The 144,179-nt window shown below is 38.9% G+C and overlaps 1 protein-coding gene across 1 annotated transcript; it reads left to right on the top strand.

Annotated features, from left to right (window-relative positions):
* The first annotated feature begins 45,925 nt into the window (after nt 1–45,925).
* On the top strand, nt 45,926–117,939 carry BCOR (BCL6 corepressor). Its single transcript, XM_045538967.1, has 12 exons — nt 45,926–46,030; nt 46,978–49,779; nt 51,242–51,413; nt 66,327–66,587; nt 66,951–67,193; nt 67,518–67,840; nt 68,187–68,441; nt 107,210–107,376; nt 112,450–112,595; nt 114,839–114,916; nt 115,116–115,272; nt 117,648–117,939. Exons 1-12 carry the CDS (start codon nt 45,926–45,928, stop codon nt 117,937–117,939), a joined length of 5,001 nt encoding a protein of 1,666 aa, XP_045394923.1.
* The last annotated feature ends 26,240 nt before the right edge of the window (nt 117,940–144,179 follow it).

Raw genomic sequence — 144,179 nt, 5'->3', positions numbered from 1 at the left:
ACCATGCACCAACCAAGATGTTGAGCATTAATTTGAGGCAACAAAACATTATCTCAGCCATAATAAAACTACATTTTACTGTGTAGAGAAAAAGAATCAATACATAAGAAATATGTACTATTTCAGATTATAACATTAAATAAATGCTCTAAAAAATTAAGACGAGTAAGGGAATAGAGAGAAATGAGGTGCTATTTTAGATGTAAAATTTGCATGACAAACCTTGGGTTTCTATCTTTTTTTTTTCCCCTTCCTTCCTTTTTTATTTTTCATTCTCCGTATCAATATGGGCAAAAAATCTTGGGTTGACAAAATAATGTGCTCAAGTGGTATATCAGTTAATAATGTTATTTAACAAACCAACCTAAAATTTAGTGTCCCATATCAACACACATTTATTTCTCATGTGTCTGTAATCCATGTGTCTGTGGGTCAGCTATGATTAGCTGATCTAAGCTGGGTGCTACTGGACTTGACTTCAAGTGTGGTTTGGAGTCCATGTCTGTTTCACGTGTCTCTTATGCTTCACGAATGAGTAGGATACCTAGGACTTGTTCCTCTCGTAGCAATAACAACAATTCAAGAAGGTAGAATGGAAATGCAGTGACTCTCAAGGGCTAGACTCAGAACTGGCATACTGTTACTTCTGATCACATTCTATTTACCAAAAGCAATCCTGTGTCCTAACCTCAGGGGTAGGGAGGTTCTCCAACTCTAGTGGAATGAACTGCACATTCACATGACAAAGAATGTGCCTACAGGGTAGGATAAAAGCTGGGGAGACGGGCCATACACAGACCATTACAATGCCAAGAAAGAGGAAGTTCACGATAGAATGTTTCCTCTCACATGGGCTTGCCAGGCAGTGATTTTCCTTTGGGTGGCTCAATCCTGGAATAGTGCCCAAGATATCATCTCTTGGCCTCCATCTGCTACTGAGCATAATGTTAAAGAATCTTTCCAGGTCACTAGGAAATACTTTCATCTGTCATATAAAAGCATTAGAATCTGATCACTAGATGAAAATTCGAGCTCTTTCTTAAATTCATATTTCTCTTTTTCCAGTGTTATCCCACTCTTTTTCATGCCATCTTTGAATTTCTGAAGAATCTCTTCAGAAATGATGATTTTTGAAACCTGGCTTCCCTTCAGTAAATTCTGCAGAGCTCTTCAGTCAGTCAAGTACTGGGATGTGGCTTTACCCTTTAGAAAGAAAAGCTAACATTTCAATCGATTCTCAGTGTTAATGAAATCTAGTGACCATTGCTCAAAGTGATTCCAATAGAAAAAATTCACTGTGGAATATAAAAATTCAAAGTGACATCATCAAGACTTAACATCTTGTAAGCAGAAAGAATGACACACTGAGACTAAAACTGATATGTTCAATGGTAGAGCTCAGTAGAAATTAATCATCATATATTTAGTTGGCAGAATGCTGTTTCCTGTCCCAAAGGTGTTTGATCTGACCCATCTTCTATAAATAATCCTAGGATAGAATTGGAAGAAGGACTGACCAACTGGATATAACCGTCATATAGACCAGCAAGCACCATAAAGAGTGTTGAGAAATAACAACAACATAGTCTCTTCTCTGATTTTACTGGCAAATTTACTGAAGTTTTTCATGATTCTCAACTGTGATCTCATGGGCATTTCTGTGTTTCAAGCCCTTATCTTGTCATTGCATTGTTTCTTATTCCCCATTAGATTAACTTCTTAACTTTGTATTGAACTGAAACATACAGATATGCTAGTACATACATAATTAGCATACATCTTGATAAGAAACATAACACTCATGTCCCCAGAACCCAACTTAGGAAACAGCAACTTCAGTTCCCTAGAATTCTCTGTACCTCCTTCTAGCCACTATTTCTACCATAAAAATAATCACTAATTTAACTTCTAGCGACACAGATTGGCTTCACTTGTTTTGTATTTTATACAAATGTAAGTGCACAGTTGTGTTTGGATTCTTTTGCTCAACAGTATGTTTGTGAAATTTATTCACATTGTTGTGTATGAACGTGGTTCATTCATGCTCCTTGCTGAATAGTATTCCATCGTGTGACTATACCACAATTTAATTATCTATTCTACAGTTGATAAACATTTGGGTAGTTTTTGATGTGGCCATTATAAATAGGGTTGTCATCTATATTTATGCATGTGTCTTTTAGTATATATATAGATGCATTTCTGTAGGGTATAAAACCAGTAGTAGAATTGACATGATAGGGTTTGCATATGTTCACCTTTAGTAAATACTGCCAGAACATTTTCCAAACTAGTTTATCAATTTTTTTTTATTTCTACCAGATATACATGAGAGTTCTCCTTGCTAACACAAGGAATTTTCTCTCTTTTACTTTTTAGTCATTTTCTGGCTAAAAACTATGGCTTATTATATTTTCAAGTGGCTTATTATATTTTGAAATGGCAAAACCAAATTTTTCTTTTTCACTTAAAATTCTTCCAAGTATCTTCTGTAAAAATATCATGGGAAAAATTTTAGCTAATGCTCTGGGAAATCAAATCCTATATATTTTTAAAATTTTCAGTGGAGTTTGGTCCTTGACCTTTAATAACAGTAGCTTTTGAAACTGATAAAGTAGAAATATGGATCAAGCTTAATGCTCTTCTATAGCCACAAATCTCCTTGCCTTGCTCCTTTATTTTCCATAGCTGCCATAGACTATATCCTCTAAACAGTACTTTTCCCACTGTCTACTCATGGTTTTCTGTCCTCTCTAGCCTTGGAACTTCTGAAGTGATTTCCTTGCTTACCACAACTCATTGGATATCCATTTCCAGGTACAACTTCCTCTATGGAGTTCCTCCAAAACTTCTACTACTGGCCACATTTAGGTATAATTCTTCTAATTCTCATTGTGCTTATTGTCACAACCACTTACCATTTTGTTTCTCAGAAACAATTTCATATTTAGCTCCCCTTCTCAGTTGTAAGTTCTTAGAGGGCTGTGACCACAGAATTTAGCAAGGTGTTAACATATTGAGTTGAATTATCCAAGAAATACTTTTTGGTCACATATACTACCTTTAAGTTCTGTCTCTCAGTTTTCAGGATCAAAACATGTTTGCAAAAATTGGAGCCCAGAAAATATAAATTTAATCAGATAAGCACATATCCTGTGCAATTTTCTGACATGGGTTATATTTCAAAGGAAAGCTTGACAGTAACCTCTAATTTGTCTATGACAATCTGGCTAAGCAGCAGACTCACTGATTATTTCCCAAACTAACTGTCTCAGTGTCCCTAGGGAAGCCAATTTAGGATGTGGATTCCTGACCCCATGTCTAAAAAATCTGGCTCAGTATGCTTGGGGTAGAGATTTCTATCTTAATACTCATTATAGCTAACTCTGATGTGCAGACAGGTTTGGAAACTTGTTGAATGTGAAAAACATGTTCTCTTGTGGAAAGTGAGAAGATACATGGTATTTTGAGAAATAGCTGTGATGAAATGATTTATATTTAGAGACACATGAGTACAAGTTTTACCTCTAACACGTAGGTATGCAATTGTTGGTAAATCACTTAGCCCTCTGAATCATTGGATATTGTTCTGTGAAGTGAAAATAATAATATGGATCTATTTTTTTAATATTACTGTGCAACAAATTACCCCAATACTTTATAGCTTAAAAACAACTGTGTTGTTTTGGTCACAATGTGTTGGATCAGAAATTCTGGTAAATTCTACGAAACATTTGAGAAGACATAATACCAGTTCTTTCCAAAAAATAAACTCTTCCAAAAAATTAAAGAAGAAAGAAGCCTTGTTAGTTCATTCTGTGAAACCAACACTATACTGATGGTGAAGTTAGATAGACAACACAACAAAATAGAACAATATTGCTTATGAATATAGATGCAAAAATCAGAAACCATATACTAATACACTTAATTTGACAACATATTAAAAGGATAACAAAACATGACCAAGTGACAATTATTACAGACATACAACAAAAGTTCAACATAAAAAATTAATCAATGCACTATATTTCACATTAGTAATAAAAAGGGTGAACACACATGATGATCTCAATTGGTGTAGAAAGGCATTTGATGAACTCTAACACTTTTTTAGGATAAAAACAATCTGAAAACTAGGAATAGAAAGGAATTTCCTCCGCATTACAGAACTCTTTTATAAAACAAAACAAAACAAAAAACAGCATTATACTCAAGGGTGAAATGTTGAAATTGTTCTCCATAAGATCAAGAACAAAAAAAGGATGCCTGTTTTTTCCATAGGTATTCAATATTTCTCTGGTAATTCTAGCTAGAGTAATTAGGCAGAAATAAGAAATAAAACACATCTAAATTGAAAATAAAGATATAACAAAATTTCTATTTATAGGTGATATAGCCCTATGTAAAGAAAAGACCAATCTCAAAAAACCTATTAGAGCTAATAAACAAATTCAGAAAAGAAAAATGGTTTAGATTAACAAACAAGAATCTGTTGTATTTCTAAACACCAGTAATGAACAATCTGAAAAGTTTTTTTAAAAATTTCATTTTCCAACAGCATTAAAGGAATAAAATACCTGTGACTTAATTTAATCAATGACATGCAAGATTTATACAATGAACACTAAAAAATATTGCTGTAAGAAACTAAAGAAGAATTAAATGGAAAGATAGCTTATATTCTTGGGTAAAAAATTAATATTGTTAAAATGTCAATGCTACCTAAAGTAATCTACAGATTCAATGCAATCTTTGTTAAAATTACTGATTCTCAAATTCATATGGAAATATTAGGACACCAGAACTTCTAAAAAAAATCTTGAAAAAGAGGACATAAATTAGAAGACTCACATTTCTCAATTTCAAACTTAATAAAATTACTGTAAACTAAACAAAGTAATACTTCCATAAAGACAGAAATATAGATAAACAAAATAGAGTTCAGAAATAAACCTGTACATCTAGGTTTATCATGGTGCCAATTTCATTCAAAATGGAAAGAACTGTGTCTTCAGTAATGCTGAAATGACTATCATTTTCACATGCAAAACAGTGAAATTGGACTCTACCATATACAAATACTAACTCAACAATGAATCAATTAACTAAATATAAAAACTAAAACTTCTCTACAAAAGCTAAAATTATAAAAAAGAAAAAAAGCTAAGACTATAAAAAATTATTAGAAGAAAGCATAGGCATAAATCTTTATGACCTTGCATTTGGTAGCAGATTCTTAGATATGATATCAAAGCAACAAAAAAAATAGATAAGCAACAAAAAAAAATAGATAAATTGAACTTCATCAAAATTTTAAACTTTTGTCCTTCAAAAGACATTATCAAAGGAGTGAAAAGAGAACCTTTAGAATAAAGAATACATTTTCAAATCACATCTCTGACAAAGGTCTAGTTGGGACTCCCATAGCTCAACAGAAAAAGACAAATAAGAAGTTTTAAAATGTGCCAATAACTTTAATAGACATTTCTCCAAAGAAGATATGAAGGGGCCAATTAGCATATAAAATTATGTTCAGTCACTAGTCATTAGGGAAATGTAAACCAAAAGGACACTGAGTTACCACTTTGTATTTCCTTGGATGCTATAAACTAGGGAAAAGAAAAACAACTAAAAACAAACTCAAACTGGATTCTAAAAGTGTTGGCAAAAATGTGGAGAAGCTACAACTCTTACAAACAGCTGTTAAGAATATAAAATTGTGCAGCCAATATTAAAAACAATTTAGTGGTTACTCAAAAAGTTAAGCATAAAATTACCATATGACTGCAGCTCTACTCCTGGAACATACCCCCAAAGAATGGAAACAGAAATTTAAACAGATACTTGTACACCATTGTTCATAGCAGCACTATTCACAGTGGCCAAAAAATACAAAAAACACAAGTGTCTGTCAATAGATTAATGGATAATCACAATGTGATACACATGTGTGCATATATATACATATATACATATATATGAATATTATTTATCCATAACAAAGAATGAAGCTCTGACCCATTAAAACATGAATGAATTTTAAAATATTATTAAGCCTGACATAAAAGGACAAATATTGTATGATTATACGATTCTACTTACATGCAATATCTAGACTAGGCAAATCTAGTAACATAGAAATTAGATTAGATTATTACTAGGGGCTGAAGAGAGGGAGTAGAGGGAATTATTGCTTAATAAGTGCATTTTTTGGTTGAAGGGAAGAAAATATTTTGGAAATGAATAGTAGTAATGGTTGCCCAACACTGTGAATATAATGATTGCTTGTGTGTAGTGAACTAAAAACTAATTAAAATGACAACTTTTATGTTTGTGTGGATGTACACACATATACATACATACACATAAGTATACACATGTATATATATACATACATATACTATAATTAAAAAATAAGTTTTTTTTGTGGAGAAGTGAACAAAGTGGCAGAATAGAAGATCTCTATGTTCGCTGCCCTCCACAGAAATTCACTTAGCAACTATCCATATACTGAATATCCAAGAACAAGGAAATAAGGCTAAGAACACACCCTAGGACCCCAGAACTGAGAAAATTTCCGATCCAGGAACAGCTTGCTTTTGATTGTGCAGCTCCTTCCCCTCCAATCTGGCACAATACCACATACATAGAATTCCCCTGGATCCATGGTTTCTACAGTGAAAAAATAAGTTGGAAGGAGACATTTAGCTTCTCTCACCACTCTGGAAACCTCTACTGGAGGCTCACTCCTGTGTTGTCACACGGGAAACACTGGAGGTACAAACAAAACAAGATTATTGGAGTCAGTTAGAAAAAAAGAATGGAGGTGGGGCTCATGGAGACTAGCACATGGATCTTGACAGCTTCTCTGCATTCTAACCAATGGAGGTGCCACACTAGAGAGACTATCCAAAAACATTGTACTGAGGAAACATGGTCCTCCAGTTTTCTAGGGTCATATTTCTAGCCAGTTTCCCCATGTAGCCCCTGAGTTCTTTATTAAATCTTTCCAAAGTTGAGAAGCAACTGCAGGTCAGCAGCAACCCACACAGAAAACATATGGCTCTCTCTGCATAACCCTAGTGGTGGAGAAGTAATTCAACCAAGTTACAGAAGTCAGTTTAGTTCTCCCCAGACCAGGAGAAAACTGCAGATTAGTGATAATCCTCTGAGGAACATCTGGCATCACCCAACTCCAGCTGCAGTGGGGTGATTACATTTAACCTTGATGTGCTGCTTAATCATACCCTAAACTCAGAGTCAATCCCAACTCCAACCCGATCTGTGGAGTAGAGCCTGTGGGCCTACCAACCCCATGTAATTCAGCTGCACTTCAGAGACCTCACCCAGCCTTGGAGCTAAGCACATGCCCCTCCCCAACTACAGATTACAAAACAACAGTACTTCCTAGCACGGGAACACAATCTTAAACTCTAATTATGAAAAATCATACAACCCAGCCAGAAGCTCAACCTAATGGCACAGAAAACAGTCAGCGGTCTCACTAGACTACAGAGCTCAGATAGCAGTACCATTTGACCTAAAAGTATAGGAAGCAACCCAGCTTAACTAGAAAACCTGACACCAAGATCAGCCTCTCTGAATTTGATACCAGCCAGTCCATCTGGAATCCTGTGCTAGACTAAATAGAATAGGGCTATTACCATCAAAGAACATCTACAAAGGCTGGAAGAAATGACTATCTCCTGAAGTGTGTAGGCCTCAATGTGAGAACACAAGGATTAGGATAAATCTGAGAAATACAATACCACCAAAAGAAACTAATGAATCCAACAATGGGCCCCCCAAAATGTAGATACAGGAAATGCCTGATAGAGAATGCAGAATAATCCTCTTTAAAAAGTTCAGGAATTGCTTAAGCCCTGGAGTTCAAGATAAACCTTGACAACATAGTAAGACCCCATCTCTACAAAAACTAATTTTAAAAAATTAGCCAGGAATAGTGGTACATTGAGAGCCTGATACAGGATGATCACTTTGTTGCAGGAGGAGAAGGAGGATCATTCTCCAAAATGACTGTCCCAAAGACCAGATGAGGGAGAAAATGAGCATTTATTCACCCGTGAGGCTCAGAGGACCAGGGTCCAAATTCTGAGCCCTGAGCAAAGTGTAACAGTCCTTTATACATTTGTTAGGAAGAGTGAAGGGCACAGTTACAATGTATTATCTCAATTTCTAGTGGGGGCAGTGTCCTGAGCAGGCAGTGGTCAGGCATGCATGTCGGCCTTGAGTTCTTATCTTTCTGGTGCCAGCCTGTTCTTTGTAAGCAAGTAAGTTACAGAAATCATAAAGTAAGTTTTACAACCTTAGTTCCTGGTACAGAGTGTCTGCAGAATTTCTTTCTGTTTTCTTTCTTTTCTGTTTCACAGTGGCTGGGGACCCCTATCATAACTTGAGCCCAAGAATTAAAGGCTGTAATCAAGAAACAAATTATAAAATGGCTGTGTGAGCTGGGCATAGTGGCATGCAGCCATTTGGGAGGATTAGGTGGGAGGATCACTTGAGCCCAGAACTTGGAGACCAGCCTGGACGACATAGTGACACCCATCTCAACAACAACAAAAAGGCTGTAAAAAGTCTTTACCTATGAATAATTACTGTGTATGTAAATGGGTTACATTCTAAAAAATACAGAGAATGGTTGCATAGAATAAAAAAATAAGATATTAATATAATCATACACTGCTTATGGGATACTCACTTTAATTTTAGGACACCAACAGCCTGAAAGTGAAGGAAAGGAAAAAGGTATTTCATGTGAATGCAAACTAAAAGAGAACAGGAGTAGTTATTCTTATATCAGATAAAATAGACTTTAAGTCAAAAATTATAAAAAGAGACAAAGAGGGTAATTACAAAATTAAAAAGCAGTTAATGCTCTAAGAAAATATAACAACTGTGAATATATATAAACCCAACATTGCAACACCTCAATAAATAAAGCAGTTAGTAAATGGTCTAGATGGAGAGGTAGACTACAATACCGAAATAATATGAGATATGAATATCCCACCTTACAGAAGGAATAGATCAACTAGAGAGAAAATCAATAAGTAAACAATTGACTTGATTACACATTAGATCAAATGGAGCTAAAAGACATATATAAAACATTCTGTCCAACAACAGCAGAACACGCATTCCTCTCAAGTTCACATAAAACAATGAGCAAGATAGATCATAAGTTAGACAAAAACAAACCTTAAGAAATTTAAGATGACTGATCAAGCATCTTTACCAATTATCATGGAATGATATGAGAAGTCAATAATCGGCAAAACCTAAGAAAAAAATGCAAACATACAATAATTAATCTACATCCTCCTAAAAACCAATGACACAGACAATAATATTTAAAAATCAAAAAACATCTTAAAACAAATGAAAATGTACACACAATATACCAAAACTTATGCAATGCAGCAAAAGCAGTTCTAAGAGGTAAATTTATAAAAATAATACTTATAGCAAAAACAAAAAAGATTACCAAAAAACATCTAATATTAGACCTCAATGAAATGAAAAAAGAACAAGCTATGCACAAGATTAGCAGAAGAAAGGTAATAACAATCAGGCCACAAATAATATAGCAGGTATAAAAGCAACAGAAAATATCAACAAAACTATGAGTTGTTTTTTTAAAAAGACAAATAATATCAGCACACCCTTACTTAGAGTACCTAGAAAAAAAAAGACCATTTAAGCAAATAAGAACAGAAATGAGAGGGGAGACATTATATGTAATGCCATTAGAATACAAAGGACCATAAGAAACTATTATATACAACTATATGCCAATGAGGTGGATAATATAGGAGATATGGAGAAATTCCTAGACCTCTAAAACCTACCAAGACAGAATCACAAAGAATTAAAAATGTCAGCAGAACCACTATGAGAAAGAAGGTTGAATAAGTAATTAAAAACAGACAAAAAAACCAGTTTCCCGTAAAAGAAAAGCCCTGGACAGGACTGCTTCACTGCTGAAGTTTCCCAAACATTTCAAGAAGAGCTAATACTAATTTTCTCTCCTCTTCCAAAAAAAAAAAAATTGAAGTGAAGGGAATACTTCCAAACTCGCATCACAAGGCAGGTTTTATCCTGATCCAAAGACAGACAGGGACACTACAAGAGGAAAACACGATCTCTCTCTATCTCTCTCTCACACACACATGAATTACAGGCCAATGTTTCTAATGAACAGATGTGAAAATCTTCAACAAAACACTAGCAAACCCAATTCAAGAACACATTAAAACAATCATCCACCATAATCTACTGAGATTTATCCCTGGGAAACAAAGGTAGTTTGATATATACAGATCAGCAAATATGATACATCACATTAACAAAATGAAGGGAAAATGTCCTATGATCTGGCTGGGCACAGGTGCTCACACCTCTCATCCCAGCACTTTGGGAGCTGAAGGTGTGGAGAGGATCGCTTCAGCCTGGGAGCTAAAGACTGTGGTGAGCTATGATCACACTATTGCCCTCCAGCCTGGGTGACAGATCAAGACCCTGTCTCTTAAAAACCACCACCACCAACAACAACAAAGATAACACCTCTGATCATCTCCAGAAACAGAAAACACTTTGACTAAAGTGAATACTCTTTCCTGATAAAATCTCCAAACCGATCAGGCAGGAAAGAAAGGTACCTCAACAAAATATAGGCCACATACGACAGACTCAAACTCAACACTGACAAATTGAAAACCTTTCCTTTAATATCAGAGACAAAACAAGGATGCCCACTCCTTACCAGTTCTTTTCAGCATAGTACTGGAAGTCCAGCAAAAGTTATTAGGCAACAGATAGAAATGAAAGATATCCTAATAGGAAAGGAAGATGTGAACTCGTCTCTATTTTCTGATGACATCATCCTATATTTAGAGAATCTCTAAAGGCTCTGTCCAAAAACCTCTAGAACTAAATACACAAATTCAGTGAAAGTGCAGGACACAAAGTCAGCACACAAAAGTCAATAACCATTTCTACATACTAACAAACTATCTAAAATGGAAACTGAGGAAACAATCCCATTTACAAGAGCAACATTAAAAAGTAAATACTTAGGTGTAAATTGAACTGTGGGGGTAAAAGACGTCCATACAGAAAACCATAAAACACTGATGAAAGAAGCTGAAGAAAACAGAGACAAACAGAAAGAGATCTGTGTCAAGGAATGGAAGTACTAATACTGAGAAAATGTCCATTCTACTAAAGTAATCTACAGATTTGGTGCAATCACACAAAAGACCTTCAATAGCCAAAGCAGTCTGGTGCAAAATGAACAATGCTAAAGGAATCACATGCTCTGATTTCCAGACAAATTACAAAGCCAATGGAATGAGAAAACCATGGCACTGGCACACAAACAGACATATTGACCAGTGAAGCAGGAAGGAAAACCCACAGATAAACTCACGCATTTAATGCCAATTAATTTCTGACAAAAGTGGCAGGAACACACGATGGGAAAAGGACAGTCTCTTTCACAAATGATCATGGGAAAACTGAATATCCACATGCAGAAGAATGAAATTAGACTCCTACATCACATACAAAAATAGATGAAAGGTGTACATGTAAGACATCAAGGTGTAAAACTACAAGAAGATAACATACAGGAAAAGGTCAATGACATTGATTTGGCTAATGATTTCTGGATGTGATCTCAGAAGCACAGGTCACAAAATAAAAAACAGACAAAGAGAGTAGATGAAGCAACCAAAGAAGTATACACTATCAGGCTTGCAAGAACTAGTCGTCATTATCCCGCTCCAAGTGGAAACAGGATTCAAATAACCTTCAGGAGTGAAAAGACATTTCCCAAAGATCAGGGCTTTCATATACCACATTTGGGGAATTCAAGCTTAAAACAGAGGCAGCAGATTACTTTGATAACTGGCTCCTCCATGGAAACTACAAGCAAAAACGAGGGTAATCCCATAGCTCAACACAGTGCCTTCCATCACAAGCTATTTGAGGGCAGTGGAGTTATACATACGAGTGTGATTCATCACCTGGGAGCTTAAGTTGTGAGACAAAATTCATTAATCTCCATTGGCAGCAGGTGAAGACAACAGGTCAGAGGTAACCCAACTTGCCAAAATACCTCTAAGGCAATACAATACCAGCACTCCTCTTCCCAGCACTATCAAGGAATGGCCTTTGGGGGACCTGGAAATAGGGCCATAAACCAGCCCCAACACGACCAGTTCTCAGCAAAGTAGCCTGATGAGAAAGAACTAGTGCAAGAATGCAGGAAACATGAAAGATCAGAGAGAAAAGTCACCCCCCAAAAGAAAACATTTGATCTCCATCCACGAATACCAACTTATGCAATATGATTCAATTGACACAGGAAGAATTCTAAATATGGTTTGTAAGAAAACTCAGTGGAATTGAAAAGAAAATAAAAATCCAACACAAACAAGCCACAAAAACAATACAGGAAATGAATGAAAAATTCTCTAAAGAAATTGAAATATTGTGATAAAACCAATCAGAAATCTTGGAAATAAAAGAGCATTCAAGGAACTTCAAAACACAGTGGAAAGCCTCAAGAGTAGAATGGATGATGCAGAGGAAAGGATCTCAGAGCTTGAAGATAATTCCTATGTGTTAAACCAGTCAGATGAAGAAAAAGAACAAAAAGAACACAGAAGCAAGAGGCAAGAATAAAACATGCAAGAAATGTGGCATTGTGTAAAGAAGCCAAATATAAGAATCATAGATGTCCCATAGAAAGAAAAAGAAAATACACAAGGGCTGGAAAATTTATTTCATGAAATACTGGAGGAAAATATGGTTGGACTGGCCAGAAATCTAGATATCCAGATACAAGAAGCATACACAACTCCTGGGAGACTCAATGTGAAAAGGCAATCACCACATCACAAAGTTATTAGGCTGACCAAAGTAAACATGAAAGAGGCAATCCTCCAAGCAGTACAATGAAAACAGAAGATAACCTACAAAGGCAAATCTATCAGACTAACTGAAGACTTCTCAAAGGAAACTTTACAAACTAGAAGGGTCTGGGGGCCTATCCTCAATTTTCTAAAACAAGATAATGGCCAACCTAGAATTCTCTACCTGACAAAATTCTATGAGGGAAAAATAAAGACTTTCCCAGACAAGGAATCACTGATGCAATTTGCGAAGATCAGACCTGCTGTGCAGGAAGTACTCAGACCTACATTACACACTGAACACAGTAACACTCTCCAAAGTAATATCACTCAAGTGTTAAAGTCCAGAACCTGGATTCCATGATGGCTCGAGAGGTAAAACAAAACAATAGAAATTTACCCAATAATGTGAACAGAAATCTACCCCAAATATCAATCTTCTCAATAAATGTGAATGGCTTGAATGGCTCTGAAGAGGCACAGACTGGCAGAGTGGACAAAAATTCACAAGCCAAGTATCTGCTGTCTACAGGAATTGCATCTCACCTACAAAGATGCTTGCAGATTCAATGTCAAGGGATGGAAAACAGTCCTCCAGGCAAATGGAAGCCAAAAGAAAGTGGGGGGGAGCTATAGTTATTTCACATAACATAAACTTTCAAATAGCAAAAGTAAGGAAGGACAAAGATGGCCATCATATAATGGTGAAAGCAAATATCCAACAAGAAGACTTAACAATTCTTAATATTTATGCATCCAGCTTAGGTGTGGTCAGATACATTCAGCAAACATTGTTTGATATAAAGAGCATGACAAACAGTAATACCATACATAGTACCTTGGGATTTCAACACCTCACTGACTGAACACTACAGATCTTCAAAGTATAAAATAAGCAAAAAAATAAATAAATAAATAAATAAATAATGGATTTAAACAGAGCTCTAGAACAAATGGGTCTAACAGACATCTACAGAACATTCCATCCAAATAAAGCTGAATATACATTCTTATCAGCCCATGGAACTTTCTCCAAAATTGATCACATGCTAAGCCACAAAGCAACCCTCAACAAATTAAAAAAAAATAAAAATTATATCATGTATCTTCTCAGATCATAGTGGTATGAAAATAGAGATCAATTCCCACAGAAAGACTCCCTGCCTCACAAAGTCATGGAAATTAAACAGTCTATTGTTGAATGACTATTAGGTCAAGGAGGAGATACAGAGAGAAATCAAAACCTTCTTTGAACTAAATGATAATTGAGACACAAGTTATCAAAATCTGTGGGGCACAGCAAAAACCTTCGTGAGAGGAAAACAAATCACATTAAGTGCTCACATCCAAAAGGCAGAAAGCTCAGAAATCAACAAACTAATAAACCATCTCAAGGAACTGGAAAAGGAAGAGCAAATTAATTTTGAACCTAGCAGAAGAAAAGAAATAACTAAGATCAGACCAGAAGTAAATGAAATTGAGAATAAAACAACTATAGAGAAGATCAGTAAAATCAAAAGCTGGTTTTTCAAAAAGATAAACAAAATTGACAGCTCTCTTGCTAGACTGACAAGAACAAGAAAGGAAAGGACTCTAATAAATTCAATTAGAAATGAAAAAGGAGAGGCCACTACAGACATCACAGAAATACAAAATATTATCTTTGAATAGTATAAAAATCTATATACCCCAAAATTACATAATGTGGAGTAAATGGACAAGTTCTTGGAAACAGAAAAATTCTCTAAGTTTGATCAGGAGAAAATAGAATCCCTGGATAGACCTATGTAAAGCACAGAAATTGGAGCAGCAATTAAAAACCTTCCTACAAGGAAAGGTCAGACCAGATGAGTTAAAACCTGAATTTTACCAAACCTACAAAGAAAACTCACACCTACACTATAGAAATTATTTCTCAATATTGAAAAAGATGGTATCCTGCCCAACTCATTCTACAAAGTCAATATTATCTTGATACCAAAGCCAAGAAAGGATACAACCAAAAAAGAAAACTACAGACCAATATCCCTCATGAATACAGATGCAAAAATCCTCAACAAAATCTTAGCAAATCGAATCCAACAGCACATCAAAAACATAATTCATCATGACCAGGTGGGCTTTGACCCAGAGATGCAAGTCTGGTTCAACACACGAAATCTACAATGCAATTCACCACATAAATAAAAGTAAGAACAAAGACCATATGATTCTCTCAATAGGTGCAGGAAAAGCATCTGATAAAATCCAGCACAGCTTTATGATGAAAACTCTTTACAAAATAGGCAAAGATGGGACATACCTTAAAATTATTAAGGTAATATAAGATAAACCCACAGCCAACATCATACTGAATGGGGAAAAATTGAAAAAAAATCCCACTTAGAACTGGAACCAGACAAGGTTACCCACTATCTTTACTTCTATTCCACATAGTGCTGGAATTCTTTGCTAGAGCAATCAGACAAGAGAGGGATATTAAGTGTATCCAAATGGGGGCAGAAGAGATCAAACTCTCACTCTTTGCTGACAATATGATATTATACCTAGAAAATCCCAAGGATTCAATGAAGAGACTCCTGGAATTGATAAATGAAATCAGTAAAGTCTAGGATACAAAATAAATACCAAAAAATCACATGGATTCATATACGCTAATAACAGTCAAGCTGAAAATCAAATAAAAAATGCACCACCTTTTACAATAGCTTCAAAGAAAATGAAATATGTAGGAATATATTTAACAAAAGAGGTGAGAGACACATATATGGAGAACTATGAAACACTAATAAAATAAATTGTAGAAGATGTAAACAGATGGAAAAATCTACCTTGCTCATGGATTGGTAGAATCAATATTGTTAAAATGTCCATACTATCCAAAGTGACCTACAGAGTTAATGCAATCCCTATCAAAGTACCATCATCATTCTTAACAGATCTAGAATAAATAATTCTAGGCTTTGTATGGAACCAGAAAAAGCATCATATAGCCAAAATAACCTTAAGTAAAAAGAACAGACTGGGAGGTATCAGTCTACCAGACTTCAAGGTGTACTACAAGGCTATAGTAACTAAAACATGGCACTGGCACAGAACAGAGACTAGACCTTTGGAACAGGACTGAGAATTCAGAGATGAAACCATCTGCATATTGTCATTGAATCTTTGACAAAGCAGACAAAAATATACACTAGGGAAAATAATCTCTTTTCAATAAATGGTACTGGGAAAACTAGGTAACTACATGAAGAAGATTGAAACTGGATCTCACTTCTCACGTCTTACAAAAAATCAACTCACCATGAATAAGAGACTTAAATCTAAGGCATGAAATCTTAAGAATCCTAGCAGAAAATGTGGGGAATACTGTCTTAGACATCACATCATTCTAGGCAAAGCATTTTTGAACAAGACCCCCAAATCAACTACAGCAGCAAAAAAAACCCAAACAAATGGTACCTGATCAAATTAAAAGCTTTGGCACAGCCAAGGAAATTATCAGTAGAGTGAAAAGAGAACCTACAGAATGGGAGAAAATATTTGTTTCTACACATCCAATAAAGGGCTGATAACAAGATTCTATAAAGGACTCAAAAAAATCAACAAGAAAAAAAAAATTAAACCACCCCATCAATAAATGGGCAAAGGACATGAACAGAGACTTTTCAAAAGAAGAATAATGGCCAGGAAACATATTTAAAAAAAGCTTAATGTCTCTAATCATTAGGGAAATTCAAATCAAAACCACAATGAGATATTACCTAACTCCAGTGACAATGGCCTTTATCAAAAATTCCCAAAACTACAAAGGCTGGCGATGATGTGGAGAGATTGGAACATTCTTACATTGCTGGTGGGACTGAAAATTAGTACAACCCATATGGAATATAATATGGAGATAATTCAATGAGCTAAAAATAGGAATAACACTTGATCCAGCAATTGTACTACTAGGTATCTACCCAAAGTAAAAAAATACATTCTATAATAAAGACATCTGCAGTCAAATGTTTATGGCAGCACAATTCACTACTGCAAGGATGTGAAATCAACCCAAGTGTCCATCAATACATGAGTGGATTAATAAAATGGGGCATTGGAATACTGTGGAACACTACTCAACTATTAAAAAAAAATGGTGATTTAGCACCTCTTATATTATACTGGATAGAGCTTCAGCCCATCCACCTAAGTGAGGTATCAAAAGAATGGAAACATAAGCCCCACATATACTCACCATCAAATTGGCACTAACTGATCAACACTAAGGTGCTCACATTTTAGTAATATTCCCTGGAGACTGGAGCAGTGGGGTGGGTAGACTCACAACTAATGGACATGGTCAGCATTGTAGGAGGGATGGGCATTTCTCTAGCCCTGCCTTGGCTAAGGCAAAGTCAGACCTTGTAACCAAAATGTATGTACCCCTGTAATATCCTGAAATAATAGAAATAATAATCATAATAACAGAAACAACATGGCATTAAACTACAAAGATTACGCACAAAATAGGAAACAATTAACAAAGAAATAACCTACTGAATGGGAGAAAATATTTGCAAAGTGTATGTGCGATAAGGGATTGATAATTAAAACTATTTCTCATTCTATACACTTTAAATAACACCTATGCAAACTGAGAATACATTTTAAGGAAATAGATATGGTGGTATAGTAAAAAATATTTCTGATCTTAGTCTCTGGTTCCTAGATGAGGTCTCTTAAAAATCTACGGAATGACAGGAGTGTATTTTGTTCCTTCATAATGAGCCCTTTCAACATTCTTCCTCCTAGAAATCCTCTTGGCTCACTCTCTAGCCTCCTTCAAGTCTCTGTTCTCATTTCACCTTTATAGAGGTCTCCCCTACTCCATTTGAATCTTGCAAACTTCTCTCCACACCCTGCCTGCTCCCATTTTTTTCCCATGGCACTTACCACTTTGTACCATCTGAGATAATTTTGTGAATTGTTACCTAAATTATTTATCATCAGTTTCTCTCCTGCTAGAATATGAAGGCAAGCATCTGCTTTGATCTTCAAGGTGTGTTAAGTGCCTGAGAGTGTACCTGAAACCCAGAACAATGAATATTTGCAGGTGTGGTTGTCACTGCCAGCTGTTGTGCAGGACATGGATTGAGGCATGCTACTATAATTTATATCCCATATTTTTATTTGCATTAATTAGTTGAATTTTGTGGATCATTGGAAGCAGCCTTAAATCATTATGGGAACACAGTAAGGAGAAAAATAACAACATAATTACAAATGAAGACTAGATCATAAGATCCTATTACTTGTCTTCCCTATAATCTTTAATTGTCAGTCTTTTTTTCAAAATAATGAAAGTATTGGACATTAAATGATGGAGGTGGTAGGTTACCAATGAACACTACACAGTAATATCATCTATTCCAGGTATAGCCTGCTGTAATCACCCACCTGGGATGCTTTCAGAGCAACACCATTGCTGTGCTCCAGTCTGTGATGATTTACTTTACTCTGTGAGAAATTCTGGTAATAGTGGGAGAATAATACCCAAAGCAAGGAAGAGAAGAAATACTTGGTGCATTAATCATAGTCATCAGACCTAGCAAAGGATAATGACTGGTTTAAATAAAGCAGAATCTGAACCTAAATTACCTTGGAGGTTGATCTTCTCTGTTGCGTATTCCCTGTGCCAGCAAACAGCAAAATTCCAGTGCAGCCACTGTTATTGAACTGACCATGGCATGTGCTGACTGAGTAGCACATTTTGTCAGAAAGCAGCAGAGATGACGACCTTATCAATGGTTTGTACCATAGTTTCTTCTTTCCCTGAATGGGCTGTATCTCACAAAGCTGCAGAAAAGCAAAGGCCTCTCACAGGGACCTGTAGGAAAAATTTACTCCAGTCAACTTCTCAGGAGACATCATTTGCATATCAGGATGCCGTGAAGGTCTTTGTATTCAGATCCAAATAAAGTACCCAATTACTGGGTGGAACTGGCAGAGCAATGAAACTGATTGTAGGTGCCTAGAAAGTCTGAAAATTGAGTTGTCCGGGTTGTACCATAATGGCAGGAGCAATGACTATGTAATTAGAAGTTTAAACTCTGGATATAAAGAGTATGTTCAAATTCTGGCTTCTTGACCAAGTAGCAATGAATGTATAGGCAAGTTAATTATCTTCCAAGCCTCAGTTTACTCATTTACAAAATAGGGATAATAATAGTACCTTTATTATAAAATAGTTATCCATATTAGATTATTACTGTGTATAAAGTGTTTAGAATTGTGCCTACCAAATAGAAAGCTCTTAATAAATCTAGCTATTGTTATTCTAAGTGTTGAAAAAAATATAATGACCCTTCTCTTCCACATCCCCAAAGCTCAAGAGTAGACCTACCATTCGATCCAGCAATCCCATTATTGGGTATCTAACCAGAAGAACAAAAGTCATTCTGTAACAAAGACACCTGTACCCAAATATTTATAGCAGCACAATTCACAATTGCAAAGATGTGGAAACAACCCAAGTGCCCATCAATCCACGAATGGATTAGTAAACTGTGGTATATGCATACCATGGAATATTACTCAGCTCTAAGAAATAACGGTGATACGACATCTCTTTGGTTCTCCTGGAGAGAGTTGGAACCCATTCTATTAAGTGAAGTATCCAAAGAATGGAAAAACAAACATCACATGTACTCACCAGAAAATTTGTTTCCCTGATCATCACCTAAATGCACATCGGGGAAGGATACCAATTGGATATCAGACTGAGACGGGGGGTGGGGGGAGGGGATGGGTGTATACCTACATGATGAGTGCATTGCGCACTGCCTGGGGAATGGTCATGCTTGAAGGTGCTGACTCGAGGAGGTGGGGGGTGGGGGGAGGGGATGGAGGTATGACTACATGGTGAGTGCCAGGCGCAGTGTCTGCAGAATGGACATGCTTGAGGCTCTGAGTCAGGGGGATGGCCAGGACATGGACAACGTATATAACCTGAGCTTTTGTACCCCCATGAAGAGCTTAAATTAAAAAAAAAAAAATGGGCTGTGTGGTAGGTTCTTCCCATTTGATCTCTACCCTGCTATGGTTACTCCCATAGTAAGAGCATGGGTAATCTTTATCAAATGTCAAAACAGAAAAAACTATTATCCAGAAGTATGAAAAAGCAAGATAGTTTATAATTTTGCCAAGCACTGAGCCATAATTTATCATTGAGGGTGGGGTGTGGATACAGCAACTTTTCAAATAGATCTGGAAAAACTACTTTTTCTTTTGAAGGAGGCTTGAACTTCTAGGCTCTACACTTTTTCAAGGATTACCTGGGAGAAAGACAACTCTTTATAGGGATAATACATTTTTAGGTTCTCATGATGAACAATACAACAGTAATCTGACACCTGCTGGTATGAGAAATAAAGAATCTGCTTTATGATATTTACTGAAGTAGTAACTTGCCAGGATGACTCAGAAGGGCACAACTGGAAAAGCTATGTAGGATCTGATCCCAGAAACAGTTTAGAGTTTTAGAGAACAGTGCATGTACATGGGAGGTGAACAATATACTCTACTTGCAAGATTCTAGGTTTGAATTAGGTAGAATTCCGACTACCTCAGGTATGTATGTTTTTCAGTAACTGTAATACCTCAGTTTTCTAATAAATATGGGAGTACTAATACTTATCCTATAACATTATTTTGATGATCATATGAAATAACTTTACATATACATAATAAAGTAACTTAAACCAGTGAAGACTCTCAAAAAACAGTAGATATTTTAAACATGCAGAAATTATTCAAATTAAGAATTATTTTGCTATCAAATGCAGTATACACATAGAGTTACTGTTAGAGGTCAAAAGACAAGACCTTTTAATAAAGAGGACTTTAGTTGCTGGTCAACTGTGACCAGAACCCTCTCTTCTAATTTCTGTGGGTCTGAAGGAAAAAATATAACATAAATCTTCTGCCTCCATGTAAGGAAAAAGTTGTTGGCAATAGCCCAGCATTCCTGGCTTTTTCTTGTTCTTGGCTAGGATATCCCTTTCTTATCTCTTGGAGATGTTATTCTCCAGTAACAAGGATAGAACTTCTAAGGTCTTCTCACCAGCAGGCACATCAAGGTCACTATCCATATACATGCAGAAATATCCATATATATGCATTCTATTCTCCTATGCATCTTGGAATGCCCCAGAGAATTATGTATTCTTTGGCCTCATATGACTTTCTACTTTCTTTTGCTTCAGTGCTCACCAGAACGAAAGAGACTCTACCAGAAAGCCTAGGCACTGCCCCTTTCCTTTAACACATGCCCACAACTAAGTTATTTTCTGAAATTTGGTTCCTTCTGTAGAGGAAGGAGTATTAGTACGTATTTAAAGACATGTGTCAGAATAGGATAGTGGTAGAGAGTAGGAGAAGATAAAAGCCTAAGGCAACTGGCAGATTATAGGGAAAGTTAAGCAAGAAATAAGAGAAAGGTTCAGAAACCTGGAGAACCGGAACCTAACATGATCATACTTCCAAACTTTTCATCCAGTAAATCTACTTCTCTCCATTTTCCCTCATCTACTTTAGGAAACTCCATCATCTCTTTTCTAGATTATTCTTCAGGATTATTATTGTGGCTGATCTCTGCTTTACCCTCCTCTAATCCATCCTCCACATGGCATCTAGAAAGATCTTCTAAAAACATAAGCTGTCAGAGTCCTGCTAAGTCCCACTGCATTTAGGACAAATCTCAAAATCCCTAATAAAGTTTACAGTCCCTGTAACTTCTTTGCTTGCTCCTATTTACCTCACCCTCTGAAGGCCAGCAACAGATCTCTTGTCATTTCGTTAAAAAGCTCTGAGAGTTCCTCCATATGCAGCTATCCCCTCAACAAGACTGCATGCACTCCCACATAAGGATAGGCCTATGGATACAGAACTGAATAGGATCAAGTGATGTAAGAAGGGAGTGATCATGCATGTTAAGTGCTTCTGAGAGAAAGAATAAGGAGAGGACTGAAAAATGCCCACAATTTCTGGAAACAACAAAGTGACTGGTGGTATTAGACACTTTCTGCAGAATGGAAAAGGAGAAAGGATAGAGTAGGCAGTTAAAGAGCACAGCTGTGAAGTTCTGTGAAAATTCTAAGAGTCTTGGAAAGGATAGATTTCATAGGACAGGTACAAAGCTTCATGTGCAATGGTTTATTATGAAAGTAAGAATGTGTGAGAGACATGAATTTATACTCACATATCTTCTATATATTCAGGGAAGGCTACAAAGAAACTTATGAGAAATGGCATGGACTTCTCATTTTTGCTGAAATTTCTCCCAGATCCTCTGTATTCTTTACTTCTTGCTTATTCTGAGAAGATATGTAAAACACTTTTTATACAAATTGTTTTACCGTTATGGTTTTTCCATTAGGAACAGAACTTGGGATCATTCCCAATGAATCAGTATACAAAGTAGGTATTCATTTTAAAAAAATAGCTTCAGAATATTCTCTTGTAAGAAAGTATCACCAAGATCACTGCTGGATCTTAAGGTTGTGTCTAATGTTATGCTCCAAAAAATAAAGCTGCCCTGAACAACCTTAAGGTTCTACTTTAGGAGAACTTAAAGTTTTCTATGAATTTTAGAGTGAATTTCAGATAGGGAAGCAGGCTTTCCGGAGAAGAGCACACAAGGAAGCCTGAGGCTGTTCATTAATGTTCAAGCTTGCCTTGGGGCCATGCAGTAATCTGCCCTATCTGGCTTGAAAGGACCAAGAAGCAGAGGCTTCTGAAGAATGAAGAGGCCTCAGCAGGAAGCCAACTACCCTCTTCACTCACCTGTTCACTCAAGCATGTATGGTTCCCAATTTGGCTCTGACTTCTCCTCTCTCCCCTGGCCAGGCCTCTCCTGAAGTTAATAATTGATTTACTGGTGCCTGTACATCTATTTGTCCAAGTTTAGGAGTTCCTGGCTAGCAGCACAGAGGCCTCCGCCAAGAAACAGGTGGGACATGGAGTGGGGGGGGGGAGCGATATAAAGGGTAGGATGGGGAGGTCACCTGGTAAGAGAAACCCTTGCTGGCAACAGAAAGGAGAGATGACTTGATTTAGCCCCTACTGGGCATCTGTAGCCAAGTCTGGGGTGAATGAACCCATTGGAGGCCAGGTCCAGGAGAAGACACTGCTTGTAAATGGGTTGGCAGCCGGTGATTAGTCCATGGGGTTTTATGAGTCTTAATGTACTGCTTTTCTGTCCCTCAGTACCTGAACTTATTCTTGTGGACATCCCTGGCCCCTCAGAGGTAGATGCTTAGGGGACCTAGGCCTCCAAAGGTATTGCACCGAATTTTCTCACATTTTTGCAAAAGGCAACACAAGCACTCTAAATCAAACTGCTCCAAAAACTCAAGACTCTACACAGACACTTCCTTAAGGACTTTTCCTCCTGCATTTCAATACACTGAAACACATGCCCACTGTTACACAGTTGGCACCATACACAAATCTTGACACCATATACAAACCCTGAAGAGGGTTGGGAGATGGAGCAATGCCACCCAAACTCAGGCACAGGGATGTGGGTGGGATGCGAAGCCTGTATTCCGGGGCCAGTAGGCTCCCTACTAGTGCTGCCAAAACTACTGAGTCCTCAGGTTGCCTGCTGAGGCAAATTAAGTAAACAGAGAAGCTAGCCTGCGACTAATTTGGGGGCCTTGGACTGGAGCACCAAGGCCATGTGTGGCTGACATAATTGAGGCTAGCAGATGAAACAGTAGGCCTTGCTTAATGTAGGCTTTAAAATTGCCACCTTAGAAGCTGTAGTGCTGAGAGCCCCAGGGTGAACACCAGGTTAGGTAGCATGTCATGGGAGAGGGGTCATATGCCTCTGCTCCAGGGACAGATGTTTTGTGTCTCTTTGATGAGAAGCTAGGCTTTCCTGTTTACCAAGCTTTAGGGTTGCCCCAAGACATGCATACCAAATATGGCTAAAAAGTCTAAGAGTAGGGTCCAGCCTAAAGGCCTAGGTTTTTCTTACCTGGAGAGCACATATTTCTTCCCCTTAGCACTATAAAGGAAGCAGTCCCCAGTGTGATTGGGGATGAGGATGCCAACAAACCCTTAAAACCACATAATTGAAACACTTTCTTTTTTTCTTCTCCACTGGTAGATAAAAATCTCAAGTAGACAGGAATTCAGAACACCCAAAATAGTCTTAAAAAAGAATAAAGTTGGAGGTCTTACACTTCCTAATTTCAAAAATTACTACAAAGCTACCACAATCAAAACAGTGTGATACAGGCATAAAGACAGACATACAGACCAATGGAACAGAATGGAACATTTAGAATTCCGGCCTCCTCTACAATGTAACATGACAATGTCGGCACAGCATTGAACGAGGAAAGAACAGTCTATTCCATGAATGACATTGGGAAAACTGAATATCCATGTGCAAGACCTTTGTCTTACACCATATACAAGAATTAACTTAAATCAGATCCATTACCTAACTGTAAGAGCTGAAACTATAATAGCCTTAGAAGAAAACATAAGGAGAAAGCTTCCTGACATTAAATTTGTCAAGGATTTTCCAGGTATGACACTGAAAGTATAGGTAATAAGAATAGACCTAGACAATGGGACAACATAAAAACTTAAAACTCCTGCATGAAAACTCAAAATAAACACAGTGAAAAGACAACTTATAGCATGGGAAAAAACATAAATAAGGTCAGTAAAGTCTCAGATTACAAAATCAATGTACACATATCAGCAGCATTCATACATGCCAAATACAGTAAAACTGAGAATAAAATAAAGACTCAATATCTTTCACAACAGCAACAAGGAAAATAAAATACCTAGGAATATATTTAAATAAGGATATGAAAGACCTCTACAGGGAGAACTATGAAACACTGAGGAAGGAAATAGCAGAGGACAGAGGACATAAACAGGTGGAAAACTATACCATGCTCATGGGTTGGCAGAATAAACATTGTTAAAATGTCTTTGCTACCCAAAGTGATGTAAAGATTCAATGTAATCCATATTAAAATACTAACATCATTTTTCACAGATCTAGAAAATTCATTCTATGCTTCATATGGAACCAGAGAAGACCCTGCATAGCTAAAGCAACCTTAAGCAAAAAGAACAAATTGGGAGGCATCAATTTGCCACACTTCAAGCTATAATACAAGGCTATAGTAACTAAAATAGCATGGCACTGGCACAAGACTGGAACCATAGATCAATGGAACAGAACTGAGAATCCAGAGTAAAACCATCCTCAGTAGCTGTCTAATATTTGACAAAGCAGACAAAAACATACACGGTGGAAAAGAATCCTTATTCAGTAAAGGTACTGGGAAAACTGGATAGCCATGTGTAGGAGACTGAAATAGGATCCACACCTCTCACCTCTCACAAAAATCAACTCATTATGGAAAACAAACTTAAACCTAAGGCATGAAACCACAGAACTCTAGGATAAAATGTTGGACAAATTTTTAAAGACATCAGCCTAGGCAAGAATTTATGAAGAAGCCCTAAAAGTAATCATTGCATCAACAAGAAATAAATAAATGGGACCTGATCAAATTAAAAGCTTCTGCACAGACAAAGAAACTATTGTTAGAGTAAACACATAACCTACAGAATGGGGGAAAATATTTGCATGCCAGTCATCTGATAAGGGCTGGTAACTACAGTTTACAAAGAACTCATGAAAATTGGCAAGGAAAAAATCAAGAAATCCCATTAAAAAGTGGGCAAAGGTCATGAACAGAAACTTTTCAAAAGAAGATAGACTAATGGCCAAGAAACATATGAAAAGTTGCTCTGCATCTCCATCACAGAAATGCAAATCAAAACCACAATGAGAGATTACTTATCTCCAGTGAGAATGGCCTTTATCAAAAAGTCCAAAAACAATAAATGTTGGCATGGATGCAGACAGATAGGAACACTCATACGCTGCTGGTGGGACTGGAAACTAATGCAACCTCTGTGGAAAGTAATATGAAGACACCTCAAAGAGATATAAGCAGAACTACCATTTGATCCAGCAATCCCACAGAGAAACAAAAGGCATCTATAAAAAAGATAGCTTCACTAGAATGTTTATAGCAGCACAATTCACAATTGCAAAGATGTGGAAACAATTCAAGTGCCCATTAATCCATGAGTGGATTAATAAAATGTGGTATATGTATACCATGGAGTACTACTCAGCCACAAAATACAATGGTGATCTAGCACCTCTCATATTATCCTGGATGGAGCTGGAGCCCATTATTCTACATGAAATATCACAAGAATGGAAAAATAAGCGCCACATGTACTCACCAATAAATTGGTACAAATTGATCAACATTAATATACACATATGGAAGTAGCATTCACACGGTGTTCTGTGAGTGGTGGTGGGGAGGAGTCAATCTACATCTAATGCATACGGTGTGTGCTGTCTGGAGGGTGGGCATGCTTGTCAGAGGGTGCAAAGACAATTTATGTAACCAAAGCATTTGTACCCCATAATACTCTGAAACAATAATAATAAAACAAAACATTAGTTTAAAAAAAAGAGAAGAAAAGAGGAAAGAAAATATTGGCTAATCATGTATTGATAAGGTATTAATATCCATAATACAAAAAGAACTTCTACAGTTCTAAAGCAAAGCAACCTAATGGAAAGATGGATAAAAGACTTAAATAGACATTTCTCCAAAAATGATACACAAATAGTTAACAAGTGAATGAAAAGATGCTCAAAATCACTAATCATTATGAAAATGCAAATGAAAACCACAATGAGATATTGTCTCATATCCATTAGGAAGGCTACTAGTATAATTTTTTTTTAAACAAGAGAGAAAATAAGTTCTGCTGAGAATGTACCTGGTTGGTGTGACTATAAAATGCAGTAGTCACTACGGAGGACAGCATGGCCATTCCTCAAAAAGTTAAAAATACAATTACCGTATAATACAACAATTCCACTTCTATATATGTATCCAAAAGAATTGAGTGCAGAATCTTGGAGATATCTACTTATCCATGCCCATAGCCAGCACTATTCATAATAACCAAGAGATGGAACCAAAGGAACTGTCCATCAGTAGATAAATGGATAAACAAAATGTGTTTTTTATATATACAATGAAATATTATTCAGCCTTCAAAACAAAGGAAATTACGACACATGTTACAACATGGATGAAACCTGAGGACATAATTCTGAGTGAAATAAACTAGTCACAAAACGACCATATGATACCACTTATATGAGGTACATAGAGTAACAAAACTTACAGAAGCAGTAAGTACATGATGATTGCCAGGGAGTGTGGGGAGAGGAAAATGGAGACTATTTTAATGAGTATAGAGTTTTAGTTTTGCAGGATAGAAAAAGATGAGATTGGTGTACAACAATGTGAATATACTAACATTGATGAATTGTATACTTAGAAAGATTATAAATTTTATGTTATGTGTTGTTTGCCAGAATTAAAGCACAAAAATGAAACAAAAGAGGAATACCCTTGGTGGCCCTTGTAAAAACAAGGAAGAAATAGGCCATTCTATAAGGGGTAATTCGTTATGCAGAGCAGACAGACTTCAGTGTTTATGGCCATCTGACACTTCCCGTGGCCCTAGAAATGGACACCGTCTGCTGAAATCAATCTTTATAAAGGTGTTGGATTCGGATTGTCAACAGAATTCCGTATGTGAAGGACATTTAAATAGTCAGTAATTAAATGTTTGGGACTTCCCACTCCACTCCCAACTTGTTTTCTGATCAGGGCACAATTTCACCAGGAGGAGGGTAGAAATAGCGACAATTTTTACATGGTCGTGGTTTATTCCAAATGTTCTGTAACGTGTGGTTTCACACCGTCACACATCTGGATTGCCTGAGACAGATGGGTAGAAGACCCTGCAGGTTTCGGTGCTATGCTAGCAGGTCGCTGGTGGGTCTCAGTACTTCTGAATGCTGCCTTTTGACGTGGTAATGCTAGTAGATGGCATAGTTAATCAGGAAGGCTTTTCCAGTTAAATGGGCGGCAGAGCCCCTAAATGTTTCTCTCAAGGCCCCGTCACGATCGATAGGACTTTCGCTACCCATGTTGCCAGGAATTTTGCTGTCCTTCCTATCTCTAGCGCTGCCGGGGAGAGCAGTCAAGAAGGCAGAGCAACCGGGTTTTTCTTCCTGCTTCAGTCGCCTTGTATCTTTAACTCGTTCCCACTCGGGTAGCTGCCTGACCTCTTCTCACCTCCCTCTTTTATCTGTAGTTCTCTAAGCATAACGCCTGTACTCTTCAATTCGACAAGATTTAAAACAAAAACAAAACAAACATAAAAGTCTGTTCCAGAGTTGTTACCCTGCACGGGCAGAGGGCTTGGTTGGAGCTTAAAGAACAGGAACTGGTGAGGACAACTCAAGATTTTGATTTTGAGTTCCTGACCTTGCGCGGAAGAATACTAGTCCTTCGACAACCCCCCATCCCCCACTCCCCCACTCCCCCGCCACTGCGCAGGCGTCTTTACGCTGGCTCGTGGGCTTCTGTCCGCCATGTACTACGCTCGCCGGAGGACCTGCGTGGAATTTCTTTCCTGACGTCTGTGCTACCTTTAGACAAACTTAAAGGTTTTCTCCTGGCTGAAAAAAGGGGAGGAGAGGAAGTTGGGAGATAGCAGAGGAGAAGGCGGTAGACGAAGGAAGCAAAATGAGAGCAGGGACTGGGAAAGGTGGGCGAGATCTGCGCCTCTGTTGCAGCTGGGCCTGCTTTGTTCCGGTGGGCTTTCTGCATGAGCACAGCTTCTAGATACCACCAGTTCCGCCAGCTTGTATGCCAAGCCTATGCAGAGCTTAATTTACTGTTAATTTTTTTTTCCTGAAAGTTCATGATCTCCAGCTAGAGGTTGTGAGCTCTTGTGGTCTCCGCAGGCCTCAGAAGAGTGATTCTTGGGGAAGAGAGGAAGTTGTGGAAGGAGGAGGAGGTTTGCTAGAAGGAGTGAATAAACTTAGATGGCAGGAGTAGTACATTTAGGAAAAAACAACTTAAACCAGAGCCTTTCAAATACATATTTGCGAACAGAACTACTTGAACAGACTTGCCGCTTTAAACTAGACAGCTCCAGACTTTAGATGCTTTTTTTTAGATGCTTTTTTTTTTTCCTGAGAGGAGGTTAATAATCAAATATGAATATGTGATTCCAGGAATACCCTTGGTGGCCCTTGTAAAAACAAGGAAGAAATAGGCCATTCTATAAGGGGTAATTCGTTATGCAGAGCAGACAGACTTCAGTGTTTATGGCCATCTGACACTTCCCGTGGCCCTAGAAATGGACACCGTCTGCTGAAATCAATCTTTATAAAGGTGTTGGATTCGGATTGTCAACAGAATTCCGTATGTGAAGGACATTTAAATAGTCAGTAATTAAATGTTTGGGACTTCCCACTCCACTCCCAACTTGTTTTCTGATCAGGGCACAATTTCACCAGGAGGAGGGTAGAAATAGCGACAATTTTTACATGGTCGTGGTTTATTCCAAATGTTCTGTAACGTGTGGTTTCACACCGTCACACATCTGGATTGCCTGAGACAGATGGGTAGAAGACCCTGCAGGTTTCGGTGCTATGCTAGCAGGTCGCTGGTGGGTCTCAGTACTTCTGAATGCTGCCTTTTGACGTGGTAATGCTAGTAGATGGCATAGTTAATCAGGAAGGCTTTTCCAGTTAAATGGGCGGCAGAGCCCCTAAATGTTTCTCTCAAGGCCCCGTCACGATCGATAGGACTTTCGCTACCCATGTTGCCAGGAATTTTGCTGTCCTTCCTATCTCTAGCGCTGCCGGGGAGAGCAGTCAAGAAGGCAGAGCAACCGGGTTTTTCTTCCTGCTTCAGTCGCCTTGTATCTTTAACTCGTTCCCACTCGGGTAGCTGCCTGACCTCTTCTCACCTCCCTCTTTTATCTGTAGTTCTCTAAGCATAACGCCTGTACTCTTCAATTCGACAAGATTTAAAACAAAAACAAAACAAACATAAAAGTCTGTTCCAGAGTTGTTACCCTGCACGGGCAGAGGGCTTGGTTGGAGCTTAAAGAACAGGAACTGGTGAGGACAACTCAAGATTTTGATTTTGAGTTCCTGACCTTGCGCGGAAGAATACTAGTCCTTCGACAACCCCCCATCCCCCACTCCCCCACTCCCCCGCCACTGCGCAGGCGTCTTTACGCTGGCTCGTGGGCTTCTGTCCGCCATGTACTACGCTCGCCGGAGGACCTGCGTGGAATTTCTTTCCTGACGTCTGTGCTACCTTTAGACAAACTTAAAGGTTTTCTCCTGGCTGAAAAAAGGGGAGGAGAGGAAGTTGGGAGATAGCAGAGGAGAAGGCGGTAGACGAAGGTGAGCAAACGCTGTAGCGGTTATTTTTCTCATAAAGTTGGAAGGATACTAGAGTTTCCATGCCCTTAACTCTTTAAATATAGTGGAATAGTATAATGGGGGAAGGGAGGGAGCAAAGAGCTTGGTGGAAATTTCTGGAAGCATAGTATCCCCAAGGAGGGAGGACAGGAATCTGGGCTTAAGATTTTCTTTTTTTCTCCTGTGTGTGCACTTTCACAACCTGTATGGGGCTTGATACTTTACAAACCAAAAGCAGATGGTAGATAGTCTTAGTGGGGGAGCTGAGAACGCAGGCAGTGAGCACACTCACTTAAGGATGTGTTTTTGGGAGAAGGAGATATAAACCTCACTCTGAGAGGATGCATGCTGGTGATCAAGTATAGGAGGATCTGTTCAGGGCTGTAGGATCGGTAGAGGTCCTGACCAAAACTGATGAAGGCTGTGTACAGGTAGGCATTGGAGAGAGTAAAAGAGTCCTTGAGTTGTTGGTATAAAAGGTACAATACACAATCTTTGAACTCGTGGGGAGAAAGAATTAGAAATGTGCAAGAAAAAGCCTTCAATTAGGAGGTGGAGACTGATGTGTGAATGATATGGGGTGCCAATATTTGATCAGTCTAAGAATTTAAGAAGATGCATACGCAGAGTTTGACATTGATTGATGAATTACATCTCAAATATTTTATGCCCTATAATTGTTATTAATTCTCAGTTCCCCTTTTTTCATTTTTTTCCTTGAAAGCACATGTTGCTGTGGCCTGGGAATATGTTGTGTTATTAAAAGTTCATAGAATAAGCAAATTTAAGAATTTAGGGAACTGTATGCATCAGTGTCAGGAATGTTCAGTTTAAGATGTGCACCTTACTCAGTTCAGTGGCTTGTGCGTCTGATCCCAGCTGCTTCAAAGGGTGAACTGGGAGGATTGCTTGTGGTTAGGAGTTTTAGAGACCAGCTTGGGCAACATATTGAAGCCCTCATCTCTTAAAAAAAGAAAAAATAAATAAGATGTGCATGTAATTAACATGTGCTGAGCCAAATCAAGACACTTGGGCTCAGATGTCAGTACAGAACTAGATATGTAAACATGAATATGCAAATGCAGAAGCATGAAGTATAAGTATATTCTGAGAGGAAGTACAGGATTTTGTTTAATTGGAAACTGAGCAAGATTTCTGTAAGATGTTTGTAGAGACAAAAGCCTATTTAACACATTGACTGCTACACAAAAAAGCCAGAAACTTTTCCTTGGAGCCTCAGTGTTTTATTACGAAAATAGAATAAAAATTTCAAGTATAATTTACAGGTAAACATAAATAGAAGGAGGTCATTTATTGACTTCTATTCATTTAACCCATGTATTTAGAGTTAAATTTATCAATATTAATTGTAACAGTAAAAACATCAATAAGATTTTATATATGTTTCACACTGCCTGCACCAGGGTCAAAACTAGAGAGTGTTAAATACAATTCTCATGGCAGTTAATGTGTTAAAAGTGTAAAGAAGTTCACTCTAGAAACACACAAAAAATTTCATACACATCTATCCATGCTTAGAACACAGGCTGAATGACAAAAACAGGTGGGTGGCCTTCAATTATTATGGTTTCTTCTGGTTGTTATTTTGTTCATTCTATAGCAGAAAAGATGTGTTGAGAACAAAGGAACATTTCTAAGAGATTTTGAGTTCTTAACTGAGAGTACTTAGGTTGATGGTGGAAAAAGAGAGGCATATCTTTCCATTTTCTTGTTCTGAGTGAATCTGGGATCTTTATGGGTTCTGCGCTCAGATGGTACAGGGTCTAGTGGACTGGGAAAAACAAAACCATAAGAAGTGTCATCTGGAAAAGAAGATACGGTTTAATTTTTTTCCCCCTGGAGGAGAACATGCTAGGAAGGCCTGCATAGGGTGGATTAGCAGGCACTCACATCACCTCAAAAGTTCATGTAAATTCCAGTTTGGATTTGGTTTGCCCTGGGCACTGATTTTCTGCTGTTTGGGCACAGCCGGAAATTCCAACTTTTACTGTCAAGAGCACTCTAGGTTAGAGATCACCTGGGGCAGGAGATTTGCTGGCCACAGTGCCACCAGAACTCAGGGATGCCAGGATTTTCCTCAGGGGTGTCTAGCAGCCCTGGCAATGCCATGCTTGTGGTTTTGTCAGGCACAGTGGGGTGAGGGATTGCATAAGATCACATCTGCCATGGTGTCTTAACCCTCCCAGCCAAGCTGAGGCCCAAAGGAGTTCAGGCAGCTTTTATTAGGCCCCAGGGTTTCACTTGTGTGGGTGAGGGTCCCACAGGGTCAAGTGAGTGATACTCTCTGAGACAGAGAATCTTCTTGTATCCAGGGCCCTGCAGCCTGTCTTCTTACTATTCAGGCTTGATTGGGGCTTCCCCAAGAGGGCGTGGAGTCAAGATGGGTCACAACTCATCCTGGCTTTTCTCCCAGTGTTTTTGGCTGGCTGGATTCTGTTTGTTTGGGAAGTCGGGTGCTTTGTTGATGCACAGGTAGCAGAGCAGGAGAAGCACTCAGATGTGGATTAATGCCCTCCTTCATTCTTTCCTGTTGGTGGCTCAGCCATCTTTTTTTCCAGACTTATAGCACATCTCACCTTCTTTGGGTGGTTGTTTCCAGTGTGGCCCTTGTAAAGGGATGTATGACTTTTTGTTGATGAGAGTTCGTCAAAGGTCTCAGTACTGGGTGTTAACTGGTTATTTTTTTAGAACTTTGTCTTCCCATCCAACATGACCATTGTGCACCTGTTTGCACCACTTTCCCATGATTAGAATAGCAGGATAGTCTGATGGACAGTTTTTGGCAGTTTAAAATATAATTTGTGATCCCAAAGTCAATAGGAAGGCAATTATTAATTTACATTGACCCATGGCAGGTTGAGCTTTTATAGCAATTTCCATATTGATTTGCATGCATGAAGATTCCTGCTAAAATTGAAGACTAGAAGCTAAAACAAATTTATTATTTAGGTGCACACTAAGCGAACTGCTGGGGAAAACAGTGAGTCAGGTCAGGGCCTGGGGACCAGGGCAGGTGAGAGCAAGAGATTCTGTAGCTTACAACTTTGGGAGTGATCTTTACTCTGGTGATTTCATAATGAGGAGAGGGGTAAGTGTTTAGGGAAAACAAAAGTTTAAAAAAGGCACTATTGCACTGCAGGAACTGAAAACAAAAGTTTAAAAAAGGTACTATTGCACTGAAGGAACTGAGGTCTTTTAATAATATTAACTGCTATGAGGGGAGATTTATTTACAGTAATAGGGGTCATTCTGCACCCCTTCGGGCACCCCTTAAACCCAAATTTTAATTGTACTTCAGAGCACTAGCAGTGTGCCAGAAACACAAAAGAACTTAGATCGGAAGAGTTAAAAAAAAAAAAAAGGGTACTCCTCCCCGCTTTGCTTCTTCAGTCTTCCCCCTCCTCCCGGAAAGCGTAGACCTTTCCCAGAGAGCATGACTGTGTAGGGCAATCCTGTAGAGGGCGGGCCAGGACGGTTGGCGCGGTGAGTTCATCCCTAGAAGCTGTGATCCCAAACTCGGCTGGGCATCCATCGCTTCAGGAAGCTGCTAGCTCCAGGTGGCTCAGGTAGGCGGGGGTGGGGTGGGGTGATGTTGGGTAGAGTGCAATGAGATGGAGGAAGGAGGTTGCCTGGCCCAAATCTGGCAGTTCTGGGATTGGGGATTACTTCAATAGAGGGGTTGGGAAGTCTCGCCCTGAGTTGAGAGGGCTGGAAACCCTGCCGGATCGCCAAGTCTGGAAAATTTAAGGAAGAAAGAAAACTTCTTGCAGAGAGAGAGTTGGCCCGGAGCCAAGGGCTAGCAGGCCTGGAGGGATGTTCTGGGTTGCCTCCCTGAGTAAAAGTTTGGGCGCCGCCATCGGTCTTTCGCCATTCCCACCGCTGAGGCCCTCTGTGTCTCAGTCTCATCACGCATCCATTTCGCGCGCTCGCATCCGCAGGATCAACGAGTTAAAGGCTGGGAAGCCTTAAGGGGTGGCCAAATGTTTGGTACCGCTGCGGGTCTCCACGGAGCTGAGCTGGAGGTGGCTGGCGGCATTGGAGCCTGAGGCCTCGGGTATGGGTAGTTCTCAGTGAAAGTCTGAGCCAGTTGTGGAAATTGGGGATGGAGCCAGGAGGGCATGTTTGTTATCGATATTTGCCACCCTGGTGCTTCAGTGGTTTTGACTCCTGGGACAGAAGTTTAGGAGAGAAAAGTGTACTCCAGGTTGTCTTGGGGGTTGGTTTTTTGTGGGGGCATGCTGGGGTCTAGTAGGGCCCAACATCTTGCAAGCCTCTTCCCTATAGTTTCTCCAACCTTCCTCCACCTTCTTCCCTTAATTTTTCACTAAAGTCTATACTATTCCTACTGTGAAATTGTCCTCTGTAGGGTGAGACTTCAAAATGGACTGACAGATTACTGGATGTAAGAGAAACTGGGTTCAAATCTCCTTGTGGAACTACTTTCTAGGAATTAAATGTATCTTTTTGCCATGTATTTAGGTAAGAGGACTAAGGAAATCTTCCAAACTCCTTCAAGAATACAGTATTTGAAAACAGTGATGTCAAATGGACAATTATACCAGCAGTTGGCTCCTCTCTGTGCCTCCAGGTCTGAGTTTGAGTGACCCATTTTACTAGTTGTAGTCCTCAGGGGCACATTGGTTATGATCCTCAAGTCTCAAGTGTTTGTTCTGTTTTGTTTTTTGTCTTTTTATAAGACTGAAAAATTACTCACCCTTAATACTAAAGAATAATATTAGGGACATAGTTCACTTTAAGTGTAAACAATGAACCTTAGCTAGCTAGTCATATTCCTGTATGAAGATGTTCCTCAGGGTTTGCCTCTTTCCCTTTGTTACAGTTCTTTACATTCTTTTTAAAGAATTTAATATGATAGGACTCAATCTTTTTTTTCCCCTAAGTAAGATCATTATGTGGTTAGGAATTTATTTCAAAACCTTCATCTAGATGCTATTTGGCACGTGTTGTGGTCATTATTTTGAGGATGGAATAAGTAGCTGCCAGAGGGGAAAGACTTGGCTGGAAGAAATGAGTGGGTGTGGCGTACTGCAGAGGCCAGAAGTGCCCATAGTTTATTTGATAAGGATTAAGTCTGGATATTATGAGGGCTCAGTGTGGTTTTCAGTAAAGGTTACCAGGGATTGTTGCTTCATGTTGATATTTTTTTTTCCCCAAAAGTTGCTAGCATGAGAAGAAAATCAGTTCTGGATTCTTTGAAAATTACCAAATAACTGATGGGCAGAGTATCGTGACACATTTTACCTTCTTGTAAGGGAAACAGAGACCAGACACTTTACATATGCACAGCTTTTTTTCCTTATTACCATCAGACAAGGTGAGGCTTTTACTTCTTACCAGTCAAAATATCCCCTGCATGTTGCTTCTTCGTACCTATCTGAAGGTAATTTCTGCAGCAAGAAAGCTCTTCTATGGGTTACTCCTTCCCACCGTCATTAGTTTTTCACACTTTTTTTCTGTGAGTCTAGATGCTTTGTTAAATGATGTGTAAAAGGCTGTTAATAAAATAATAAATAGAAAGGTTGGAGGCTGCTGGTTTTATAGATAAGTTTGAGAGGAAATGCCTTGGCACTTGTCCTATGTTTATGGAAAGGATAGCCTATTCTACAATTTACATAGTTTGGAAAATTTCTATATTTCATTTATTTATTAAGTGAGGTAGGCCTAGAGCTATTCAAGTTTGCCTTTGTACAGAACTGGTAAGTGCTTAGCAGTTTCTCTAATTAAACTAAGCTTTAAATCACAGCCAAAACTAGCTGAAACTTACTCTTTGACTTGCTGGACTTGGCGTCAGCTTCTGTTGTACAAAACAAACAGTCTTGAAAATAATTTCCTCTCCGTGCATTCCCACCCTCACCTTGCTTCTGAGGGGACCTAGAACAAAACCAAGGTGTGTTCAGATGTAGGAAAGACCCAGGCTATACACTGTGGACGTCATCAGTGAGCTAAGATGAAAAGTAATACTGGCCTAGTAAAAAGCCATTGTTCAAAACAATGTAAAAAGTGTAAGGCATTCTTTAGAGAGAGAATGCCTTAAGGATTTGTGCCTAGTGGAGGTATACTTCTAGTGGAAAGTTTATACAAAAAAGTAATGTCTTTGGTAAGCCATAAAATGAGCCTGGTATAAGTGTTTAGTGATTTAATCTATTTAAGGGATTAGTCATGTAATTTGCACTACTAACAATGATTATGGAAATGCTCAATTTAACCAAATGTCAAAAGAGACATTTTGATTAGTGAGGCAGGTATTCAATGAGGAGGGCAATTTCCAAAACACAAGAACCCTTGTGCTGTGGGCCACAGGACAGGCTTGTCTTCTGACATGCAAAGAGGCTTATAGATATCTCTGCTGAAAGGCACATGGCCAGGGCAGGACTATGGGTAGCATAGGTACCAACTCTAGGAGTCTAAACAACCTTTATTTCCATCTGAGGAAAGGGTTGGGGTAATTGTGCTTCATTAATTTACTACAATGAGAAAATTCTGGAAGAGGGCTAATAAGCCATACAGAAATCTATTTCAAATGGCAGAGTTCTTTTGTTTTAACAAACAGCACTGATAGATGCACACTACCTTGATTTGGTTTGGATGGAGAGTACAGGGTTAGGGGTTGTTACTGGAATTGCTGGATGATATGGTAATTCTGTGTGTACTGTTTTGATGAATTCTTAGCCTGTTTTCTATAGTGGCTGCACCATTCTTACCAATAGTTTAAGGTTTCCTATATCTAAATCCTCTCCTTGATATGCTTTTATTTTATTGTGTAAAATATATGTAATATGAAATTTACCATTTAAACCATTTTAAGTGTACAGTTCTGTATCATCAGATATGTTTACCTTGTGCAACCGTTGCTACTATCTCCAGAATGTTTTTATCTTCCATCACTGAAACTCTGGTCTATCTATACCCTAGTTAAACATTACCTCCTCATTTCCCTGTGGTAACACTATTCTACTGTCTGTCTATGAATTTGACTACTCTAGGTGCCTCATACAAGTCAAATTCACTTAGCATAATATCTTCAAGGTTCATTAATGTGCAACATGTGTGAGAATTTCCTTCCTTTTAAAGACTTATTATATTCCATGGTATGTATATACAATATTTTGTTTATCCATTTATTTGTCAGCAATCATTTGGGTTGTTTCCATCTTTTTGATATTGTAAATAGTGCTGCTGTGAATATTGGTATACAAATATTTATTCAAGTTCCTGTTTCAATTCTTTTGTGTTATATGAAAACAATGGAATTGCATGATCATATGGTAATTTGATGTCTAAGTTTTTTTGAGAAAGCATCATATGGTTTTCTGTAGTGAATGCATAATTTTGATTCTCATTAGCAATTAAATAAGGGGCCTCAATTTTCCCACATCTTCCCCATGATTTTTATTTTGTTTTTTTGTTTTTGTTTTTGGTAATAGCTATCGTAATGGTTGTGAAGTGGTATCTCATTATAGTTTTAATTTATATTTTTCTAATGATTAGTGATGTTGAACACATTTGTATGTGATTATCAACCATTTTGTATCTTTGCTGGATGTCTGTTTAAGCTGTTTGCCCATATTTTAGTTGAGTTGTTTTGATAGTGTTATTTAGTTGTTATAATTTATATGTTCTGGATTTTAATCCCTTGTCAGATATATGATTTGCAGATCTTTTCTCCTATTCTGTTGCTTTTTCACCCTTCAGATAATATCCGTTTTAAGAAGATATTTCAAGTTTTTAAATTGTGGGAATAAATAACATAATATTTACTAGCTTAATCATTTTAAGTGTGTAGTCAATAGTATTTAGTATATTCACATTGTTGTACAACCAGTTTCCAAAATCCAAACTTTTCATTTTCTAAACAAAGACTCTATATTTTGCATTTCCCAATGATTAGTAATGTTGAGCATTTTTCACATACCAGTTAGTGATTTGTATTTCCTCTTTTGAGAAAAGTATAATCAGATCCTTTACCCACATTTTAATGGGATTATTTGTTTTTATGCTGTTGGGATGAGTTCCTTGATAATCTAGGTACTTCTCAAATAAATAGTTTGCAAATATTTATTCTCATTCTGAAAGATGTCTCTTCACTCCTTTTCTTTTCATAAGCTTATATGTGGTTAATGTCTCTTCACTCTTGATAGTTTCTTTCGCTGTGCAAAAGCTTTTTAGTTGGTTCCATTTTCTATTTTTGTTCTTGTTCCTGTGCCTTTAAAGTCTTAGTAGTAAAATTATTCCCCATTCCTTAGTCAGATTATTTGTTCTCTTGCTACTGAGTTATTTATATGTTTTGCTTGATATGTATTAACTCCTTTTATTATATGCATGGTTTATGAATATATTCTCCCACTCTATGGGTTCTCTCTTCTCTTTGTTAATTGTTTCCTTTTTGTGCAGAATCTTTGTAGTTTGATGACATGCTGTTTGTCTGGGTTTTTTTTTTTAATTTTTTTTTAATTTCAGCATAATACGTGGGTACAAAAGATTAGGTAATATTATTGCCCTTCTCTGCCCCTGAGTCAGAGCTTCAAGCATATCCATCCCCAAGACTGTGTGCATTGCACTCATTATGTATGTATACACCCATCCTCTTCTCCCAACTCCCTTCTGCTGGACACATGATTAATGTTATTCCTATATGTGCTCTTAGGTGTTGATCAGTGAAACCAATTTGATGGTGAGTACATGTGGTGCTTATTTTTCTATTCTTGGGATACTTCACTTAGTAGAATGGATTCCAGCTCTATCCAGGAAAATACAAGAGGTGCTATATCACCATTCTTTCTTATAGCTCAGTAGTACTCCATGGTATACATATACCGCATTTTATTAACCCACTCATGTATTGATGGGCACTTGGGTTGTTTCCACATCTTTGCAATTGTGAATTGTGCTACTATAAACATTCGAGTGCAGAATGTCTTTTTTATAGTATGTCTTTTGTTCTTTTGGGTACATGCCCAGTAATGGGATTGCTGGATCAAATGGTAGGCCTACTTGTATCTCTTAAAGGTATCTCCATATTACTTTCTGCAGAGATTGCACTAGTTTGCAGTCCCACCAGCAGTGTATAAGTGTTCCTATCTCTCCACATTCACACCAACATTTATTGTTTTGGGACTTTTTGATAAAGTCCATTCTCACTGGAGATAAGTGATATCTCATTGTGGTTTTGATTGATATTTCCTTGATAATTGGAGATGTTGAGCATTTTTTCATAAGTTTGTTGGCCATTGTTCTTTTCTTTTGAAAAGTTTCTTTCATGTCCTTGGCCCACTTTTTGATACGGTTGTTTGATTTTTTTCTTGCTGATTTTCCTGAGTTCTAAATAAATTCTAGTTATCAGCCCTTTATTGGATGTGTAGCATGTAAAAAATTTCTCCCATTCTGTAAGTTGTCTGTTTGCTCTCGTGACAGTTTCTTTGGCTGTGCAGACGGTTTTAATGTGATCAGGTTCCATTTATTTATTTTTGTTGTTTGGGGTCTTCTTCATAAATTCTTTGCCTAGGCCAATGTCTATAAGAGTTTTTCCAACATTTTCTTCTAGAATTCTAATAGTTTCACACCTTAGGTTTAAGTCTGTTACCCACCGTGAGGTGACTTTTGTGAGAGGTAGAAGGTGTGGGTCCTGTTTTAGTCTTCTCATGTGGCTATCCGGTTTTCCCAGCACCATTTATTGAATAAGGAATCTTTTCCCCAGTGTATGTTTTTGTCTACTTTGTCAAAAATCAAGTGGCTGTATAAGGGTGGTGTTTATATCTGGGTTCTCAGATCTGTTCCACTGGTCAACGTCTGCATTCTTGTGCCAATACCATGCTGATTTAATTACTATAGCCTTGTAGTATAGTTTGAAGTAAGGTAAATTGATTCCTCTCATATTATTCTTATTGCCTAGAATTGCTTTTGCTAAACAGGGTCTTCTCTTGTTCCACATGAAGCATATAATTATTTTTTCTATATCTGAAAAATGATTTTGGTAATTTAATAGGGATTGCATTGAATCTGTAGATAAACCCACAGCCAATATCATACTGAATAGGGAAAAATCAAAAGCATTCCCACTTAGAACTAAAACCAGGCATGGTTGCCCGCTGTCTCCATAGCTATTCAACATAGTGCTGGAAGTCCTTGCGAGAGCAATTAGGCAAGGCAGTGGAATTAGGGGTGTCCAAATGGGGGACAAAAGAAATCAAACTCTCACCCTTTGCTGATGATATGATATTATATCTAGAAAACCCCAAGGATTCAACCTGGAATTGATAAATGAATTCAGTAAACTCTCAGGATACAAAATCAATATACAAAAATCAAAGGCATTCGTGTATGCCAATAACAGTCAAAGTGTTAGTCTGTTTATGATTTTCTTACCTGTGTTTCTGAGATCACATCCAGAAACCATTGCCCAAATCAATGTCATGGAGCTTTTCCTGTATGTTATCTTGTACTTTTACCACTTTATGTCTTATGTTTACATCATTCATCTATTTTTGTATATGATGTAGGAGTCTAATTTCATTCTTCTGCATGTGGATATTCAGTTTTCCCATGATCATTTGTAAAAGAGACTGTCCTTTTCCCATCGTGTGTTCCTGCCACTTTTGTCAGAAGTTAATTGGCATTAAATGCGTGAGTTTATCTGTGGGTTTTCCTTCCTGCTTCACTGGTCAATATGTCTGTTTGTGTGCCAGTGCCATGGTTTTCTCATTCCATTGGCGTTGTAATTTGTCTGGAAATCAGAGCATGTGATTCCTTTAGCATTGTTCATTTTGCACCAGACTGCTTTGGCTATTGAAGGTCTTTTGTGTGATTGCACCAAATCTGTAGATTACTTTAGTAGAATGGACATTTTCTCAGTATTAGTACTTCCATTCCTTGACACAGATCCCTTTCTGTTTGTCTCTGTTTTCTTCAGCTTCTTTCATCAGTGTTTTATGGTTTTCTGTATGGACGTCTTTTACCCCCACAGTTCAATTTACACCTAAGTATTTAGTTTTTAATGTTGTTCTTGTAAGTGGGATTGTTTCCTTAGTTTCCATTTTAGATAGTTTGTTAGTATGTAGAAATGGTATTGACTTTTGTGTGCTGACTTTGTGTCCTGCACTTTCACTGAATTTGTGTATTTAGTTCTAGAGGTTTTTGGACAGAGCCTTTAGAGATTCTCTAAATATAGGATGATGTCATCAGAAAATAGAGACGAGTTCACATCTTCCTTTCCTATTAGGATATCTTTCATTTCTATCTGTTGCCTAATAACTTTTGCTGGACTTCCAGTACTATGCTGAAAAGAACTGGTAAGGAGTGGGCATCCTTGTTTTGTCTCTGATATTAAAGGAAAGGTTTTCAATTTGTCAGTGTTGAGTTTGAGTCTGTCGTATGTGGCCTATATTTTGTTGAGGTACCTTTCTTTCCTGCCTGATCGGTTTGGAGATTTTATCAGGAAAGAGTATTCACTTTAGTCAAAGTGTTTTCTGTTTCTGGAGATGATCAGAGGTGTTATCTTTGTTGTTGGTGGTGGTGGTGGTTTTTAAGAGACAGGGTCTTGATCTGTCACCCAGGCTGGAGGGCAATAGTGTGATCATAGCTCACCACAGTCTTTAGCTCCCAGGCTGAAGCGATCCTCTCCACACCTTCAGCTCCCAAAGTGCTGGGATGAGAGGTGTGAGCACCTGTGCCCAGCCAGATCATAGGACATTTTCCCTTCATTTTGTTAATGTGATGTATCATATTTGCTGATCTGTATATATCAAACTACCTTTGTTTCCAGAAGCAATCCTGTCCAGGGCTTTTCTTTGACGGGAAACTGTTTGGTTTTTTTGTTTGTTTTTAATTACTTATTCAACCTTCTTTCTCATAGTGGTTCTGCTGACATTTTTAATTCTTTGTGATTCTGTCTTGGTAGGTTGTAGATGTCTAGGAATTTCTCCATGTTTCCTAGATTATCCAACTCATTGGCATGTAATTGTATATAATAGTTTCTTATGGTCCTTTGTATTCTAATGGCATTACATATAATGTCTCCCCTCTCATTTCTGTTCTTATTTGCTTGAATGGTCTTTTTTTTCTAGATACTGTAGGTAAGGGTTTGCTGATATTCTTTGTCTTTCCAAAAAACCAACTGATAGTTTTGCTGATATTTCCTGTTGCTTTTATACCTGCTATATTATTTGTGGCCTGATTGTTATTACCTTTCTTCTGCTAATCTTGTGCATAGCTTGTTTTTTTTCTCATTTCCTTGAGGTATAAGATTAGATTGTTTTTTGTGATATGTTTTGTTTTTACTATAAGAATGTAGTTTCATAAATTTTCTTCTTATAAATTTACTCCTTTTACTGCATTGCATAAGTTTTGGTATATTGTCTTTTTATTCATTTCAAAGTATTTTTGATTGTTTTATTTCAGAATAATTTCAAAATTATGTATTTATTATTATGGTGGGGATACAAAAGTTTAGGTTACTTATATTGCCTTTCCCGCCCCCCCGCCCCGTGTCAGAGCTTCAAATGTGTCCATCCCCTAGACAGTGTGCATTGAACCTTTCAGCTTTCACAAAAATCAAGTCAAGGTGATTTTTTTAAATATTGTTTTAGAATATTACAGTGTACAGATACTTTGGTTACATATATTGCCTTTGCACCACCCAAGACAAGAGTTACAAGCATGAGTATGCCCCAGAAAGTGTGTACTGCACCCATTAAAGTGTTAACTGAATTGTTACCCATCCTCTCTTCTGCCCTCCCACCTGCCTGATACCTGATAAATGTTTCTTACATATGTTCATGTACATGTTGTTCTGGTAGTGCCAATTTAATGGTGAATACATGTGGTGCTTGTTTTTCCATTCTTGTGATAGTTCATTTCAAAAAATGGGCTCCAGCTCCTTCCAGGATAATATAGGTGGTATTCATTTATCATTGTTTTTTGTGGTTGAGTAGTACTCCGTGGTATATACATATACCACATTTTATTATTTCACTCATGGATAGCTGGGCACTTGATTTTTGTTCACAACAGTTGCAATTGTGAACTGTACTGCTCTAAACTTGTAAGTGTAGTTGTCTTTATTATAGAATGTCTTTTTTTTTCCTTTGGGTAGATGCGCAGTAATGGGATTGTGGACCAAATGGTAGTTCTACTTTTAACTCTTTGAGGTATCTCCATATTACTTTCCACAAGGTTGTAGTAATTTGCAGTCCCAATAGCAGTGTAGGAGTGTTTCTATCACTACATCCATGCCAACATTTGATATTTTCGGACTTTTTGATAAGACCCCACTGAATGGAAGTGATATCTGATTGTGGTTTTGATTTGCGTTTCTTGATGATTAGAGATGTTGAGAAATTTTTGATATGTTTCTTGGGCATTAGTCTATCTACTTTGGAAAAGTTTCTGTTTGTGTCTTTTGCCAACTCTTTTTTTTTTTTTTTTTTTACTTCTGCGTATCATTGGGGAACAAATGTTTAGGTTACATATGTTGCACTTTCCCTACCCGCCCAGTCAAGCTTCAAGAGTGTCCATCCCCAGGCAGTGTGCATTGTACTCGTTATGTATATTTATACCCATCTTCTCCCCTGTATTGCCTTTGGGGTATTTTAACTGGTTTGATGAGCCTCTTGGGTTATCTCTGCCCTGTTGTCTTCATTTCTTCCCAGTGGAGCTGTGACTCAGCCTCTCTGTTGAATTTGGGATGTTCGTGAAATTACTCTTGCATATGGATGGTTCCTAGGTGGATTTCTGTGGTGAGATGTGGAGCTAGAGAGCACTTTTTCTGCAATCTTGCTGATGTCACTGTTTGATTAATTTCTTACCTTTTTATAAGCTGTGGGTATTTTCTTTGTAATTACTGCAGGGATTACTGGTAACCTCATAAGTTATAATAATCTATTTTAATTTGATACTAAATTTCAATTGTATATACAAAATTTTATCTTTTCACGACTCCCTTTTCTTTATGTTATAGATATCACAGATTACATGTGTATACAGTGTGCACCCATTAACATAAATTTAGTTATGTTTGAGCCTTGAACAATATTGATTTGAACTGCATGGGTCCACTTATGTGCACATTTCTTTCCAACCAAATGTGACTCAGAAGTACAGTAATTCTTAGGATGTACAGAGGTTTGATTATTTTTATTACGTGGGTTCCACAAGGCTAACTGTGGGACTTGAGTATATGTGGATTTTGGCATTCTCAGGGAGTCCTGCATGTAGCAAGGCACAACTGCATTTTTATGCATTTGTCTTTTATATACTATAAAATATAAAAAGTGAAGTTATAAACTAAATATATAGTGTTCTGATTTTTATATTTGCCCATGCATTTATCTTTACTAGAAATTTTTGTATTTCTACACGGCTTCAAGTTACTTTTTAACATTTTCATTGCAGTTTGAAGGACCCCCTTTATCCTTTCTTGTAGGGGAAGTCAGGAGGTAATGGACTCCTCCAGTTTTTGCTTATCTGAGAATGTCTTAAATTCTCTTCCCTATATGAAGGACACTATTTCTAACTATAGCATTTTTGGGTTTTATATTTTTTCTTTCAGCACTTTGAGAATGTTGTGTTACTGCCATTGGACTTGAGCATCCTGTTCTGCCATTTTGCTGATGACACTCTCCCTGGTATACTTCAAAAGCATACAGTTTCCTCAGTAATAAATGAGTAGATAGTAACCATTTACCATATTGAAGCCCAAAGTCTATTTTTCCTTTGTGGTCCGCTTGCTGAAGACATTTGCTGCTGATTTAATTACTTGGAAGCTCTGTTATGCTTTCTAATCAATAGTTTTGGATTTTGGCATAAAAGCATCTAAGCATAGATTGAAACTGTACTTTGTGGTAATGTTGCAGCTTTTTCTACCTCATGTCAGTGATTTTATCCTGCAGATTTGAAGGATAGCACTTTATTCATGCACCTTCTGAAAAAGAGTCCCAAGACATCCACAATAGTAGAGATACTCAGCTGCCTTTCCAGTGTGTAGCAGCTGACATTTGTATTATTGTAATGTGTATCCCCTATCATTTTGATAAACACAGTAAAATATGGCTTCCTTTTCACCATGGAACCCAGTTTTGTTGGACATTTTCTCTAATTTTGTTTTAGGAAAAGTTTTGAAAGCTTTGCCTCCTGTGTACCACAGAACTGTCTGATGATGAAGCCAGCCTTCTGGCTCTTCTTGGTCTTTGGCTGCTTTGGTTTTTAATACCTGACCTCTAGTAGAATTTATAGGGGTTGGCTGGGATGGCCAAGCTCAGATTGGCTTACTTGTTTTCCTTTCACTTCTATAGAGAAAAGATGGATGGAAGAACTGGTTGTGCTTAATTTCTGGCTTTTCCAAGTTGGGATATATTTATGATTTCATGTCCCCATGTACCTCTATGCCTTTTATTGGTTTTTCTTAGTCTAATTGAGTAATTCTTTAGGTGAAGTTTTATTATGGATTGTTGGGGAGGAGTTTTTTAATAGAAGTTTTAACATGAAGATTTTATTCTGGGGAGATTTATGAAAATGAAATAAGTGATCAATGCTTTCAGGAAGTTGGTGTGTCCTTTTAGAAAGGAAAATTTCTGTAAATGATAGTGATGCTTTAAAAGCTAGACTGGAACTGAGGGAAGAGAATCCCTTCGTGGTAACTCAGTAAAAGATTAATAGCTTCTATTGATGTGACATCTGAATTATCAGTGTTGTATAGTTAGTTGTATTAAATAGCATACCATTAAAGGGCAAGGCTGGGTGGTAGAAGAGAGGGTTCAGAGTAGGGCTCTGAGTCCAGGGCCTCTAGTCCAGGGCCCCACCTAAACCCTTCCTATCTTATGCAACAAGCTCACTACATATGTGTCCATCCTCTAGTGATTGGTGACTTGTGTGCTCCTTTTCTTCTGTAAGTTGTGTGCCACGTAAGTGATCCCAGCTGGACAAATTTCCAGCCTCCAAGTAGCCCCTTAGGGCTTACCTGTCTGGTAAAGTATGAAACAGTGGATCATCTCTTCACATACCAGGGAGAAGAAATCAAAAAACCACAATCACAGTTTGGCCCACAGTCTGTTTATTGATTTAGAAATGAGACAGATAAAGTCCTTTATTCCTGTTGTCCACTGAAGTTTGTTTCTTATTCTGTTAAATAATGCCATCTTAACACCCAGGAAGGGAATATGTCTTCCCTACTCTAACAATCCCTGGAAGGGTAGTGTAAGTTCTGTATCCATGAGGGTAGTAATGAGAGTTTTGGAGTTGTTGTCTTCTTAGTTGCAGCAGTGAATTTTTGTTGAAAATGTACAATATCCAGGGTTAATAGATCACTTAATATTCTTTAAATCTAAAAGGATAAATGTTTTATGTAATTTTAGAATTCAAGTTAAACCAAGATATGAAGAAAGCAGGCAGCACACTGCCATTGTAACGTTTGGATGAGGGAAAAAAAGCAGGCTCTGTACTTTTTTTTTAATTCATCTTTAACCTTTTATGTTCAGATATTAGGCTAATGTGAGGTTGAATTAGTTGGCAGTGTCTCTTTGGAACATGCACTACTGCTTTGAATAGGTGTCCCAAGTAACACTTGTGTGCTCTTTTGCAAAGGTGGCTGCAAATACGCCTCATTGGATTAATGAGCTGGAAGTGCTGAGCATGGATCACACTGGCCTGAACCAGAAAGGGCTACAGGTGCCAGGAAACATTATCTATTCTAGCTTGTGTGGACTGGACTCAGAACAAGATCTAGAGGCTCTCATGAGCATTCCAGGTAGCCTTGGGTTTTCTTCAGAAGGAAATCCAGAGATGCAGTTAAAACCAAGTATACACAAGACAGTAGCAACTTCTACTGTTTCTGGAAAACCCCCAGAAGACTTTAGTGCTGTATGCAAAACACTGCCTGAAATAGAAAAAAGTGCTGTAGTTACAGTGGAAACACTGGGCTTGGACAATCCTGCCAGCAACAAAGTCAACCCTCTCAACATCAGTGGTGCTAGTTACCTGCAGCTGCCCTGGGTTAATCCTTACATGGAGGGTGCCATACCAGCCATCAACCCTTTCCTTAACTCACCAAATACGAATTCACAGAACGTATGCAATGCTTTGCTACCTCAGCAGTCCTACAGCTTGGCTCAGCCACAATATTCACCTGTCTGCACTGATAAGGAGTGCTTTGTGTGTCTGCCACCACCTCACTATGTCAATCCCCACATCTCGTCATCCTTGGCATCACACAAGAGTCTTTCAACACCTTTGGGCTCTCCAGCCATCCCACCTGCTGTCCACTGTGCAGAGAAAAGTCTGCTGTGGACGATGGGTGTCAGTCCTGGTAACCGTGTTGATTCCTATGCCTATCCACATATCCAAAATAGTAAACAGCCTAGGGTCTTCTCTGCCAAGGTGGTCACCAGTTGCTTGCCAGAGAACAAGACTCTCCTTTTCTCCCCCTCACCGCAGCTGTCATCCCAGGTCCACTTTCCCACCCAGCCTGCTGCAGATACCTACTCTGAGTTCCACAAGCACTGTGCCAGGATCTCTACCTCTCCTTCATTCACCGCATTGAAGCCATATATGATGGTCGGCAGTGAGTTCCCCACGGCCGGGCTTTCCAACAGCAAGTGTCCCAAGGCTCTGGAAGGGGGTGAAAATGCCTGGGAGACAGTCATTCAAGACAGGAAAGATTGTTGCTCATCTCCTCTGTTGGAGAAGCAGACCATCACCAAAAATATCACAAATAAGCCACCGAACATGTCCTTTAAAATGTTAGATGTAAATTCTTCCAAAGCTGAGCACATGAAAAAGATGGTTCCCACAATCCCAAATCACAGTAAGACTGGAAGTGGCTTAGTGCTCTCTGGAAATGAGATTCCTCCAGGAGCTGGCTGTGCTGTCTATAGATCTGAAATCACTAGCACTGCTCCCTCATCCTGGGTGGTGCCCAGGCCAAGTCCTAGCAAAGCAAACAATAGCAAAAGCATGCTGAAGAATGAGATGTTGGACTGGAAAATACTTCAGCAGCAGAGTTCTTCATATCCTTGCATGGGTGACACAGACGCCATGATCACTAATGTTTCAGGGTCAGTGTTGAGAGAGACCCACCCAGCCTTTATGTTGCCAGCCCTCAGTGCCAGTACATATGGCACCAATGTCAACAGGAGCTCTATGGAAACCACTACATCTGTTATTCAATATCTGGGCCAGCCCTTGAGAATGCCTGCCAAGCACAGTGGAAGCACCAACAGCAGGGGTGCTAAAGCCAGGGATCAAAAACCAAATTTCAAAGCAAATGAGAATGGCCTCCCACCGCACTTAATATTTCTATCTCCAAATGAGGCATTCAGGTCCCCTCCAGTTTCCTGCCCTAGGAGTAATCCCCCTTTCTTGGCACCCGAGGGTGCTGCTGTAAGTTCCCTCTCCTTACATGGTGAAGGACCTGTTTACCCCCACCCAGATTTGTTACCCAGTGGCAGTCTGTTTCCTGGGCACCCTGCCCCCAAACCTGGACTGCCCTATGGGCCGCCCACAGGCTGGTCAGAGTTTGTTACCTACCAAGGTGCCATGGGGTTGGGCAGGGTGCATCCCATGTTAATGCCAGACACACCCATAGAGATCACTAAAGAGAAGAAACCAGAGAGGAATTCCTGGTCCCATGAGAGCGACTGCTATGAGCACCCAAACCTCCATAATCAGTTTTCTGAGATTTCGGAAGCTAGCAACATCAAGTTACGTACAGAAGTTCCCAATGACAAAAACCTAAAGTTGAACCCCGCATGGAATCAAGGGAAGACTATTGTCAAAAGTGACAAGCTTGTCCATGTAGACATTCTACAAGAAGAACTAGATACTAAAAGAGATACAAATGTGTCTAAACCTGGCTTTTCAGTGGAGAGTGTTGGCCAAAGTGCTGAGCCCACCAATCCCCCAAATGATCCAGCACTGCAGCAACACTGCAATTTCATCACCATGAGAAAGGAGTTGGGGCACATCAGTGACTTCCATGAAGCTTATACTTTCAAACAGACTACAGGCCAGTCAGTCTTCAGCTCAAGCACAGACAGTGTTCCAGCAGGTACTGAGAAAGAGAATTTAGGGGTGCCAATCTTGACTCCATTCCTGGAGCCAACCCTGGTGAGTGATGGTAGTGCCATAACTTTTGATAAAACCCAAGAGGATCCCAAGCCACTTTGTGTAGGCAGTGCCACAGTGAGTGTGGATGTCACCCCCACTTATACCAGAGGTGGAACTGATGAAGCAGAATCAAATGATGGCAGAGTTCTGAAATTGAAGGCCTCTAAGCTGGCAAAGAGAATTGCAAACTCAGCAGGTTATGTGGGTGACCGATTGAAGTGTATCACTACTGAACTGTATGCAGATTCCAGTCAGCTCAACAGGGAGCAGCGGGCATTGCAGGTGAGCTGCTCACCTGAGTTTTAGTAACTTTATCGGATGTCAATGTTTAATGTGTAAACAGCATTTGGGGAGTATAATAGGGCAGGGCACCAGGCAAATTTGGTTAATGAAGCGTTGGGTAATTTGAATATATGCACTGTGTACAGTAAGGGAATGTGAATGGTAGCACTTAGGAGGTTCATGTGTCTGGATACTTTAAGTTATTCTGTAGGTTATAGGAGAATAGTAACTTGAATGCTGATACCAGATGAGCATTCCTAATCCAAAAATCCAAAATCCAAAATGCTCCAAATCCAAAAGTTTTTGAGCATCAACATGAAGCCACAAGTGGATAAGTCTATACACAATTACTCAACACAAATTTTGTTTCATGCACAAAAATTATTAAAAATATTGAATAAAATTACCTGCAGGCTATGTGTGTAAGGTATATGTGAAACAGAAATGAATTTTATGTTTAGGTTAGGTTTAGGTACCATCTCCATGATATTTGTATTTGCAAATGTTCATCCCAAATTCTGAAAAAAATCTTAAATGTGAAACATTTCTTTTTCCAAGCATTTCTGATAAGTGGTACTCAACCTGTAATGAATTTTAATATTGTGAAGATCTAAAGACTGCGTGATGTGTACCTATCAATTGATTTGATTTCCCTGTTTGTAAGATAAAAAATATACATAGAAATTCTGCCTTAGAATGCCTTGCTTGACACTTGTGTAGCAGCTGCTTGTTTGTGGAATTCATGCAATATTTGTGTACACACACACACACACACACACACACTCCTACCTCTTGTATAATGGGATATAGCATATATTTAACTTGCTAGTTAATTATAATACAGGTTGTGTAGGAATTTCTTTAGATGTTTTACTATTATGTAAAAGATGAAGAACACCTTATTGTTTTTGTAAGGTTAAGAAAAAAGTTGGTTTATGTTTATAAAAATGAATGATATTTAAATGACCCATTGAGTGTCAACTTTACACAAATAGAAGGATTATGCGAGGAAGATATTTTATGTCTAACTACTGTTTGCTATGAAGTCAGTTTGTGAAATTTTTATTTACAAATTATTATTATAAGAATGTTACATATAGTTTTAGAGTTAATTTCATTTCCAAATATATAAAAGGAAGTTTTTATCTTATAAACTTCATTTTTATTTGTTGTGAATTTTTTCGTTTTTGTCTTTTTTTCTTTGCATTGTGTTTTTATTTTATTTATCTCCAAAAGAGAATGCTTGTCTCTTTTCAATAATGTGTGCATTAACATACGTGCATATACCTTATATGTCTATATGCTTAAAATTTTATGAAAACAATGTGTTTAAAGAATTTGTCTGATAAATTATGACTGGTTTTCAGCAAATTTTTTTTGAAAATACTTTCCTTTAGTGGTAAGGCAAACAAAATAGCTTTTATGGCAAGATGTTCTTTTTTCTTCTTTATTCTCTTTTTAGCATGCAATGATGCGCTTCTCAGAGTTAGAGATGAAAGAGAGAAAAGGTGGCCACTCAGCAACCAAAGACTCCAAAATATCCAAATTTAGTCCAGTTGATTGTGAACAATGGAAAGGAAATCAGGACAAAAAGCTGAAGTCGACCATTGCCAACTCAAACAACAGTGAGAAATGTAAGTAAACCTGAGCAGCTTGTTTGTGGTGTCACATCCCTGAGAACAGATGATCCTACTTCCAGGGCCTAGAGAGGTAAGAGAAAGTGATCCATTTAAAATGGATGTGTTGTGTGTGTCTTATTTGCAGTGGCTTAAGAAAAGTGATTTAGCTTGAAAACATCGAGGATAGTCATTTACTCTTTATGATAGGGCTGGTGGCTGAGTTAAATTTTTGTTTTAGAAATTGAACAAAATGACATGATGTCCAGTTGGCATCTGCTCAGAAAAATGGGCTGTTGTTGCCATCCATGGAGTGAAGAGCTGATTGTCCTTCACAGTGTTGTGGAAACCAGCAATGAGCCATTTATGAAATACTATTTCATGGGATAGGTCTCCCTTTCCAAAACAGTGTTGGTCCTGTATTTGGAAACAACATAATTCATTATAAAATAATAAGAGGAATGGGAGACACAACTGTGTTACAATGTCTCATTTTGTAGCAGTGAAATAATACTTCACAGCCTTAGGCACTGCTTCTACTACTCTGATTTTCTTCCTGGGCTTTGGATATTATATCTCTCAGATGGGCTCTGGCTCTGCTCTGCGTGGGTCCCTTCACCAGTTATCACCTCATGGGTGTCACGGTGGCTGAGAGCCAAGCAGTGAGCATGTTGGAGCTGGGCTGGGGATCTGGTGTGGGCAGGGGTCAAAAAGAGGGTAAAGGAAACCTTCATCCTTCTGAGGTAGCCATCCACTCATGCAGCACCAGTAGCTTCTAAGGTGACAGGTGCTTCTTGCACAGCTTTAGCTGGCTGCAGATGTGTGTGTGTGTCATATTTGTAGTGGCTGATTTAAGAAAAGTGAATTAACTTGAAAATGTCAAAGATAGTCATTTACTCTTTATTATAGGGCTCATGGCTGAGTTAAATTTTCATTTTAGAAGTTAAACAAATGAGTTTGGAGGCTTATCAAACTTGAAAATTTATCAGTAGGAACAAAAGTGGCATTTGAAGACAAGGCATCACACAGGCATTGAGTCCTTCCTTCTTGAAAAGGAGTATCTGTTTCCCTTGGCAGCCAGTGGCTGGAGTAGATCTAAGACCTGCTCAGTGGCAACACTTGGACAGGAGCTGGAGAAAGCCTGAGTCAAAGGGCTTCATGGGACTTCTTGGCTCAGGAAACTTCTCTTCCAGGAGAGCACCTAAATACTTTGTGGACTTCTTTGAATTTTGAGCTGAGAAATGGCCATAGCCTCTGCTGCAGAGGCTGTAAATTATATCAAGGTTATCCTCTACTGGAGTTTTACATCATTATCTGCAGAGGGATCAGACATCATGGGCAACCCTTAAAAGTCTTAGTGCTCTCCCATGTTGTTCAGGACTCACTGGGCATAGCTGCAGTGGTGGCAAAGTTGTTTTGTTGCCATGGCAACTTGTAAATGTTGTCTTGGTTGTGCTTGTTTGCGGTAGTGCTGTGGCACAACCATGATAAACTGTGGGATATATGTGCTGTGTATCATATAGCCATGTTGCAGGTAAGAGCTGTTAAACTGAACAACACAGCCACATTCATATGTGCCTACATTATGTGACAATGGGCATATGGTTTCCTCCTTTTAGAATGGCTGAAAGCAGAGATGATGGAGCCTAATTCTTAGGATCCCCTGTCTGCCCCTCTGCCCTTTGTCCTTTTGGGCAATGCTGTGGGTAACAGTTAAAATGGCCTCATTTGAGAAGGTCCAATTTGAAGTATGCAGTAGTGTGACATGCATACTCCTGTAGCTGGTGGCCTGTGAATTTCGGGAAGTCACTGTTGGTGTGATTCAGGGGTTATTGCTAGCATGTGTAAAGTCAGGTGAGATCTGTAAGGGGAATGGTAGGATTTAATTAAAGGAATCAGAATCCTTGTCCTGAAAGGCAGTAGTGAAAATGTCTCAAGTCTTTTCATTTTCTTTTCTCATAATGATTTGCAAATTTTGAAAAAGAGTGAATAGAACTAATTTGGAAAAAAAAATCCTTTTGCAGACTGAGATGTAGCTAAACTGTGTGTGAGTGTGCATATCAGTGAACCCTGGACTTGGAAAAGGAGTAGTCTTGATAATAGTTCAGAATGAAGAACCATAGACATCACACTCTGGGGTGCCTTGGGATGAGGCAGGGATGCACCATTTGTAAGGTTAGCTGCAGCCTCCCAGCCATAGGAATGCCATTCCTGGTAGAATGGAAAATGATGTGGATTTGGAGCAAGGTTGTGCACAGCACACTTCCTGTCCTTGCCTACTGGTCTCCCCATGAATGGGGGAACAGAGGGTAGTGTGTGATTGAGAGTCTGCCACACCCTCAGTGTGGGAAACCCTAGACAGACAGAGTCAAGCTGGGCTGTATTAAAGGGGTGCTCTTCTTCATTGAGTTGTTGATTACTGCCTATTGACACCAGTCTGTGAAATAAGTGATCACAGCTCTTCCAGGTGGTTTTCTGTTGTTAAAATATGTGGACAGTTTGGGAAAAAAGTTTCGATGATTGAGCTATAAACTCCTTTCACCCTTAGGTGGGAATTTTGCAGTGGGGGTTAAAACTTAAGTGGAAAACCTCACTGAAAAAGATGGCTTAGGGTTGAGAAAGTTACAAATACAGGTGACTATGTAGTATAAAAAAGTTGAATCTGATTATATGAGACTTGGAGTTCAAGTGCAAGGTGTAAAAAAGTTGAATCTGAAATATTAAGGTTGAGAGATTCATAATCTGATTTTTTGGAGGTGGGTGGTGATGTCTGATGAGAGAAGGCAAAGAAGAGTAGTTAATTCTGGATAGGACTCCATTCTAGCTAAACTACTACCTGATTATGATTCTGGAGGGCATTGTGGTATCACCTAGTCACCTCTTTAAACCACTTCAGCCTTACCATCTTTTCTGCCTTGAAAAAGGGAAGGAGAGAGTACTGTAAAAGTTAAACATAATTTTAAATTTGCACATAGTGCTTCTTTTTAAAAATATTTATTTAGTTTTTTAATTATTTTAATAGATTTAGGAGGTACAAGTGATTTTTTGTCACATGGCTGAATTATATAGTGGAGAAGTCTAGGCTTTTAATATGCCCATCATCTGGAGTGTACATTGTATCCAACCGGAACTTTTTTACTTATCAGCCCCCTCCCAACTTCCCTTCTTCTGAGTTTCCAAAGTACCTTATACCACTCGTATGACCCTGTACACCCATAATTTGGGTACCACTTATAAATTATAATGGGTGCCATTTGTTTTTCCATTCCTGAAATACTTGACTTAGGATAATAGTCTCCAGTTTCATTCAAGTCATGATGCTTCTTAAGAAAGTCCTTATATTTTTACACTACATCTCCACCTCCTCCCACATGGCTTTCAGGGAAGGATGATTGGAACAGGGAAGTTAACTATGAGAGTTTATGTCTTAGTCCATTTTGTACTGCTGTAACAGAATGTCATAGACTGGGTAATTTACAATTAACAGAAATTCATTTGTCTCATGGGGTTACCAACTGTTGAACTCCTCAGTTCTTGTTTTCTCAGAAATGAAGTATGAAAGCAAGAGACAGTGTTGAAGGAGCACGCAGCAAAGTTTATTAAAAATAAAATTCACTCTTAAGAGCAGGCACATGTCTGAACAGACTGTGGCCTGGAGTTTATTTGGCTTTCTAATCAGCAAGTGATATTATACTCAAAGGGGTAGGAATGGGTGGACAGTGGCACTGGGGTCTCTGTGTCATTCCTTTTCTCTTTGCTGGCCTTCCCTCCTTTATGACATTGTATTTCCTCTTTTTTTCTTTCTTAATCAATGGGCATGTTTTCTCCTTCCTGCTGTCGGGCAAGGGAATTTTCCACCTTACATAGTTAGGCACAGATGTGTTGCTGTGTCCAAACCCCATGGGGGAAGGCACAAACTGTAATGTACAGTGTGCACTGTTTTGTTTCTGTTATGTTTCTTATGATAGTTGTGGTTACCCTTTATCTTGTTATTTTTACAGTATAGTCTCTTACTCAGCAATCCATATGTTTATGTTGTTTGCTTTTCTATTTTCTCTGCTCCTGTCTCACTTTTTGTCCTTTTTTTTAAATTTCAAAATATTACAGGGGCATCAACCAACCAGAGTGATTTCATCTATTGATTTTGTTCCTTGAGTCAGGGTTAAAAGTGTGACCATCACTCAGATAGTGTTCATTGCACCTGCTAGTTAGGTTTTCATCCATCCCATCCTCTATCCCGCTGGCTTTATTTTAACTGAGTTTACTTCCCTCTGTGCACAATGTTTGCTCACTGGTTAGTTCCAGTTTAATAACAAGTATATGTGGTGTTTGTTTTTCCATTCTTTAGATACCTCACTTAAGATAATGGTCTCCAGTTCCATTCAAATTGTTGCAAAAGACCTTACATCATCCTTCTTCATGACTGAGTAGTATTCTATAGCATATGTGTACCACATTTGTCAATCCACTCATGAACTTGGGTTGATACCACATCTTTGCAGTTGTGAATTGTGCTGCAATAAACATTCAAGTGCAGTGTCTTTTTGACAAAATGATTTCATTTCCTTTGGTTAAATACCCAGTAGTGAGATAGCTGGATCAAATGGTTAGGTCTATTTTAAGTTCTTTGAGGAATCACCATACTATTTTACGTAGAGGTTGTATAATGTGCAGTCCTACCAACAGGTTCCTTTGTCTCTGCATCCATGCCAACATATATTGTTTTGGGACTTTTTATATAAAAGCCATTCTAACTGGGGCGAAGTGATACTTAGTTGTGTTTTTAGTTAGCATTTCTCTGATAATTAGTGGTGTTGAGCATTTTTTCTTGTTTATTGGCCATTTGTCTATTGTCTCTTGGACAACTTCTGTTCCTGCCTTTTTCCCACTTTTAGTGGGGTTGTTTGTTTCTTCCTGGCTGATTTGCTTGAATTCTTTGTAGATTCTGGTTATTCGTCCTTTATCAGATAATATAGTTTCTGAATATTTTCTCCCATTCTGTAAGTTGTCTGTTTTGCTTTGTTGATCATTTTCTTAGGTGTGCAGAAACATTTTAATTTAATAAACTCCCATTTATTAATTTTTGTTGTTGTTTTGATTGCCATTGAGATCTTCTTCACGAATTCATTGCCTAGGCCAATATCTAGAACAGTACTTCCAACATTTTCTTCTGTAATTCTTATGGTTTTATGGCTTACATTTAAGTATTTTATCTGTCTTGAATTAATTTTTCTGAGTGATGAGAGATATAGATACTGTTTCTTTCTTCTGCTTGTGGTTGCCCAAGTTTCCCAGCAGCATTTATTGAACAGAGCTTCTTCTGTCCAGTGTATATTTTTGTCCACTTTGTCAAAGATCAGTTAGCTGGATGTGGATGGTTTTATGTCTGGGTTCTCTGTTCTGTTCCATTGTTTTGTGTCTTGATTTTTGTGCCAATACCATGCTCTTTTGGTTACATAGCTGTGTAGTATAGTTTGAAGTCTGGTAATATGATACCTCCTGATTTGTTCTTTTTCTTTAAGAGTGCTTTGACTATGTAGGCTCTTCTTGTTCCAAACAAAGCATAGAATTATTTTTTTTAATATCAATGAAATATGACATTAGTATTTTGATGGGAATTGCATTGAATCTATAAATTACTTTGGGTGGTATGGACATTGTAACAATCCTGAGTCTATGAATTCATAAGCATGTTACATTTTCTCATTTGCTTATGTCAGCTGCAATTTCTTTCCTAGTTTCTTTCCTGTTTCATAGTTCTCTTTGTATAGATCTTCTCCTCCTTGGTTAAGTGGTTAAGAGCACTTCTGTGGGCACTCAGGTGCCATTGGGCAACTCTCCGCAGTCAGACATCCAGTCTTTCTCCACATGCTTGATGGCCACCAGCAAGTTGTTGACAACACAGGTGCCTGAGTAGACCCAGCTGAAGCTACTATTGCCCAGTAGTGGACCTACCTGGTACTGCGACTCCAGGAGCTCCTTCTCCTTGCTGGATGCCAGCTTGGTGGTGTGCGGGTCATTGCAGGGTGCAGCATGCAGGTGGGCAAGTGAGTTGATTTTATGTAAGAGCATCTCAACCTCCAGGGTGTTGGCACGGGGACTGTGCCTGGAGGAGCTGCAGCAGGAACAGGGGTTGGTGTTGTGCCAGTGGCTATGCCTGTGGCTGGGGCTGTGGGTGGCATTGCAGTTGTGTCTGCAGCTGGCACAGAAGGCTGAGAGTGAATTGGAGGACAACTGGGGGTACTGGTGAGACTGATTGCAGGAGTCTGGTCACCTGTATGGTCAGGCAGAGCTGAGGGTAGTGGAATGAGTGGCTTTTGGGGATGGTGTATCACTACCAAGGCACAAGGGCCCTGTGGCTGCTTCTGTGTGTCCAAGTGCTGCTGCTGTTGCCACCTCTGACCTAGCCTGTTATTAAAACTTTCCACAGTGTTTTGTATTTTCTTAAGTAAATTTTTTTCCCAGAAGTTCTATTTTTTTAAGTATGTCAATGTCTTTAGTGAATTTTGCATTCATTTTCTGAATTGTTTTTCTGGGGTTTCTTTGAGTTGGTTCTCCATTTTCTCTTTGATTTCATTGAACTTCCTTATAATTCATAGTTGGATTTCTTTATTTGTTGTTTCAGTAATTTCATTTTGGTTGGTATCCTTTGCTAGTGAGCTGGTGTTCCCTTTTGCAGGTGTCCTTTTGCTCTGATTTTTCATACTTCCCGAGTTCCTTCACTGATCCTTTCTCATCTGGGACAGCTGTTGCTTCTTATTTTTTGTTTTTCTTTTGTTTAAATGGGGCTTTTTTTTCTTGTCCCTTCAGTTATAAGGGTGTATCTGTAGCATATGTTGGGTAAGAACCTTTGGCTTTGCCTGTGTGTGCTTTGATAGAGGTCTAGGTTCTGGATAGATGCCTATAGATATCCTTAGTGTAGTGGTTTTCTCAGTTGCTGGTTATTTGTAGGCTGTGCAAGTGGTGAAATTTATGTGTAGGCAGATTCCTTGTCTCTCTGATGAGGGAAGATGGAGGTCTTTGAGATTCTTTCCCTTTCCCAAGCCCTGTGGTCTTCTTAACAGCATGAATTGCATTGGCACACCCAGTTTAGACTCTAAGCCAGTAGATGGTGCTTGTTGGTGAGAATCAAGTATACCCTCTATCATGACTCAGTAAATGCAGTAAAAGGGCTGCAAATTAACCCCCCCGTCAGTAGGTGGCGCTTGAACCAGCAGCAGTGTTGTTTTTGCCTCCTGTGACCAGCCCCAGTTCCTGAGGAGAAGTACTTCAATCGCCCAGGTGGTGGGTGGGGGCCTGAAACTTCCAGGTGAATCCTTATTCTCTTCCACAGCAGGGGCGGGGAGTGAGGTTGGGAAAGGCTGTGTTGGGTGAGCTTCCCTTCAGGCTTCATAAGAGCTAGCAAGGTTGCTATTTTAGCAAGATGTCAAAGGTCTGCTACCAGCTACTTGGAAAAGCCACCAGGGAGGGGCTGCCATGGCCCTGCCCAGCCAGAAAGTCAGCTTGTGGTGAGGGGCCCATCTGAGATCCACAATCTGGCTGTTTAGAGCAGGTTTCGCTCTTCTCCTCCCTCCTCTACTCTGTGGTCTCCTTCTAGCATCTGTCACCAGTCATGAGCCCAAACCAGCTTTTTCCCCACTTCATTGGCACTGTGGACTGGGAACTTCCCTGTCCCAGGATCCTGCCCTGGGCTGACAGCATGGCTTTCCTGTCATGGGAGAGGTGCTCCACAAGTGTGCTGTGGCTGGGACCCACAGTATCTTCTCTAAGTTCTGCCCATTCAGGTTCCCTCACCTCTCAGAGTTATTTCACAAGTCTCCCCTCTATAACCCTGAGCAACATGCTCAAATCCTGGGGGTAGAAGATCTGACCTATGAGCTGTCCGTGGGTCCCTGACCATACCTGGGAGAAGTGTGCTGGTCCCGTGTTGCTTATGGGGTGCTCAAACAGGTTTGATGTCCCTCTCCTTCAAGGTGTGCCTTGCTCTGATGAAGCAAGCAGTCAGTCAAGGAGCACCAGAAAGGGCTGGTGAGCAGGGAGCTCTCAGTTTGGGTACCCCTTAGTCCTCTGCAGGTCTTTAAGAGGAAAGGATCACACCCCAATCTCTGTGGAAGCTCCAACTAAGGGGAAGTAGCAGCTCCTGAGAGCTCTGGCTCAAGATCTCTCTCTTCAGCTGAAAGTGTGGTGAGGAGAAGTGGGAAAAGGGTCCATATGGAGGGAAGCTAGCACTCTAGTCATCTCTGTCCCTCTCTCCAGAAGGCAGATGCCCCAAAATGTCCAGGCTTAGGGTCATGCAGATCGCCTTAGACACACTGGTGTCCTGTGGCTCTTGCAGTCTGGGCTGGAGTTGAGAAATGTTTATGTGGGAATGAGCTAGATGAAAATTGAGGAGCTGAAGCCCCATGGGGAGGACAAAGGTGCACAGGGGGTGGAGAAGCAGTATGGCACCTGCCATCTCAGCTTTGGTCTGTAGAGACCTTGGGGTTTCTGCCCTGGTGCTTTGTCTTCAAGAAGCTCTCAGTTCACTGGCAGCAGCAGGATCTTTTGGGTTCATGAAGAGAGAAATGCCCTCCAGCAGCTCGGAAGCCTGCTGACGGCTAGGGATATGAGGGAGGAAGAAAAAAACTGCCCCACCTACCCTTTTTGCTGAACTCCAAGCCTCCTAGCGTTGACCTCTGCTGATATCTTGCTCCTTCCTTCTCTGTTACACACCTTCTTCCCATGGAATCTCTGATAGGTTCTGGCACTTTTCCCTTGGAACTACACCTGATCTATGGTGGTGGTTTGTTTGTTTGTTTCATTTTAGGAAACCAGTTTATTTATTTATTTTATTCTATTTCAGCATATTCTTTTTTCAGCGCACGTGTGTGCGCTGCGTGCCGCGGCCGCGGGTCGCCCCGGTGTGCGCTGGGGGACCGGGGGGTAGAGCCCGTCTCACGCCCCCCCTCCCCTGTGAGCGTGCGGTCCTCCACCTGGTCCCGTGCCAGGCCGCGGATGGATGGGTGCTCCCGTGCTGGCGCCTGTGGACCGCGCCTTGGGGGGACCGCCCGGCCAACGTGTGGGGGTCGTTCCACTGGGGCGCGGTGCTCCCCGGAGCGAGACCGGATTGGGAATGGACGAGAATGGGATCAGGCGCGGCGGCGTTGGGGGCCGAGGGCCGAAGGGCCGAGGTCGCTCTTGGGACGGCCCCGGTGGTGAGGCCGTGGCCCCGTGGGAGGGTCGAGGGGTTGCCGGAGGCTTTGGCTGGCTGGCACCACGGGCGCGTTGCGGGACCGCTCTCGAGTTTGGGCCGGTGGGATCCCGTGGCGTTGTTTCCCCAGTGGCCTGGTTGCGGCGGAGGTCTCAATATTGTACCCTACTGAGAGGGTAAAAAGTCTAGGTTACGTATATTGCCCTTGCCCCCGACCCCCCCCCCCCCAGTCAGAGCTTCAAACGTGTCCATCGCCTGGACAGTGGGCTTCGCACTCATTTTGTATGTATACACCCATCCCCTCCCCCACCCACATCTGCCCGACACCCGATCAGTGTTATTCCTAAATGTCCTCTTAGGTGATGATCAGTGAAACCAATTTGATGGTGAGTACATGTGGTGCCTATTTTTCCATTCTTGGGATACCTCGCTTAGTAGAATGGGTTCCAACTCTTTCGAGGAAAATACAAGAGATGCTATGTCACCATTGTTTCTTATAGCTGAGTAGTCTCCATGGTATACATATACTACATTTTATTAATCCACTCATGTATTGATGTGGGTTAATAAAATGTGGTGAACCTTCTCCTTCTCTCTGAGATGATCTGGCAGTTATTTCCTCTTATCAGCCGTCTTTTCTGCTCCTCATGTGTCATTTTTATTATGCTAACATTCTGTGACACTTGTGATTACCCTGATATTGCAGTGTGTTTTTTTAGTGAATATCCTGTTTGTTTACATGGGCCTTTTCATACCTCCTCTGCTTGTTTCTCACTTTCCTATCTATGCTAAATATGGGAAGTCCAAGATTGAGGAGCCACATCTGGTGAATACCATCTTTCTGTGTCACCCATGGCATAAGGTGGAAGGGCAAGAGAGCACAAAAGAAAGGGTAGAAGGGGACTAAACTATTTTTTTTAATCAAGAACTTAGTCTCAAGATAACTAACCCACTCCCACAATAATAACATTAATTAATGACTAGGTATCATGACCTAATCACTGTTTAAAGATCTCGTCTCAACACTGTTGCATTGGGATTTAAGTTTGAGGGATGCATTCAAACAATTGCATTCTGCCCCTGGTGCCCAAAATTCATGTCCTTCTTTCATGCAACATACATTCGTTCTGTCCCAACCAGCCCTGAAGACTTAACTCAGTCCAGCACCAACCCCAAAGTCCAGTCTCATCTACAATCAGATGTGATCAGACTCAGGCATGATTTGTCCTGAGAGGCAGATTCCCTCCAGTTGTGAGCCTGTGAAATCACATAGGTTATCTACTTCCAAAATTCAGTGGTGCAACAGACATAGGATGGACATTCTGTTCTAAAAGAGAGAAGTAGTAAGAAGAAAGGGTTAACTGGTCCCAAGTAAGTCCAAGCCAATGGGGTGAACATCATTAAATCTTATGACTCCAGAAGAATCTTTGACTTTATGTCCTGCATTCTGTATGCACTGGGGTAAAGGTTGGACCGCTAAGGCTCTGGGCAGCCCTACCACCATGACTTTATTGATCTCAGCCCATGTGACAGCTCTCACAAGTTGGAATTTTGTGTCTGTAGCTCTCTCAGGCTGGAGGTGCACACTGCTAGCCATATAGTTCTGTGGGCTTGAGGGCTGCCCCACATTTAAGTTCTGCTAGGCATTGCACTAGTAGAAACTCGCTGTGGTAGCTGCACTTCTGTGACAAGTCTATACCTGGGCCCCCAGGCTGTTTACCACATTCACTTCACCAGAATGTAGGGAGAAGAAACTTGAGGTGATTCAGAACAGGGAATGCTGAGGTCCTGTGAGCACCTCCCTGGAAACCTTTCTCTCAGTGCCTTAGGTTACCTCTGAGCTCCCCAGAATGCCATTAGGTTCATTCTCCTATTGTCTTGATGAACACCTGGTTTCCTCATATCTTACTATCTTTAGCAAATGTTCACTTTGCCATAACCAAGCACATTCTGTCCCCAGTACACATTTAAAATCTTTACATGGCTATAGTTTTTAATTTTTTTTATTGTTCTCTCCTTTAGTCCTTAAATTGTTTCTCTCCTCTGTCATTTTACTGTAAGTGTCCAAAAGAAGTCTTGCAGCACTTTGAATACTCTGCTGCTTAGATGCTTCTCTGTCAGATATCCAAATTCAGCGCTCTTAAGTTCTGCCTTTCAGAAAGTTCTCCAACAAGAACACAGTATTTTCAAGTTCTTTGCAACTGTTTTAGCAAGGATGGCCTTCTCTCACTTACAATAAGATAGTCCTCCTTTCCTTCTAAGACTTCATCACAATGACCTTTAGTGTCCATATTTTATCAACATTATGATAATAACTATTTAAATTATTTCTAAGAAGATTCATATTTTCCCTACAGTTCTTTCTTCTTTTTTCCTTTATTTCAGAATTTTATGGGAGTACATAATGTTTTGCTTACATAATTTGCTTTTGTAAACTTTGAGTCAAAGTTTTAACTGTGCCTTTCAGTCAGTTAGTGTGCATTATACATCTTAGGTGTGCATTTATCTAGGCCCTCCCCCAGCCTCCCACCTGCTTAATTTCCCTTGAATTTTATTTCCATATGTGCAACATTAGTGTTGTTCAATTAGTTCCAATTTAGTATTGAGTACATGTGGTGTTTATTTTTTTTTCCTATTTTGCTATACTTCACTTAGAAGAATGATCTCCAATTCCATCCACGTTTTTGAAAAGTTACTAGATCACCATACAGTTCTTTCTTCTGAGCCCTCACTGTAATCACCCTTTATGTTCTGTTTGTGAAAATAGTCTTTTTGTAGCTGCTCCTCCAAACTCTAGCACCCTGTGTTCATAAGCCAATTCCAGAGCCACTGCCACATTTTTAGGTATTTGTTATGGCAGCAGGCCTGCATCTTAGAACAGTTTTCTATCTTAGTGTGTTTTGTTTTACCATAATACAATATCAGAGACTGAATAGCTTATAAAGAGGTTTATTGGCTCAAGACTCTAGAGGCTAGGAAGTCCAAGGTAGAGGGGCTACATCTGGTGAAGACCTTGTTGCTATGTCTTAATATGACAGAGGGCATCATAGGGCAAAAGGGGGCTAAACTTTACTTTTAATAAGGAACTACTTCCACAATAATGGTATTAATGCATCCATGAGGTTGGAGCTCTCATGACCTAGTCATCTTTTAAAGGCCTAAACACTGCTGTATGGCGATTAAGTTTCCAACATATGAACTTTGAGGGACACATTCAAACCTTAGCAGTTTACATCTTAAAATTTTGTAAATCTTGGCACTAAAATTCAAGTTAATCTGGGGGGGAGCTAAGAGTCTTTTTAAAGAAATTTTCTGGACTTTCCCTTTGCCCTGCTCAGCCTATGTTTGTGAAGCCCATCTGGAGGAGTGGCTTGCAGTAATGATCCCACTTTATAGATGAAGGGGGCTGAGCTGTAAAATAGCACTGCTACTGCCATAGCAATTAAGGTCACAGAGCAGCTCTACTGACAAACCTGCAGTGCATCCCGTTTATATGCCTAAGCTAAGCTGGGTACAGTGGTCATCTTGTCTGCATTGTTAGGTAGGCATAGATCAGAGGTTTGGGCAAACTGTGTGTTTTCTCCTACTGTTGCCATGACAGAAGACCCTTCCTGGGCATGTTTTTGGGTGCTCACCCAGTTTTGGGTATACTTATAGAGACCTAGGATGGTATGCACTGGTGTGCATGGCCCAGCCATACCAGTCCGTGTGGTGCACCATTGTGAGTTAGGAGGTAGAGGAATGGCTGGGGAGACTCTGCCATTCTTTTATAGGAGTATATGGAGCCTATCTGTCCCTCCTTAGGACACCCTTGAAGAGGTAGTGAATGGATCTTTCCACCACTGAGCACACAGGTTAGCCCAGGCCAATATGAAGCTTGCCTCCACAGCTGACTGCCACTAACCACTGGGAATAGTCCCAGGGGAAACTTATGAGGGGATGAATGGGGCTGGTCAGGAGTAGGAGTGGGCTGGGGAGAAGAGGGATGAGATCAACATACGAGGCGTCTACTTATTTTATCTAGAAATTGAGTTAGCAACTCAGCTGAGCGTTACCAAGATCCCAGACCTATACCCCTGGTGATGTGCAGGATCATTTTAGGGAGCTGAGGACAAATACCTTAACCTTATGGGAGTTATTCAGTATTAGAAAAATTGTGACCAGAAAAGCAGTAGATTGTGAGTTAGAGAAAAAATGATAAGTAATGCTGGGCTGAGATGATTCAGGAAAAAGCTCCGTGGCAATGCTAGGGTGAGTACAGGGATGCTGGGGTGAGCAATTTTGTAAGCATTGGCTTCACATAGAAAAGATGCCCAACACTGAAAGTCATAGGGTCGTGTTTGTAGATGCTTGCATATGAAGGAAGGCATGAAGATGAGGAGTGCCAACTGGGGTGATCAATGTCCCCAGGGGGTTTCCCCTATCTTGGAGAGGAAGTGTTAGCAGCCCCTTCCTTCAGGAGAGATGTCTGCTTCACCCCGTCAACTTTCTGGGTTTCTTTTAACACTTTGTCTCCTATCCTTCTTTCTTCATCATGTCCCCTGTTGACCATAGTGTTTTCTCTTCTGCAGATGACATTTTGGGTATATTTAATTTATTATATCAGCCTTATGTTTATTTTAAAATAATAATCTCAGCAAACGTTCCATTATAGATTTATAGGTCAACCCAGGCTTAGTTGGATCTTTTTTTTATTCAGCATATTATAAGGGTACAAATGTTTAGGTTACATATATTGCCCTTGCCTCCCACCCCTGAGTCAGAGGTTCAAGCATGTCCATCCCCTAGATGGTGCATATCACACCCATAAGGTGTGTATGTAGCCATTGCTTCCTCCCCCTCCTACCTGCCTGATATCCAATGAATATTATTCCGAGATGTGCACGTAAGTGTTGATCAGTTAATACCAATTTGGTGGTGAGTACATGTGGTGCCTGTTTGTCCATTCTTGTGATACCTCACTTAGAATGGGCTCCAGCTCCATCCAGGATAATACAAGATGTGCTAGATCACCATTGTTTTTTATGGCTAAGTAGAACTTGATGGTATACATATACCACATTTTGTTAATCCACTCATGGATTGATGGGCACTTGGGTTGTTTCCACATCTTTGCAATTGTGAATTATGCTGCTATAAATATTGAAGAGCAGAGTGCTTTTTTTTTATAGAATCTCTTATCTCTTTTGTTCTTTTGGGTAGATGCCTAGTAATGTGGTTGCTAGATGAAATGGTAGTTCTACTTGTGTCTCTTTGAGGCATCTCCATGTTGCTTTCCACAGAGGTTATACTAGTTTGCAGTCCCACCAGCAGTGTAGAAGTGTTCCTATCTCTCTGTGTCCAACATTTATTGTTTTGGAACTTTTTGATAAAGGCCATTCTCACGAGATAAAAGGAGAAGACTATAGTGCTTTAAAAAAGATAATGTGGATGCCTCATGTCCTTTCTTGGTACCCTCATGACCACAAGTATAAAAAGTGTAGAAGTTGGAAGTTACAAGTGTGGTTTATACCTTACTTTCTGCTTTACGTGTTGTTTGTCATCAGTGTGCCCTTTCTTTGGAAAATTCTGTTTCTCAGGGTTTTGTGCCAATAATGCATGAGGACCCCAATCTCCAAAGAAGGGTCTATCAATAGAAAATTACCTTGGGCATGGTGATCCTACCTGTTCCCCAAATCCTGCCTTCTCACAGGGTGGCCTTTGGATCTTCATTTATGAATTCTTGCCTTTCTTCCTCCTAGGTGACTATAGTGGTGGAAATAAACACCATGATCCCTTTAAAGCCTCAGAGGATGAAGATCTTCCTGTGACATACTTCATGGAGAGACAGCTTGTAAGAGAGCTGCCCATCAGTGAGGTATCTGCAGACATGTCACATAGCCTTACCCCTCAGCTGGACAGGAAACGCAAAGTCTCAGGTTACAGCAGCCATACTGAGACTACTGTGGTAGATCTGCCAGAGGACCTTCTGCTGAAAGCCAAACAAAGACGAGTCTCTAAAGGTGAGCTTGGTCGGTTTCGTGTGCCTATGCCAGGGGCCTTTCCATGTGGCCACTGTGTATAGACAGGAGGTGTCAATGTAAGGCATGCTGCTCTGTAGACAGAGTCAGTGAAGGAATGCTTTACTTCCAAGGCTTGGTGACATGCTCAGGCAGAGACAATGACCATATCCATCCCTTTCCTCTTACCCCATTAGTGATATGTAAGACAATTTGTCCCCCCACAAAGGGGGCTTGATTAATTCATAGTTATTTCTCTATTAGATAACTGGCCTGAGAGGGAAATGACAAATGATTCTTGTAACCACTTCAAAGACTCACATTATAGTGAGCTGACCAACCTGAAAGTGTGCATTTAATTAACAGGGCTCAATCCTAAAACACACCACCACTCTCTGGACCTTAGAGAATGGTGGGAACCACAGGTATCAGCAGCAGAGAGCAAACCTAGCCAGCAAAGCAGGAAGGAAATGGTTCAGGCAGTTCAGCGTGAGGTCACTGGCCAGGGGAATAACATCACTGAAGAGAAACACAGCAGGAAAAGGGCAGAGGCCAAAGGCAGCAGAAGCTGGTTGGAGGAGTCACTCAGATCCACTGACAATAAACAAGGTATGTGGAGGCCATCCTTGACTATCTTCTTCACCTCCTTCTGGAAGGTATAGGAAGAGCTGGCTTCTATTCTCTTGTCTGAGCCTTTTGAATAAACTTGCTACTTGGCATTTTGTATGTTAACCTCTTTGTGGCTTGAATGTGGAATAATTAAAGTAGTAATGCCTTGAAAATATGATTGGTATATATTTAAAAACTAAAGCGACTCCAGTGATAAGTGTTAACAATGGGCTTTTTGTCTGCACTGGCTACAATTATGTAATGCCAGCTTTTTGTCCACTTCCCATCACTGTCCCACCATGTTTCCATTCCCTCTGTATTTAGGCTTGCCTGTGTTCTCCTGCTGTCTGCCCACGAAGAGCCTTTCATCCACCAGTGCAAGCAGCAAAGAGCAGACTCAGCCAAACTCCCTGCCAGCCTTGAGGCCACCTGCCAAACAGCAGAAAATTAAAGAAACCCTTAAAACGGATATACTGTGCACTGGTGAAGAGGGTTGGCAGGCTCCCTCCCTGCTGGAGAAATGTACCAACAAGAGTGAGAAACCATCTGGGAAGAGACTGTGTAAAACCAAGCATTTGATACCCCAGGAACCCAGGCAAGGGTTGTCACTGACACAAGACTACTATATGGAGAATGCTGATGGCAAGGTACCTCTTGACCCCTGTTCTCTTCTTGTTCTTGTGCAGGTATTTCCCATGCCAGCCTATAGTTTGTACCTGCCTGATTTTCAGGGATAAAGGATTTCTTAGAGTTCTCTGACAAAAAAATTCCCTGTCTCATAGGTGTACTTTTCCTGGATGGTGGTGAACCTGCATACTATTAAGGTTTAAACTCATACCCCAATCTATGAAATTCCTCCCTTGATATTCCTCCTCCCAAGGGAAAAATCATGCTTTCCTCCACTGCAGGTTTTTCTTATGGGAGGAAGAAGGCAATTGGCCCGTGTAGGAAGGACACAACTTTAACTGTGTGTGCTGTCTGGTTTTGCGATAGGTGACTGTCCAGAGATTCAGAAAGTGGCCAGAGTCCAGTTTGGACTGTGTTCTGCCACCAGCCAAGCAAGAGCCAAAGCCCTTCGACCACTTGGAGCAGTTTCCACCAGCTTCCCAGTCATCACAGCTGCCATGTTCAAGTTATCCTCAAGAAACTATCCGGTCTCGCCCAATGCCACTAGGAGCACGGAGACCTCCTGTCAATAAGAACACTGGTGAAACCCTCCTGCAGCGGGCAGCCAGGCTGGGCAATGAGGTAAGTGTCCCTGTGGGTGACAGCTGTTCCAGGTTGGGGGGTAGGCCACCTAGGCAGGGTAGGGGAAGTGGAAGGAGAGGGACTTTAGCAGCAGAGCTCTGCCCCCTCCAGATCAGGAGGTTGGGCTGGTATTCCAGCAGGATGTTTTTGTTAGCCCCATTCTTGCTGCTATCTCTTTGGTGACTTGTTCATTGGAGGTGTGGAAAGACAGACATCTCTGAAGTTCAGTTGGTGTTTAGGCAGGTAGGCTGCTTTGCTATACTCTAGTCTTATTCATTTATCTCTGATATCAAATCTGACATAACACGGGGCTTGGCAACTGGGGAATTTTCATGAGCTTTTTTGGATTGTGCTTAGCAAGGGGAAGTGAAGTTATGAGTTCTATCTGGAGTTCCTTGTGCTGTTGTTGGTGGAGAGGTGGCCCTGTGTGGGGAGCAGGAGGGAAGTGACTGTTCAGAGTTGGGACATAGAAATAGAGCCATGGGGCAGACTTCAGTGGTTTCTTTCTGAGAGAGTTTAAGGTACCCTGTGGTTGAAGACAGGGGACTCAGGGTTTCCACACAACTCACTTCTGCACCTACTCATCCCCCTCTCAGTAGGGTGGATGAAAATGACAGCTTATATTGACTGAGCACTCTACTGTATGCTGTTTCTAAGCCCATATGACCTGGAGTAACCCATTTCATCCTTTCATCATCTTTGCATGGTAGTATCTAGTATTATTCCTGCTCTTGGATGAGGAAACTGAATCCCATAGGTGTTATATGACTTGGACAGATACTAATAGAGCATCCTGGCTCCAAAGCCCAGCCATCCAGTTATGCCTCTGAACCTGCCTCCTTTCCCGGACTGCCTCATATCAGAATTGCACTTTTTATAGTTCAAAACATTTTTGAAATAAATTACTCCCTCTGCTTCTGTGCATCTCCCCCGCCACACACGAAAAGCATTGTTGGTATCAGCACTTTGGGCATTGAATGGTAAAAATAAAGTACAGCTCAGCAAGCTGAGTGTGGAGGTATGACAGAGCATGTATGGCAGGATACATGCTGGGCCACACTAGCCTGTGAGTTCCCAAGATTTGGCCAGAGCTGTTTGACCCAGAGCCCACCCTGAGACATGACTGTGTGGGTAGAAGCTTAGAAGTTGGCTCACATCTGTGGGATGGTTCTTTAAAGCAACAGCAGGGCTTTTCTTATTGCATTTTGCCCTGGTTTGTTTGTACCAATATGTATCTTTCTGAGAATTCTAGATTATTTTGGAGAGAACTGCCTGGAAGGATTTGGTAATTAGCTCAGTTACTTACATATTAAATGCAACTGGCAACCAGTTGTCTTCCCCCAAGAGGAGAGGAGCAGTACCTAAGAGGAAAAGCTAGATGTAGCGTACTAAGCATTCCCTTCCATCAAGTGGGGCTGCTAATTTCTAATTGTGATTGAGAAAATAAGCTTAAGATTCCACAAGAACCAAAGGTGAGAAATAACTCGAGGACAGATAGCTCTGTTAGCCTTACAGGGAAGGGCTCTTGGCCTGCTCTTTAATATTGACCTCATTTCTATCAGTCTCACCCCTTTTGGAGCTAGAGACTTCAGAGACCCTGGAAGGTACTCTAAGGAATAGTTTCCATTTTGGTTGTGATTATAGAGCTGATAGATCTGGGGCATGGACCAAGGGGCATCTTGAACAAACTCCACATCTGAATATTTTTATGCTACCAGACTTTTAATGGCATATTTGGTTTTGAGACTTTGATGTAAGGATAGCTGATTTTGTTGTTTCAAATTACTAATACTTGTATAGTTAGAAAAATAGTAGTATTTTCAGATAAAAGATGAATATTCAATATGTAAATTACACAGTAGCCCAATTAAAAAAATATTGATACACTGTAACTTTATTTATGGAGTCCATGTTATATTTTGTTGCATGCACATAATCTGTAATGATCAAATTACGATATTTAGGATATCCATCACCTCAAACATTTATCATTTCTTTGTGTTGGGGACATTTCAAACCTTTTATTCTAGCTATTTTGAATTGACCTTTTGTTAACTGTACTCACTGTGTTCTGCTATTGAAGATTAGAACTTATTCCTTCTTGCTAACTGTATGTTTATACTCATCAACCAGTCTCTCTTCACTCCCAAGCACCACCCTTCTTAGCCTGTGGTAACCACCGTGGTACTCTCTACTTCCATGGGATTTACATTTTTGGCTCCCACCTAGAAGTGAGAATATGCTATATTTGTCTTTCTGTGCCTGGCTTTTTTCACTTAATACATTGACCTCCAGTTATTGCAAGATTTCATTTTTTTTTATGGCTGAGTAGTATTCTGTTGTGTATGTATCACTTTCTCTTTATCCATTTGTCCACTGGTAGATACTTAGGTTGATTCCATATCTCAGCTATTGTGAACATTACTGCAGTAACAATGGGGATGTAGATGTCTCTTTGATATACCAATTTAATTTCCTTTAAGTAAAGACCCAATAGTGCTGGATTGTATGGTTCTTCTGTATTTAATTTTTTTTTTGAGAAACTTCTGTACTGTTTTACATAATGATTTTACAATTTACATTCCTACTAACAGTGTGTAAGAATATCCTTTTCTCCAAATACTCACTGGAATTTATATTTTGTCTTTGGACAGTCATTCTAATTGGGGTGAGATGATATCTCATGTAGTTTTGATTTATATTTTCTTGACGATTAGTGATGTTGAGCATTTTCATATGCCTGTTGACCGTTTTTATGTCTTTTGTGAAAGTCTATTCAGATCCTTTGCCCACTGGGGACTAGTTTGTTTGCCTTTGAGGTAAGTTTCTTTTATTCTAGATATTAGTCCCTTGTCAGATGAATAGTTTGGCAAGTATTTTGTCCCATTTCACAGATTGTCTCCACTCTGTTGATAATTTCCTTGGCTGTGCAGAAGTTCATACTCCCATTTGTTTATTTTTGTTTTTGTTGCTTGTGCTTTTGAGGTCTTAGTCAAGAAATGTTTGCTTACACTAATGTCCTGAAGGATTTCCCCCATTTTCTTCTAGTAGTTTTTTTAGTTTGGGGTCTGAAATTTAAATCTTTAAGACATTTTGATTTTATTTTTCTGTATGACAATAGATAAAAATCTATTTTCCTTCTTCTGCATATGATTACCCTGTTTCTCCAGCAACATTTATTGAAGAGGGTGACCTTCACTGAAATGTATTCTTGGCACCTTTCTCAAAAATTCTTAGCTATGAATGTGTGATTTATTTCTGTGTTCTCTATTCTGTTCTGCTGATCTGCTTTATTAGTAAATTTTAACTCTTTTGCGTGTTTTCATGAAGGTGATTACTATCTGTTTGCCTCCAGATATAGGATTTCCTTCAGCATCTCTTGTAGGGCCAATCTAGTGGTGATGAATTCACTCAGTTTTTACTTGTGTGATAAGGATTTACTTTATTGTTTGTTTTTTGAAGGATAGCTTTTCTGAATGTAGTATTCTAGGCTGGCCGATACTTTCTTTCAGCAATTTAAATATATCACCCCATTCTCTTTTGGCATGTGAGGTTTCTGTTAAGAAATTTGCTGTTAGTCTGGGGATTTCTTTATATGTGACTTGATACTTTTCTTTTGCTGTTTCTAGAATTCTCTTTTTCTCTGACTTTTGACTCTTTTTCTCTGACATTAGAGTTTGACTCTAATGTTCCTTGGAGATGATCTTTTTTTTTTTTTTTTTTTTGAGTTGTATCTATTTGAAGATCTCTGAGCTTATATCTCTTGCATGTCCTGGGGAGTTTTCAGGCTTTTTATGCCTTTGCCTATCTTCTCTTCTAAAACTCCCCATATTTGAATATTTCATTGATTTATGATGCCCTTATGTCCCATAGGCTTTCTTCATTCTTTTTTTAATGTTGGTTTTTTTTTTTACATATTTTGTCTGACTGGATTATTTCCAAAAACCTGTTTTCAAGTTCAGAAATTCTTTCTTCTGCTTGATGTAGTCTACTATTGAAGCTCTCAATTAGATTTTTATTTCATTCATTGAATTCTGCACTTACACAACTGTTGTTTGATTCTTTACTTTGTCTTATCTTTTTTTTTTAATTTCTCATTCAGATAATGAATTGTTTTTCTGAATTTCTTTGCGTTGTTCACCTGTGTTCTCTTGTTTTTCACTAGGTTTTTTTAATATCACCATTTTGAATTCTTTTTCAGCTAATTCTCATTTCATTTTCCTTGGACTCTATTATTGGGGAATTATTATATACCATTGGAGGTGTATTTTCTTGATTTTTCATATATCTTCCTTATATTTATGTTTGCACAAGTGATACAGTGGTCTCTTCTTATTTTATGGGGCTGGCTTTTGTAGTCAAAGGCTTTTCCTATAGATACATATGTAGTGTAGACTTTTTCCTGTATATCCATAGGATTTGGTTGGGTTGCGTGTTGGCTTTGATTCTGGGTGCACATGATTGCATAGTCTCTGTATTGGTATCTTCAGCTATAATTAGCATGAGTGGTATCTGTGAGTTTCTTAGTGACTTAGGATGGGGTTGTAAGTGGAGGCTGTGACAAGGCTCTTCTGGGGATGGGTATGCCAGCTGGTCTAGCACTTGGTACCCAGTTGTGGTAGTGGTTGGGCAAGCATGTCTGTCCTTGGACTTTCAGGCATTGTATGCTTGCACTAGTGTTTATGGGTCCCGCTTGGCCAGTCTTGGGCCTTCAGATGACTTCCTTGTGTACCAGCAGTGGCAGTGATGGGCTGGGTAGGCAGGTGGGTTTTTTGGGCCCCTGGTGGCCCGCCTGATATTGGATAGAGGTGGTAGAGTAACTCCTGATCACCAGGCACCTGTAATGGCAGTGGTGGGCTGAATGGGCCAGTTTCTAGGCTGCTAAGAGGTGTGTGCTGGTGGTAGTAGTGGTGGCTACAGGCTTGGGTGGGCCTGTCTTCAGGAACCTGGGAGATGTACACCATTGTTGGCTGTTGGGCTAATGGCATATTTGGGCTCGGCAGTATCACATTATGTAGTTCTGTCCTCAGTTTCTCCTTATGATTTGTGTAGTGCAGTCTGAAGCAGGCCAGGATGGTTGATCCCCAGTCCTGGGATGTTAACACTTGGATGCCAGCTTGCTGGTGGTGAGTGATAGGCCTGTTTGTAGAAACTACTCCCAGCTGGATTGGATTCTAGGCCCACTAAGGCACATGCAGGTGTATGACAGCCCTGCTGTTGGAGGACATAGGGTTGCTGTCTGTGACAGTGGCTCCAGTCATATGGCTGTCCATTTGGTGAGTGCATGCTTCAGCTCTTTTTGTCCCTGGGGCAGTCTTCCTGGTGTACTGTACACCCTTTTCCTCAGATGTAGGACACTACATGGGCTAGAGTGCTGGCAACCCTACTGCATCATTACTTCCAACCAGTATGCAGCTGCAGCCCTCTGGGTGGACATGGGGGATATCAGAGGGGTTCCAGGCATGTGGAGATCAGAGGCTGTTTAGTACCAGGGCAATATCTAGATCACCACTTTTGATATCTAACCTCTAAACTACAAGAAGAAAGCTTTCAATTTTGAATCCTACATTATCGGATTTATATTTTTTCGAGAAAAATTATATTTTAGGATGATGGCTGGATCAGATGCAGCAATTCAAACCTTTCTAAGTTGAGCAAAAATTTGCTTAACCTGGTTCTGTTCCAAAGCTTTGGGTGGGTTAAAGAAGTTAGTCTTTAATATTTTTTTTTTACTTTTTACAGCTTAGCTAGGGATCATTAGCAATATAAAAGCTGTCTGAACTTTGTTTCAGTTTAATGCTGGTTCTTGGCTTAAAAACACCTAGTTTCTTTAGCTTTGTATTAAATAGACTGAATTAGTAGAGGCAGTCAAACCTTTCCCTTCCATTAAAAGGCTTCTGTTTCTTAGACTAAAATGCAAATATGCAACCATATGCTTATGCACTGGTAATTATGGTTAAATCTTCTATGAATTGAATAAATATGGTTTTTTAAAGTTATTGGGATATTTAATTAACGATGTTATTTTTCCATTCTTGGGATACTTCACTTAGTAGAATGGGTTCCACCTCTATCCTAAGAGCACATTCAGAAATAAATAACATTAATCGGGTGTCAGGCAGATGTGGGTGAGGGAGGGGATGGGTGCATACATACATAATGAGTGCGATGTGCACTGTCTAGGGGATGGACACGTTTGAAGCTCTGACTCGGGGAGGGGTCAAGGGCAATATACGTAACCTAAACTTTTGTATCCCCACAATATGATGAAATAAAAAATAAATAAATAAATACAAAAAAAAGTTAGGTTTTTGCCTTTATTGTTACATTTTGCGGTTACTGGTATTAGACTTACAACCACTTGCCAGAGAATTGCCCCCAAACAGTTTGGTTTTTATTGGGAATGAGTGGGTTGTCCTTCAAACACTCCAATTTCAAATGTAAAAAAATAAATCAAGAAATGTATTTAGTGGACAGACTTTTCTGTTCTTTAGCAGTTTCCTGGGCCAACTGTGTTGTTGATGTTGTGAGTTGTCTCCCCTGCTTTACAAAAGAAAATTGCTCAAATTTGCTTTTAGTATAACATGATTTCCGTAGTCTAAGATAAATATAAAATAAATATCAAGCAATAAGTCATTAGCAAAAAAAAATAAAGTGAGAAATGCACATTAAAATGATGTATAACATAACCACATTTATTTAAGAGTTCAAACTTAAATAAATATCAAACGACAAATATCAACAATGCTAAAACTGCAATTACTTTTGCAGCAACCTAATAATATCACTAGCATGCTTGACCACAAGAGAAAAGGTTCTGAGAGATGCTTTTCATGACAGAGTTTCATTTCTGTGACTGAGGCCACTTGATTGAGTCTTTTGATGGTGACCAGCAGATCAGGTACTAAGAAATATGACATCTTTTACTTAATGTAAACTTGAATTTGGGCTTCAGACCTCTCTGATCTTCAGTTTTCCTAAGTGTCAAGTGAGAGTAATACTGTCTCCTTTCCCTGGCATCTCATAGCTATTACTGTGAGCTAACATAAGATGTAGTATAATAATTTGAGGAAATGCGAAGTACAATTGATTGTAACATGATTGAGTTAGGACAGACCATGACAGAGTTTAACCTTTTGGTTGGTTTATTCCTGCTTTTCCTCCAGCAGTTGATGGTGCTTGAAACTGATTGATAGAGTCATGTGACAAGATGCTTCCCTGGCTGGGGCATACAACTCATTACCTTGCAATCATCACTTGAATCTGCCTAGTGAGGGCCTGCTAAAAGCAGCAGATTCATGCAGTGTGCTGGACATCATTGCTTGGGGCAAGGGACCTGGGAGCTTAGATGATTGTGGGATTTCTGGCAGGTTAAGACCTAACAGAAGAAAATTCTATAGGCATGCCTTCTTTCTTTCTCCCCTTGTTTTGGAAGGGAACTGCTTCAGTGACCTGAAGCAACAGGGGCATGGATGGCCAGGTTTACCATCGTGCAGCCTTAGATTCATAGGGGTGGCATATGAAACATTCTAACACCCAAGTGAGTGATCATCTTAGATTGGCATGTCCTATAAGGACACAAAGGTTTTTCAGAATTCACCTCACATTTGTGGGCAGCTGGGATGTCACCTATTTTAGGTTTAACAGATGAGTTATTTAAGAGTTCTTGGGAAAGGAGGCCTACTGTGACACATGGAGTCCCCCTTACCAAGTGCACCACGTGTTGGGCCACTCACGTGCTCTGCTTGTTCCCAGTTTCAGAACTTGACAGCTCTCTGTATTACATAACTTGTAGGAAAATAAAGAAACCTATTTTCTGGTGGTAGATACTGTCCTATGTGTTGGAAGCTTTCTAATCATGGTAATAAAATGTTGAATAAGGACAGGAAATAGTGGCTCATGCATATAACCAACCCCCCAGCACTTTGAGAGGTTGAGGAGAGAGGAACACTTGAGGCTAGGAGATTGAGACCAGCCTAGGCAGCATAGTGAGAATGTGTCTCTATAAAGAAAACTAAAAAATTACCTGAATGTGATGGTGTCTATCTGTTGTCCTTGCTAATTGAGAGGCTGAGGCAGGAGGATTGCTTGACCCCACAAGTTTGAGACTATAGTGACGTATGATCACATCATTGCACTCTAGCCTGGTTGACCAAGCAAGACCCTGTTTCAAAAAAAAAAAAAAAAGTAAGAAAATTGTTGAATAAATTCCTTCTTTGCTTATTTAAAACAGATTATATTAATGTATGGGTGATACATATGTATTTTAATTAATACTTTGTTGTTTGAGCAGCATTAGGTTTACAGAAGAATTCAGTATAAGTACAGAGTTGTTACATATCCCAACTTCTCTCTCTCACCTCCCAAATTTTTCCTGTTATTAACAGTTTGCATCAGTGTGATGTCTTTGTTATAACTGATACATCAATTCAATAAACAAGAGTGATGGGCTTCATTCCTTATGTCTGTGAGTTCTTTTTTTTATTTCAGGGTATTATGGAGGTACAAACATTTTGGTTACATGTTATGACTTTGCCTCACCCAAGCCAGGATTAAAAAATTATTTTAACATACCAGTGAAGTAAAATTATTGACAATAATTCTAATGCAAACTGTTTACATATAACATACTCTGACAGGGTGGAAGGGTAGACTTTTATTTAGTTCATGTGTAGATTACAGTATCTGGCATAGTAGATTCCTGTTACTAACTTAAGTAAATGTGAAATTATTGTATTGACTCAGCCCCGAGTGAAGTGCAGAATGAGGTAAAATAGAGGATAGGATTATCTGAAGCATTTTATATAGTAAATAGAGCCTTCTCTCTTTTTTAAAATTTCAAAATATTAAGGGGATACAAAAGTTTTTATTACATGGATACACTCTGTAATGCTGAAGTCTGGGCTTTCAGTGTGCCTGGCAGGAGAACAGTGTTTCTTTTACATGACAGGCAAGTTTTTATCACTCACCCCTCCCACATTCCTCCCTTACTGGTTTCCAATGTCCTTTGTATCTTTTTGTGCCCATGTGTGCCCATTGTTTAACTCCTACTTATTAGTGAGAACATGCGGTCTTTGTCCATTCTTGAGATTCTTCACTGAGGATAATGGTCTCCACTTCTGTCCAAGTTGCTCTGAATGTCATTATTTAATTCTTTCTTATGGTGGAGTAGTATTCCATCGTGTGTGTGTGTGTGTGTGTGTGTGTGTGTGTGTCACATTTTCTTTATCCATTTGTGAATTGATGGGCACATGGGGTTGCTTCCACATATTTGCAACTGTGAATTGTGTTGCAATAAACATTTGAGTCCAGGTGTCTTTCTGATAAAATGATTTCTTTTCATTTGGGTGGAAAGTAGTGGGATTGTTGGATCAAATGCAAGGTCTACTTTTATCTCTTTTTGGAATCTCCATACTGTTTCCCATAGAAGTTGTACTACTAGGTTATTAAATATGAAATTTTCAATTTTGAATCAAAAGTTTAGGTTATTATATCTCAAATAACAAACTACAATTAATCAAAGTGTGACTAAACTGTCACACAGTTTTGCCATCTTAACGGTAGCTTGTTTATGCCAGCAGCAAAGAAGCATAGACAGTGAATAGTAATGAAATATGCAAAAGGCATTTTCCACAGCTTGTTCAGAATTGAATATTTATATTTGGAAGAAGTGGTCCAAAGCCTGAAAGAAGTGGCAGTCAGTTGGTGCAAGGTCTGGTGAACATGGTGGATGACAGAGAGTTTGTAAGTCCAGCCTTTCTAATTTGAGCAGCATTGTTTGTGAGACTTGTGGTCAAGCATTGTCTTTCAAGAGGATTGGCCAATCTCGGCTGTGTAATCGCAAGCATCCTCATCATTTTGTCCAATTGCTTACAGTCAACATCTGCTGTAATCAACTGACCAGGTTTCTGAAGCTGTAGTGGATAATACCAGTGCTGGACCACCAGACACCATTAGCTTTTTTTGATGACTATTCGATTTTGGACTATGTTTCAGCACTTCATCTTTATGCAACCACATGCTGAACTCTTGCAATTCTTAAAAAGAATCAATTTTTTCCACCGCACAGAACAATATCTTGTAGAAATGGTTCACCTTTATGTTGTGAAAACAAAGAAAGGCAAGCTTTGAGATGATTTCTCTCCTGATGCTTGTTTAATTCATGTGGTGCCTGTCTATCTGTCTCTTTACCTTGCGAATTTGTTTCAAATGGTCCAATATTGTAGGAATAGTCATGAAAACCCTGGCTGCTAATTCATGCATAGCTTAAAATGGATTTGCTTCCACTATGACTTTCAGCTAATAATTATCCTCCTTGGTGTCAGTTCACCCACATAACTCATTTTCAAGATTAAAATTATGAGAATGGAACTTCTCACTGACATACTATGCATTCCTTAACCACATCCTTCCCAAACACTTTGTTGATATTTCTGTCTTGAACTCATGTGAGAAAAATAACATGAATTTTTGACTTACGCGTGGTTTCACAAATGTTGCTCTAAAACAAAATTTGAAAGATAATCACAAGGGAAAATGTGCATTTGAAAGAATAAGGATGTTGATTCTTCCAATCCACGAGCATGGTATGGTTTTCCACCTATTTATATGCTCTGCAATTTCCTTCCTCAATGTTTCATAGTTCTCTCTATAGAGGTTCTTTACCTCCTTAGTTAAATATATTCCTAGGTATTTTATTTTCTTTGTTGCTATTTTGAAGGGTTGAGTCCTTAATTTGATTCTCTTTTTGGCTGTTATTGGCATATATGAATGCCTCTGATTTGTGTATATTGATTTTGTATCCTGAGACTTTACTGAATTCATTGATCAATTCCAGGAGTCTCTTGGTTGAATCCTTGGGGCTTTCTAGATATAACATCATATCATCAGCAAAGAGTGAGAGTTTGATCTCTTCTGTCCCTATTTGGACACTTTTGATTCTGCTCTCTTGCCTGATAGCTCTCGCAAGGACTTCCAATACTATGTTGAAAAGTAATGGGGACAGTCGGCACCCTTGTCTGGTTCCAGTTCTAAGTGGGAATGCTTTCAATTTTTCCCCATTGAGTATGAGGTTGGCTGTGGGTTTGTCATATACAGCTTGTATCATTTTTAGATAGGCCCCGTCTATGCCTATTTTGTTAAGTGTTCTTATCAAAAAGATTTGTTGAATTTTGTCAAATGCTTTTTTTGTGTCTATTGAGGGGATCATATGGTCTTTATTTTTGCTTCTATATATGTGGTGAATTACATTTATAGATTTGCATAAGTTAAACCATCCCTGCATCTCTGGGATGAAGCCCACTTGGTCGTGATGAATTATTTTTTTGATAAGCACTTGGATTCGATTTGCTAGGATTTTATTGAGAATTTTTGCATCTATATTCATAAGGGATATTGGTCTGTAGTTTTCTTTTTCTGTTGCATCCTTTCCTGGTTTGAGCATCAAAGTTATGTTGGCTTGGTAAAATGTGTTGGGGAGAATTCTGTCCTTCTCCATTTTGGAGAACAGTTTATGTAGGATGGGTACCAGTTCTTCTTTGTAGGTGTAGTAAAATTCGGGTGTGAACCCATCTGGTCCAAGGCTTTTCTTTTTGGGAAGGTTTTTTATTGCTGTTTCGATTTCAGATCTAGATATTGGTCTATTCAGGAATTCTATATCTTCCTGGTTGAGCCTGGGAAGGCTGTGTGTTTCTAAAAATTTGTCCATTTCCACATTTTCCAGTTTGTGTGCATAAAGATTTTTGTTGAATTCAAAGATGATATCATGTATCTCTGTGCCATCGGTTGTGATTTCTCCTTTCATATTCCTGATGGAGGTTATTAGAGATTTTTCTTTTCTGCTCTTGGTTAGTCTAGCCAGAGGTGTGTCAATTTCGTTTATCTTTTCAAAGAACCAACTTTTTGTTATATTAATCTCCTGTATGGTTTTTCTGCTATCCATTTCATTTAGTTCTGATTTGATCTTATTAGTTTCTCTCCTGCTGCTGGGTTTGGGATTGTTCTGTTCTTCTTTCTCCATGTCGTTGAGTCTATTCAGTTAGGTTGTCTATTTGTAACTTTTCTGTCTTTTTGATATAGGCATTTATGGAAATAAATTTTCCAATCTGGAATGCTTTAGTTGTGTCTCACAGATTTTCATAACTTGTGTCTCCTTTGTCGTTTAATTCAAAGAATCTTTTGATTTCCATCTTCATTTCTTCATTTATAAAATAATCATTCAGAAGAAGGTTGTTTAGCTTCCATGACTTTGAGTAGGAATGAGAATTTCTGTTAGGGTTTATTTCTACTTTTATTCCACTGTGATCTGAGAAGATGCATGGTGTAATTTATATTTTTTTAAATTTTTTAAGATAAGGTTTGTGTCCTGGGATATGGTCAATCTTAGAGAATGTCCCATGAGCTGATGAAAAGAATATATATTGAGTGGATTTTGTATAGAATGTCCTGTAGATGTCAGTCGGACCCATTTGTTCTAGCATTGTGTTTAAGTCCCTTATTTCTTTGTTTATTTTCTGTTTGGAGGATCTGTCCTGTGCTGTCAGTGGGGTTTTGAAGTCTCTGGGTATTATGGTGTTGCTGTTTATCGTTTGGTTTAGGTCAAGTAGGGTTTGCTTTATGAATCTGGGTGCACCTAATTTGGGTGCATATATATTGGGTATAGTTATGTCTTCTTGTTGAATTGTACCCACCACCAGCATATAGTGACCATCTTTGTCTTTCATTACTTTTGTTCATTTAAAAACTAACTTATCTGATATTAAAACCTGCATGCCAGGTTTCTTTTGGCTTCCGTTTGCTTGAAATATCGACTTCCACCCTTTTATTTTCAGTCTGAATGCATCTTTGCAGGTTAGATGACTTTCTGAAGACAGTAGATTCTTGGCTTGTATTTTTTTATATATTGGGCCAGCCTGTGTCTCTTGAGTGTGTAATTCAAACCATTCACATTTATAGGGAGAACTGATATGTGGGGCAGAATTTCTGTTCAACCTGTTGGGTAGAACTTCTTTGCTATGTTTTCTCTCATGAGCCATTTTGTTATCTGGACTTTTTGTTAGCTCTTGAGTACTTTTACATTCGTGGGTCTTTCTTGTGCTGGTCCATGTGCAACTCTGTTTTGAGTACTTCTTGGAGGGCTGGTCTTGCCTTGGTGAATTTGCTCAGTCTTTGTTTATCTGAGAATGTCTTAATTTCTCCTTCATATACAAAACTTAGCTTTGCTGGGTACAAGATTCTGGGCTGTACATTAGTCTGTTTCAGAAGAGGGAGAATGGGTCCCCAGTCTCTTCTTGCTTGTATGGTTACAGTTGATAAATCTGTTGTTATTTGGATGGGCTTTGCTTTGTATGTTAGTTGCTTCTTTCTCCTTACAGCTCAAAGAAGTGCCTCTTTAGTGGATATTTTGGTCAGTTTGATGACTGCATGATGTGGTGTCTTTCTATTTGCGATGAATCTTGGGTCCTTTGGGCTTCTTGTTCCTGTATATCTAGATTTTTAGCAAGTACTGGGGCATTTTCCTCAATTATATCTTCAAATAGCTTATCCAACCCTTGCTTATTATCTTATTCACCCTCAGGAATGCCCATAACTCTCATGTTAGGCTTCTTCACATAGTCCCACATTTCTTGCAGACTCTGTGTTTTCTCTTATTTCTTTGCTCTATCTCTGTGACTGACTTATTTAATTGGAAGGTGTTATCTTCGATCTCTGAGATTCATTCTTCTGTTTTATCTACCCTAACCTTGAGGCTTTCCATCATGTTTTGTAGCTCCCTGAATAAATTCTTCATCTCCAGGATTTCAGTTTGATTTTTCTTTAATATTTATATTTCTTTAGTGAATTTTTCTTCTAGGTCCTGGATTTTTTTTTTTTTTGTGGTTTCTTTGTGTTGGTTGTCCACTTTTTCTTGCATAGCATTCAGCTTTCTTACAATCCATGTTTGAAATTCTTACTGTGACATTTTAGTGTTCTGAATTTGGTTTGTGTCCATTGCTAGAGAGCTCGTGTTCCTCTTTGGGAGCTTGTTTTCCGTTTTATTCTTTATACTCCCAGAGTTCTCTTGCTGAGTCCTTCCCATCTGGGTCAATGTTTGGTTCTCCTTTCAGCTTTCGTCTGGATAGTAACACGCCTTGTGCTCTGTTCCTAGGCTGCGTAACAGCCTAGGTGTGTTGCTTCCTTTGTCACTAGGGGGAGCCACTGATGTGTTGTTCAGGATTCTTCTGTCACAGTTGGGGTGCTGTTCCTGGTGGTTCCAGCCCCAGAGTATTGTTTGACCTAAAACCAGTTTGACAAGTGTCTGTCGTTCTCCAGAGGTGGTGTCTACCTCTTTTCGCACAGGATACTGGATGGGGGGAGGGGTGCTGCCACTGCTTGCCCAGTACCCCAGCTCCTGCACATCCTGTGGATGATGGTCTGGCCTGCCCCAATGTCTGCAAGGTCCATACTCTAATCTCTGACAATGAGGGGAGCGCTCAGAGTTCATACATCAAAACCAGACCATTGGCCACAGGTTGAACAGGGGCAGAGCTCCTAAGGAGAGTCTGCGGGCTAGGGGAGGGAGCTGCCCGGCACCCTATCACACTGCAGTGGCTAGGCTGTGGACCCCCAAATTGGCGACTGCCCACCCGTAGATCACAAGCAGTGGGAGTGAATGTTCAGGGGTTGGCAGGTGCCAGATCTGGGGGCTGTGTCATCCAGATGCCCCCGTGTCTTATTTATGCCACCCTCCCATAATCTCACACCTGTTCAGCAGGAGCTCTCATTCTTTCTGATCCACCCTGAGTGGGCCTGATAGCCCATAATGGTTTCCAGCTTAGAGTCCCCTAATTAATTTTCTCCTCTGTCAATCTGGACGCACTGAGTGGTAGCGGCAATATACCTGTCTCCTAACGGTCTCCAGTGGTAGCCCATACCAGTCCCTCCCCCACCAACCTCAGTCCTGGCACAGAGCTCAGAGTTTACAATGCTTCCTGCTAATGTCTCCTCTCCACAGAGCCCATTTCCCACAGTGATTTTGCACCAACTTCAGGCAGATCCCTGTCTGAGTGGGTGTGGAGGTCAGTGGGGAAGCAAGACGTTCTCCTGTGGGACTGATCCCACCTCACTCACTGGTGAGGCGGGTGCAGCCATTCGATGCTCTACTCTCTATTGTTTGTCTCTCACTCTCCATATTTTTGCAATTTTACCTCCTATTCACCTTATCTTTTTCTTGCTTTTTGTGTTCCATGCTGATTCTCCATGGATTCACACCGCAATTCTTACAGGGGAGCGATCCTCTCATGTTGTAGCAGGCCAAGAGCTATGCCTTCCTCTCTGGGAGCACGTATCCAGGAGGTTACCACCACTCTGCCATCTTCCTGGTTCTCCTAAGTCCATTATATCTCTGTTTATTTTCTGTGTGGAATATCTGTCCCATGGTGTCATCGGGGTGTTGAAGTCTCTGGCTATTATGGTGGTGTTGTTTACCAGTTGGTTTAGATCAAATAGGGTTTGCTTTATGAATCTGGGTGCACCTAAATGTACATATTTAGTACAGTTATGTCTTCTTGTTGAACGCTACCCTTACCATTATATAGTGACCAACTTTATCTTTAAAACTGCCACACCAGCCTTCTTTTGGGTTCTGTTTTGAAATATCGATTTCTACCCCTTTATTTTCAGTATAAATGCATCTTTGTGTGTTAGATGAGTTTTCTGGAGACAGCAGATGCTTGGCTTGTATTTTTTTATCCATTGGGCCAGCCTATGTCTCCTGAGTGGGAGGTTCACACCATTCACTTTTATTGAGAGAACTGATAGGTGGGGCAGATTTCTGGTCATCCTGTTGGGTAGAACTCCATTGCTCTGTTTTCTCTCTTGAGCCATTGTGGTATCTGGCCTTTGACCTTCAGCTGTTGACTAGTGTTATATTTGTGAGTGTTTCTTGTGCTGGTCCATGTGCAACTCTGTTTTGAGTACTTCTAGGGGGTTGGTCTTGTCTTGGTAAATTCCCTCAGTCTTTGTTTATCTGAGAACGTCTTAATTTCTCCTCCTTATAGAAAACTTAGCTTAGCTGGGTACAAGATTCTAGGCTGGGCATTAGTCTATTTCAGAAGAGGGAGAATGGGGCCCCAATCTCTACTTGCTTATAAGGTTTCAGTTGAGAAATGTGGCGTTATTTGAATGGGCTTCCTTTGAATGTTACTTGTTTCTTTCTCCTTACAGCTCAAAGAAGTGCCTCTTTAGTGGATATTTTGGTCAGTCTGATGACTGCGTGATGTGGTGTCTTCCGATTTGCAATGGATCTCCCAGGGGTCTTTTGGGCTTCCTGTACCTTTATATCTAGATTTTTAGCAAGTACTGGGAAATTTTTGTTCAAACAGCTTATGCAAGCCTTGTTTATTATCTTTTTTTTTTTTTTTTTTTTTTTTTTTTTGAGACAGAGTCTCACTCTGTTGCCCGGGCTAGAGTGAGTGCCGTGGCATCAGACTAGCTCACAGAAACCTCAAACTCCCGAGCTTAAGCGATCCTACTGCCTTAGCCTGCCAAGTAGCTGGGACTACAGGCATGCACCACCATGCCTGGCTAATTTTTTCCATATATATTTTTAGTTGCCCAGATAATTTCTTTCTATTTTTAGTAGAGATGGGGTTTCGCTCTTGCTCAGGCTGGTCTCGAATCCTGAGCTCGAGCGATCCATCCAGCTCGGCCTTCCAGAATGCTAGAATTACAGACGTGAGCCACCGTGCCCGGCCCTATTATCTTTTTCACCCTTATGAATCCCCATAACTCTTACATTAGGTCTCTTCACATAATCCCACATTTATTGCAGGCTCTGATCTTTTCTCTTATTTCTTTGCTGTATCGCTATGACTGACTTATTTAATTGCAAAATTATCTTTGATCTCTGAGATTCTTTCTTCGGTTTGATCTACCCTGCTCTTGAGTCTTTCCACTGTGTTTTGTAGCTCCTTGAATAAATTCTTCATTTCCAGGTGTTCAGTTTCATTTTTCTTTAATATTTATATTTCTTTAATATTAAAGAAAAATTCATTTTTCTTTAATATTATATTTCTTTAATATTTATATTTCTGGAAGAATTTTTCTTCCAGATCCTGGATTTTTTTTTTTTTTGTGGTTTGTTTGTGTTGGTTATCCATTTTTTCTTGCATATGATTCAGTTTTATTACAATCCATGTTTGAAATTCTTCCTGTGTCATTTAACTGTTCTGAATTTGGTACTGTCCATTGCTAGAGAGCTAGTGTTCCTCTTTAGGGGTGTGTTTTCCATTTGATTCTTCATTCTTCCAGAGTTCTTTCGCTGAGCCCTTCCCATATGGATCAATGGTTGCTGCCGACCTTTCAGCTTTTATTTGGGAAATAACACACCTTGTGCAGGCCATGTTCTTAGGCTGCCTAACAGCCTAGGTGTGTTGCTTCCTTTGTCTCTTGGGGGAGCCACTTATGTGTTGTTCAAGGTTGTTCTACCACAGCTAGGGGGCTGCTCCTCATGGCAGGGGTAACTTGGGGACCCTGTTTTGGTCTCTTGACAGGATTTTTTTGCCCCTCTGGCTGCTAAACCCAATGTTGGCAGCCAGCAGGAGGTATAAATCCAGCTGCAGGTTTTTGATTTGACCTAAAACTGCTCTGACGAGATAAGTCACTGGGCTCTCAACTTTTGATCTGCAGCCAAGATTCACACTAGTTGCAGAGAGAAAGTTGCTTTTTCTTGTCTTCTTCTATCTCCAGAGGTGGCATCGACAACTTTCCTGGTGAAAGACGCTGGCTAGAGCAAGAGGTTGGTGCCATTGTTCTCCCAGTGCCCCAGTGGCTGCAAATCCCATTGGTAATAGCCTCCCCCACCCCAGTGCCTGCAAGATCCAGGTGGTAGTCTCTGACAACTGGGGGAACACTCAGAGTTCACACATCAAAACGGGCCTGTTGACTTTAGGTCATGTAAGGGCAGAGCTCGTCATGAGAGTTCCCAGGCTAGGGGAAGGAAGCCACCCGACACCATATCACACTGCAGCAGCTAGGCTGTGTACCCCGAAAATGGTGACTGCCCACCTGCAGAGTGCCAGTACCAGGGGATGTTTGTTCAGGGGATGGCAGGTGCCAGGCCAGAGCCCTGAGTCATAAGGATGCCCTCTTGTCTCTTTTATGTTGCCCTCCAAAAATCTCATGCCTGTTCAGCAGGAGCTCTCACTCTTTCTGATCCACCCAGAGTGGGCCTATTAGCTTGCAGTAGCTTCCAGGTTAGAGTCCTCTATTTAGTTTTCACCTCCATTGATCTGGATCCACTGAGTGGTAGAGGCAATTTACCTGTCTCCTAACTGCATCCAGTGGTACCCCAGACCAGTCCCTCACCTGCCTAGTGCAGGCCTAGCACAGAGCTCGGGGAGTTCAAGATGCTTCCCGCTAATGTCTCCTCTTCAAAGAGCCCCACGTCTCCCACAGTGATTTTGCACCGACATCAGGCAGATCCCTGTCTGAGTGGAAGTGGAGGCCAGTGGGGAAGCAAGACGTTCTCTGTGGGACTGATCCCACCTCACTAACTGGCGAGTGAGGGCGCAGCCATCCCACACTGCACTCTTTATTGATTGTCTCACACTCTCCAGATTTTCACAATCTTATCTTCCATTCACGTTTTCTTTTTCCTGCTTTTTGTGTCCAACACTGATTCTCCATTGATTCACAATGCTATTCTTGCAGGGGAGGGATCCACTCATGTGTAGCAGACCGAGATCTATGCCTTCCTCTCTGGGAGCAGGAATCCAGGAGGTTACCTCCACTCCATCATCTTTTGCTCTTCTAAGTGTTTTTGAAAGGAACTATATTCCCTTGTTGGAATAAGATGGAAATATACTTGTATTGAATGTAAAATGTCTCTATTGTGGTAAAAAATGTGAGGAAAATTCTTTTAATATATAAGTGATAATCAACATTATTTTCTTCCATTGAAACTGTTCATTTGTATCCACAGGCTCATTTTCGTGAGGCTCTGGAGAACAAAATAACACTAACCACATAGTAAAAGTTTGTCTTTAGAATGCAGATTAAAGTGGTCTCAGGTGGTTCACAATGTTTGATGTGCAGAAGAAAAAAATATAATATTTTTGGAGGAAAGCATCCCTAAGCTACATGACTATGCAACATCAAGAATAGAAATTTAGTATTTGTAATAAATACATTTAGGCCGGGCGTGGTGGCTCACGCCTGTAATCCTAGCACTCTGGGAGGCCAAGGTGGGAGGATCACTCGAAGTCAGGAGTTTGAGACCATCCTGAGCAAGAGCGAGACTCCGTCTCTACTAAAAAATACAAAGAAATGATTTGGACAGCTAAAAAGTACCTTTATAGAAAAAATTAGCCGGGCATGGTGGTGCATGCCTATAGTCCCAGCTACTTGGGAGGCTGAGGCAGAAGGATCGCTTGAGCCCAGGAGTTTGAGGTTGCTGTGAGCTAGGCTGATGCCATGGCACTCTAGCCCAAGCAACAGAGACTCTGTCTCAAAAAAAAAAAAATACATTTAAAAATAGTAGAGCACAACCTTTATAGATAAAAAGTGAGAATGAATAATAAATGCCAAGTGTATTGGAATTTTCAATTAACAGACTCAAAAAAACTTTTAAGTGAGTGTGTTTAAATCCATAAAATAAAGATTTTTTTAAATTCAGCATACTATGGGGGTACAAATATTTTTGTTACATGAAATGCATCTGCCTCACCCAAACCAGCACCACAAGTGTTTTCCTTCCCCCATACAGTGCACTCCATTTCCATTAGCCATGGGTTAGTTCCCAAAACCCTCTATCCTCAGTCCCCCATCACTGCTGGCTGCCTGGCACCCAGTAAATATTACTACCGTGTGAATGTCTTAGTGTTGATCAGTTAGTACTAGTTTGATGGCGAGGACATGCAGCACAAGTTTTTCCATCCTTGTGATGCTTCACTTTGAAGGATGGGCTTGATCTCTGTCCAGGGTAATATAAGAGGTGCTAGGTCGCCATTGTTTTTTATAATTGAGTAGTACTCCATGGTGTACATATACCACATTTTGTTAATTCACTCATGTATTGATGGGTGCTTGGATTGTTTCCAAATCTTTGCAGTTGTGAATTGTATTGCTATAAACATTCCAGTGCACATGTCTTTATTATAGAATGTCTTTTTTTCCTTTGTATAGATGCCTAGTCGTGGAATTGCTGGATCAAATGGTATTTCTATTTTTTGCTCTTTTGCGTATCTCCATATTACTTTCCAGAGGGGTTGTACTAATTTGCAGTCTCACCAGCAGTATGAGAAGAGTCTACCAGTCTCTCTCCACATCCATGCTAGCATTAGTTACTTTGGGACTTTTTGAAAGTCCATTCTAATTGGAGTTAGGTGGTATCTCATTATGGTTTTGATTTGCATTTCCCTAATGATTACAGATGTTGAGCACTTTTTTATATGTTTTTTGTCCATTAATCTGTCTTCTTTTGAAAAGTTTGTGTTCATGTCTTTTGCCCATTTATTGATGATTGATGGGGTTGTTTGATTTTTTTCTTGTTAATTTTCGTAAGTTCTATATAGATTCTTGTTTTCAGCCCTTTATCGAATGTGTAGAAAGCAAATATTTTTCCCCATTCTGTGGGTTGTCCGTTTGCTGTAATGATAGTTTCCCTGCCTGTGCAGAAGCTTTTTAATTAGCTCTGGTCCCATTTGTTTATTTTTGTTGCTGCTGTGATTGCTTTCAGGGTCCTCTTCATAAATTCTTTACCTAGGCCAATGTTTAAGAGTCTTCATCACATTTTCTTCCAGAATTTTTAAAGTTTCACATCTTAGATTTAAATCTGTTATCCATGATGAGTTGATTCTTGTAAGACATGAGAAGTGACATCCAGTTTCAGTCTTCTGCATGTAGTTGCCCAGTTTTCCAAGTAACATTTATTAAAAATAGACTCTTTCCCCTAGTGTATATTTTTGTCTGCTTTGTCAAAGATTCTGTGACAATATGCAGCTGTTTTCGTCTCTGAATTCTCAGTTCTATTCCAAAGGTCTGTGTCTCTGTTCTGTGCCAGTGCCGTGATGTTTTAGTTACTATATAGCCTTGTAGTACAGCTTGAAGTCTGGTAGACTAATACCTTCCAGTTTGTTCTTTTAACTTAAGATTGCTTTGCCTATACGATGTCTTCTCTGGTTCCAGACAAAGCACAGAATAGTTTTTCTAAATCTGTAAAGAATATTGATGTTATTTTCATAGGGATTGCATAAATGCTGTAGTTCACTTTAGGTAGAGTGGACATTTGAACAATATTGATTCAACTAATACCTGAGCATGGTAGGAATTTCCATCTGTCCACATCTTTTATTTCTCTTTGCAGTGTTTTGTAGTTCTACCTATAAATCTCTTACTTCCTTCATTACATATATCCCTACATATTTAATTTTCTTTCATGCTATTGTGAAAGGTGTTGCATCTTTCATTTGATTTTGGATTTACTGTTATTGGCATATATGAAGCCATTGTTTTGTGGGCATTAATTTTGTGTACTGAGGCTTTACCGAATTCGTTTATCAATTCCAGGAGTCTTTTGGTTAAATCCTTGGGAGTTTCTAGGAATAAAAGCATATCATCAAGAGTGAGAGTTTGATCTCTTCTGCCCCCATTCAGACACCGTTAATAAATTTCTCTTGTCTGACTGCTCTGGCAAAGACTTCCAGTACTATGTTGAATAGAAGTGGAGATAGTGGACAGCCTTGTCTGTTTCCATTTCTAAGCGGAATGCTTTCAGTGTTTCCACATTCAGTATGAAATTGGCTGTGAGTTTATCAAATATGACCTTGATAATTTTAAGCAATGCCCTATCTATGCCTATTTTTTAAGGGTTTTTATCATAAACCTGTGCCAGATTTTATCAAATGTTTTTATGCATCTATTGAGAGAATCTCGTGGTCTTTGTTCTTGCTTTTATTTATGTGGTGAATTGTATTTATAGACTGGTGTATGTTGAACCAGCCTTTCATTCCTGGCTTAAAGCCCACCTGGTCAAGATGAATTATTTTTTGATGTGCACTTGGGTTCTGTTTGCTATGATTTTGTTGAAGATTTTTGCATCTATATTCATGAGGGATATTGGTGTGTAGTTTTCTTTTTTTGTTGTTGTGTTCTTTCCTGACTTTTGTATCAAGGTGATATTGGCTTTATGGAATGAGTTGGGAAGATTACAGTTCTCCTCAATGTTTTGGAATAATTTCTGCAGTATACGTATGAGTTCTCTGTATGTTTGGTAAAATTTGTGTTTGAACCCATCTGGTCTGGGAATTTTTTTTGGAGGGCGGGGGAAGATTTTTTTTATTGCTACTCCAATTTCTGTGCTTGATATTGGTCTGTCCAGGAATTCTGTTTCCCCCTGATTGAGCTTAGGAGATTATGTGTTTCCAGAAATTTGTCCATTTCTCCACATTTTGTAGTTTTGGGGCATATAGATTTTGATAGTGTTCAAAGATAATGTTTTGTATTTCTATGATGTCTGTGGTGATCTCTCCTTTTTTATTTCTGATTGAGTTTATTAAAGTCCTTACGTTTCTAGTTCTTGTAAATCTAGCAAGAAGGCTATCAATTTTTTTTTTTATTTCAGCTCATCGTGGGGATACATAAGTTTAGGTCATATACATTGTCCATGTCCTGCCCATCCCCTCGAGTCAGAGTCCCAAGCGCGTCCGTTCTCATTCTCCAGACAGTGCGCCTGGTACTCATCATGTAGTCATACCTCCATCCCCTTCCCCCCCCACCTCCCCGGGTCTGCACCTTCAAGCATGACCATTCCCCAGAGGGTGTGCAACGCACTCGTCATGTAGGCATACACTCATCCCCTCCCTCCACCCCCCATCCCAGTCTGATATCCAGTTGGTATCCTTCCCTGATGTACATTTAGGTGATGATCAGAGAAACCAGTTTTCTGGTGAGTACATGTGACGCTTGTTTTTCCATTCTTTGGATACTTCACTTAGTATAATGGGTTCCAGCTCTCTCCAGGAGAACCAAAGAGATGTCGTATCACCGTTATTTCTTAGAACTGAGTAGTACTCCATGGTATACATATACGGCAGTTTACTAATCCATTCGTGGATTGATGGGCACTTGGGTTGTTTCCACATCTTTGCGATTGTGAATTGTGCTGCTATAAACATTCGGGTACAGGTGTCTTTGTTAAAGAATGACTTTTGTTCTTCTGGGTATATGCCCAATAATGGGATTGCTGGATCAAATGGTAGGTCCACTTGAATCTGTTTAAGGTATCTCCATATTGCTTTCCATAGGGGTTGCACTAGTTTGCATTCCCACCAGCAGTGTATGAGTGTTCCTGTCTCTCCGCATCCATGCCAGCATGTGTTGTTTTGGGATTTTTTGATAAAGGCCATTCTCACCGGAGTTAAGTGGTATCTCATTGTGGTTTTGATTTGCATGTCCCTGATGATTAGGGATGTTGAGCATTTTTTGATACATTTTTTGGCCATTTTTATGTCTTCTTTTGAAAAATTTCTATTCATGTCCTTTGCCCATTTTTTGATAGGATTGTTTGATCTTTTCTTGCTGATTTTCCTGAGTTCTAAATAGATTCTTGTTATCAGCCTTTTATCTGATGTGTAGTATGCGAAAATTTGTTCCCATTCTGTAGGCTGTCTGTTTATTTTCGTGACTGTTTCTGTGGCTGTGCAGAAGCTTTTTAATTTAATCAGGTCCCATTCGTTTATTTTTGTTGTTGCTGCGATTGCCTTAGGGGTTTTCTTCATAAATTCTTTGCCTAGACCAATGTCTGTGAGAGTCTTTCCTACATTTTCTTCTAGAATTCTAATCGTTTCCCATTTAAGGTTTAAATCTGTTATCCACCGTGATTTGATTTTTGTGAGAGGTGAAATCTGTGGGTCCTGTTTCAGTCTTCTACATGTGGCTATCCAGTTTTCCCAGCACCATTTATTGAATAGGGACTCTTGTCTCCAGAGTATGTTTTTGTCTATTTTGTCAAAGATTAGATGGTTATGTGAGGATGGTTTTATATTTGGGTTTTCTGTTCTGTTCCACTGGTCTGTGTCCCTGCCCTTGTGCCAATACCAAGCAGTTTTAAGAACCACAGCTTTGTAGTATAGTTTGAAGTCTGGCAAATCAATACCTCCCATTTTGTTCTTATTGCTTAAGATTGCTTTTGCTATATGGGGTCTTCTCTGATTCCATACGAAGTGTATAATTATTTTTTCTATGTCTGTGAAAAATGATGTTGGTAATTTAATAGGAATTGCATTGAATCTATAGATTACTTTGGGTAGTATAGACATTTTAACGATGTTAATTCTTCCAATCCATGAGCATGGTATGGATTTCCACTTATTTACGTGTTCTGCAATTTCCTTCCTTAGCGTTTGATAGTTCTCTTTATAGAGGTCCTTTACCTCTTTAGTTAAATATATTCCTAGATATTTTATATTCTTTGTTGCTATTTTGAAAGGTATTGAGTCCTTAATTTGGTTCTCCGATTGAATGGTATTGGCATATATGAATGCCTCTGATTTGTGTTTATTGACTTTGTAACCTGAGACATTACTGAATTCGTTAATTAATTCCAGGAGTCTCTTGGTTGAGTCCTTGGGGTTTTCCAGATAGAACATCATGTCATCAGCGAAGAGTGAGAGTTTGATCTCTTCTGTCCCTATTTGGACACCTTTGATTCTGCTCTCTTGTCTGATAGCTCTCGCAAGGACTTCCAATACTATGTTGAAAAGTAATGGGGACAGTGGGCAGCCTTGTCTGGTTCCAGTTCTGAGTGGGAATGCTTTCAATTTTTTCTCATTCAGTATGATGTTGGCTGTGGGTTTGTCATATATGGCTTGTATTATTTTTAGGTAGGTCCCATTTATGCCTATGTTGTTAAGTGTTTTTATCATAAAAGGGTGTTGAATTTTGTCAAATGCTTTTTCTGCATCTATTGAGAGGATCATATGGTCTTTATTTTTGCTTCTATGTATGTGGTTAATTACATTTATAGATTTTCGTACGTTGAACCACCCCTGCATCTCTGGGATGAAGCCTACTTGGTCGTGATGAATTATTTTTTTAATCAGCACTTGGATACGATTTGCTAGGATTTTATTGAGAATTTTTGCATCTACGTTCATGAGAGAAATTGGTCTGTAGTTTTCTTTTTTTGTTGCATCCTTTCCTGGTTTTGGTATCAATGTTATATTGGCTTGGTAGAATGTGTTGGGGAGAATTCCATCCTTCTCAATATTGAAGAATAGTTTATGTAGGATGGGCACCAGTTCATCTTTGTATGTATGGTAAAATTCAGGTGTGAACCCATCTGGACCAGGGCTTTTCTTTTTGGGAAGGTTTTTTATTGCTGTTTCAATTTCAGTTCTTGATATTGGTCTATTCAGGAATTCTATTTCTTCCTGCTTGAGGTTGGGAAGGCTGTGTGTTTCTAAAAATTTGTCCATTTCCTCCTCATTTTCCAATTTGTGTGCATTAAGATTTTTGTGATATTCATAGATAATGTCATGTATCTCTGTGGCTTCGGTTGTGATTTCTCCTTTTATGTTCCTGATGGAAGTTATTAAAGATTTTTCTTTTCTGCTCTTGGTTAGTCTAGCCAGTGGTGTGTCTATTTAATTTATCTTTTCAAAGAACCAACTTTTTGTTTTATTAATTTCCCTTATAGTATTTTTGTTGTCTTTTTCATTTAATTCTGATTTGATCTTAATAATTTCTCGCCTTCTGCTGGGTTTGGGGTCAGTCTGTTTTTCTTTCTCCAGCTCTTTGAGTCTATTCATTAAGTTGTCTATTTGTAAGTTGTCTGTCTTTTTGAAATAGGCATTTATAGAAATGAATTTTCCTCTCAGGACTGCTTTAGCTGCATCCCATAGATTTTGATAAGTTGTGTCACCTTTGTCATTTAATTCAAAGAATGTTTTGATTTCTGACTTAATTTCTTCCTTTACAAAATAGTTATTCAGAAGAAGGTTGTTTAGCTTCCAGGCCATCTCGGTTCCCACAGCTAAGCAGAAAGAACCTTGGACTCTGGCGGGTTTCCAGTGCCCTATCTCTTAAAGGGACAGACGCGGATCTGCACGCTATCAAATTTTTTTATCTTTTCAAAAAAGAAGCTTTTGGTTTTATAGTTCCATATAGTTCTTTTCTTCTCAATTTCATTTAATATTGCTCTGATCTTAGTTATTTCCTTTCTTCTGCTAGGTTTAGAATTAATTTTCTCTTCCTTTTCCAGTTCTTTGAGGTGGTTTATTAGTTTGTTGATTTGTGTACTTTCTGTCTTTTGAATGTGAGCATTTAATGTTATTAGTTTTCCTCTCAGGAATGCTTTTGATATGTCTCACAGATTCTGATAGCTTGTGTCCCTGTTATCATTTAATTCAAACAATTTTTTGATTTCCATTAGAATCTCTTCCTTGACTGTAGTCATTCAGCAACAGATCGTTTCATTTCCATGTCTTTGTGAAGTGGTGAGCATTTCTGTTGGAATTGATCTTTAGATTTATACCACTCTGATCTGAGAACATACATGGTAAAATTTCTATTTCTTTAAGTTTGTTGAGGTCTGATTTGTGGCCAGGATGTGTTCCATTTTGGAGAATGTTCCATGATCCTATGACAAGAATATATATTTGGCTACATTTGGGTGAAGCATTCTGTAGATGTCTGTTAGACCCATTTGTTCTTGAGCTTTGTTTAAGTTCATTATTTCTTTACTTAATTTTTTGGGGGGATTTGTCAAATTCGGACAGTGGGGTGTTAAAATCCCCAGCTACTATGGCATTACTGTTTATTATGCTATTTAAATCAAACAGGGTTTGCTTTATATATCTAGGTGCTCCTGTGTTGAATGCAAAGGTATTAAGAATTGTTAATTCTTCTTGTTGGACCTTTCTTTCCACCATTATGTAGTGACCATCTTTGTCTTTCTTTACTTTTGGTATTTTAAAATTTATGGTGTCTGAAGTCAGAATCGCTCGCTACCCCTGCTCTCTTTTGGCTTCCGTTTGTCTGGAAGTTTGTTTTTCATCCCTTAACCTTGAGTCTGAAAGGATATTTGTAGGGTAGATGCATTTCCTGGAGACAGCAGGTACTTGTCTTATAATTTTTTATCCACTTAGTCAGTCTAAGTCTCTTCAAAGGACAATTCAAGCCATTCACATTTGTTGAGAGGATTTATATTTAGGGTAGATTTCAGTTCATAGTGTTGGGTAAATTCTTACTATTTTGTTTTGACTCTTGAGCCATTGTGGAATCTGGGATCTGGACTTTATCTCCTTAGTGATTTTACTTGCTGACTATCTATTGTGCTGTTCAGTGTATAATTCCTCGTCTTCGCAAATTACATCATTGATTGCTTGTCTGGGCCAGTATTTATGTCTCCTTCATAGTTGAAGCTCAGTTTTGCTGGGTAAAGAATTCTGTTATTCTGTTTTGGAAGATTGCCAATGGGTCTCCAGTCACATCTGGTTTATTCAGTTGCAGTTGAGAAGTCTGCAGTTAGTCTGATAGGTTTTCTTTTGTAGGTTACCTGTTGTTTTCATCTTACTGCTTGAAGGATTTCCTCTCTCATATTTACTTTGAGTATTCCAATAATTATGTGAAGTGGTGATTGCCTCTTCACATTGAATCTCCCAGGAGTTATCTGTGCTTCTTGCATCTGGATATCTAGGTTTCTGGACAGGCCAGGCATATTTTCTTCCAGTATTCCATGACATAAATTTTTGGCCCTTGTGCATTATCTTCTTCTCTCTCCAGGATGTCTATAATTCTTATATTTGGCTTCTTTAAATAATCCCACATTTCATGTTCGTTTTATTCTTGTCCCTTGCTTCTCTGTTCTTTTTCTTCATCTGATTTGTTTAGCACATAGGCATTATCTTTAAGCTCTGAGATTCTTTCCTCTGCATCGTCCATTCTACTCTTGAGGCTTTCCACTGTGTTTTGGAGTTCCTTGAATGCTCTTTTATTTCCAAGATTTCTGATTGGTTTTATCATAATATTTCAATTTCTTTAGAGAATTTTTCATTCACTTTCTTTATTGTTCTCATGATTTCTTTGTGTTATGTTTCTATTCTTTTTTCAATTCCATTGAGTTTCTTTACAATCGATATTCAGATTTTTTCCTTGGTCAATTTAATCATTTCATTTAAATTAGTATTCAGTTTTGAGGGTCTCATGATTTCTTTTGGAGGTGACTTTTCTCTTTGCTCTTTCATATTTCCTATGTTCTTTCTCTGCTTCTTTCTCATCATGGTAATTTAAAACTGGGAGTGCTACGACTGTTTTTGCCCTTAACTTAAAACTCCCAAGGGCCTTTTCTTAACAGTGGTTGGAGGAGGCACACTGGTCTTCTATTGCCTTAGAGGTATTTTGGCAAGTTGGGTTACTTCTGACTTGTTGTCTTCACCTCTTGCTAATGAAGATTAGGGAGTTTGGTCCCTCAGCTTAAATGCCCACATGGTGAATCACACTTGTGTGTATAACTCCACTGCCATTTAATAGCCTGAAATGGAGGGCACTATGTTAAGCTATGGGGTGACCCTCTCCTTTTTTGGTTGTAGATTGCATGGAGGAGCCAGTTATGAAGATAATTTGATGCCTCTGTGTTGGTTTCTGGTCCCTGGGTGGGGAATACTCTTGCCCCGATATTTAGGAAGGATTTTGCCAACTCCGAGGATTACTGGTACTCCTGTTTCCCTTTAAAGTGGTGTAGGGGCAAGGCAAATCACAGCTGCTGCCTACCAGCCTGGATGTGTGTGCTTTTATGTTTGCTTGATCAGCCACTAGGGGGAGTTGCTAGTAGGTATTTAGGGTTCTTCCATCACAGATGGGAGGCTGCTCCTGATGGGATGGGTTACTTGGTATTCCTGCTGGGGTCTCTGGTCAGGATTTTTCTTCCCTGACCATGAACCCCACTGTTGGCAGCAGCACAGACAAAATGAACAAGTCCTGGAGTTATGATCCTACTTGACGACCTAAGCCTGACACTTCAAATCACTGGGCTGTCAACTATTGATCTCCATTAAGAACCCAAAGATTCATGCCAGTTGCATGAGGAAGGTGGCTCTTCTTGCCTGTCCCTACCTCCAGAGGTATAGCCCACCAGTCTGTCCTTGAAAGTCCTTGTGCTAGATGTGAAGGGATGATGCCCAAGACCAGCCAATGTCCCACCCCTGAGAATCCCACAGGTGGTAGCTTCCCACGCCCAGTGAACTAGAGTGGGGAAGCACTCAAAATTCACCCATCAATACACCCAGCTAGCTGACAATACATCGCAGAAGGGTGGAGCCTGTCACTCCCAGCAAGAGAATTCCCAGGCTGGAGGAGGGGTGCTGCCAGAAACCATAGGGTGTCACAGCATCTGGCTTGTGGGCCCCCAAAATGGCAGCTGCCTACCCACACAGTGCTAGCACTAGGGACAACTGTTCTGGAGTTAGCAGGTTCTGGATCAGGGCTGAGTAACAGGATGCCCACTGTCTGTGAGTTACCCACAATTTTGCACCTGTCCAACAGGAGGTCTTGCTCTTTCTGACCTGCCCTGAGCCAGCCTAATCATCGCCTGTTTCTAGGGTAGCGCCCCCTTTTCAGTGTTTAATCTTTTGTTCTGGACCCTCTAACCACCAGAGGAGAGGTGCCTGTCTCCCAACTCCCTTGAGTGGTTGCTCAGACCAGTCCCTCCCCTGCCCACTGCAGTCCTAGCACATAGCATTATGAAGTTCAAGATGTTTCCTGCTATTGTACCCTCTCCACAGAGCCCGCAATCTCATGCTGTGATTTTGCACCAACTTCAGGAACATCCCTCTCTGAGCAGGTGTGGATTCAGTAGGGGAATATGTGGGTTAAATCCCATTGCAATTGTTGGCCAGGCAGGTGCAGCCATCTCATGCTCTATTCTCTATTGTTTATCTCGTACTCTCCAGACTTTGTGATCATATCTGCTATTCACCCTTTTTCCCCCTGTGTTCTGTGTCCCATGCTGTTTCTCTGTAGTTTCACAACACTGTTCTTGCGGTGGAGTGATCCACTCATGTGTAGCTTTTCGAGTTCTTCACCTCTTTCTCTGGAAACAGAGAGCCAGACACCTCTATTCCACCATTTTTCACCCCCCTGCTGAATTTGTTTATTATTTCCAGTAGTCTCATGGCAGAATCTTTGGGTTTTTTGAGATATAAGATTATATTTTCAGCAAACAGCAATAATTGACCTCTTTTGCCCCCATTTGGATGCCCTTGAATTTTTTCTCTTGTCTGATTGTTCTGACTAGGACTTAGAATATAAGTGGTGATAGACGGAATTCTTGTGTGGTTCCAGTTTTAACCAGAAATGCTTTCAATTTTCCCCCAGTCAGTATGATGTTGGCTCTGGGTTTGTCCTATATGGCTTTTATCATTTTGAAGTAAGTCCCATCTATGCCTATTTAATTGAGCATTCTTATCATAAAAAGGTGCTGAATTTTCTTAAATGCTTTTTCTGCATCTATTGTGAAGATCATATGGTCTTTGTTTTTACCTCTATTTATGTGGTGAATTACATTTATAGACTTGTGTTTGTTGAACTATCCATTCATTTTTGGGATGCAGCCCACTTGGTCATGCTAGATTATTTTTTGATAAGCAGCTGAATTCAATTGCTAGGATTTAATTTAGGATTTTTGCATCTATATTCATAAAGGATATTGGCCTATAGTTTTATCTTTTTGTGAGTTTCTTCCTCACTTTTGTATCAGGATGATGGTGCCTTCATAAAACATGGATGTTGTGAAACAATTTCTGTAGGATAGATACCAGTTCTTTGTAAGTCTAGTAGAATGTCTGTGTGAAATCATCTGGTCCAGGACTTTTTTTTAGGAAGATATTTTATTGCTGTTTCAGTTTTAGCACTTGATTTTGGTTTGTTCAGGAGTTCTATTTCTTCCAAATTGAGCCTAAGAAGGCTATGTGTTTCCAAGAATTAGTCCATTTTTTCCACATTTTCAAGTTTACTTGCATGCAGATTTTTATAGTGTTTATAAATGATATTTTATAATTCTGTGCTATCAGTTGTAATTTCTCCTGTTTCATTCTTGAGTGAGTTTATTAGAGTCATTTATTTTCTGCTTCTGCTTAATCTACTGAGAGACCTGTCAATTTTATCTTTTCCCAGAACTGGTGTTTTGTTCTGTTAATCTTTGATATAGTTCTTTTATCATCAATTTCATTTAGTTCTGTTCTGGTCTTGATTATTTCTTTTCTTCTTCTGGGTTTGGGATTGGTTTGCTCTTTTTTTTTTCCAGTTCTTTGAGTGGATTCATTAGATTGTTGGTTATTAATCTTTCCATCTTTTGTATGTAGGCATTTAAGGCTATGAATTTTTGTCTCAGGACTGCTTTAGCTGTGTCCCACAGATTTCGATAACCTGTGTCCCCTTTATGATTTAGTTCAAAGAATCTTTTACTTTCCATCTTAATTTGCTCCTTGACCCAATAATCATTCAGCAGAAGGTTGTTTAGTTTCCATGACTCTGTGTAAAGATGAGTGTTTCTGTTGTAGTTGATATCTTACTTTATCCCACTGTTGTCTGAGAAGATGCATGGTATAATTTCTATTTTCCTTTTAATTTGTTGAGACATGTTTTATGGTTTAGAATATGGTCAAGCTTAGAGAATGTCCCATGAGCTGATGAGAAATATGTATATTCAGTAGTTTGGGGGTAGAAATGTCTCTAAATGCTTGTTAGACCCATTTGTTCTAGAGTACTATTTAAGTTCATTGTTTTTTTGCTTACTTTCTGCTTAGAGAATCAGTCCTGTTCTATCAGAGAGGAGTTGAAGTGTCCAACTATTACAGTGCTGCTGTTTATCATTTTATTTAGATCTAGTGGGATTTGCTTTATGAAACTGGGTGCACCTGAATTAGGTGCATACATATTACAAATTATTCTGCCTTGATGAATTTTATCTTTAATCATCTTATAACAACCATCTCTGTCATTACATTTGTTGATTTGAAGCTTATGTTTATCTGAAATCAGAACTGCTATGCCGGCTTTATTTGGTTTCCATTTGCATGGAATGTTGTTTTTCATTCCTTCACCTTGAGTCTTAATGCATCCGTGTAGGTTAGATGTGTTTCCTGAAGACAGAAGATATTTGGCTTATATATATTTTCCATTTGGCCAGCCCATGTCTCTTTAGTGGGCAGTTCAATCCATTCACATTTATTTAAAGAATTGGTAAGTGGGGCAGATTTCTGTTCATAATGTTCAGTTAAACTTTGTTGCTTTATTTCCTCTCTTGAGCCATCTGGCTTTTGACCTTTAGCTTTTAGGTGATTTTACATTGTTCAGTGTCTATCGTGCTATCTGTCTGTGAGGATATTCTGGGTACTTCCTGGAGAGCAGGTCTTTTCTTGATGAATTTCCTCAGTGCTTGCTTGTCTGAGAAAGTCTTTATTTCCTTCATATAAGAAACTTGGTTTTGTAGGATTCAGAATTCTAGTCTGGGCATTATTCTGTTTGAGAAGACTAAGAATTGGGCCCCAAACCCTCCCAACTTTGTAAGGTCTCAGTTGAGAAGTCTGTAGTTAGTCTGATGTATTTTCCTTTGTAAATTCACCTGCTGCTTTCCCCTTACAACTTGTAGGAGGGCCTCTTTCATGTTTACTTTGGCCAGTCTGATGACTACATGTTTTAGCATTTTCTTGTTTGAAATGTATCTCCAAGGAGTCCTTTGAGCTTCTTGTACCTGAATAGCTAGATTTCTATCGGGGCCAAGGAAATTTTTTTGTATTATATTCTCATACAGTTTATCCAACCCTTGTGTATTTTCTTCTTCACCCTCAAGATGGCTATGTGATTGTTATGTTAGGCTTCTTTGCGTAATACCACATTTCTTTTAGTCTTTGTTCTTTTCTCTTATTTCTGTGCTTTATCACTGCAACTGACTTATGTAATAGAAAGTTGTTGTTTTCAATCTCTGAGATTCTTTTTTCTGCTTGATCTACCCTGTTCTTGAGGCTTTGCACTATTTTGTAATTTCTTGAATAAATTCTTCATTTTCAGAATTTATGTTTGATTTTTCTTTAACATTTCAATTTCTTTAGTGAATTTTTCTTTCATCTCTTGGATTTTCTTGTAGTTTTTTTTTTTTTTTTTTTTTTTTTGTGTGTGTGTGTGTGTGTGTGTGAGGTATCCATTTTCTCTGGGATTTCATTGAGTTTTCTTAGAACCCATGTTCAAAATTCTTCATCTGTCATTTCAGTGTTCTGATTTCAGTTGATGTCCTTTGCTAGGGAGCTGGCGTTCCCTTTTGGGGGTGTCCTTCACATTTGATTCTTCATACCTCTGGATTCTTTTGCTGTTTCCTTCCCATGTGGAGCAGTTGTTGCTTCTTACCTTTGATCCTTCATTTAGATAATGACATGCCCATTTAATCTCTGAGCCAGTAGGTGGTGCTTGTGGGTGGGAATCGACCACACCCTGTATGATCAGTCAATAAATGCAGTAAAAGAATGTGCAAATTGACCTCCCTGTCACTAGGTGGTGCTTGCGCCAAGAAACAAGCAATGTTGGTTTGGGGTTTTGTGACCAGTTCTAATTCCTCAGAAGAAGCCCTCTACTGCCCCAGGTGGTGGTAGGACCCTGGAACTTCCAGGTGAGTCCTTATTCTGCAACTCAGCAAGAGCAGTTGGGGGAATGAGGATGGGCAGGGCTGTGTGGGGTGAACCTGCCCTCAGGCTCCACAAATACTTTTAGCAGGGCTCAGAGGTCTGTTTTCCATCTGCCGGCCAAGCTGCCAGGAAGGGGCTGAAGTGGTCCCACTCAACCAGAAATTCTGTGTGTGGAGTTGGGGCTGTGTGAGACCTGCAGTCTGGAGGAGGCTTCATTCCTTTCCATCTCACCTACTCTGTAGTTTCTCCTGGGCCTCTGCCAGCAGGCAGGACCTCCAGCCAACTGAGCTCCCCCATGACTATGATGCAGGTTAGGAGGTTCCCTTCTCAGGATCCTGGCCTGAGCTGGGAGCTTGGTACTTTTGTGACAGGAGGGGTGCCCCATGAGCACGCTGCAGCTAGGACCCACTCTGATCTGCTCCTGAAGGCACACTACATCTCAGTAGACTACTTCACAAATATCTCCTCTGTGACTCTACGCAATGTGACTGAGACCTGATATATAGGATCTGGCCTTCAGACCTGTACCCCAAGCTCTGGAGAACAATCCCTGGCCATTCCTGGGAGAAGAATGGTGGTCCCAAGTCCCCCACAGGGTGCACAAGCTGGATCAATGTTCTTCTGCCTTGTGGTATGTCCTGCTCTGGTGGAATCATTGGCCAAGCAGCACTAAAAAGGGCTGCCAGGTAGAGACTTCACAGTCTGGTCACCACTCAGTACAGTGCAGGTCCCCAAAAGGAAAGATCCAAGCCCCATTCTCTGTGGATGCCTCCAGGTGGTGGTTAAACTGTCTCTCTCAGCAGCCATGGGTAGAGGAAGGGATAGGGAGAAAAAGTACTAGGTGGTGAAAGGGTTGCGCACTGGTAGTCTCCGACCCTTTCCTCAGGAGGCAGTCCTCCTTGAGTGACTGGGCTCTGGAGTCCCACAGATCTCCTGGGGCCCATTGAACCACTGTGACTCCTGCACTCTTGGCCGGAGTTGGGAAATGCCTGTGTGGGGACCAGCAAGAGGAATCCTGAGGAACTGAGACCCCCAAGGGAGGACAAAAGCACCTAGTGGGTAGAAAAGCAATATGGAGCCCGCCAGCTGACTTGGTTCTTCGGGGCAGAAGCACCCTGAAGGAGCTGGGAGCCTGGTTCCCTGTCCACAAGAGGCACCCTGGTCACTGGTGGCAGGTCTCTCTGGGCAGGTGTCAGCAAGTCTCTCCATCAGCTCAGAGGCGCACCAGCAGTCCAAGATGCAAGGGAGGGAGATTTTAACCACTGCACCTGCGCTTCTGGCTGGTTTCCATGCTTTGGGGGGATTAATCCCTGCTGATGCCTTTCTCCTTCCAGTTCTGCTCTGCAACATCTTCCTGTGAAGTCTCTGTAGGTTTAGGCACCCTTCCTTCCAACCCTCGTCCAGCTATGTGTGTGTCGTCTGTTTTTTTTTTTGTTCGTTTGTTTTGGTATTTTTTTTTTTGAGACAGAGTCTCACTCTGTTGCCTGGGCTACAGTGAGTGCTGTGGCATCAGCCTAGCTCACAGCAACCTTAAACTCCTGGGCTCTAGTGATCCTCCTGCCTCAGCCTCCCGAGTAGCTGGGACTACAGGCATACGCCACTATGCCCATCTAGTTTTTTTCTGTATATATTTTTAGCTGTCCATATAATTTCTTTCTATTTTTAGTAGAGATGGGGGTCTCGCTCTTGCTCAGGCTGGTGTCGTTCATTTAAAATTTCTCTTTCTTGCAGAGATGCTCTAGCTGGAGGTGTTTCTCATTTGCCATCTTGCCTCCTCCTCTATCTGACTTCTTTTAAAAAGCTTCTGTTTATGTCTTTAGCTCACTCTTTAATGAGGTTGTTTGTTATTTCCTTGCTGATAATGTTTGATATCTTTGTAGATTCTGAATATTAGCTCTTTATCAGATGTGTAGTTTGTGAATATTTTCTATCATTCTATAGGTTGTCTGTTTCCTCTGTTATTTCCTTAGTTGTGCAGAAGGTTTTTAATTAAGTTCAGTTTGTTTTGTCTACTGTTTCTGTATTTTCCTTTGGGGTCTTAGTCATAAATTATTTGCCTAGGCAGCTGTCTAGAAGAGTTTTTTCTACATTTTCTTCTGAATTTTTTATGGCTTCATGTCTCACATTTAAATCTTTTATCAATCTTCATTGAATTTTTATATATGGTGAGAGAGACAGAGAGAGATTTTATTCTTCCGCATGTGGATCTCCAGTTTTCCCAGCACTATTCTGTTTTTAATTTGATAAATGTCTGTTTATTTCTTTTTCTGTTGCTGTTATTGCTATTGGGGTCTTATAAATTATTTTCCTAGAACACTATCTGGAAGAGTTTTCTATATATTTTCTTCTAGAATCTTTATGGTTTCATGCCTTAGGTTTAAGTCATTTATCCAACTGGAATTAATTTTTGTGAGCGGTGATAAGTAGGGATCGTGTTTCATTCTTCTGCACATGGCATCCAATTTTTTCAGCACCATTTATTGAACAGGGATTTTTTTTTGCCAGTGAATGTTGTTGTCTGCTTTGTCAAAGAGCAGTTGGCTGAGGGTACATGGTTTTATACCTGAGTTCTCTGTTCTGTTCCATTGATATGTGTCTATATTTTTGTTCCAGTGCCATGCTGTTTTGTTTACTACAGCCTTGGAGTTTAGTTTGAAGTCTGATAATGTGATGCCTCCACATTTGTTCTTTTTTTCATTTCAAAATATTAAGAGGGTGCATATATTTTAGTACAATGAATCTATTTTGTTATGGTTGAGTCTTGGCTGTAGCTGTGCCCATCACCCAAATAGGGTCCATTGTACCGGTTAGTAGGTTTTTGAATTCCATTGAATTCCATCTATCCCTACGTGTGCCCTGTGCTCATGTGTGATCCTTGGTTATTTCCAATTTAATAGTAAGTACATGTAGTGTTCATGGCTCTACTCTTGAGATACGTCACTTAGGAGAATGGTCTCCAGTTCGATACAGATTGTGGCAGAAGGTGTGAATTTATCTTCTTTTTGTGACTGAGTAGTATAGCATGGTATACTTACACTACATTTTGTTAATCCACCTTTGAATTGATGGGCACTTGGGTTGATTCCACACCTTTGCAGTTATGAATTTTACTGTAATAAAAATTCAAGTGCAGATGCCTCTTTTTTATTTTTTTAAAGTTTTGGCCCATTATTTTATTGTTATTGATGTTAACATTGTAAAGCATAAAGTTGATTTTTCTATTAAATAACAAATTGTTATATTTAAGTATTAATAGGCTAATAGCAAAAAACCCTTTTGATCAATGGCTTTAAAGTTTTGTATTTTTATATGAGGGAGGGCTTAAGTTCAGTGTTGGAAAGGCACAAAGAGCTTCTGAATTGAGTTCTTCTTCACTGTACCAGCCTACCCTAATATGCCTATTTTATTTTATTTTATTTTATTTTATTTTTTATTTCAGCTCATCATGGGGGTACATAAGTTCAGGTTATATACATTGTCCATGTCCTGCCCATCTGCCCGAGTCAGAGCCTCAAGCATGTCCATTCACCAGACAGTTCGCCTGGCACTCACCATGTAGTCATACCTCCATCCCCTCCCCACACTGCCCACCTCCCCGAGTCAGCACCCTCAAGCATAACCATTCCCCAGACGGTGCACAACACACTCATCATGTAGGCATACTCCCGTCCCCTCCCCCCAACCCCCATCTCCGTCTGATATCCAATTGGTATCCTTCCCCGATTTGCATTTAGGTGATGATCAGGGAAACCAATTTTCTGGTGAGTACATGTGATGCTTGTTTTTCCATTCTTTGGATATATCACTTAATAGAATGAGTTCCAACTCTCTCCAGGAGAACCAAAGAGATGTCGTATCACCATTATTTGTACATATAACACAGTTTACTAATCCATTCATGGATTGATGGGCATTTGGGTTGTTTCCATCTTTGCAATTGTGAATTGTGCTGCTATAAACATTCGGGTACAGGTGTCTTTGTTGTAGAATGACTTTTGTTTTTCTGGGTAGATGCCCAATAATGGGATTGCTGGATCGAATGGTAGGTCTACCTGAATCTGTTTAAGCTATCTCCATAATGCTTTCCACAGAGGTTACACTAGTTTGCAGTCCCACCAGCAGTGTATGAGTGTTCCTGTCTCTCTGCATCCACACCAACATGTGTTGTTTTGGGACTTTTTGATAAAGGCCATTCTCACTGGAGTTACGTGGTATCTCATTGTGGTTTTGATTTGCATTTCCCTGATGCTTAGGGATGTTGAGCATGTTTTCGTATGTTTGTTAGCCATTCTTATATCTTCTTTTGAAAAATTTCTGTTCATGTCATTTGCCCACTTTTTGTTAGAGTTATTTGATTTTTTCTTGCTGATTTTCCTGAGTTCTAAATAGATTCTTGTTATCAGTCTTTTATCTGATGTGTAGTATGCGAAATTTTTTTCCCATTCCGTAAGCTGTCTGTTTATTTTTGTGACTGTTTCTTTGGCTGTGCAGAAGCTTTTTAATTTAATCAGGTCCCATTCATATATTTTTGTTGTTGCTGTGATTGCATTTTTTAAATCACTTTGAGTAGTATGGACTTTTCAACATTGTTGATTCTACCTATCCTTGAGCATATGTTTTACCATTTGTTTGTATCTTCTGCAGTTTTTTTCCTCAGTGTTTCTAAGTTCTCCACAGTTCCTGGTCCTGTTGCCTCTCTTTTGATTCTCAAAGTTCTCTCTAGGTTGCTCAATCTGAAGGTGTACATTCACTTACCACTTTCAATCCTCTCTCAGAGAATGGTTCATACAGGCTTCTACTCCTCCACCATCTTGGGCCTCTCTCCTTGTTTTTAGAGAGGAGAAAATGTAGGGTTGGAGAATGTGAAGCTTAATTCCCCATGTCCAGGCATCTGGGGAAGCAGAGCACAATCACCATCCTACAGAGTCCTAGACTACACTTGCCCTGTCAAAAGATCTTCACACACTGATTTGTCCCTCATGAAGGTATCCATGGCCTGCCTGAGCCACAGTAGGTTCTTGGGCCATTTGAAAGTGACACGAGCTAAAGAGAAGTCCCACTTATAGGGTTAATTGTGCAATGATCTTATACTATTCCCTCTTCCTTTCTCCATAGGAATTAGTCTTGTACTGCCTGGAGAACAAGATTTGTGATGTGAATCACCAAGACAATGCAGGTTACTGTGCCCTTCATGAAGCTTGTGCAAATGGATGGCTCCACATTGCACAACACCTTCTTAGATATGCTGCTGATGTCAACTGCAGTGCCCATGATGGAACCAGGTTAGTGGTGTGTTTAAGCCTCGTGGCTCAGCTCAGAGCAGAGGCAGTGATTTGAAGGGTATGCAGGAAAGCCTAGAGGAAAGAGGAATAAGCAGTACACTGATGGCAAAATCATTTAAAATTAAATCATACAATTCTACCAAAGTAGATATAACATTAAAAGTTTATGAGAAGAGTGAAGTAGATGGAGTAGCACCAGCAGTGCCTCCCTACCTAAGCAATTATGCTAGTAGAATTTGTCTGATGTTACTATTTTGAAACTCTGAAGTCCATTGAAATCTTGCAGCTTCCAGGGTAAATTGCTCTCAATATCCATACCGGATACCTGCCCTCCATGCCTAGCTCCATGGCAAGGAACTATGTACACATTACTGAAACAGCTTGCATGAAGGTCACACGAAGCAGTGTGGGCAAAAAGCATCCTGTCAACTAAATATTGGAGATATCTGTTCTGATCTCTGGTTGCTGCTTTTGATCATGAGAGATGCGGACACAGAGACAGGCAACTATTGTTATGAGATCCTCCTCTGGTTGACGTGACTTTTAGTGAATTTAAATTGCCAATGTCTTTTTTCCACCCTATTTTTCCTTTTTCTTTTTTTGGAAGCTATACATATAAAGACCAGGACATTAAATGCAGTCACAAAATAGAAAGATTTTGGTCCAGGAGTACCAAGTTTCAGTTGTACAGGATGAATAAGTTCTGGGAATATAATGTACAGCATCATGACTATAGTTAGTAATAATAATGTATACTTGAAATATGCTAATAGAAATTAAGTAGATCTTAAATGTTATCCCCACAGTTAACTATGTGAAATGGTGGAGATGTTACTATTAAGATTAATTGTGTTAATCATTTCACAATGTATACATACACCAGAACATCCCATGGTGCACCTTAAAATACACAATTTTATGACAGCTATAACCCAATAAATCTGGGAAAAATGAATTAAAAACAAAACTGAACTAAATAACCTCTGTATATGAGGGCTTTTAGAAAGTCATGGGCATATATATATCTATATATCTATATCTATATCTATCTATCATCTATCTATCTATATATATGTATATATATAATTTAAAAAACCAGCGCTAGAAACCACATTAACCAAATTATAAGATTCAAATGTCCAGTGTTCAATCAGAAAATAATCACAGGACAAAAAACCAGAAGTGAGATCCATTCAAAGGCAAAATGTCAACACATTTTTTCTAAAGAAAGACCAGAAGGTAAGTGCTAGACTAACAATTAATTGTGTTAAAGATGGTCAAAAAGTTAAAAGAAGATGTGGACTAAGTCAAGAAAATTGATGAATATAGAATACCAGTAAAGAGATAGAAATGAACAGATCTTAAAGGGCCGGTAGGACACCAACAAGCAGATTAACATATACATGTTGGGGGCCCAGAAGGAGAAGAGAGACAGAAAGGGGAGAGAAATTATTTGAAGAAATACTGGCTGAAAATTTTCCAAATTTGATAAAAGACATGAATATAAACATCCAAGAAGTGCAGTGACCAAAAGCAAATAAACTCTAGGATTCATGTTGAAGTATGTTTCAATTAAATTGTCCAGACACAGACACACTCTTGAGAGCAGTAAGAAAGCATATAGAAGCAATCCTTGGAGGCCAGGAGGGAGTGAATATATATAGAATGGGTTCCATCTTTATCCAGGATAATACAAGAGGTGCTCAATCACCACTGTTTTTTGTGGCTGAGTAGTACTCCATGGTATACATATACCACATTTTATTAATCCACTCATGCATTGATGGACACTTGGGTTGTTTCCACATCTTTGCAATTGTGTATTGTGCTGCTGTAAACATTGTAGTGCAGATGCATTTATTATAGAATGTCTTTTTTTCCATAGGGTAGATGCCCAGTAGTGGGATTGCTGGATCAAATGGTAGTTCTACTTGTATCTGTTTCAGGTATCTCCATATTGCTTTCCACAGAGGTTGTACTAATTTTGAGTACCACTAGCAATGTATGAGCATTCCTATCTCTTCGTATTCATGCCAACATTTTTTGTTTTGGGACTTTTTGATGGTCCCAAAAATGACCATTCTCAGTGGAGTTAAGTGCTATCTAATTGTGAGTTTGATTTGTATTTCCAGATGGATTTTTTTAATCCAGTCAACCAATTTATATTTTGTTCAAAAATTTATCAGCCACAGTTAATTTGAATTTCTTGTCAGGTAATGCTTTGATTTCTTTTTATTTAAGATTAGTTATTGAAGATTTATTTGGCTGGACCTTTTTTCTGTTTCTTTGTAGTCATTATAATCTTTTGTTGAGATTTGAGCATTTTAAAAAAGCAATTTTCCGCAGTCTTTACAGACTTGCTTCATACAGGGGAATTCTTTACCACTCATCACAGCTGAAGAATGTGGTGGCCTATCACATCTTTTCTGGGGTATGTGTTCTCTGGGCTTATACTTTCTCAGTTAAATGACTTGGCCCTGTTTTCAAGAGCCACTAATCTGATATTTCTGGTGTCTGTGTGTTATACTACAGCCTCTTTGATTTGTAACAAGTGACAGTTACTTTTGTTGTCAATAGCCTCACGTGAAAAGGACCTCAACATTTTCAATCACTAGAGAAATGCAAATCAAAACCATATTGAGATATCTTCTCACATCTGTTAGTATACCTAGTTTTGATTTTTTTCTTAACAGAAAATAGTAAATGTTCACAAAGGTATGGAGAAATTGGAATCCATGTATTTAGCTGGTAAGAATGCAGAATGGTACAGGCACTATGGAAAACAGAAGTTCATCAAAAAATTAAAAATAGAACTATTGCATGATCCTGCAATTTCACTTTGGATATCCGGAATACATACATACACACACAGAGACCTACACACACACACAGGAAAAAAAAAAAAAGAACTGAAAACAGATAGCTAGGTACCTAGGTAGCTAGGTTAGGTAGGTAGCTAACCACCCAAATATGTGTTATCAGATGAATGGATAAACAAAATTTGGTATATACATATATGAGTATTACTTATTCTTAAAATGGAAGGAATTTTTGACAAAAGCTACAACATGGATAAACCCCAAGATTTTTCTAAGTGAAATAAAATAGTCAGAGAAGGATAGTTACTGTATTATTTCACTTATATGAAGATTGGAGTCAAAATTGCTTAGAGAAGTCAAATTTTTAGAGACAAACTAAGAACAGTGGTCGCTCAGGCTGGCAGCAGGGAGTAATGAGGTTATTGTTTAATAGGTCTAGAGATTCAGTGTAAAGTTCTATAGATGAATGGTGGTGATGGTTGTACAACCATGTGATGGCCTTAGTGGTAGTGAAGTGAACACTTACAAATGGTTAAGATGATAAATTTGTTATGTATATTTTTACCACTTTTATATTTTAAGAATATAAATAATTAAAACTTACTAAGATTTATGACGTTTATATTAATAAATGTTTAGCCTCAGTTTGCTTTTCCTTTCATACCAGGCTGCTACTTTAAAATATTCTCACTTCTTAGAATGATATTAATGCTAAAAATAATGACAACTGGTTACCCTTAAAGGATTGATTCTGATTCTGAGTGCATTGTGTATATATGTGTGTTTGCTGGTGACAGATAGCTTATGTTTCCCTATTATTATTGAACTAATTTATTGTTTTGGTTTTGTAATATTCCTGTTTTCAAAAATCTTAACCTTTTTCCTCTATTTTTAACTTTTCATCTCCAAAGGTTGGAGAAAAAAATAACATACAATTGAGATAGGAAAATGAGATATTATTTTAGTCACTTTTTTTCTTTGAATTGGCATAACTTTCCACTGTAATCCAACAAAAGAAGGTTCCTGCTTCATGAGGGCTGGCCTCATGCATTGTCTCCCGGTAAGTCCAAACTCAAACTCCTCATTGCCTTCAATCTTCTACTTGAGGCCTCTACGGACCATTTGATGGCAATTTGGAGATCTTCTTCATACTTCTGTGTATGTGTGTCTTTCTCCCAGTGTCAAGACCTGCATAAATAATACATAACATTTCTTTATAAGATCCTGAACTCTCCATCATCACTGTATTTAAAATATATGTGAGCTGCAAATCCCAAGAGTACAGAGGGGCCACTGCCACTAGTTTGGCAAGACCTTTTATCACCACCCGCATTTGTAGCTGTTGCCTCATCCTGTTCTTGACCCCAGTTTATCGATCAGAAACCTAGGTCTGAGTCAGCCAGAGTTATTCCTGGTTGTGTGGATATGGTAGCTGTTGGAAAGCTAGTATTAAGGTTTTCCTTATAGTCATAAAAATAGCAAACCTAAAATGTATTTTGGTCTTCCACAGATTCCAAAGAGTATTCCCTCAGCATGGGACTCTGGGAAATATTCTATCTTACAGTGAACATGGAGGAAAGAATTTTGTACTCTCCTGAGAACTCACCTTGACCCTGATGACTCTGGTTTTGGACCAGAATTTGATCATTGATCTATGAAAAGTCGTGGGATCAGGCTTAACTAATCAATTACATTTGTACTCAGATTATTTTTAAAAACAGAGTAGGCATATTTTAAATTATATGACAATTGTTTGTTGTATTGGCTTCCATAATGGTAAGATGTTTTTCCTGAGTTATCTTATACAGTCTGTCACTACTTGAGTTCCTTTAAGACATTTTTTTGTCTTAAGTTTCTCCTTATGCCTTAGATTAAGGTAGATTTGCATTTGGTAGTTAATACTGACATAGACTCTTCACTTGTAGTTTAGTGTTAAAGGGCTAAGAAATTTAGACATTTAGAAATAAATAAATTTGGGAATAATAAATACATTTAGAAAATAATAAATAAATAAATAATAAATAAATACATTTACAAATAATTTAGAAATAACAGAGTAGTTTGTCACTTGACCTGGAGTGAGTTACTGTGTCTATTTCCCTGTCTGTGCAATGGCAGTAAGAATACCTGTCACCTTGGTGAAATATTGTGCCTAGGAAACTTACCACACATAATATACATATATCCAAAGTGAAAAACTCCAGAAATAAGCAAGTTGTGCATGAGTTTAATTCCATTACATGTCTCTTGCTAGGCCTCTCCATGATGCAGTTGAAAATGATCATTTGGAAATTGTTCGCCTACTCCTTTCCTATGGTGCCGACCCCACATTGGCCACGTACTCAGGTAGAACCATAATGAAAATGACTAACAGCAAACTTATGGAAATGTTTCTTACAGGTAGGTCACTTGAAGAAACAGGAATGACAAAATTCAAGGAATGTCTTTATTTAAAACTTAGATAGTATACAGATTTTTGAGATTTGTATTTTGCTACACACAAATTAAAAAGCTTAAGGCTTTAAGACAGCCCAGTGTGGCTTTTTGTAAAGTGTAACAGATTATTCTAGTGAATCTAGTTATTTTGGTGATGAGCCATTGATTGTACATTTACTGTGATGTATTTTTACTAGGACTTTATAAGGTCTCCTAAAATTATTTACATTTTCTACAAGCCATGTTTAACCTAAACATGAGTCATACATTTACATCTTGAGTTTGGATGATGAAACATTCAAACATCCCATACATGAAGTTATTTGAATAACTCTGTATTGTTCAGTGAACAATAACCATCATTTAAGCTTCAGTCGTTACTGGATCCCTGAAACAGAACATAAAGTTTCTGTGAATATGAGGAACAGTTAAACTCCTTATACAGATACTTCTAAAGAAAGCCACTACACAGTTGTTTTCCTTGAATTAGACTTAACCAACTGGAAAAGATAGGTTCGTCTTTTTTCAAAGGAAGACCTCATTTATTTTTTCATATTATTGGTAACCAAGTTCTTAGCATGCCAATCTAGCTTTTGTTGGGGTGGCCAAAGTGTCAGAGTTGTTTGTCCCTAGGGAAGATAGGTGATTAGGTATATGTTTTAGTTAGGTCAGCAGAGAACAGGGTATCAGAAAATTGTGTCAGTGTGAATAAAGGGAGTTTCCTGGAGTGGACACTAAGTGACCTGTCAGCTTTTTCTTGAGTTTATAGAAAAATAACCCCTAACTGGGATGCTATGAACATGATGGGGGGCCTTTTGAGCCCCTCATTCCAATTCTTTAGGGTACATATCCAGAAGTGTAATTGCTGGTTTATATGGCACCATTTAACATTCCTACCATTGATGCACAAGAGTTCCAGTTTCTTTACATCCTTGCTAGCACTTGTTATTGTATTTTATTTTTTAATAGTAGCCCTCTTAATGGATGTGAGGTGCTATCTCCTTGTTGTTTTGATTTGAGTTTCCCTAATGATAACTTAGTCTGAGCATTCTTTTCTGTGCTCATTGGTGGTCATTTATATATATTCTTTGGAGTAATGTGTTTTCAACTCTTTTTCCCGTTTTTGAATCAGGTTTTTTGTTGTTGAGTTTCAGGACTTGATCAGATACGTGATTTGTAAATACTTTCTTGCATTCTGTGTGCTTCCTTTTTACTCTGTTGATATGTTAATACACAGTATCTTAAAATTTTCATTAACTCTAATTTGTCTATTTTTTTTTATTTTGTTGCTTGTGCCTTTGGTGTTACATTCAAGAAATCCTTGTCAAATCCAGTGTCATAAAGTTTCATTGTTTGGTTTCTTCTAAAGGTTTTATAATTTTAGATATTATGTTTACATCTTTAATCTTAGGTAAAGTTCTAGTTTTATTCTTTTATATTTGGATATACAGTTTTCCAGCATCATTTGTTGAAAAGACTGTCCTTTCCCTTACTGAAAGTTCTTGGAATCCTTGCTTAATTTTTTTTCCCTATGTTAGAACCATAGTTAACAGTATAAGGTAAAGTTTAATTCTGGACTCACTATTTTATTCCATTTTGTCTATAACATGGTTATAACATGTCTGTCTTTATGCTAGTACCACACTACATCACACTGTTTTGATTAGCTTTATAATGGATTTTGAAAGCAGGAAGTCTGAGTCTACCAGCTCTGTTTGTTCTTGATTGTTTTTGTTATATGAGGTTCCTTGTATAGTGTAAAAAATTATTCTAGTAAAACTAATTATTTTGCTGTTTAGCCATTTGATAGTACACTTATGTCTGAGATTCCATCTGAATTTTAGGATTTTTTTTCTGTTTCTATATTTTAATTTAATGTCATTTTTGGCAGGGATTATAAATCTACATACAGTCCATAAAAATTGGATGTGTTGTCATTTATCTGTATCTTTTTGAATTCTTTTAGCAAAGTTTTATAAATTTTAGTGTTCATATCTTTTCTTGGTTAATTTTATTTCTAAGTATTCTTTTTGATGCTATTATAAATAGGACAATTTCCTTAATTTCCTCTTTACGTTGTTATTGTTATTGTATAGAAATGTAACTGATTATAGTATTTTGATTTTGTGTCCTGCAACTTTACTGAATTTATTTCAGTAATTTAGTTTTAACATTTTTAAAATCTTCATTTTTTTTCTCCTCTCCAGATTATTTAAATGACCTACAGGGTTGCAATGACAGTGAGTTGAATGGCTCTTGGGAGTTTTATGGCAGCTCTGTCTGTGGTGAGCAACATTATTGTTTTTAGTTCAGTGGGAAGTAAATAAGGCACAGAACATTTCTCTTAGGTGTGAGTGAGATGAGGTGCATGATGGGTGCTATACACATGTCTCTATTGGGAAAGGATCTATTTTCATTTAGAGTCATTTGATGACAGCTAAAATACTACTACTGACTCCTTTCTCTCTTTCTTCCTTCCATTAGAACCAGATAATAAAGCTGGATATAATGTTTTGGCAGACCCCCCGGGACCAGAGGATCAGGATGATGAAAATGAGGCTAACAGCAATGTGTTTGAATTTGAATTTTCAGATAGCCCCCTATTACCATGTTATAATGTTCAAGTGTCTGTTTCTCAGGGGTAAGTAGCAGCTGTCATGTGGCTGAAAATTATTTGAGCAGCTATTTGGATAGGAACAGGATTTAAAAATATTTTTAAGTAGATAAAGTGATATGTGTATGTGTGTTCTATAAATTTTTATGTCCTTAAAATTTTACATAGTACAGTAGATTTTTTCTGGAAAAGATTAATTGCACTCAATTAATTGGTTTCATAGCATAGTATAAATTATCCACCTCATCAGAACACCATCAAGAAAGTAAGGCTCCAGAGCTTAAGCATTTAAATTGTTGTTTATTAAATTCTTTGTAAAAGAGTCCTAGGAGTCCTTCACTAACCTGTTGTGGAGCCTTTTTGGGGAACATTAGGTGTACCTGTGATAGTTTGCTGCATGCATATAATGTCTAATGATGAAATCATGGTAATTAAAATATACATCATCCTGAACATGTATCTTTTCTTTGTCTCAGGAAAATTATAAATTCTCTCCTTTAGAAATATATGATAAGGTATCGTTAACTACAGTTTCCTTACTGTAATATCAAATATTACAACTTATTCCTTCTATTTAACTGTATTTTTGAACCCATTTAACCACCCACTCTTCATTATTTCTCCTGCTCCCAGATTCTGGTAACAACTATTCTACTCTCTAGCTCAACAAGAAATCCACTTTTTTAGCTCCCTCATATGAATGAGAGCTTGTGAAATTTGTCTTTCTATGCCTGGCTTATTTCATTTAATATTCTGACCTTGTGTACCATCCATGTTTCTGCAAATAATAGGATTTCATTCTTTTTTTGTCACTGAATAATGTTAAATTGTGTCTTATGTACCACATTTTATTTATTTTTTCATCTGGTTTTGGACACAGGTTGACTTGTACTTTGTTAATAGTGCAGCCATAAACATGGGGGTGCAGATTTCTCTTTGATGTATTGATATCCTTTCTTTTGAATATGTTCCCAGTAGTGAGATTGCTGGCTTATATGATAGTTCTATTTTTATTTATTTATTTATGTTGAGAACCTACCAGTAGTGTATGGATGTTCTCCTTTGTCAGCATCTTCACCAGCATTTATTTTTTACCTTTTTTATAGTAACCATTCAAATGGGGGTAAAGTGATATTTTCTGTTTTGTTTTATCTGTGTTGTATTAGAAATAAAAATAATAAAGTTGAATCAGCATCTACCCAAAAGAGCAAAAGCCATTCTGTAATAAAGACATCTGCACTTGAATGTTTATGGCAGCACATTTCACTGTTGCAAGGGTGTGGAAACAACCCAAGTGCCCCTCAATTCATGAGTAGATTATTAAAATTTCATGTATGTATACAATGGAATATTACTCAATAATAAGAAACAACAGTGATCTAGCACCTCATATTTTCCTGGATAGAGCCTGAGCCCATTATCCGAAGTGAGGTATCACAAGATCAGAAGAATAGCCTCCACATGTACTCGCCATCAAATTGGCACTTACTGATCAACACTATGGTGCTCACATGGTAGTGGTAGTAATATTCTACAGGAATTAGGGGGTTAGGGGGATAAACTCACAACTAATGGATGCAGTGAGCATTGTAGAGGGGAAGGGCATACCTCTAATCCTTGCTTGGGTGAGGCAAAGACATAAAATGTAACCAAAATGTTTGTACCCTCATAATATCCTGAAAAAAACTGTGATACACACACATGATGGAATATTATTCACCTTTTAAAAAGAAGAAAATCTTAACATTTGCAACAACATGGATTAATGTGGAGGACATTATGCTAAGTGAAATAAACCAGACATTTAAAGAAAAAAATAATAAAGTTGTATTGCAGAGTGTATGCAAAGAATGTAACATCTTCCTTTTTATGTGGAGGATATGGTTGGAAATGTGGGAAAAGAGAGACAACCTTCTGTGGGTTAACATGCTCTGTTAGTAAAGATGAGAGGAGAGGAAAGATCAAAAAAGTGTTTGTGATTAGTCTTTTTGGGTTGAGATACAAACATTTCTCTCAGTGAGTATAGTGGGACATATTAAGAGTCATAAACTGAATTTTCTTCAGAGCTGGATGGATAGAACTTTAGCTGTTTTCACCAGCAGCAAGAACAATGAAGTGCATGTTACATTGATTCTCTTTGAGATTTTCCTTTTGCTTTCTATAAATCTCTAGATGTTGTCCTAAAACCATATGAGTCTGTAATTATTCTCACAAAAAGTAGATATTTATCCTGACCTTGTAAAAAGAATGTTGGTCAGCAAGTAGATACGGTAGGAGGAATGACAAGAGGTTCAAAGTGCTTTTTGTTATGGCTATAGACATTTTTTAAGGATACTAATTAAGTGTTGGGAGCACTTTTAATTTTGCCAGAAATGGGAACTACTTCTCTTTTTATTTTGTAGGCCACGAAACTGGTTATTGCTTTCAGATGTGCTTAAGAAATTGAAAATGTCATCCTGCATATTCCGCTGCAGTTTTCCAAATGTGGAAATTGTCACAATTGCAGAGGCAGAGTTTTATATGCAAGTTTCAGAAAGTGTATTGTTCTCTTGCTCAGAGGACTTGGAAGCCTTCAATCCAGAAAGCAAGGAACTATTAGATTTGGTTGAATTCACAAATGAACTTCAGATTCTTCTTGGCTCCTCTGTGGAATGGTTAAATCCCAAGAATATGTCCTTGGAGAAGGACAACTGATGAGTAGTTCAGTCCCATTTTATATACTATGTTGTAGTGTTAATCTTTGTGTATTTTGCCAAAACAGAACCATTTCTGTAAATAAGGGACATTATTATATATGAAAATATCTCTTTTATGTAAGAAAAATGGTTGTTGCAGAAATTGCTAAAATGTTTCTTTTCTTTTAAATTTATGGAGGCTGCTTTGGAATAAATTTGTTTTCTCTTGAGACATTTTTTTTTTTTTGAGACAAGGTTTTGCTCTGTTGTCAATAGTGAATGGAATACAGTGGTGTGGTCTCAGCTAACTTTGGCCACAAACTCCTGGGGTCAAGTGATCCTCCTACCTCAGCTTTCTGAGTAGCTGGGGCTACAAGTGTGCACTAACCATACTTGGCTAGTTTTTTTTTTATTTATTTTTTTATTTTTATTTTTTGTAGAGGAATGGGTCTCACTATGTTGCACCAGCCAGTCTTGAACTTCTGGCCTCAAGCAGTCCTCTCACCTCAGCCTTCCAATATGTTGGCCCGAATCAGCATTTTTATTTGTTTTTTTTTTAAGGAAAATATAATAAGATAAAAAAAATCTTACTTCTTTTCCACACAAAGCCTTGATGACACTGACTATTGATATTTATAAGTGACGTAATCAAAATTGAGAAATGTTTGGGAGAACAAATTTTGTAAAGGCACTTTAGGTAACCTTTGATTTTGTTTACAGAGTATCTTCTCAGGTCAGCTATGTGCTATTGGATATAATTCAAATTCAATTACATCTACACATAACAAATTCTATGTACTTAATAATTTAAAAGTTATGAAATTATTTTACATGTACCAAAGTGAAATACGTTATAGTGTTTTTAAAAGAAGACTGAGCTATTTTTATGTTGACAATAAAATATGGAAAATTAACATAAGTTGAGTTCTCTTTCAAATGTTAATAAAGTGAAAATTTTAAATTGTGTGTTTATAATTTATTTGAACTTTGTAAGGAAATCTCTTCCTTTGTAACAATTTTACAACAATTTTCTGAAAGGCAGTAAAACGGTTGAGGAAGTTAAAAGATAAAGTGTCTTGTGTACTATGTGATCCTAAAACATTTTGTTACTGATATTTTTCAAAAAGTTGACAAATTCCTAGAGATAATTTTATTTTAACTTATAAATCAAAATGGATATTTACAAGGAATTATATTCAACCAGAGTTCTACCTAAAAAACTCAGTTTTTCTGTTTGTATAATACATACATAGATATACATACGTTGTTTACATAAATATTGTTATTGAGATATGGTTCATATATGAAGTTTACCACCAGTTTATGATATATTCACAGTCTTGTGCAACCATCACCAATATAAAATTTCATAGTATTTTTATCACTGCAAGAGAAAGCTTAATTGTCTTTGCTCTATTTCCGTCTCCAAGTTCTAGAAACACTAATATAGTTCTGTGTCTTGAGATTTGCCTGCTCTGGATATTTCATATAAATGGAATCATATAATACTTGTTTTCAACTCTCATCCAGATTATAGCATTAAGGAATATTACTCTTCATCAAGTGATTGACAATTCAGTTTACTTCACTTTTGCCTCTTGTGTTGACATACATTTTTATTTCTTTTTGGTATATGCGTAGGAGTGGAATTGTTGCATCCTCATATGATAATTACATTTAGCCTTTTCAGGAAATGCCATAGTTTTCCAAAGCAGATGCACATTTTATATTACACCAGCAGTGTTGCAACACATCACTCTGATAATAGTTATCCTAGCATGTATGAAGTGGTATCTCATTGTGGTATTGATATGCATTTTCATTATGGATAACTGAGGAGCATCTTGTATGCTTTTTGGCCATTTGTATAGGTGCAGTCTATTGTGTCTGATATATATTTAGGCATTCCAGTTCTCTTTTGGTTATTGTTTGCATGTTGATTTCATTTATATTTTCAACCTACTTGTATTTTTTAAATAACATATTTTATTTAACCAGATGTGTTCAAAATATTATTTCAGCATCTAATAATATAAAAATGGTTGTGTTTTTTTTAAATTTCACAATGGGGATGCAAATGCTCTATGTAAATTGCCTTTGTACCACCCAAGTCAGAGCTTCAAGTGTGCCCGTCCCCCAGAGCACACACTGTACCTACTGGGTGGGAATTTACCAAACATCTCCTCCCCGCTCCCACCTGATGGCTCATGATTAATGTCACTCCTGTATGTGCACCTAACTGTTGATTGATTAATAACAACTTAATGATGAGTACATGTCGTGTTTGTGTTTTCATTCTTGCACTACCTCATTTAGAAGAATGGGCTCCAACCCCATCCAGGATACTACAATAGGTAGTCCACCATGGTTTTTTTTCCTGTCTGATTGGTACTCTGTGGTATAGATACACCACATTTTATTAATCCACTCATGTATTGATGGTCACTTGGGTTGTTTCCACCTCCTCTTTGCAGTTGTGAATTGTCCTGCTATAAACATTTGAGTGCAGCTGTCTTTTTTATAGAATGTCATTTTTTTCCCTTTGCTAAATAGCTGGTAGCAGGATTGCTGGATCAAATGATAGTTCTATTTTTTTCTCTTTGAGATATTTCCATACTACTTTCCACAGAGGTTGTACTAGTTTGCAGCCTCACCAATGGTGTATGAGTGTTTCTGTCTCCATACCACACCAATATTTGTTGTGTTGGGCCTTTTTGATAAAAGCCATTCTCATTGGAGTTAAGTGATGTCTCATTGTGGTTTCAATTTGTCTATCACTGATGGGTAGAGATGAGCATTTTTTAAGTTTTCTTAGCCATTAGTCTATCTTCTTTTGAAAAGTTTCTGTTCATATCCTTTGTCCACTTTTTAATGATGTTGCTTAATTTTTTTCTTGCTGATTTTCTTGTGTTCTATATAGATGCTAGTTATCAGCCCTTTATTGAATGTGTAGTTTGCAAATATTTTCTACCATTCTGTAGGTTATCTATTCACTCTAATGATTGTTTGGCCGTGCAGAAGCTTTTTAATTTGATCATGTCTCATTTGTTTATTTTTGTTATTGCTGTGATTCCTTTTGGGGTCTTCTTCACAAATTCTTTGCCTAGGCTAGCATCTATGAGTATTACCAACATTTTTTCTAGAATTCTTGTGGTTTCATGCCTCAGGTTTAAATCTTTATCCACTGTGAGTTAATTTTGGTGAGAGGTGAGAGATGCAGATCTTGTTTCAGTCTTGCAGCTATCCAATTTCACCACAATCATTTATTGAATAGGAATTATTTCCCCCAGTGTATGTTTTTGTCTACTTTGTCAAAGATCCAATGGCAATATGAGGATGGTTTTATACCTCTGTTATCATTCCTGTTCCATTGGTATATGTCTCTGTTATTGTTCTAGTACCATGCTGTTTTGGTTACTGTAACCTTACAACACAGCCTGAAATCTGGTAAATTGATGGCTCCTGATTTGTTCTTTCTGTAGATGTTGATTTGGCTACATGAGGTCTTCTCTGGTTCCATAAGGAAGCATAGAATTATTTCTTCTAGAGCCATGCAACTGATGGTGGTATTTTAATAGGGATTTCACTGAATCTTTAAATCACTTTAGGTAGCCTAGACATTTTAACAGTATTGACTCTACCGATACAGGTGCATGGTATGTTTTTCCTTCTGTTTATGTCCTCTGCCATTTCTTTCCTCAGTGTTTCATAGTTCTCCCTGTAGAGGTCTTTCAGCTCCTTAGTTAAATATATTTTTAGGTTATTTTATTTTCTTTGTTGCTATTGTGAAAAGTATTGAGTCTTTGATTTAGTTCCCAGGTTGACTGTTGGTGTATATGAATGCTACTGATTTGTGTATATTGATTTTGTCATCTGGGACTTGGCTGGTTTATTTATCAATTCCAGTAGTCTCTTTGCAGAATCGTTGCTTTTTAAAAAACATATATGATCATATTGACAACAAAGAGCAATAGTTTGACCTCGTCTGCCCTGATACAGATAACCAGATTTCCTTCTCTTGTCTGATTGCTCTGGCTAGGAGTACTGGCACCATGTTGAATAGAAACAGTGATCGATGGCAACCTTGTGTTGTTCCAGTTCTAAGTGGGAATGTTTTCAATTTTTCCCCATTCAGTATGATGTTGGCTGTGGTGGTGTTGTATATGGCTTTTACAATTTAAAAAAAAAGTCCTGTCTATCTATCCCTATTTTGTTAAGCATTCTTGTCATAAAAGTGTGCTGAATTTTGTCAAATCCTTTTTCTGTGTGTATTGAGAAGATCATATGGTCTTTGTTTTTACTTCTATTTATGTGGTGAATTATATTTACAGATTTGTGTATGGTGAACCATACGGCATCTCTGGGCTGAAGACCACTTGCTCGTGACGGTTTATTTGAAAAGCAGCTGAATTTTATTTACTAGGATTTTATTGAGAATTTTTGCATCTATATCCATAAGGGATATCGGTCTATAGGCTTTTTTGTTGGTGGTGGTAAGTCCTTTCCCCACTTTGGTATCAAGGTGATGTTGGCTTCATAAAACGTGGGGAGGATTCCTTCCTTTTCAATGTTGTGGAATAATGTCTACAGGATAGGTACCAGTTCTTTGTAGGTCTGGTAATTGCTCAGAAGTCATGTGGTCTGGAACTTGTTTGGGGGAGGTGTTTCATTGTTGCTTCAATTTCATTACTTGATAGTGGTATGCTCAGTAATTCAGTTTCTTCCTGATGGAGGCTATGGAAAATGTGGGTTCGTAAGAATTTGTCCATTTTCTCCATGTTTTCAAGTTTGTATGCATAGAGATTGTTATTGTATTCAGAGATGAAATTTTGTATTTCCATGGTATCAATTGTAATTGTTCCTTTTTCATTCCAGTTTGGGCCTATTAGAATTTTTCCTTTGCTGCTTCTGGTTAGTCTAGCAAGAGAACTGTCAATTTTGTTTATCTTTCAAAGAACAAACTTTTTGTTTCATTAATATTCTGCATAGTTCTTTTTCTATCAATTTCATTTAGTTCTGCTCTGGTCTTCTTGATTTATTTTCTTCTTTTGGGTCTGGGATTGGTTTGCTCTTCCTTTTCCAGTCCCTTGAGATGATTTTTGATCTGTCATCTATCTGTTTTTTGGATGCCTGCATTTATGGCTATAAATTTTCCTCTCAGGACTGCTTTAACTGTATCTCTCAAGATTCTGATAACTTGTGTCCCTTTAATCATTTAGTTCAAAGGATCTTTTGATTTTCATCTTCATTTCTCCCTTTTGCTATCATTCAACAGTAGGATATTCAGTTTCAATGACTTTTTAGAGATGAGTGTTTCTGTTGTAGTTGATTTCTAATTTTCCTCCACTGTGATATGAAAAGAAGCATGACATAATTTATTTTTTAAAACATTTTTTGAGACATATTTTTTGTTCTAAGATATGGTCAGTTTTAGAGACTGTCCCATGAGCTGTTGAGGAAAAGGTACATTCAGTGGTTTGCAGGTAGAATGTTCTGCAAATGTCTATTAGACCCATCTGATCTAGAATTCTGATTGATTCCATTGTTTCTTTATTTTCTTTTTGGACTACTGTCCAGTTCCATTAGAGGGTGTTTAAGTCCCCAGATATTATGATGGTGCTATTTATCCTTTTCTTTAGATTAAGTAGGATTTCCTTTATGAATCTGGGAGCACCTGTGTTAGGTGGGTAAATATTTAGAATAGTTATGTCTTCTTACTGGATTGTTTGCTTTAGCATTACTTAATGACCATCTTTGTGTTTCATTACTTTTATTATTGTTGAAGACTGTTATCTGATGAGTACTGTACTAGCTATACCAGCTTTCTTTTGGTTTCCATTTGCATGGAATATTGTTTTCCATCCCCTCATCTTGAGTCAGAATGAGTGTATTTCCTGGAAACAGTAGATACTTGCTTATATTTTTTTTATTCATGTTTCTAGCTTATGTCTCTTCAAGGGGGGGAGTTCAAGCTTTTCAAATTTATTGAAAGAATTGCAAGTGGGGTGGATTTCTTTTTATCCCATTGAGTAGACCTTTGTTGCTTTGTTTTCTCTCTTGAACCATTATGATATCTGGCCTTGACCTTTAGCTTTTAAGTGATTTTACATTGTTTCATGTCTATTATAGTGATCCATGAAAAATGCAGTTCTGAGTACTTCCTGCAGGGCAGGCATTGTATTCACAAACTTGCTCAGTGTTTGCATGTGTGAAAAAGTCTTTACTTTTCCCTCATATATGAACCTTAGTTTTGCAGGAGACATAATTCTAGGCTGGCATTATTTTGTTTGAATAGACTGAGAATGAGGTCCTAGTCCCTTCTGGCTTGTAAGGCCTCAGTTGAGAAGACTGCAGTTCATTGGATATGTTTTCCTTTGTAAGTTACATGGTGCTTATGCCTTACGGCTCATAGGAACACATATTTCATTTTTATTTTGGCTAGTCTGATGACTGTGTGTCATGATGTTTGCCTCTTTGTAATGAATCTCTCAGGAGTTCTTTGAGTTTCTTGTACCTGCATAGCTAGATTTCTAGCAAGGCCAGGAAAATTTCCTCAGTTATTCCTTCAAATAGATTTTCCAACCCTTGTGTATTTTCTTCTTCACCCTCAGGGATGCCTGTGATTCATATGTTCCACTTCTTCACATAGCCCATATTTCTTGTGGGCTTTGCTCATTCCTCTTATTTCTGTGCTATATCTCTGTGACTGACTTGTGTAATTGAAAGGTGTTGCCTTCAAGCTCTGAGATTCTTTTTTCTGACTGATCTAACCTATTCTTAAGGCTTTCTATCAGAGGTTTGCAACGTCCCCAATATAACCAGGTCCCAGGGCAGTGTGTGCTGCTAGAGATGGGACAAAGACATAGACACAAAAAGTAAGGTGAAAGGGTGTGGGGAAGTCAGGGGACCACCAGCATTCCCATGACCCAGGTGGTACTGACTGAAATCTAGCACCTATTTATATTCTCTTTTTCATGCTATAGATTACAATGATTTCGCATGAAAGCCTCCTGGGTTACAATGTGTAGAAGTTTCAAGTCTTCCCTAAAAGTCACAAGAAGCCTTAGCTAATTATTCTTTATCTATAGAAGCAGGAACACATAGCTTATTACTAAGCACAACTACACCATAAGGTATGTACAGATAGTATTTCTGAACTCAGCAGCTATGGTGCATTAGACTAAGGAACAAAGAGATTAGTACTTCCTGCTGGGAGGTTATCTCCTCATTAACTAAGGCATTCTAGCTGAGAAAGGGGAGGGAAGGAACTCAACCTCGCATTTTTTAAGAATTGAAGCCTGGCATCCCTTTTTCTAGGCTGACATTTTGTAATCTTCCTCTACAGCTATGGGTGGCTTTCATGTTAAGCCACTCCATGGCTTTTAGGCATCAGGCCTCTCAGGCTTTAAAGTGGGAGTCTGGTTTGCTATACTCCCAGATTGCTGGAATGTCCCTCACCTAGGCAATTAACTTCTGCCCTTATCTCTGACTCTTGCTCAGGCAGCTTTCCTTCACCTCCTCTCCTCCCACACCCTAAAAAATGGGGTCCGTAAACCCTGACGGTCTTATCCCCATCAGTTTACATTGTGTTTTGTAATTACTTGAATGAATTTTTCGTTTCCAGAAGTTCTGTTTGATGTTTCTTTGATAATTTAATTTCTTTAGTGAGTTTTTCATTAATTTCTTGCATTGTTTTTCTTGTTTCTTTCTGGTAGGTTTCCGTTTTATCTTGTATTTCATTGAGCTTCCTTAAAATCCATGTTCTAAATTCTTCATCTGTCATTTCAGCATTCTACTTTTTGTTGGTATCTATTGCTAGAGAGTTGGTTTTCTTTTTGGGGGGTGTCCTTTCACTCTGATTCTTCCTACTTCCAGAGTTCTTCCCCTGGTTCACTGTCATCTGGAGCAACTGTCGCTTCTTACTTTTGGATTTTCTTTTGTTTAGATAATGACATGCCCAGTTTAACCTCAGAAATGGTAGGTGGCACTTGTGGGTGAGAATCAACCACACCATGTATGATGAACCAATAAATGCTATGAAAGTCATGAATATTGATTCCCCCTGTCAGATGTAACACTGTCCCAAAGGAACAAGCTGCCATCTTGTTTGGGGGTCTTGTGACTGGCTCTAGTTCCTCAGGAGAAGCTCTCTACTGCCCCAGGTGGTAGATGGGTCCTGGGACTTCCAAGTGAGTCATTATTCTCCACCTCAGTAGAGTCAGGAGGGTGAGTGAGTCTGGATAGAGCTGGGTTGGATAAACCTGCCCTCAAGCTCCACAAATGCTGCAAGATATGTGCAGGAATCAACAGTCTATTCCCTGCCTCTGGAAAAAGCTACCAGAGAGGGAATGAGGTGGCCCCATCCAACCAGAAAGTCTGCATGTGGAGGAAGGGCTGCCTTAGACATGCAATCCTTCAGTATGAGCAGGCCTTACTCCTTTCCCCACTCCAATCCCCATTCTTTGATGTTTCCTATGCCTCTGCCAGCAGGAAGAATTTCAAGCCAAGCACTCTCATCCATGACTGTGATGCAGGCTAGGAGGTTCCCTGCCCAGGATCCTGGCCTGACTTAGGAGTGTGGCCCTACATGGGAGAAGGGATGCCCCATGAGCACACCGCAGCTAGGATCCACATTGCACTCTCCTTCATGATTTACTCCAGCAGGCACCTACACCTTCTGATACTAATTCAGAAATATTGCCTCTGTGTCCCTGGGCTATGTGATCAAGACATGGTTGTGCAGGTTGTGGCCTGTAGCCCATCCTTGGGTTCCCATAGATAAATCCTTGACCATGCCAGCGTGAAGGATGCTGGTCCCAAGTCATCCACATTATGCCCAATTTGGCTTGATATCCCTCTGCCTTGGTGTGTGTAGCACTCTGATTGAGCTACCAGGCAAGCGGCAGCAGAGAAGAGCAGGAAGCAGGGAGCTCACAGTCCAAACACCCCTCATTTCATTGCAGGACCCTAAGAGGAATGGTCTAAGCCATGCTCCCTGTGGAAATCTTCATGTGGTGGCTCAATCGTCTCTCTTGGCAGCCCAGAGTTGCATAGTGGAAAGAAATAAAAAGGTCTAGATGGGGAAAATACTTTGGTCATCTCCGAGCCTCTCCATGAGGTAGTCTGCCCAGAATTACCAGACTCTGGAGTCAGCCAGATTATGTGGGACTCACTGGACCCCTGTGGCTCCTGCAGGCTTGGCCAGAGTTGGGCACTGTGTATGTGGAAACTAGCAAGACAGAACCTGAGGGATTGAAGCTGGGAGGACAAAGGTGCACCATGTGTAGAGAAGCAATATGGCAACTGCCATCCTGCTCAAGTATGTGAGGTGAGAGGCTGTGCACGAAGCCTTGGGCCCTATCTGTAAAAACCTCTCTGCTCACTGGCAGCAGCAGTCTTTGGGATCATGTCAATGTAAGTTCTCTCCAGGAGCTCTGGAGTGTAGAGATGGCAGGCTGACCCAACCTGGAGAGTGGAGTCAGGGCCAGGTGGCAGGAAGCAGCTGCGATCTGGAGGGCAGTTTTGGGGCATTGAGGGTTGTTTCCAAGGCAAAAGGACCCAGCAGATGCCAGGTTAGAAGTGCATAGGTTGCAGCTCCCCATCCCCCACACAGAACCCACTGAAGTTGGTCACCGATGGCCTCTCAGATCAGCACCTGTTGCTCTCTGGTAAGTTCCCATGCTCAGGTACTGTTGTGGTCTAGGGATGAAGTACCTGGCTTTAAATTTCAGGATATGGCTCTGGGAAGCCACAAATCAGTCCAGTCCCTGCATACACCAGTGTATTCCCAGGATGATGCATCCAAGTTCAGGATGGCCCCAGCTATTGTCTCATATCCACAGTACCTATTTCTAGTGCAATGGCTCTGCACCAACTCCCCCATGTTTGTGTGAGCAGGTAGTAGGTTGTGTAAGTGGTGGATGGTCTCTTACAGTTCAGACGACACTGTGCCAGCAAAGCAATCCAGGCACTCCAGAACTCTATTCTCCTATTTTTCTCCTAGAGTCCTCCGATCTTTGTATATGTATCACCCTGTCATCTTTTTTCCCCACTGAGTGTCCATGTTGCTTCTCTGTGAATTCACAATGCTACTTCTGGAGGAAGCAATCTCATAGGCAGATGCCTTCACCTTTCAACTCTTCCCTGGGAGCTAGGATCTGGGAGCTGGCAGGCTGCCCATAGTCTGCCATTTTTACCCCTCCCCTATTTGTATTTGTTTTTTATTTCAGCTTATTATGGGGGTACCAAAGTTCAGGTTATATCTATTGCCCATGCCCTCCATCCTCCCAAGTCTGAGCTTAAAGCCCGTCCATTCCCTAAACAGCTCACATCGCACATATCATGTAGGTATGCCCCCAGCCCCGACCCCCATCCCCCTGAGTCAGAACTTTAAGCGTGGTCCCTTCCCCAGATAGTGCACATCGCACTCAACAAGTAGATATACATCCATCCCCTCCACTCACTCCTATAATCCCCAGTCAGAACTTCAAGTGTGTCCATTCCCCAGAGAGTGCGCATCACACTAATCAAGTAGGTATATATCCATCTCCTCCCCTCACTCTCCACCTCTGTCCGATACCCAATTGGTGTTATTCCCAAATGTGCACTTAGGTGATGATCAGGGAAACCAATTTGCTGGGGAGTACATATGGTGCTTCTTTTTCCATTCTTGGGATGCTTCACTTAAGAGAATGGATTCCAACTTTCTCCAGGAGAACCAAAGAAATGCCATATCACTGTTATTTCTTATAGCTGAGTAATACTCCATGGTATAGATATACCACATTTTAGTAATCCATTCATGAATTGATGGGCATTCTGGTTGTTTCCACATCTTTGCAATTGTGAATTGTGCTGCTATAAACATTCGGATGCAGCTGTTTTTTATAGAATGACTTTTGTTCTTCTGGGTAGATGTCCAATAATGGGATTGCTGGATGGAATGCAGGGTCTATTGAATCTGTTTAAGGTATCTTCATATTAATTTCCACAGGGGCTGTACTAGTTTAGAGTCCCACCAGCAGAGTATGAGTGTTCCTGTCTCTCCGCATCCACACCAACATGTGTTGTTTTCAGACTTTTTGATAAAGGCCATTCTCACTGGAGTTAAGTGATATCTCATTGTGGTTTTCATTTGCATTTCCCTGATGATTAGAGATGTTGAACATTTTTTTCATATGTTTGTTAGCCATTCTTATATCTTCTTCTGAAAAATTTCTATTCATGTCCTTTTCTCACTTTTTGATAGAGTTGTTTGGTTATTTCTTACTGATTTTCCTGAGTTCTAAATAGATTCTTGTTATCAGTTCTTTATCTCCTGTGTAGTATGCAAGAATTTGTTCCCATTCTGTAGCTTGTCTGTTTACTCTTGTAACTGTTTCTTTGGCTGTGCAGAAGCTTTTTAATTTAATCAGGTCCCATTCATTTGTTTTTGTTGTTGCTGTGATTGCCTTAGGGGATTTCTTCATAAATTCTTTACCTAGGCCAATATCTGTAAGATTCTTTCCTATATTTTGTTCTGAAATTCTAATAGTTCCACACCTAAGGTTTGAGTCTGTTTTCCACCGTGATTTGATTTTTGTGAGAGGTGAAAGCTGAGGGTCCTGTTTTACTCTTCTACATGTGACTATCCAGTTTCACCAGAACCATTTAATGAATAAGGAATCTTTTCCCCAGAGTATGTTTTTTGTCTGATTTGTTGAAGTTTAGATGGCTATATGAGTAGGGTTTTATATTTGGATTTTCTGTTCTGTTTCACTGGTCTGTGTCCCTGCACTTGTGCCAATACTAAGCAGTTTTAATAATCACAGCCTTGTAGCTGGCAAATTAATGACTCTGATTTTGTTTTTGTTGCTTAAATTTGATTTTGTTAAATGGGGTCTTCTCTGGTTCCATAAAAAGCATAAAATTACTTTTTCTATATCTGTGAAAAATGATATTGGTAATTTAATAGGGATTTCATTGAATTTGTAGATCACTTTGGGCAGTATAGACATTTTAACAATGTTGATTCTTCCAATCCATGAGCCTGGCATTGTTTTCCACATATTTACATGCTCTGCGATTTCCTTCCTCAGTGTTTCATACTTCTCCCTATACAAGTCCTTTACCTCCTAGTTAAATATATTAATTCTCTGGGGCTGCACCCAACAGGAAAAGCGCCCAAGCTGAGGTAGTAAAATCCTGAACAACATGTGATGGGCTCCCCTAGTGACACAGGGGGCAGCTTACCTGGGCTGCTACAGAGCCTTAGAAGAGCACATATGACTTGCCTCTATCCAGACTGAAGCTGAAAAAAAGCTGAAAGAAGGGATCTAAAGATTAATCAAGAAGGGAAGGGCTCAGCAAAAGAACTCTGAAGATATAAAGAATAAAACTGAAATCTTGCCCCGCAAAAGGATTGCCAGCTTTCTACCAATTGACACAAACCAGATTCAAAATAGAACATGTCACAGGAAGCATTTCAAACATGGATCATAAATAAGCTGAATATTATGCAAGAAAAAATTGATAACCACCACAAAGAAATTACAAAGAAGATCCAGGACTTGGAAGAAAAATTTACTAAATAAGCTGAATATTATGCAAGAAAAAATGGATAACCACCACAAAGAAATAACAAAGAAAATCCAGAACTTGGAAGAAAAATTCACTAAAGAAATTGAAATATTGAAGAAAAATCAAACTGAACTCCAGGAAATGAAGAATTTATTCAGGGAGCTACAAAACAAAGTGGAAAGTCTCAAGAGCAGGGTAGATCAAACAGAAGAAAGAATCTCAGAGATCGAAGATAACATTTTTTAATTCAGTAAGTCAGTCACAGAAATAGAGCAAAGAAATAAGAGTAAAGACCAGAGTCTACAAGAAATGTGGGATTATGTGAAGAAGCCTAACGTGAGAGTTATTGGCATTCCTGAGGGTGAAGAAGACAATAAGCAAGGGTTTGGATAAGCTATTTGAAGACATAATTGATGAAAATTTCCCAGGCCTTGCCAAAACTCTAGATATACAGATTGAAGAAGTTCAAAGAACCCCTGGGAGATTCATATCAAATAGGAAGTCACCACGTCATGCACTTATCAGACTGACCAAAATTTCCACTAAAGAGGCACTTCTTCGAGCTGTAAAAAAAAGAAACAAGTAACATACAAAGGAAAGCTGGTCCCAATTACACCAGATTTCTCAACTGAAACCTTACAAGCAAGAAGAAGTTGGGGCCCCATTCTCACTCTTCTGAAACAGAATAATGCCCAGCCTACAATCTTGTTCCGAGGTAAGATAAATTTTGTATACAAAGGAGAAATTAAAACACTCTCAAATAAACAAAAACTCAGAGAATTCACCAAGACAAGACCAGCTCTCCAAGAAGTACACAAAACAGAGTTACACACAGACCAGCACAACAAAGACCCACGAATGGAAAACTACTAAAGAGATAAAGGTCAAAACTCAGTTTTCTCAATACCTCAGGAGAGAAAACATAACAATGAAGTTCCACCTAATAAGATGAACAAAAATCTTTCTTATCAGTTCTCTCATTAAATGTGAATGGATTGAATTTCCCACTCAGAAGACATAGACTGGCCCAACAGAAAAAAAATGCAGGTCAAGTATCTGCTCTCTTCAGGAAACTCATCTAACCTGCAAGGATGCATTTAGACTTAGAATAAAAGGGTGGAAATTGATATTTCAAGCAAATGGAAGCCAAAAGAAAGCAGGCATGGCAGTTTTAATCTCCCATAACTTACTTTTTAAATCAACAAAAGTAATGAAAGACAAAGATGGTTACTATATACTGGTGAAGGGCACAATTCAACAACAAGACATAACTATACTTAATATATATGCACCCAACTTAGATGAACCCAGATTCATAAAGAAAAGCCTACTTGATCTGAACGAAATGATAGATAAGAATACTATAATAGCCAGTGACTTTAACATGTTGCTGACAGTACAGGACGGATCCTCCAAGCAAAAAATAAAAAAAAGAAATGATGGACTTAAATAGAATGCTAAAACAAATGGGCCTGACTGACATCTACAGGACATTCTACCCAAAATATACTGAATATACTTCTCATCAGCTCATGGGACAGTCTCCAAGATTGACCATATCCTAGGACATAAAGCATATCTTTAAAAATTAAAAAAATAGAAATTATACCATGCATCTTCTCAGATCATAGTGGAATAAAAGTAATAATGAACCCTAACAGAAATTCTTGTTCCTACTCAAAGTCATGGAAGCTAAACAACCTTCTCCTGAATGATTATTTTCTAAAAGAAGAAATCTAGATGCATATCAAAAGATTCTTTGAATTAAAAGGCAAAGGACACACAACTTATTAAAAAATGTGGGACACAGCCATAGCAGTCCTAAGAGTAAAATTGATTTATATAAATGTCTATATCAAAAAGACAGAAAACTTACAAATAGACAACCTAATGTATAGACTCAAAGAGCTGGAGACAGAACAGACTGACCCAAATGCAGCAGAAGGAGAGAAATTATTAAGATCAAATCAGAATTAAATGAAAAGGACAAAAAATAACCATAATGGAGATTAATATATAAAAAGTTGGTTCTTTGAAAAGATAAACAAAATAGACACAATGCTGGCTAGACTAATCAAGAGCAGGAAGAAAAATCTCTAATAACCTCCATTAGGAACATCAAAGGAGAAATCATGACCGATGCCACAGAGATACATGTTATCATCTATGAATTCTAAAAAATCTTTATGCACACAAATTTGACACTGTGGAGGAAATGGACAAATTTTTAGAAACACACAGTCTTCTCAGGTCCAACCTGCGAAGATATAGAAGATATAGAATTTCTGAATAGATCAATATCTAGATCTGACATTGAAACAGCAATAAAAAAAACTTGCCAAAAGGAAAATCCGTGGACCAGATGGGTTCACACCTGAATTATCTCATACCTACAAAGAAGAACTGGTGCCTGTCCTACATAAACTATTCTCCAACATCGAGAAGGATGGGATTCTCCCCAACATGTTTTACCAAGCCAACATAATTTTCATACCAACACCAGGAAAGGATTCAACAAAAAAAGAAAACTACAGACCAATATCCCTTATGAATATAGATGCAAAAATTCTCAAAAAAATCCTAGCAAATCGTATCCAAGTGCTGATTAAAAAAATAATTCAGGCCGGGCGCGGTGGCTCACGCCTGTAATCCTAGCTCTGGGAGGCCGAGGCGGGTGGATCGCTCAAGGTCAGGAGTGCGAGACCAGCCTGAGCAAGAGCGAGACCCCGTCTCTACTAAAAAAAATAGAAAGAAATTATCTGGCTAACTAAAAATATATATACAAAAAAATTAGCCGGGCATGGTGGCTCATGCCTGTAGTCCCAGCTACTCGGGAGGCTGAGGCAGTAGGATCGCTTAAGCCCAGGAGTCTGAGGTTGCTGTGAGCTAGGCTGATGCCACGGCACTCACTCTAGCCCGGGCAACAAAGTGAGACTCTGTCTCAAAAAAAAAAAAAAAAAAAAAAAAAAAAAAAAAAAATTCATCATGACCAAGTAGGCTTCATCCCAGAGATGCAGGGGTGGTTCAACATACGAAAATTTATAAATGTATTAACCACATACATAGAAGCAAAAATAAAGACCATATGATCCTCTCAATAGATGCAGAAAAAGCATTTGACAAAACTCAACACCCTTTTATGATAAGAATGCTTAAAAAATAGGCATAGATGGGATCTATCTAAAAATGATACAAGCCATATATGACAAACCCACAGCCAACATCATACTGAATGGGGAAAAACTGAAAGCATTTTTACTTAGAACTGGAACCAGACAAGACTGCCCACTGCCCCCATTACTTTTCAACATAGTATTGGAAGTCCTTGCGAGAACTATTAGGCAAGACAGCAGAATCAGGAGAGTCTAAATAGGGAAAGAAGAGATCAAACTCTCACTCTTTGTTGATGATATGATGTTATATCTGGGAAACCCTCAGGATTCAACCAAGAGACTCCTGGAATTGATCAATGAATTCAGTAAAGTCTCAGGTTATGAAATCAATACACACAAATCAGAGCCATTCATATATGCCAATAACAGTCAATCAGAGAACCAAATTAAGGGCTCAATACCCTTCAAAATAGCAACAAAGAAAATAAAATACCTAAGAATATATTTAACTAAGGAGGTAAAGGGCCTCTATAGGGAGAACTACGAAACACTGAGGAAGGAAATCACAGAACATGTAAATAGGTGGAAAACCATACCATGCTCGTGGATCAGAAGAAGCAACATTGTTAAAATGTCTATACTACACAAAGTGATCTACAGATTCAATGGAATCCCTATTAAATTACCAACATCATTTTTCACAGATATAGAAAAAATAATTATACACTTTGTATGGAATCAGAGAAGACCCCGTATAGCGAAAGCAATTTTAAGCAATAAAAACCAAATTGGAGGTATTAATTTGCCAGACTTCAAACTATACTACAAGGCTGTGGTCTTAAAACTGCTTGGCACTGGCACAAGTGCAGGGACACAGAGCAGTGGAACAGAACAGAAAATCCTGATATAAAACCATCCTCATATAGCCATCTAATCTTTGACAAAGCAGACAAAAACATACTCTGGGAACAAGAATCCTTATTCAATAAATGGTCTTGGCAAAATTAGATAGCCACACGTCGAAGACTAAAATGGGACCCACAGCTTTCACCTCTCAGAAAAATCAAATCATGCTGGATAACAGACTTGAACCTTAGGTGTGAAACTATTAGAATTCTAGAAGAAAATGTAGGAAATACTCTTACAGACATTGGCCTAGGCAAAGAATTTATGAAGAAGACCCCTAAGGCAATCACAGCAACAACAAAAGTAAATGAATGGGACCTGATTACATTGAAAAACTTCTACACAGCCAAAGAAACAGTCACAATAATAAACAGACAACATATAGAATGGAAAAAAAATTTTTTTCACACACTACACATCAGATAAAGGACTGATAACATGAACCTATTTAGAACTCAGGAAAATCAGCAAGAAAAAAATCAAACAACCCTATCAAAACTTGGGCAAATGACATGAATAGAAATTTTTGAAAAGAATGTGTAAGAATGGCTAACAAACATATGAAAAAATGCTCAACATCCCTAATCATCAGGGAAATGCAAATCAAAACCACAATGAGATATCACTTAACTCCAATGAGAAAGGCCTTTATCAAAAAGTCCCAACACAACACATGTTAGCATGGATACGGAGAGACCTGAACACTCATACACTGCTGGAGGGACTGCAAACTAGTGCAACCCTTGTGGAAAGCAATATGAAGATACCTTAAACAGATTCAAGTAGACCTACAATTTGATTCAGCAACCTCATTTTTGGGCATCTACCCAAAAGAACAGAAGTCATTCTATGACAAAGGCACCTGTTCCCAAATGTTTATTGCAGCACAATTCATAATTGCAAAGATGTGGAAACAACCCAAATGGCCATCAATTCATGAATGGATTAGTAAATTGTGGTATATGTATACCATGAAGTATTACTCAGCTATAAGAAATAACGTTGATATAGAATCCCTTTTGTTCTCCTGGAGAGAATTTGAACCCATTCTATTAAGTGAAGTTCCCCAAGAATGGAAAAACAAGCACCACATGTACTCACCAGCAAATTAGTTTTTCTGATCATCACCTAAATGCATATTTCGGAATGACACCAATTGGGTATCAGACTAAGGTGTTGGCTGGGGGGAGGGGATAGGTGTATACGTATATGATGAGTTCGTTGTGCACCATCTGTGGCATAGTCACGCTTGAATGTGCTGATTCTGGGGGATGGGGGTGGGGGAAGGGGATGGGGATATAAACTACATGATGAGTGCAATGCACGCTTTCTGGGGAATGGACATGCTTGAAGCTCTGACTCTGGGGGATGGGTGGTATATGGCCAGTATATATAACCTGAACTTTTGTACCTCCACAATAAGCTGGAATAAAAGAAAAATTATTTGAATTGCTGTACTGTGTCCTATTATTTTTTTCCTGATGTATTACCTTCAGTATTTTGTGCAGTAAATATCTATAAACAATTCTTTCCATAAGAAAAATTGTATTTTTATTAAATTTGTGATTAATAATTTCTAATTGTACAGTTCAGTGGCATTAAATACAATCAAACTATTGTGCAAGCATCACATCTATCCACTTCTAGAATTTTCTCCACAACATACTGAAACTCTACCCATTAAAGGATAATTCCCATTTTTCTGTGGTTTGTGATAACCATTGCTATTATTTTCTGTCTCAGAATTTGACTGCTGTATGTATCTCACTTAAGTGGAATCATAAACTGTTTTTCCTTTTGTAAATGGCTTACTTCAGGTAGTATATCTTGTAACATTCATCTATGTTACATATGTAAGAATTTTCTTTATTTTTAAGGCTGATTTATATCTAATCTTTGTACCACATTTTATTTACCCATTCATGCATTGATGAACACTTGGATACTTCCACTTCCTATTTATTGTTAACAATGGTGCCACAAAAAGTGGTGTACAAATATCTGTTTAATTTCCAGATTTCATTTCTTTTGAATATATAAGAAGTGATTTTTTTGATCAAATGATAATTCTATGTTTGATTTCTTTCGAAAACCTCAATTCTGTTTTCCATAGTGGCTGCAAAATTTTACATTCCCACCAGCAATGTTCAAGGATTCCAGTTTCTCTACATCCATGCCAATACTTGTTTTCTGTTTTTTACAAGGTAGTCATTTTTAAATAAACTCTTTTTAATTATAATGGTACATAATGGTTATATATATTTATAGGGTGAATGTCATTTTTTATATAGGCATAGAGTTTATATTAAAGTAGTGTAATTAGAGTATTTAATCACCACAGGCACTTATCATTTCTTTGTATTAGAAACATTCCAATTCTACTCTTAGTTATATTAAAGTATACCTAACTTATTTTTGATTATAGTCACTTTGTTTTTCTGTCAAATATTGTTCATTCTATCTATCTATATTTTTGCACCCATTACCCATAAGATAGTCATATTAATGCGTGTAAAATTGTATTTCCTTATAGCTTTGATTTGCATTTCCCTAATGATTAGTGATTTTAAGCATCTTTTATATGCTTAAAACATATGCAAAATTTATATGACAATTTCATATAAATTAAGATTGACTTGATAAAATTCAATGTCAGGTCATGATAAAACTCTCAACAATTTAAATATAGCAAAATAGCTCAAAATAATAAACTCCATGTATGACAAACTCATGGATAAAATCATGTAGAATAAGAAAAAAAGATAAAAACTTTCTTTTCTAAGAATTGAGACAAAGATGCCACTTTGCCACTTTTATTCAGCATAGTATACAGAAAGTTCTAGCTCGGGCAGTTAAACAACAGAAACACTAAGGGACATCCACATTGTAAAGAGGAAGTCAGATTGTTCCACTTCACAGATGACATAATTTTAGATGTAAGAAAAACCTAGACTTCGGCAAAATAACTATTAGAACTAATAAATAAAAAAGTTGCAGCATAAAAAATCAACATTAAAAAATCAACAACTTTTCTATACACCAAAAAGAAACTGGCTGAAAAAGAAATCAAGAGAAAAAAAAATTCATTTACAACAGCTACAAAAACAGAAATTTCTATGTGTAATCTTAACTAAGGTGAAAAATTACTACAATGAAAATTACAAAACATTCATACAAGAAATTGAGGACATCAAAGAAATGAAAAGAATGAATGACATCTCATTTTAAGAATTGAAAGACTATTGTTAAAATAATTATACCACACAATCTACAGATTCAATAGAATTGCAATCAAAATGCCAATAACATTTTCAAAGAAATATAAAGAACTGTCTTACTATGTATATATACAACCACAAAGGACCTCAAGTAGCTGAAGCAATTTAAAGCAAAAAGAGTAAAGCTGTCTCTCTGTAGCCACACAAACATTTATGGTTATGGGGCTTTTTCATGAAGGCCATTCTCACTGGAGTTAAGAGATATCTCATTGTGGTTTTGATTTGAATTTCCCTGATGATTAGAGATGTTGAGCATTATACACTGCTAATGGGACAGCAAACTAGTGCAACCTCTGTGGAAAGCAATGTAGAGATACCTTAAAGAGATCGAGTAGACCTACCATTTGATCCAGCAATCTCATTATTGGGCATCTCCCAAAAGAACAAAAGACATTCTATAAAACAGACATCTGCACCTGAATTTTTATAGCAGCATAATTCACAATTGAAAAGATGTGAAGACAGCAAAGCGGCTTGATCTCCCCACTGACCCCCACATCCACTCAGTCAAGGATCTGACTGAAATCTGTGCCGAATCACCGCAGGAGACCTGGAGCTCAGAGGACTGGTGACATAGGCGGGAAAGAGCTTGGACTCTGGCGGGTCTCCGGTGCCCTATCTCTTAAAGGGACAGATGCGGACCTGCACTGAGGCGAGGGGCTGCGAGCGTGAAATATTAAAGCGAGATTTTTTTTTTAATCTCTCTCTCTCTTTCTTTCTTTCTCTTTTCTTTCTTGTTTTCTCTTTATTCTCCTTGTTATTCATATTGTTTCTATCTCTCTCTCTTTTTTTTTTTTCTTTTTCTTTTTTTCCTTTCCAGTGGCCCTCCACCGCAGGAGCTACTGTATACTCCTGAGTGCTCCAGACCCCCAGCTCTGATTCCTATTGGACCCTGAATATTGCCCCCCAGTACCAGTGATCTGCGGGTGGGCAGCAGCAATTGTGCGGGCCAAGGTCTAACAGCTGCAGAGCCATAGGGTGCCAGGCGGCTCCCCAGGAGGCGCTATCCCCTGATCCATAGACCCTTTCCCGGTCCCCTTCCCAGGTGTGAACACTGAGTGCTTCCCCATACGCAAGAGTGTGGAGCCCGGACCTTGGGAACACTGGGACAGTGTAGACCCTAGCCTGTGGGAGCTGCAGCAGCTGGGGCACTGAGGGAGTGAGGGCACTGCCTCCTCTGCCTAGCCAGTGTCTTTCCTGCAGAAAGAGACAGAAACCACACATCCAGAGGAAGAACCAGAAGTCAGGGGGATAAGAAGAAAAAAAAAAAGAAGAAAGAAGGGAAAGAAAAAGAGAGGGAGAAGAGGCTTTCTGCTTGCAAATAGTGTGAATCCTGACTACTAACTGAAAGTCCACAACACAGTGATTTGACTTGCCAAACTGGTCTTAGATCAAGCCAACCCTCTGGGGGTGGACCCATCAGAAGCAGTCCCCCAACTGAGATAGAAAAAAAACTCTAAACAGCACACAACAGTCTCCCCCTATAGATAAGGGAAGCAACATACCTAGACTGTTTCACAGCCCAAGAACAGAGTACAAGATGTGCTGTTAAATAGACTAAAACTGTGAGAAAAGATCTAACGATAGAGCCAGATGGGAAAGGCTCAGCGAAAAACTATGGGGAGCAAAAAAAAACAAACGGAAACCTCGCCCCAAAAGAGAAATACCAACTCTCCTCCAATTGGCACAAGCCAGTTTCAAAATACCAACATGTTACCAGAAGAATTTCAGTCTTGGGTTATAAATAAGCTGAATGATATACAAGAAAAAATTGATATCCAACGCAAAGAAACCGCAAAAAAATTCCAGGATTTGGAAGAAAAATTCACTAAAGAAATAGACATATTGAAGAAAAACCAAACTGAACTCCAAGAAATGAGGGATTTATTCAAGGAGCTACAAAACACAGTGGAAAGTCTCAAGAACAGGGTAGATCAAATAGAAGACAGAATCTCAGAGATTAAAGATAACTCTTTCTAATTAAATAAGACAGTCACAGAGATAGAGCAAAGAAATAAGAAAAAAGATCAGAGTCTTCAAGAAATGCGGGATTATGTGAATAAACCTAACGTGAGAGTTATAGGCATCCCTGAAGGTGAAGAAGATAATAAGCAAGGGCTGGATAAACTATTTGAAGACATAATAGAAGAAAATTTCCCAGGCCTTGCTAAAACTTTAGATATACAGGTTCAAGAAGCTCAAAGAACCACTGGTAGATTCATAGTAAATAGGAAAACACCACGTCACGTAGTCATCAGACTGACCAAAATATCCACTAAAGAAACCCTTCTTCGAGCTGTAAGGAGAAAGAAACAAGTAACATACAAAGGGAGACCCATTAGTATTACGCCAGATTTCTCAACTGAAGCCACAGAGATCCATGACATTATTCATGAATATTACAAAAATCTTTATGCACACAAATTGGAAAATGAGGAGGAAATGGACAAATTTTTAGAAACACACAGCCTTCCCAAGCTCAATGAGGAAGAAATAGATTTCCTGAATAGACCAATATCAAGAACTGAAATTGAAACAGCAATAAAAAAACCTTCCCAAAAAGAAAAGCCCTGGTCCAGATGGGTTCACACCTGAATTTTACCATACATACAAAGATGAACTGGTGCCCAACCTACATAAACTATTCTTCAATATTGAGAAGTATGGAATTCTCCCCAACACATTCTACCAAGTCAATATAACATTGATACCAAAACCAGGAAAGGATGCAACAAAAAAAGAAAACTACAGACCAATTTCTCTCATGAACATAGATGCAAAAATTCTCAATAAAATCCTAGCAAATCGTATCCAAGTGCTGATTAAAAAAATAATTCATCATGACCAAGTAGGCTTCATCCCAGAGATGCAGGGGTGGTTCAACATACGAAAATTTATAAATGTATTAACCACATACATAGAAGCAAAAATAAAGACCATATGATCCTCTCAATAGATGCAGAAAAAGCATTTGACAAAATTCAACACCCTTTTATGATAAAAACACTTAACAACATAGGCATAAATGGGACCTACCTAAAAATAATACAAGCCATATGTGACAAACCCACAGAAAACATCATACTGAATGGGGAAAAATTGAAAGCATTCCCACTCAGAACTGGAACCAGACAAGGCTGCCCACTGTCCCCATTACTTTTCAATATAGTATTGGAAGTCCTTGCGAGAGCTATCAGACAAGAGAGCAGAATCAAAGGTGTCCAAATAGGGACAGAAGAGATCTAACCCTCATTCTTCGCTGATGACGTGATGTTGTATCTGGAAAACCCCAAGGACTCAACCAAGAGACTCCTGGAATTAATTAACGAATTCAGTAATGTCTCAGGTTACAAAGTCAATACACACAAATCAGAGGCATTCATATATCCCAATACCATTCAATCGGAGAACCAAATTAAGGACTCAATACCTTTCAAAATCGCAACAAAGAAAATAAAATATCTAGGAATATATTTAACTAAAGAGGTAAAGGACCTCTATAAAGAGAACTATCAAACGCTAAGGAAGGAAATTGCAGAACATGTAAATAAGTGGAAATCGATACCATGCTCATGGATTGGAAGAATTAACATCGTTAAAATGTCTATACTACCCAAAGTAATCTATAGATTCAATGCAATTCCTATTAAATTACCAACATCATTTTTCACAGACATAGAAAAAATAATTATACACTTTGTATGGAATCAGAGAAGACCCCGTATAGCAAAAACAATCTTAAGCAATAAAAACAAAATGGGAGGCATTGCTTTGCCAGACTTCAAACTATACTACAAAGCTGTGGTTCTTAAAACTGCTTGGTATTGGCACAAGGGCAGGGACACAGACCAGTGGAACAGAACAGAAAACCCAAATATAAAACCATCCTCACATAGCCATCTAATCTTTGACAAAATAGACAAAAACATACTCTGGGGACAAGAGTCCCTATTCAATAAATGGTGCTGGGAAAACTGGATAGCCACATGTAGAAGACTGAAACAGGACCCACAGATTTCATCTCTCACAAAAATCAAATCACGGTGGATAACAGATTTAAACCTTAAATGGGAAACGATTAGAATTCTAGAAGAAAATGTAGGAAAGACTCTCACAGACATTGGTCTAGGCAAAGAATTTATGAAGAAAACCCCTAAGGCAATCGCAGCAACAACAAAAATAAACGACTGGGACCTGATTAAATTAAAAAGCTTCTGCACAGCCAAAGAAACAGTCACGAAAATAAACAGACAGCCTACAGAATGGGAACAAATTTTCGCATACTACACATCAGATAAAAGGCTGATAACAAGAATCTATTTAGAAGTCAGGAAAATCAGCAAGAAAAAATCAAACAATCCTATCAAAAAATGGGCAAAACACATGAATAGAAATTTTTCAAAAGAAGACATAAGAATGGCCAAAAAACGTATCAAAAAATGCTCAACATCCCTAATCATCAGGGAAATGCAAATCAAAACCACAATGAGATACCACTTAACTCCGGTGAGAATGGCCTTTATCAAAAAATCCCAAAACAACACATGTTGGCGTGGATGCGGAGAGACAGGAACACTCATACACTGCTGGTGGGAATGCAAACTAGTGCAACCCCTATGGAAAGCAATATGGAGATACCTTAAACAGATTCAAGTAGACCTACCATTTGATCCAGCAATCCCATTATTGGACATATACCCAGAAGAACAAAAGTCATTCTTTAACAAAGACACCTGTACCCGAATGTTTATAGCAGCACAATTCACAATCGCAAAGATGTGGAAACAACCCAAGTGCCCATCAATCCACGAATGGATTAGTAAACTGTGGTATATGTATACCATGGAGTACTACTCAGCTATAAGAAATAACGATGATACGACATCTCTTTGGTTCTCCTGGAGAGAGATGGAACCCATTATACTAAGTGAAGTATCCAAAGAATGGAAAAACAAGTATCACATGTACTCACCAGAAAACTGGTTTCCCTGATCATCACCTAAATGTACATCGGGGAAGGATACCAATTGGATATCAGACTGGGATGGGGGGTGGGGGGAGGGCATAGGTGTATGCCTACATGACGAGTTCGTTGCGCACCCTCTGGGGAATGGTCATGCTTGAAGGTGCAGACCCGGGGAGGTGTGGGGGGAGGGGATGGAGTTATGACTACATGATGAGTGCCAGGCGCACTCTCTGGAGAATGAGAACGGACGCGCTTGGAACTCTGACTTGGGGGGATGGGCAGGACATGGACAATGTATATGACCTGAACTTATGTACCCCCATTATGAGCTGAAATAAAAAAAAAAAAGAAAAGATGTGAGAACAACCCAAATGCCCATCAATACATGAGTGGATTAATAAAATGTTGTATATGTATACCATGCAGTATTACTAAGCTGTAAGAAATAATGGGGATATAGAAACTCTTGGAAATGTTCTCCTGGATAGAGTTGGAATCCATTCTACTAAGTGAAGTATCCCAAGAATGGAAAAATAAGCACTACATGTGCTCACCATCTAATTGGTTTCACTGATTCTCACCTAAAAGCACATTCAGGAATAACATTAATCAGATGTTGAGCAGATGGGGGAGAGTGGATGGGTATATACATACATAATGAGTGTGATGTGTACTGTCTAGGGGATAGATACATTTGAAGCTCTGACTCAGGGTGTTGGGGGGCATAGGGAAATATACACAACCTAAACTTTTGTACTTCAACAATATGCTGAAATAATAATAAAAAAAAAATAGGCCAGGCGCGTGGCTCACGCCTGTAATCCTAGCACTCTGGGAGGTCGAGGCGGGTGGATTGCTCAAGGTCAGGATTTCAAGACCAACCTGAGCAAGAGTGAGACCCCATCTCTACTAAAAAATAGAAAGAAATTATCTGGCCAACTAAAAATATATATAGAAAAAATTAGCCGAGCATCTTGCTGCATGCTTGTAGTCCCAGCTACTCGGGAGGCTGAGGCAGTAGGCTCACTTAAGCCCAGGAGTTTGAGGTTGTTGTGAGCTAGGCTGACGCCATGGCACTCACTCTAGCCCAGGCAACAGAACAAGACTCTGTCTCAAAAAAAAGAATAAATAAATACATACATACATAGTGAAATTTAAGATTATTAAATACAATAAAATTCAATGTTTTAATGAAATATATATATGTATATGTATACATATATATATATAGAGAGAGAGAGAGAGAGAAAAGCTGAAAGCATTGCACTACTTGACTTTAAATTTTTCTGAAAAGGTATGAAACAAAAACAGCAAGGTTGTAGTATAAAGGCAGACACCTAGACCAATGGGACATAATAGAGAATGAAGATAAATCCACATATGAACAGACAACTAATTTTTGACAAATGTGCCAAGAACATACATTAGGGAAAGAACA

This window comes from Lemur catta, chromosome Y, assembly GCF_020740605.2.
Source record: "Lemur catta isolate mLemCat1 chromosome Y, mLemCat1.pri, whole genome shotgun sequence".
NCBI classification, from domain to species: Eukaryota; Metazoa; Chordata; class Mammalia; order Primates; family Lemuridae; genus Lemur; species Lemur catta.
Note: the sequence above shows the minus strand (reverse complement) of the source record. Positions and strands in the feature narration are given on the sequence as shown.

Coding starts and splice junctions, on each gene's coding strand:
- BCOR (XM_045538967.1), top strand. CDS start 45,926: ATGCTTTCAGGAAGTTGGTGTGTCCTTTTAGAAAGGAAAATTTCTGTA. Junction 67,841..68,186: donor TGGAGAATGCTGATGGCAAG/GTACCTCTTGAC, acceptor GTTTTGCGATAG/GTGACTGTCCAGAGATTCAG. Junction 114,917..115,115: donor TTATGGCAGCTCTGTCTGTG/GTGAGCAACATT, acceptor TCCTTCCATTAG/AACCAGATAATAAAGCTGGA.